Consider the following 121896-nt stretch of genomic DNA (forward strand, 5'->3'; position numbering starts at 1 on the left):
TCTTACGCAGCAGCTTTTCTGTTGCCCCTCAGAGAAGGTCGGGAGTCTTTACACAGTGGGATTAACGCATTCATAAGCTCTGAGGACTTAAAAGATTCTGCACTTACATGCTGACCCTGCCCAACTTAAGGAAAAAAAAAAACCATAAAACTGCTGTTTATTTCTTGAGAGAATATACAAGAAGATGCATATTTATTCAGAGCAGCTTCTTTCTAGATTCTCCCCTGATTCAAATGTTTTCCCTGTCCTTCTTACGTAAGCAGTCTTCAGTTTTTCTTTCTTAGTCTTTTTTTTTTTTTTTTTTTTTTTTTTTTTCAGGATGCCCAGGCAAGCACTGAAACTTCCAACCAGGTCATCATGCATTGTCACCTATCAAGGGTCTCCATGGGCCTCTGTACACATCCTTGGACATTGCACACTGATAATCATGCACTGGTGTCCTGTGATCTTGGTGCTCTGTCTTCCTCCATGAAATGATTCTACGGAGTGGAGATTGGGTGACGTTCTCAGTGACTCAAACATTTGGCCGCTTCATGATCTGCTTTACGCAAAGCAAACAACTTTTAGGTGACCAGTGGAGAAGTCAAGAAATCCTCTACGATGGTAAACTGCATGCTCATAAAGAGGATAAAAGAAGATGACTGACTAGAAAGGGCACATAAAATAAGAGGCATCTTCCTGTAAAATACTCATTTAATCAAAGCCTTCACACATTTTTTTTATTCTTAACACTTTTATTACATATTTAGTTTCTCCGTGTGTGTGAATGTATGTGTGTGTGCGCGCACATGCATGCCCATGAGTGGAGGTCAGAGGAGAACCTGAGGGAGTTAGCTTTCCACTTGCACAGACAGTATGATGCAGGAATTGAATTGAGATCCTCATGGTTCACCGTAAACACCTTTACCAGGTAAACCACCTCACCAGGCCTACTAACCACCAAATGTTACATACACCTCTGATGAGATTAGTTGGGATTCTCTTTAGATATTTACTAGTGAAATACAATATAAAGTTGTCATTATAATCAGTCTAAAGTTGACAGTTTTATAAGACCCCTTAAAAAATTATACTCTTTTCTGTTCTCGTGTTCTCGTAGCCAAGACTCTATCCTCTCTCTCCACTGTCCTTATGTTTTTCACCACTTGCTCTTTCAACAAGTAAAGGCTGAGCATTTAGCAAAAGATAATATTGTGCTATGTCCCCAGGTGAACAGTCCCACTGGCCTTGCTTTCAAGAGCGTTGTAAGTTCAACATCTGCGGTTACAGCTACAGTTAGACAGAAGCAGTAAGTTCTGCTGTGCTAGTGCACAGTGCGGCAAGAATAGATAACAGTGATGTATATTTCAAAACACTTAAGAGAATGGTTTTGACTTCTTCACCATAAAGAAATAGTAGATTCGACCTGATTTAAACATTATCCAATGTATTTATGTATTAAAGCATTATATGGCACATTGTTATTATGTACACATTTTATACATCATTTAAAGTATTTTTAGGTTCATAATTAAAAACCTAAAAGGCTGTTGTTTCAGAATTGGATTATTAGCCCCCAAATAGTTTTATGCCTACCATCTTGAATATGGAAAAAATATTGGCAGAAAGTGTTTAGAAAGTACTTGTAGCTGTAGGGAATTGTAAGTACAGGAAGTAAAGAGTATCAGTGAGAAGATCAAGTCTACAATTCTTAGGTCTGTTTTCTCCAGCCCAACGCCTTAGCTGTTCGCCTAAGATGTGGCGCCTCTTTGAGGGGGGCTGCTGCTTTTCACTAATGAGTGACTACACATCCAGTGACGCTGTAAGTAGGGACAGCCTGTCTGCTGTCCCTTATCTACACAAAGAAAAGTCACAGAGCTAGGGCTAGAGTTTAGTGGTAGAGTTCTTACCCATGCTGTGTTCAGTCCCAAGGTTCAATTCCTGGTACCTGCAAAACAAACCAACAGCAAAACCAAAGCATGCAAAGACTAAGAGTGATGATGTTTTAAGTATGTGTTTGTGCCTGTGTACATGTGTGCTTGTACCAGGTGAGGGGGTGCAGAATGTTGGCAAGTAATGTGTACATATCTCGTAATTAGCTCATTGAATTTTTTAAATTAAATAATGGTCTATTAATTCTTTCAGAACTTCGTACAGTACACTTTATGTGTATGACTGTCTTGCCTGCATGTATGTCTGTTCACCACATGCATGCCTAGTGACTGAGCAATATTCTTCTGTCCTTAGTACATTGCAATGTTCCCCACCTCTGGGATCTTGGGAAGTGTCTTTTTTTTTTTTTTTTTTCAATCCAAACTGTAGGAAGTTCTACTCTCCTTAGAGCCACAGTCACTGGGGAGATGGGATCTAGGTGGAGAGTCCCTCCTTCTTTCTTGTGGAAGGCCACTCCGTTTGTATAAATGCTGCCATGTTTTTAGCATACTTGCTGAGCACGCTGTTTGCTGGATACCACCTGTTATGCCGGAGTTGAAAAAAAGATGAGAGGCAAGTGAGGGGCAAGTGCCCTGGAGGAAACAGGTGATGTCTGGACAACACTCTATGCTTCCTCGTGTTTACATTCTGAAAGGCAGCCTGCTCGCCAGCAAGAGTGATTTTGGAATCGAAAATGCTTCCATTTACCAGCCCAGAAGACAGGGGAAACCACAGGGTCACAATTTCCTCTAGACCTGGGACTGGGAAACCAGTTTCATCGATATTCTGAAGCTGAACAGACTTGGGAGGTCCAGTTCAATAAACTTTCTAGCAAAATTGCATATTAGAGACAGACACTATTAATTTACAATGAAAACATTTAAATGTACGGAGTTGGAGCAGGAGGCATAGTCACACCTCCTCCACTCATTGTCACTGAGCAAAACCCCCCATAAGTAGTCAGGCTTCCAGAGGATGCCCTGAAGGACAGGCCTAGACAAAGAAGAAGATGCAGTGAGTCTTCTGTGTAGGGCTACCGCGCTACAGCATCAAACATCTCCAAACAGACCAGGACTTGGTGAAAACCTACATGTTGCCATTTCCTTTGGTGTACCAATTATTAGCAGGATTTATTTGCCATGCTTTGGTCGCAGCTGATTACTCAGAGAAGTCAGGGCAGGAACTCAAAACAGGAGCAGAGGCAGGCGTCCTGGTTCCTGGTTTGCTCTCAGGCTCATGTTCAACTGCTTTCCTATATGTTCCAGGCCCACCTTCCCTGGAATGGTACCAAGAGTGGGCTGGGCTCTCCCACATCAGCCAACAATGAAGAAATCACCACACATGTATGCCAGTTGGCTAATCCAAGGCAGGCAGTTTGTCAGTTACATTCTCTCCTCCTAGGTCACTCTGGTTCGTGTCAAGTTGACAAAAATTAACCAGCGCAGTAGCACTTCACAGCTCTTCGCCATATCTTCCAGCTCCCACATGTTTTCTCTCTTCTTCTGCACTGATCCTTGAGGCTTCAGTCCACACTTTCTTCTCATCCTTCCTGAGCAGTAAGAAATCAACCTGCTATCTTGAGTCAGCTTGTCATGCAGGATCACAGAGGATGTAGGTACAACACTTTAATTTGAAGGATGCCAACACACACACACACACACACACACAGAAACACATACATACACACACAGAGAAACACATACACATACACACACAGAAACATACACACACACAGAAACACATACACATACACACACAGAAACATACACACACAGAGACATACACACACACATACACACACAGAAACACACACACACAGAGACATACACACACACACACACACACACACACACTTCACTGATAAACTGTTGTCAGCACCACAGACCCAGCCTAAGCCCTTGACCAAGCAGTTAGTCTTCCTGATTCCCAGCGGTAGTTTCTTTGAAGTAGTATTTCATAACTCCCAGCATTCAACTCGTTCTTCTTGCAATCATGGGGATGCGATCTTTGACTCACTTTTTCTTCCTCCCCACAGTTTCTTCACAGCCTTCCTTTCCTTATGACAGTTTTTACTCATCATTTTGTTTTTTGTTTTTTTAGTCAACTGTCTTCTCAGACCATGATTCTTATAAATTAGAGCCACTGTTTTCTCATACATGTAGAGTCATTCACTGTAAGGACGGAACAGCCTCCTTGTAGACTCAGGAGTAAAGGAAACTGTATGGTCTTTAGACTTGATGACGGGGTCTCACTCTAACCTCAAGACCAATCTTTATGATTTGCAGTCATAAATGAGTGTTGTATAGTCTCCTCTATTCTGTCTATTCAGAAAAGTTGAAGATTACTTATGAAATGTGAATAGTGCCATAGAACATAAAGAAAGGAAATACCCAGTCACAGGAAAACCAAGAGTAGACAAAATAATAAATTGAGGTGAAAAACTTACAAAGATACACCATGGGAGCTGAAGCAGCTGTAGTTACCAGCCACCAAAACAATGACAGGAAGTACACTGACTTACAACATTCAAAATACCCACAAGATTGTGAAACAAATGAGTTGCCTGAGGAGTGCTATCGTCCTTTGTGCCATTACTGGATTTCTTCAGGTACTTGGTAGGGAAATGCAGTTGATAAGAAAGTAGGGTTCCCTGCCTCTGCTCCCCCACTGTCACTACCACTGGGCACACAGTTCTGGGATCCTCGGGCCACTTCTCCCGCAGTCCCTCTGTTTAAGACTGTGCACTGCAGGTCTGTGACAATAAAGGGAGGAGCCACAAGAGGAGCAAAGAGTGCACTGCGATAGTTCCTAAAACCTAAAGGCTCGATCTAGATCTTGCAAAAAAGGGCACCATGTTCAGGAAGTCCTCCATCAGCACCCCGTCTTTCAGCTGAGTGGTTACGCTTGCTGTGCTGGCAACTTAGACAAACTACAGGTAGAGTAATGTTTTGCAAAAGTTAAGAAAACCAAAAAATATTTATGGACTTATCCAAGCTTTTTTTTTTCCCTTAGAAAACATTTTTAGCCCAGAAAAAATCTATGTAGCAATTACTAGGAAACAAATTTTCTGGTAAGAAAAGCTCTGCAGTCATTTTCATTAGAAAAAACAAAAGCAAAACCAAACCAAAACAAAACAAAAAAACAAAACGGGAAAAACTCAACAAAATGCAAAAATCATCAAAACTGAAACTTGAAACAATGAAAGCACCTGCGGTGGTTGCAAAAATAATGTCTTGGGAAGGCTGTTTACTTTGCTTGCTTGCCTGTGCAGTGCTGAAAGTGGTTAAATGTTGGTTGTAGCCTTAACAGTAACAGTGTCACAAATCTCAGTATTATTGCAACTTGATTTAAGTCCACTGATACTGTTATGAGCAGTTCATCCTAGTCCCTCTTTAAGCAAGTATACATAAAGGAAGGCTATTAGGGCTGTTTTCATTCTGGTGTGTGTGTGTGTGTGTGTGTGTGTGTGTGTGTGTGTGTGTGTGTGTGTGTTTTGTTTGTTTTAATAAATCATAGAATGAAATGGCCAGTGCATCCAAAAGTAGTGTCAAGTTAATAATGGGCAACTGAAAGTCAAGAAGAAATGAGGTGCAAATAAATGGATGTTTTCCTATTTTCTTGCCTTTTAAAGAGATTGTATTTATGAATTCTAATTTTCACAGTGGTTTTGAATTTCAGTTAGGTGTTTGTACCAATAGTTCAAAGAGTTGAAACTGGAGTACAGAGTGAGTTCCAGGAGCGCCAAGGTTACATAGAGAAGCCCCATCTTGGAGGGGGGGCAGGGGGGACCCAAAACCAAATCAAAACAAACAAACAATACCAAAAACCCAACAACCAACAAACAAAGTAAAACAAACAAACAAACGAACCAAAAAACCAAGAAGTTGAAGCTGAGTTCCTATCACATAGCTCATTGCAGATAGCTATCTGAGGAATTTTCTGGATGTTGTATGACAAGACTTTTCTTGGGGAGATGCAACACACACATTTACTCAGCCCAGCTAGGGAGGCCACTACAGACCAAGGTATGGATATTACCAAAGTCCAACTTGGTAAACCAATGAGTCTTATTGGAGTTACTTATAGAAGCAGAAATGACTCAGAGACAGCTGCATCACCAAGGTCCACCCCAGCCTGAGTGACAGCTCAGCAAACTGAAAACCTGGAGCACATTGCACAGCCTATAGGCGGTTCAACAGGTCTGAGAACATCCTTTCCCAGTGACTCAGTTAGCCTAAATCTCTTTCAGGCAGCTGGGCTAGTCTCTGCTTCTTCCAAGTAGCTTGTCTAGGCTCTGCCTGCTTTGCAGATCAGCTTGTCTGAGAGCAACTCTTATTAGTTTGTCTTGTTTATTCCTGGAAGAGAATGGCCTAGTGAGTCTGGTCAGTTTCAGGGACTTCAGGAAGCTATTTTGAGTAGTTTATCTTCTATCTCCAAGGCGCTTCCTTGCAGGACCTAATGTTTCAATCGCAGAGGAAACTGCTACACAACATAAAGAAGGGTCCAACTAAGCAGTGAACTGCCGATCCGAAGCAGGACTTCACAAGGCTACATGTCCATCCCAGTGCAGGTCTAATTCTTTTCTCTTTTCCCTGTGTAAAGTCCCATCGAGAGCTCTTAGAATAATAAATGCTCAGTAGGATTTTTTCTAAGACTACTGTTTTTGAATCTACCTTAGTTATGATTTAAAATGTATTTATTTATTTTATTTTCATACATGCATACATGTATGGAGGTCAGAGGACAGTTTGCAGCAATCAGTTCTCTTTTTCCACGATGTGGATTCTCAGGATTGAAGTCAGGTCATCATCAGGTTTGGCCACAGAACCCATCTAGTCAAACCCTGGTTTGTGACTTTGAGGACAATTGTAAGTAGCTATTTTCAAAAAAATGAGATTTCAAAAGCTTTTCCTAGCACATTAAAGAGTCTGTTGCTATAAAACTAACTGAGGAAACACAGTGGGTAGGCTCAGGGCCCTTCATGGACACTGACCCTGGAAGAGTTGGGAAGGTACAGTAGAAATTGCTGTAAAGCAGCAATCCTCAGCAATCCTCAACCTGTGGGTGGCGCCCCCTTGGGGAACCCAAACCATCTTTTCACAGGGTCACTTAAGACCATCAGAAAACACAGATGTTTACATTATGACTCATAATAGTAACAAGATTACAGTTACGAAGTAGCAACAAAAATAATTTTATGGTTGTGGTCAGCACGTAGGATCACCACAACATGAATATTAAGAGTCCATTGCATTAGGAAGGTTGAGGACCACTGATGCAAAGGAAGGAAGAGGCTGGCGCTCCTGTAGCTTAGGATCTACTTACGTCATCCACTGTGCTTTAGTCCATATTTCTTTGATATGAATCTAGCTATTTCTTTCCTCAGCCACTCAGCCATGTGTCTCGCTGCTTTGCTGAGCTCTTACTGAGTACTCTTTAGACACCGTGAGTATCAAAGTGAATGAGCTGTGATTTTATAGGCAAGAATACCTTTGTTTGACACCGAGTTAGGAGATATTTTACAGTTTCCCCTGAGAATGCACACATCGCATACGCATAACTAGCTCAGAATTATGCTAGCGTGAATACAAAAGAAACATATTTATCATTAATGTAGCCGCTATTAATTGATGTTGATAATCACTGTCTTAGGAGCGTCTGCTCCCTCGCTGGAATGGCTCGAGTTTCGGGTTTCCAGGGTGCCCTGCACAGCAGCCTGGGACGTGCTTTACGTCTGGCCCTTTGCCAGCCTGGCACGTTCTACTTTTCTACTCTATGCTTTATTCTACCAGTACATAGTTTCCTATCAGGCCTTCCTTCCCCTATCACACAAAATATTTGTGGGTCAACATCCTAGAGAAAAATCCTACTGCTCTGTTATTTAGAAAATCCAGGAATTCTCCATTGTTCTGATCGAATTTTTCCTTAGCCAAACAACTGCCATCTTGCGGTGCTCAACTTTGCCTACTTGCAAGAGATCATCTCAGCTTGGCTTGTTGACTTTTATACTTCATGCTGAAGGGTAGAGGCTAATGTACATAGTTAGGGGCAGATTAAAGAGGGGACTCTCTCTATATGGCTACCTGGGAAGCTCTCATCCCTGCTGGGGAAAAGCTTTTTGGCTGTGTCTTGTTGTGGCAGGAATACTCCCACCCCTGTAAGAAACCCCTCATCTGTACTGTGTAAGGAAGCCTAATAAACTCACCGGTTCCCCGAGTGAGCTTGGTGGTAATCACACCTTGGTTACCAGGTTCCTAGGAGAAGGATCACACATTGCTTTTGTCTTCTCCTGGGAAAGATGTTAGGAACTTCCATCTAAAGAGAAATAGAGAGATGGCTCAGCTGTTAGAAGCACTTACTGCTCTTCCAGAGGACCCGGGTTCAATTCCCAGCACCCACACGGCCGCTCACAAACTGTTTGTAACTCCAAGATCTGACACCCTCACACAGACATACATGCAAGGAAAATACCAATGCACATAAAATAAAGATAAATAAATTTAAAAATATTAATAAAATAAATGAACACTTGTAAGTAGTCAAAAGCTCTGCACACTGGGCTTCACTCTCCTCATCCAGCCCCAGTTCTTCTTACCCTGAACTATTTACACTCTCTTACACACTCAAGCATTTGCTCCCGCAGCTCATCTGGTTGCAAAGTCTGTCCCTCGTTTATGCTCTCATTTCAAATTAGTGGTAAAATGCTTGCCTAGAATCAGAGATAAATAAAATAAAATGATTTTGTAATAGCTTTTTCTTTTCCTGACACCTCTCTGTGACAAAGTTTAATCCCAACTGCGATGGCTCACATCAAATTTCTGAAATTATTGACTCTCGTCGGAATAATACTTTAGGATTTCATTGCTACTTGTCTGACTCCCCTCTGTGGCTTCTCTTTCCAGCTGGATTGCAAACTGCAGCCAGAGCAGAGGAGGCCAAGCTAACGTGGGCTTTGCGCCCTTTCCTAGTTTTCAGAAGTCTTCACACCATCATGTGATACAGAAACACTGAAGAAACAATTGTGGAATAAATGAATTGCTACTAGCTCCAAATATTTTCTTTTTATACCTCGTATCTGCCTTCTTTTCCCATCTCTCTCCCTCAAGCCTTCTGGATCACAAGCCATAGGATGGGATTCCCTTTATACTGTGTGAAGGCATATGTTTATATGTCTATACATACAAGTGAGATCAAGATTTCACAAAACAGCAATATATTATTTATAATGTTTTCTAATCTGTAAAAATAAAATAAAATAAAAAATAAAAAAAGAAAAAAAGAAAGAAAACAAACAAATAAGCCGGGCACGGTGGCGCACACCTTTAACCCCAGCACTCAGGAGGCAGAGGCAGGTGGATCTCTGTGAGGTCAAGGCCAGCTTGGTCTACAAAGTAAGTCCAGGACAGCCAAGGTGACACAGAGACACCCTATTTTAAAAAAAAAATGACAACAACAACAACAACAACAACAACAGATAATGACGAAAGTCCCTGTAAAGGTTAACAAGATGGCTCAGGAGGTAAGGCACACACTGCCAGGCCTGATAACCTGAGCTCATCCCCTAGGCACCAAGTGCTGGAAGAGAGAGCCAATCGCTAAAAGTTTCCCTCTGACCTCTGTACACCCAACACGGCCTCCAATAAATACATTTAATTTAAAAAAATCATTGATCATTACACATGTAGAGGACATTGCCACCGCTAAAGAACTATAACTACAGCAGGAAACTACACTCCGACCTTATGGTCCTGGTAGGAAATGTTTGGAGCAAAACACTGCTGTTTTGTTATTTTTGGTTCCTGACAGTTTGAGCTTTCATTATGGTCTTCACGTCCTTGAGTTGCTTTCTACCATACTGCCTCATAACAACTAGAATCCACTCCACATAAACTCACCTCTTCCCTATCCTCTGCCCACTTCCACCGTTAGAAATTTGGGATCCAACTCAATAGTGATACATAAAGCCTCCTCCAGACTGCTGTTTCACAGGTTAGCTTGACAAAGTTTTGTGGCACAGAAATAAAAAATTTCCAGGCCTACTTCGTCACCAAAGCATTTGGAAATGAAACACGGGGAATAAGGTTCTTTGGGAGTACATCTTCTACTCTGTCATGAGCTACCATCCCAGTCACAGCTTTGCCAAATCATTTAACTTGCTTCCGTTTCTCCATGCACACAACCAGGATAATATGTACTTCAAGGAACTGATGGGTAAACTAGAGCATTCAGGTAGAGCTTGATGCTGGAGGTTCTGGGACACTCTCTTAGGAATGGAAGCAACATTTTTTTTCTCTTTAATAGACATGACTAACTTCATGTTGGTGTCATAATGCTAAGGTTCAGTCATAAGAACAAAAATAAGATTCCTTTCTCAAAATAATTAAAAACAAAGGATTTCTTTTCTCTTTAAATATCTATGTTCTGAAGTTGGGTAATTTAAAAAAAAAAAACCCACTGCTGGTTTTATAGGCTATAGACATGTGAAAGAAAGGTTCTCATGGCAATGCTGGGTTATATAATAAGTGCCTACTGAAACCAGAAGACTGATTTGTCTAGTCATGGTAGCTTAGATTGAGGGTTTTGCTCAATGTTACTTTTAAAATTTCAAACATCTGATGAACTGTTTTAAATCAGGAAAAGGAGAGTTCTTCATGTAGACATATTAACAGAAGACGTACAGGTAGGTGGCTGCTTCGGACAGTAGAAACTTGTTCTAGTCGATTCTATGTTCCTTCTTACCAGCTATCCACACCCGTTAGCGAGGTCAAGCTACTTCCAGGGTAGTTTTCACTGAATGCTTAGCAGTTAGCTTCCCACAGAAAGCTTTCCTCCTTAACCTTTCCAATTTAGTTCCGCAGGACAGGATCTCAGCAATAACCCCCAGAAACTGAGGTGCAGGCTGGACTCTCACAGAGAAATCTCAAACTTTCCCCAGTATTAGCCCGCCTCAGCCACTTCCTGAGTCAAGTGTGAAGCAATTACATGCATGCCTTTGACAATTTCAATACATATATATTTCACCAACTCTGAGACTTTCATACAATTTATTTTGATCATATTCATACCCCCAAATGAAAGCCTTTGACAATTTAATGGTAACAATACGGGGATCTCTGGGGACAGACCTCTGGTCACATACATTCTCCTGGTGTAGACGCGTGAGGGGCGGGGCCATGGCGGGCTAAGGTGGGGTGCAGGGCCTGGGGGCGGGGCCACGGTGGGGCGCAGGACCTGGGGGCGGGGCCACGGCGGACTAAGGCGGGACGCAGGGTCTGGGGCGGGGCCATGGCGGACTAAGGCGGGACGCAGGACCTGGGGGCGGGGCCATGGCGGGCGGGGGCGGGGCGGCGCTGTGGGGGCGGCGGTGCTGCGGGTGACAACGGTCAGAGATGAAGGTAGCCGCGGCGCAGCGGGGAGCTCAGCTGCGCCGGGCGCGGTTGGCAGCCAGGCCGCGCCTGTAGGACGTCGGGGGCCGAGGTGGCAGGATGGGGATCCGACTCCGGTAGTGAGGCGGCGGCGGCGGCGGCTGTGAGCGGAACTTAACCCCGCGGGGCTCGCCTGCTCCGGTCAGACTCGGCGTCCTTCCCAACCTGCTGCCGCCCGGCCCCGCGTCTGGCGGGCCACGACGGCGACGGCGGGGGCATGTGGCGCTGGGTCCGGCAGCAGCTGGTACGTGCATGCGTGAGGGCCGGGCGGCGCGGGCTAGGCCGCGGCTGGGCGCGCGGCTCTCCCTCGGCCCGGGCTCCGCACCGCGCGGGGCTGCCCTGCTGCTTGCGGCCGCGGCGGGTCGCGGGCGGCGCGGGGCCCGGGACGACCGAGGCAGCGGCGCCGGGCGCGGGTCCAGGCGACTCTCGGGGACTCGGAGCTAGGCTCGTGCGGGCTCCGGAGGAGCCCCGGGTCGTCGTTGGCCTCCTGGCGGAAGCCCGCCCTGGGCCTAGGAGGAAGGAGCACCGGAAGGTCCTCACCGCACAGCGGTGCAACTTGTCGGTGCATCTGTCACCCCCTCCTCAGGGCGGTTAGAACGCTCAGGTTTGGAACCAGTGTCTAACTTTTGAACATGACTGGGTCGTCAGCGGAAGGAAAAGGAAAGCCTTAGGGTGACTTAAGTGTCTAAAAGCATCACCTTTCTCAGAAATTATTCACAGAAGAAAATCTCTCCCGCCTCTTGGTACCTGCAGCTCAGAAAAAATACACCGCCGAGGCGACAGTTACACTTGGGACAGACATCACTTCAGTTCTAGGAACGCTAACCTTTATACTGTTTAATTTCTAAATCCTATCAGTTGCAGTGGTTTTGTTTACGAGGTTCCAAGGCAGTGAAAAATCTTAGCGAAGCGGAAACTTACTGTTTTGAGACCAAAATAATCATACTTCTTTTTCCCTGCGGTAGAACAGCTTTTCAGGTAAAACCTAAAAAGCATGTATTTAAGTCAGCCTCCTGTTTATTTTACAGTAGGCACCATTCTTAAATAAAGAAGTCTTATAAATAAAACCCGAACTGCCTGCCACTCCCTCATACACATGGTGGGTCTTTATTTTTAGCTAACTGTTGCAAATTGAAGTGTTTCAGCTTTATTGGGAATCCAAGCTAATGATGTCATGTAATCCACACTATTAGACTGCTTTGGCTTCCTTGCGGTAAGGCGGTACAGTAAGGAAGTTAATTAATACAAATCTTATCGGCTTTTGATTTCCTAGAGTCCGTGTGAAGACTTTATCTAACACCATTTATGTAATGTTTTGTGTGTCAGGCAGGTCATTTTTAAGTCTGTTTTTTCCCCTCAAGCATTTCCCAGTATGTTAAGACAGTGTCTCAGGGTAAGATACTTTTTTTAAAGCTTGAATAATATCCTATCTTAGGATCACTCCTATTTTCCAGATAGAAATCGGGTAGTGCTGGTAGATGTCCACACCTGAAAGGGAAGTAGCAGAAGCTTGTGGTCATTTATATATATATAAATCACCTGGACTGACTAACACGTTGAACAAGCTGCCTTGCGTAAAGGATGCCTGACGCTGGTTTTACTTTTAAGATAAGCAGGTCTTTAAGACCTGTGCCAAAGCAGGGCTTTGTATTGCTGACAAAGTTTGTGTAATCGCCTGAGTGTGTACAGAGTAATGAAAGTATATTTATTGCACGGTCTCAGAGGAAGCAGCTGTTCTGGTTGCTACACAGAGAATTCAGCTCAGAAAATCCAGCTTAGACTGTCTAATATGTGCTCCCTAGTCAGAGTCACCTGCATTAGGTTAATTGTAAAACTGATAAAAGGAAAATTTGGATAAATTACAAGGACAGGTTGCTTTGGAGTTACAGAACACTTTATATGAATCTTGGCTCTCAGCTAATACTTTCACCAAAAGTACTTTGTTTTTTATTTTATTTTTTTATCACGTGTGTGTGTGTGTGTCTGTCTGTGTAAGTGTCTAAGGAAGTGACAACCTGTGGGAGTCAGTTCAAACTGAGGTCCTCAGGCCTGGTGGTAATCTCATTTGCCTCCAGAGATATCTCACTTACCTTGCTGTCATTCTATTACAGAGACAATTCTATGCTTTACTGATTTATTTGCAATAAAAATGATTTCTTATCTCTATATTTTACTGCCTGACATGATGAAAAATCATGTCAAAAACTGATATTTTCCTTTTATGAGAATAGTGAAAACATGAAGAAAATCTTTTTCTTTCTTTCTTTTTTTTTTTTTTTGTCTTTCATACATAACATTCAAGTTATTTTCTGCTAAAAGTTATTATGTTTTTTGGGTGTATTTTGTATCCCTTTTGAGTAATGTGCTCTATTAACTAATAATTATATCATTAACAGCATCTCAATTATAACTGCATAGGACCACTAGGTACCATTATTATTATTATTATTATTATTATTATTATTATTATTATTATTGTCTTGCCAGAGCTGGCAGTCAAAATGACAGCTTTACACATGCTAAAATTTATGTTCAGAGAAGAGTATTTTTAATAGCATCTTTATTTGTACAGTGCTAACTTAAGCTTTTTAAGCAAAAGCCCTTGTAACAAATATATTTAGATGATATATAAGTTTTTTTACGGAACAACATAATACCATGTTTTCATAGAACATACTGTGGGTGGGTATATGCTAACCCTGTTGTCTCATATGAAGGTGACGAGGGTTTTACTCATGACTGGTCTCAGGCAGCACCCTCTGTTGGCCGTAGAGTTAGTAGTGAGTATGCTTTCTGAATAGATAAGGGAATAATGTTATTTCTGTGTTTCACAATATAGTAATAAAACTTAAGTCTGAACAGCCCAGAAGAATGTAGAAAATTAACTACACACAAGCACAACCTAGCAGGAAGGTGTTACTTTAGCTGGTGGCACAGGCCTGTAAGTCAAGCATCTGGGAATTGGAGGAAAGAGGTTCCTGATCTGGAGGTAGGATGCAGTGCTGTTCTTAAACTGTTCATAAATATATTTTTAGATTGGTGCTGGTGATTGTGTAAGGAGGCTGAAGACTGTCTCCTGATTCACTGAGAAAATTGACACGCTCTTAGCCAAAACTCCCTGACTTTTACTATCAGATGCATCACGTGCTCACTCCTTCCCTTCTTTCTGCTGTCGCAGAAGGAGAAGCCCTCCTCCCCAGGCTGAGCTGTGGTATTGGTACTGTTCTTTCATCATCTTCCTTACACCCCATCAGTTACCGTGAGAACTTGCCCTTCCTCTTTTCCTGTAACCTGTAAACACAGTTAAGCTTCCCTCTGTTATCTTAATTTGCCCTGAACTGTGCCTAACTGCCAACTGTTCTTTAATTTAATAACATTAAAAAGGTTTATCCTGCATCAGTTCTGTCTAATATGCTTGAAATGAGGCTGGCTCAGGTTGAATTTTTTAAAAATATAAAACATATAGACTTTCAAAACAGAAGAAAAGCGTGACATTTAAGTTACATCTTTCTGTAATGGTAAGATGGCATAGCAGGAAAAGATACTTAAATTTCTATGAATTTATATTTATCTAAAATTCAATTAAATTTAAATTTATATGATATTAAAAATAAGCTTTGGTTTTTATGAAGCACATTAAGTCTAGATGTCTATATTCTTTTAATTTTTTGTTGCGAAGGGTTTTTTTTTTTTTTTAATCTGCATTGGTGTTTTTTCTGAATTTATGTATGTCTGTGTGAGGTTGTCAAGTCCCCTGGAACTGGAATTACTGATAGTAGTGAGTTGGGAATTGAACCTGGTCCTCTCTGGAAGAACAGCCGGTGCTCTTAACCTCTAAGCCATCTCTCTAGCCCCGCCCCGCCCCTTTTTAAAATGTATCACAGGCTGGTCTTAACTCATGATCTTCATGCTCATTTTCCTGAGTGTTGGCATTATGGAAATGTATTCTAAAATATGAGGTTTTTCTTTTGGTCAAGATATAGTGTTAGATGTGTCTAGGTATTCCCAAGAGCTCAGGGACCTTGCTTCAGGGTGTGGTGTAAGGCTTTTTCCAGAGTGAGGTCAGCGTAGCAGGTGTCACATCACTGAAAGCAAACTTATTTCCCTCCCTGGCAGCCATTAAATGCCAGCAGTTCTTCAGCTAGGAGTGTGAATTTATGTTAGGTCACCTCCTCCACACTGAGAGTGTGTTTTCTCTAGCTTGATCTTATGTATATTGTCACAGTGGCTGTATGTGTATCTGTCCTGCTGAGTCTAGGAAAGTTGCTTTGAAGTCATCCACCACCTGTGCCTCTTAAAATCTTTCTGACCTCTTCTACTTAGATCCTTGAGCCTTGAAGAGAATGGTTTTGTGTTGATAGCCAATCAGGACTGAGCACTCTAAAGTCCCTTCTCCACGTGTTGACCAGTTGTAGGTCTCTGTGCCAATTGCCATATAATGCAAGAAGAAGCTTCTCTGATGAGGGTCGGGCAGGGTAGTGATCCAAGCATATGGCAATAAGTCATTAAGAGTCATTTATTGGCATGTCCGTTTATCTAGGTCAATAGTAGGTTTTTCCCTAGGGCCATTATCTGTGTAGCCGCAGGTTCTTGGCCTCATTAACAGTGTCACATGCCTCATGGGGAATACCTTAAAGCTGATCGAGGCTGTTACTCCCATAATGTTGATGCTTCCGTTGCGCCAGTGGGCGCATCTCACCAAGCAGGTTGTGACTGGTGTTAATAGTGCTATCAGTGTTGATAGTGGGTGGAGTGTGCCGCACTACAAACTCTAGCCAGTAGAGATGGAGGGACCACTGAGTGCCAGCTGGATACCTGTATGTTCTGTAACTCAGGTGTCTGGCGATCTCGGTAGTAGGGTGTTCTGTCAGTGCTGGGGGGTAATCAGTGGCATTGGCACTAGCCTGTAATTGAGGAGGGGGTTTTGGATCCTATTGGCAAACAGCTCGGAAAGAGGTAGCCATCCCTGGTACTGGGAGCATCATTTAGTAGTGCGTAGTACTTAGCTGGGATATTGTGCTCTCACTAGGGAATAACTCCACAGTAGCCGGCCTCTGTGACTGACTTTTCACAAGGCCGTTAGTGTTAGTTTTCCCTCCTCAGATTCCCTCCTCTACCCTGTCCTTCTGTCCTCAGACCATTTAGTCTTTCCAGTACCATTTCCCCCTCTCTCCCTATATAGCATTATATTCTTTTTGTTTTTTTCTTTGAAAGACCCCTCTCCAGTGTCTCCTTACTAGTTACCTGTCTGGATATTTCCAATGAAATGCATATATCTAAAGCTTAAAAGCTAGCATCAACACCTGAGACAAATGCAGTGTTTATATTTCTGGCTTTCTGTTACCTCACACAGGATGACTGCTTTCAACTCCTTACATTTACTTGCCAATATTCATAATTTTGTTGTCTTAACAGCTGAATAATGCCCTATTATATATCAGTTGGTGGACATCTATGCTGCTTCTATTTCTTGACCCTTGTGAACAGAGCACCAATAGATAACCAAGTATCTCTGTCGTAAGAACTGTAGTCTTTTGGTTATAGGTCTAAGAATGGTGTAGCTGGATCCTGTGGTAGACCTAGTTCCAACATTTTGAGGAACTTCCATGCTGATTTCCATAGTGTATACCAATTTGCATTCCTACCAACGGTGAACAGATGTTTCACTTTCCTGGCGTCCTTGCTAGCATTTGCTTTGTTTGTTTGTTTCTTTCTTTCTTTCTATTCTTTGAGACAGGTGGCTCTGGCCAGCTTGCTGTATAGACTAAGCTAGCCTGCAACTCCGGAGATCCACTTGCCTAGGCTTCTGCCTCCTAAGTACTGGCATTAAAGGCATGTACTATTTGGAGAATTCTCTTAAGTTCCATGTTCCATTTTTAAATTGGGGTGTTTAGGTTTTGGTTTTTGTTTTTAAGTCTCTGTATATTCCCAGTACCAACTCTCTGTTAGATGTTTAACTGCTGCCTCCTCGCTTAGGATATCCTTTGTTGTACAGAAGCATTTTAATTTCATGAAGTCTCATTTGTCACCTCTTGGTCTTAGTGTCTGTGCTATTGGGGTTCTCCTCAGAGTGCACTTTCCTGTGTCTATACGTTCAAGCAGATTCCCATATTCTTCTCTGTCATACTTGGGATGTCAAGGTCTTGTGTTCGCATGCAGGTGAGTTTGTGTAGGACGAGAGATATGGCTCTAACTTCATCCTTCTACCGTCATCCATTCTGCTTGACCCCAAACATTTCTTGAAGTTGTTCTTTTTTTTCTCCAGTGTATATCTTGACCTCTTTGTCAAAAATAATCTCTCCAAACTACTGTACCCAAGGATCAGGGACCATTGCAGAAGAGGGTATGGAAATGCTGTAAAAGCCAGAGGAACAGAACCTTTCAGTGAGATGTGTCTCCTAGAAATGTCTGAAGGTACACTCAGGAAGTCTCACCAACATGGCTGCCTAACCTTGAGCCGAACAAATATTACAGAAATAGATGTGTTAACGTGGAAGGGGATGCTCACAAGGACTGAGCCCTAGACAAAGAACTAAGGCAACTAAGGAATGCTGATAATACGAGAGATAGTGTTCATGTGTGAAGAACACACCAGCTGACTGTTGTCCAGTACCAAATGGTCAGCCTGAAAACATATGCCTACAAGTAACATGATACAGGCTGAGCAGGTTGTATTTATGTACTTAGGAGCGCGTGCGCACACACACACACACACACACACACACACACACACACACATACACACACATACACACACACACATACACACACACACATACACACACACACGCACACACACACACACACATACACACATACACACACACACACACACACACACACACCCCACCACTACCACCACCACCACCACCACCACCACCAACAACAACAACAACAACTTAGGAAAAAAGGTCATGAATTTTATGGTAACTTGCCAGATTGTCTATGGACAAACCCCGTGTTTTTAAGACATTGATAAATTATTTTCTTTATGTGATAAACAAAAACACTTCAGAAGTGCTATTAGATGCAACTGATTTTAACAAATTCTATTAGCTTTATTTCAGCTGGTTACATGTTTTATTCATAGTCTTCCCTGAATCATTGCCTTTTTGTTTTTAAAAATGGCCTATTTTGAGCCTCTGTATAGGTACATTCCTGTTTTTGTAAAAAGGAAAACTTTAAACTGCCACAAACAAAAAAATAATGGCAATCAGAAGTATGTTTTGTTTTAGTGTGAGTCACCATTACTGTATTTGTTTATTATAAAGGTAGACATTTAGCATTCGATGCAGTTTTCAATAAGAAGGAATTAAAATTTCAAAAAATAATGAATGAGGGTACATGGGAAAGTTTAGAAGGAGGAATGGAAATGATATGATTAAATCATGCTCTCAAACATAATTTAAAAATCAGGTATCCATACATAGAGACTTATGACCAGATCTTCACTTCTATTCAGTTACTCAGTGCTTCTCTTTTTATGCTGGTACAAGGCTGTTTTAGTACTTTAGCTCTAGTATAAGTTAAAATCAGGAATGGCGATACCTCCACCAATTTTTTATTGTTCAGCATTATTTTTAGCAATCCTAGCTTTTTATTTCCATGTGAAGTGTAAGATTCTTTAATTAATTAATTAGTTAATTAATTAAATTGGTTTTTTGAGATAGCGTTTCTCTCTGTGTGTAGCCCTAGCTGTCCTGAAACTCACTTTGTAGACCTAGTTCAAGGCTGGCCTTGAATTCAGAGGTCCTGTACCTCTGCTTCCTGAGTGCTGGGATTAAAGGTATGCGTTAGCACTGCCCAGCAAGATTGTTTTTTCAATCTCTGTGAAAATTTGTGTTTGAATTTTTACAGGAATTGCATTGAATCTATAGATTGCTTTTGGTAGGATGGTCATTTTCACAGCATTAACCCTTCTGATCCATGAGCATGGGAAATCTACTGACACCTTCAATTTCTCTTTTCGGTGTTTTAAGATTTTTATTTTACAAGTCTTTTACTTTTCGATTTAAATTTATTCCCGAATATTTATCTGTGTGTTTGATGCTACGGTGTGTGGTATTGTTTCCCTTTTTTCCTCCCTCAGTGTGTTTGCTGTTTGTACATAGGAAGTTACTGATTTTTGTCCCCACTCTACTTTTGATTCTGCCTTCTTGCGATTCATATGGTCCAGGCATGCTTAACACAACAGAGTCTTTGTCCTTGCTGTTCCTTTTCTTGGAATATTTTCCCCTAGGTGTCTGCTGGATCTTTTTCATCTTTCCGGTCTTTGTTTAAATATTACTTTATGCGGTGGTTTGAATGCCTCTGTCATGGTGTCCCTTCACAGCAATAGAAAAGTACCTCTAACTGAGACACCTTACGGAATAGAAAAGCCTTTTATAGCCCTTAAGTATAAAATATAAAACCACCCAACCAAACAGAAACAGCAACAATCATCCACTGTGCCTTCTGCACCCCTTTTCCTGCTTTGTTCCTCTCAGTGTTGTAACATTCAACACATTCTGCATCCTGCTTACCCCACGAGGACTGGCAGTTTAGTCCTCCACCTAGCAAAACCATTTCTCAGTTCTTCATCCCCTTTTAGGTAAAGTCATTTTCCAATTGTTAATTCCTTCTAACAGTTTTCTGAATATTTGTATTGTATCATGCTGATAGTATTTGGGACTGCTCAGGTGGTTTCCTCTGAGTCTTTTTCTCTAATAGATATTTGAACTGCTGCTAAGGTATATTATTATTATTGCTTAAAACAGAAAACAAGGTGATGTATATAACTTTTTAAAATTGAAATATCTAGAATTGAAATTGCTAGGTGCTGGGATAGGCATACTGTGACTGCTAACCAGTTACCTATAAGCATTCTCCTGATTGCTAGTAAGCAATGCTAATACCTTTTTTATTCATATGGATAAATTTCCCGTTTTTCTACTGAGTAATGTAGTAGTTACTTGTTGCTGTGATAAAATCCTTAACCAAAGCAACATAAGGAAGGGTTTATTTTGGCTTACTGTTCATGGGTAGTTTATGTCTATCATGGTAGAGAAATTATAGTGACAGGAGCTTGAGGCAGCTAGTCACGCCTACATTTAGGAAGCAGAACAATGCATACTGGTGATCAGCTCTCTTTCTGCTTTTTAGTCAGGCTAGGACAACGGTTTATGAGTGATGCTGACCCACGTGCAGGATGGCCTTCTTACATCATTTAATCTAATCTAGACAGGCCTTTGTAGGCATGTCCAGAGGTTTATTATCATTGTAATTCTAAATCCCATCAAATTGACAAAGACTAACATCAGGGACCTGGAGAAATAGCCATTAAGATTGCTGGCTGTTGATGCAGAGGACCAGAATTTGGTCATCAGCACCCACGCTGGGTGGTTTACAACCACTTATAGCTCCATCTTCGGAGCGAATTGAACTCCTCTGCCCTTCCCAGGCACATGCACTCATGTGCATATAACCCTAAGCCACCGGGACTTAAATTAATAAAAATCTTACAGATGATTATTGTTATAACTAGTTGCTCTTCTCTTTGTTACTTCTGTAGCATGGATGTCATTTCTTTGTTATATGTGCTGTAAGTATCACCTTCCGTTCTTTGCCTGTATTTAATTTTGTTGACATTTTTTCCATACAGAAAATTTAAGTTTCTTTTTAGAAAATTTGATTTCTGCTTTCTGTTACTTAACAGTTTCTTTCCTCTATTAAAATCAGAGTTGCTTTAGTATGTTTTCTTCAATTTGTCTTAAGATGTAGTTTTTTAGTATTCAAGTTCAATATCCTGGAATTGATTTTTGTATATAGAATAAGGGAGTTTGTGTTTTCCCATTAGAAAGTTATTTGCTTCACCTCTCAGTTTGTTGGATGAGCCATTTTTATGTCTAAGATATGTGTTTGCCTTCTCTGTTATGAATGAAATTCTTAATTTCCCTCTATGTTCTCTTTTTTTCCTATTTGACTTATCTGTTAGTGTACCAATAATGCATTGTCTTTGTTTTAGTATTTGCATGATATGTTGGCATTTGTAAGACAGAATCTTTCCACATATCTTGGTTTCTTTTTTTTTTCCAGAATTGCATTGGACCTTTGCTCTTCCATTTTTGACATATAAGCAGGTTTGGTTTTCATTATCTGAGAAAAAATAAAGGATTTTGATTGACTTTGTATTGGAATTTATTTTATAATTACTTAATTAGTTTTATGTGAGAGAAAGTGTGTGGGGAAATGTGTGTGCAGTGGTCAGAGGACAGTTTTCAGGAGTTGAGTCTTACCTTTTTCCACCTTGTTGCTTCTGTGATTATACTTTGTGTTCCAGACTAGCTTTACGTGTACTGGTATTAAAGATTGCACCACTGCATTTGCTTTTTTTATAGGGGTTTCCAGGATGAAACTTGGGTGGTTAGGTTTGAATGACTAACACCTTTAACCTATTGAGCTATCTTCCTAGTCGTGAGTTTCTTTTATTTATATTCTTTGCATTAAAGACTTAACAGCTGGTCTGCAAGATGGCTCAGCAGGTAGGCCTCTGCTGCTGAGCCTGACAGCCTGAGTTATGTCTCGGGCATCTTCATGGTAGAAGGAAAGAACCAGTTTTCAAAAGTGGTCCTCTGACCTCTACATGCACACCATGGCATACTGACCCCCTACCCCATGGGAGCACACAGAATAAAGCTAAAATTAATTTCAAAATCTTTATTAAAGATTTGTAGCTATAGACTGTATATTCACTTTTTTCTAGCCATGTCTGTAGTTATTTGAGTATACTTGTGTTCTAAATCAACAGTAACATAGGAATGTTGTGTGGGCTAAATTTTTATTAGACATAAACCTAAAGAGTAAGCTTAACTATAGCATTAATTGTGTAAGATATTGTGAATCTGCTTCTAAAATTCCTAAAGCATTTCACAGTTAGATTTTACATTCCCACTAAAATAGGAGCATTTACGTGTCTTTAGACCTTTCCCAACACTGCTTTCTATTTTTTGTATTATAGTTGTTCCAGTGGGTTGAAATGTGATTACCATCATGCATCTATTGTTTGTTTTTGGTGAAGTGGCTATTTGCCATCTAATTACCTTGTTTGTTTTACTGCAGTGTCTTAAGGATTCTTTATGTACTCTGAATGCAAGATTCTTATTAGATAATGTGGTTTACAAATACTTTCTCCTATAATGTGGGTTGTAGTTCTTTGTTTTCTTTTAGAGCCCAGTGTTTTTTGTATTGCATGCTTGTTTGTGTCCTCAACAGTCATCTTGCCTTATAAGATCAGTCGTGGAGTGATGCTGGGGTTAATTGAGGATCTTGCTGAGGCACATGCTCTGCCACTGAACTACTTACTCGACTTATTTAGCCCCCATCTTCCAAATGAATTTACTTTTGATATCCTTTAGAGTTTTGTTTGTTTGTTTGTTTGTTTTACTGTGCATTGATGTTCTGCTCGAGTGTATGGAGGGGTATCAAATCATCTGGGATTGAAGTTATAGACAGATGTGAGCTGCCATGTCAGTGCTGGGAATTGAACCCAGGTCCTCTGGAAGAGCAGCCAGTGCTCTTAACCAGTGAGCCCTCTCTCCAGCCCCTATCATTACTTTCTTGATATTTCTTTTCATGTTAGTTTTAAGACTATCTTTGATGCTTTGTATTTTTAGTGTGATTATAATATTTTTCATGCTGCTTTTCTTCCTCTGCATTTTTCTTTCAATCTGAAGATTGCTATTATTATAGTTAGGAAATTTCAACCATCTTTAAATGCTGCTTCTTGGCCTTTAATTCCCTCATTCTAGAGTTACTGGTGAACATGATGTTGACTCTCTTCGTATGTTTGCTATATTAGTGCTCTTGTTGTTCTGTTGCTTATATTACTTCTAGTTTTTATTTTAAAAATCGCTTTATTATAATGGCCTTAGCCCCCCACAACACAGACACCCTAAAAGCAACACTAACCCCCCCCTTCCAAACCCTGTACAGCTAATTAAGGTGGCTACTCAAGCCCTGCCACAAATTAGATATCTATATCACCCCTCCCTTCAATGCTCAGGAACCATCAGAAAAGAGGGATTGGAAATCCTGTGATAACCAGTCTGGGAGGACTGCAGTGAGACAGGATCTTCTGCATATGATGAGACCCCACATTCACTAACCCACAGAGGCAGTGGTGCCTCACAAGTCGAGCACAAGGTCAAACCATCCAACATTCCAGGCTAGAATTGGGAAGGGCTCCATGGGCCCCTCCCACTAAGGAGCTAGGAACAGCTGATGTCTTCTGCTGGGGCATCAGTTTTGTTTAAAGGTATGAGCATTAGTAGGTTGAGCATGCTCCTCAACATGACCCACAACCATAGCGTGTGGCAGCACAATAGGTAGATTATTTTTTAGTTGTTTGTCAGTAGCATCCAGAGAAGCAACTGGTTATTATGCAGAGAATAAAAGGCTGTGTGTGGAGTGCTCAGCTCTAAATGGGACCTGTATGTCACGCCTCTTCCTCTGAAGGCTCACTGTAGGAAGGGGAATAGAAAGATTGTAAAGCCAGTGGTAGCAGATATCTGCCGCAGAACAGTATTTCCTGACTTCACAGCATCATTGCATCATGAACTCAGAGTGGCTGTGACTGCATACACAAAAACTGCACAAGATCAAGCCAGGGATAAATGCCAGCATGAGTCAAGCGGAGAGGGGGGCTCATGAAGGTCTGTCCATAGCTAAGGAGCTGTTTGCATCTGATGGCTGCTGATGTGGGAGACTCGGTTTTCTTCAGAGATACAGGCCCTGAGAGGCTAAGCATGCTGCAGGAGGAGGCTCCTCACACATGCCCAACCTTCATCATTAAGTGGTCTCAGTGAATTTAAATAACAGCAGCAACAAACGTCACCGCTGGAAAGACTGTTCAGCATTAGCTATGCTTCGACAGAGGCCCTGGCTTTAATTTCCAGCATCCCCTTGGGTGGCTCAAAATTGCCTGTCCCTCCAGTTCCAGGATCTGCTGTCCTCTTCTCACACTCATGGGCATTTGTGCAGGCATGATGGACGTCCAGACAAGCAGCTACACATGCACATAACATTTTTAGTCTTTTTAAAAGGGCACATGAATTTAGGGGGCAGGGGAGCTGAGAGAGATCGGTGAAGAACTGGAGAGGAGAAGGATGGGTAGATTTGATCAAAATATTTGATTAAACTATTTGATCAAAATATTCATGTATGAAAATCTTAATAAAAAAGAAATAAGGAAATTTCTAGGAAACTAGCAGTGTGAGATGGGGTAATAGTTGGGTAAAGGGATAGTTCCTGTCTCTGTTACCTCTCACTCCTTTCCTATTTTGTCGTTTAAAAGTAAGCAGTAGACTAAGAAGGAATGCGCAAGGTGGCAGGAAACTTGTCAGTGGCAATCCTTTTTCTCTCAAAAAAGGAGAGTAATTATCAGAATTCTGTAGTTAGCCAGCCATGCCTGTTTTCAAGAGTTAGCTTGAGACATTTTAAGGTTAGGGCTTGTTTGTTTCTTAATATATAATTTCTGTTTGATATTACATATTATAAGACACAATACCTGTAAGTTGATTTTAAACAACATAGCGAATTTTTTGCAAGTTTTAATTTTCATTTTAATCTTTGGGAGCCCCAAACTTATTTTGGGTTTTTGTTTGTTTGTTTGTTTGTTTGTTTTAGATATTTGTGATACTAAAATAGAAATCTAAAATGACAAAAGACACATTTCTTGTTTACTTTAATCAAACCTTTATTATATCTGAAATGAAGCTAGACTATACTTTTAAAACTCTTTATTCAGAAGAATATGCTTGATAATATTCTATAAAAAAAGACACACATACCCAATGACGTAATGCTATTTCAGTAAGAATTTTTCTCACTTGAAATTTGTTGTCTATCTAGAATTAGTCAGCTTGGCTTGGTTTAAATGATCCCAGTTTTGTTGGCAGCATCTAGAGTATTATAGTCAGGAGCCTGGCTACTTGAGGGTTGCGGAGCTGCTATAAAGCCTGATATATGGAGCGCTTATTAGCCTTGCTGTCCACAGTGATGGCAGTGTGTTGTCTTGTAATGTGCCGTGGCTGGCTCGGGATGCTGGTGTGTTTCTCCTGGGACAGTTCTTTGAAGGGAGCTTCAGTATTAGGCCCAGAAGGTGGGTGGTGCACACTTTTCTCCTATTCTTCCAATCTTTTGGCTTTTGAGATGGAGTCTTCTTGTATAGCCAAAGCTGACCTGCCTTGAACTTACCTTCCAGCCTTGGCCTCCAGAAAGCTGGGACTCTAGAAGAGTACCATGCCAAGCTCTGGATGCCTTTCAGTGCTGCTCCTTGGTTTGGATTTCAAGCCTCCCCTGCCCCCCTCACCCCTGAGCTTTTTTGTTTGTTTGTTTTGTTTTTGTTTGTTTTTTGTTCTGAGGAGAGTCAGGAACTTTTTTCTTTGCTTTCAATGCCAGCTTCCATGCTGGAGAGTGAATCTAGGGCTTTGCTAGTGTCTACCACAAGTGTCTACTGCTGAGCTACATCTCCTATCCTAAAGGCCTCACTTTTTTAAAATGTAATTTTATTTAAAGTAAAGATACTATCTTCTCATTTTGTTATTTCAGCAGTTTCAAGTATATTTCTTGGCATATAGTCTGTGCTCATTGTATTTATAAAATGACGGTTGCAAGTAAAATTATAGGATTTAACAGCTAGCATTCTAAGTGATTGGTTATTTTAGAATGGTCAAATAATTTAAAAATTTAAATTTGTCACAGTGCTTAGCACAATACAAAACACAGTTTTTCAGTAAGCACATGCCACCTGTTGATGTCCTAAGGTTTGACTCTGAAGAGTCTTCATGTGTAGTGGATAGGAGCAAGCCTTACTGCTCAGCACACCACTGACGACTTCTTTCCTGACTTCTGCACCCCCCAAGTCTTGCTTCCCTTGGCACTCCACTACACTTTTTATGTTCAGAAAGTTCCAGTAGTGGGAGTGACTTGATAGTGAGAGACAGGGCTGGAGAGATGGCTCAGAGATTAAGAGCACCGTCTGTTCTTCCAAAGGTCCTGAGTTCAATTCCCAGCAACAACAAAGTATCTCACAAGGAGATCTGGTGTCCTCTTCTGGCAGAATACTGTATAGATAGAGGCAGGAAAGTCTGTAATCTTGTCATTTTATGTTGAACTTTAAATATGAAAGAATGAGTTTCTGAGCCAGATAAGAAAGACACCATCCTACTCTATGGATCGATCAATCTCTCTCTCTCTCTCTCTCTCTCTCTCTCTCTCTCTCTCTCTCTCTCTCTCTCTTATACTTTTATTATTTAAAATAATTTTAAAGTATATTTTGATCATATTCTTCCTGTCCCCCAAGTCCTTCTAGATCAGTGGTTCTCAACCTTCCTAATGCTGTGACCCTTTAATACAAATATAGTTCCTCATATTGTGATGACCCCAGGCATAAAATGATTTTCGTTGTTACTTCGTAATTGTAATTTTGCTACTGTTATACATTGTAATGTAAATATCAAATGTTTTCCGGCCATCTTAGGCGACCTCTGTGAAATGGTTGTTTGACCTCCAAAGGGGTTGGGACCCACATGTCCAGAACCACTGTTGTAGATTTTTTTTCTCTCTCCACACTCAACTTTGAATTCTTCATTGCAAAATTTAAAGGGAGTCAATGCACTAGTTACGCTCCAATGTTAAAGTCTTCTTTCCCAATTAGTGGAACTGTTTGGGAAAGATTAGGAGGTGTGGCCTTGGAAGAGGAGGCATGTGATTTGAGGCTGGCTTTCTCTGCCTCCAAATTGTAGAACAGGATGTAAGCTCTCAGCTTTTTCTGCCGCTGTGCTTTTGCTCTGCCATCATGGGGTCTAAGCCTCTAGAACTGTAAGCTCTAAATTAAGCACTTTGTTTTATAAGTTGCCTTCCTTGGTCAAGCCTTTTTATCACAACTATGGAAGTGTAACTAAACATTGTGCTAGGATTATTGTTACTGCTGTACCTGAAGAGATGTTGTCCTAATTTGTTTTCTATTGCTGTGGTAAACACCATGACCAGAAGCAACTTGGAGAGGAAAGGGTTTATTTCATCTTACAGTATAGTCCATCGGTCATGAAGGGAAGTCATGGCAGGAAACTGGAGACAGGAACTGAGTCAGAGACCATCGAGGAACAGTACTTACCTGGCTTACTTCCTGTGGCTTGCACTCTAACTCTCTCACCTCTGCTGCATCAGTCATTTATCAAGAAAATGGCTCTCAGACTTACCTATAGGTCACTCTGATGGAAGTATTTTTCTTAGTTGAGTTTCCCTCCTCCCAGATAGTTCTAGCTTGTGCCAAGTCAACAAAATGCCAACCAGCACAGATGGTCTTCTGAGTTTGAAGACACGGGACATGTTCCTCCAGGAAAATTATCAACATATTTCTATCTACAGTTCAGGAAGTCTTACCTGTTTACAAAAATAAAGGATGGTAAAAATCTGTGACATGAATCCTAGTCTTTTGTGAACAAAACTTTTGAAACTAATTGATCTTGAATAGGGGAGGTTACAGATAAGCGTAAAACTTTGCTATCAGGCATGGTATTCACATTAGTTAGACACATTTCTCTCATTAAGAATCTAGCACAGGAGAAAGCAAGGCGCTCACAGGAATGAGAGCAGAGAAGGCAGTAAAGGAAACTGCTAAAGCTCTCATATCTGATTGTTCCCTCGTAGCATATTTGAGAGTGTGAACTATTTTTTAATTATTCAAGGTATAACTTAGTTATTTTATCTCTAAAGGTAGTATACCTGTTCACTTGTGAAGAAAAGCATTGGTGGCTTAATGGTCTGAATAACTGAATGGATTATTCAGTCAGTGTGGAGTTTAAGGTCAATAATGTGTATAATCGATCAATATATAAAGCCAATAGTAAAATATAACAACTAGCCTGTCGACTAATATTCTTCTTTTCTGTTGTTTGGTCTTAGGGTTTTGACCCACCACATCAAAGTGATACAAGAACTATTTACATAGCCAACAGATTTCCTCAGAATGGCCTTTACACTCCTCAGAAATTTATAGATAACCGGATCGTTTCATCTAAGGTAAGAATAAACAATTTTATTATGAGACTGGAGATGTAGAGCTGGGAATGTATTTGAGGCTCATTTGGTAGAATGCTTACCTGTCTGTCACACACAAAACCTGAGTTACGTTCTCAGTACTAGATAAACCGAACATTGTGATGCCCTGTGATCCCAGCACTCTTGGATTCAAGATCAGCGTTAGCTACATAGCAAGATTGAGGCCACCATGGGGTATATGATACAATGCCTTGTCTCAAACAAACAAAGAAAAGGTAGATTTGTAACATGTGACTTACTGAACGTGTGTACGTGTATACTTACACTTTTAAAAAGTCAAGAAACTGAAGGCTGGTAGATATATCTCACCAACATCATGTATGAGAGAAAAGCGGCGGTTAGTTGCTACCAGGTAACCGTTGTCTGCAGCCATGACTGTACTGTGATGACCATCTGCCAAAGCGGCATCTTCTCATGTCATTTAACCTTTGCAGCAGCCTGTGTGAAGTAACCAGTAAGTCTTGTGTACAAAATGGTATACGTATATTATCACGGTTCTTTAATTTCAGTGCTTGGAAATTGAATAATTTTTCTCAAAATTGTAAGTGGCTTGATTAGAGTTTGAACTTTGTTCTTTGTGGTTTAAAATCTCCTTGTCCAATTATCTAGCATCTCATATAAACACTTTAATGTAAAGTATTACTTTGTTCATATTTACTTCTTTTTTTTCCTTTGCCTCTTGAAGATGTCTTATTTGTTAAAGCAGAGGATTATAGAGCAATGCTGTCTAACTAATTTTTTTTTCATGATAGATGTGAGTTGCAATGTTCAGTAAGATACCTAGTAGCACATAAGACTATTGAGGCCTTGGAAATATGGCTGGTACTACTGAAGAACTGAACATTTAAAAATTATTTTTAATTTAAGTGTCAGAGCCATATGTAAGTAGTAACCCCCTTATTGAGCAGTGCACTTACTGAGGATGTGAATCAGAGACTGAGGGTAAGGTTCTTATGTAGACCCTGGCACTTGCGTACAGAGTACCACAAGAATCACCTTTGGATGCTCTTTCCCCTGCCTTCCAGAGACACCAATGCTTCCCTCTCTTACTGATTTCATCTTTCCTAAGATGTCCTCTTTTCTTTCTGCCATCACATTATTTGTCCCAATTCTGATCTTTTAAAATAGTTTTAAAGTCTAATTTTTATATTTAAAATAATTTTTTCATCTCTCCCATTCCATTCCTTTCACCAATTTCTCTCATGTCCTACCCTCAACCTTCACTCCCTCTCAAATTTACAGCCTCTTTTCTTTGTTGTTTTTACATACATGTATAAGTACAACTTGTCAAGTCCATTTAATGTTGCTTGTATGTTTATAAGTTCAGGGCTGACCCCTGGGGAAGACTAATACTGCTGCCCGTAGCTTTCCTTAGTTACCTGCCTTTGTCTAGGTAGAAGGCCCACTGAGATTTCCTCCTTCCATGGTAGCGTGTCTATTGGTTTTTTCCTTGTTTTGGTCTTTTTTAGGCACCAATACTGTTGAGCTATCATGAGTCACTCTTCCCTGCCACAATCTCACAGCTGATTTCCTGGTTCTTTGGCTCTTACAGACTTCGATATTTCTTGAGTCTGAGGCGTAAGCACTGTGTTGTAGATATATCCACAGGGACTGGCAACCCCACAAGCGGTTCTCTGTATTTTGACCAGCTGAGGCTTTCTGTAGTGATCTCTGCCTACTGTGATGGATAAGAACTACACTTGTTTGTGGATACAAAGAAAAGAATTTAGGACACCCTTAGGATTTATGCTGGTTTAGTAGTGGTGGTATTGGGATCTGCTCGAAGATCCATGACCTCTCTAGCCCTGGGTAGCTGGCTAGGTTCCAGTACCAGACATGATTTCCCTCCTCTTGAGTAGGCGTTCCGTTCAATTAGAGAGTTGGTCACTGCCAATAAGAATGCCACTGATAGAGAATCAGCGCTGATAAAGATGCACCTTTAGCAATGTCTCGCCGTGCTAGTTATTGATGTGGTTCACAGGTGCACGGCTGAGTGGGACAACTGGTTGCTCCCTCTAGTGGCAGCCAGCTTAGCACCTTCCAGCACTGGAAGCTAATCTTCAAAGAGGAGGCTTTCAAATCAGGTAATCAGGTCCTCTGAGTCCTATTAAGCTCTTAATATTTAATAATCTCATCTGTAGGACTTCACAGGTTAACATAAAACATTTCAGCTGATGCTGGAAACTGAGAGTCCTGTAAAATGTTGCGATTAAGTAAGTTTATGCAGAAGTTTAAGTGTAATTTTACTTGAGTTTCAGAAATGTGGGTGTTTAAGCACCTCTTTAAAACATTTTAGCCTAAGTAAAAGTTTCCTTATGTGACTTTCCTATTTCATTGTATCTCAGTTGTTCTCAGACCTTGTAACTGTATTGCTGGCAGTCTCATAGCTCACAGAGAACTCTTTTCCCATTGAACCTTTGCTAGATTGTATGCTTCCACCGGGGCGTTTAAAAAGTAAAAACTGAAGGATAGCAGGCTACCAAGAAGAGACTTGATACCCTATGACCGTATACAGGAGGAGGAGGTCCCTCTCAGCCACAGTCATGGGGAGGGGAGGAAGGGGAGAATGGGAGGGAGGGAGGAATGGGAGGATAGAAGGGATGGGATAACAATTGAGATGTAATATGAATAAATTAATAAAATATATTTTTAAAAAAGTAAAAACTGAGGAGGGTATAGATTTTCTCTTCTAAACTCATTCATCTTAACCAATATTTTATAATAATTCAGGTAACTTTAAAGTTCAACAAATTATTTTTTAAGTATTTTCATATTTAATAGTATGTCCTGTTGGCTGTATTGTTTAACAATTAGACTTCATTATACAACCCAGCTATCCTATACAGGAGGGAAAAAAGGTTGAAGGGAAACAAGAATAAACCTTCCAGGTATCAGTTCCATGGGACAAATCCCTATCCTCTCCCCAGTAGAAGCAGTCTGCACCCCTGTAGTCTGAACCTGGAACCTGCAGCCTTCTCCTCTGCCTCTCTGCCTACTTCTCTCTCTAGGTCTCTCTGGTTCCCACTTCCCATTGATGTGATTAGAAACACAATAGCCCAGCTGGAGTCCCTGGTCTGTTTCCTGAATTCTGGACCCAGGATGGCTCCTCCCAGGGTGGCTCCTCCCAGGATGGCTCCTCCCAGGGTGGCTCCTCCCAGGATGGCTCCTCCCAGGGTGGCTCCTTCCAGTCTATCACAATGTCCATCTCAGTGGGGTATCCGGGGTGTTTCCAAGGGGCAAAGCCCAGCAAGATTGCTTTCACCTGGGACAAAGCCTGCCATCCTTCCACAATGTCCCTTCCTCTTCTATGGTAGTATAAGCCCAGAATTTTGACTTATTTGATCTGCTAGTGTTTGTATTGTAGAAAACATGAATATTTTGTCACTAGTAAGCTGCTTTGTATATAAAAATTTTATCCTCAGTTTCCCCCTTTTAAAGGAACTTTATGAGCTAGCCAAAGGAAACCTCTTCTTTTTTTTTTTTTGGTTTTTCGAGACAGGGTTTCTCTGTGTAGCCCTGGCTGTCCTAGACTCACTTTGTAGACCATGCTGGCCTTGAACTCACAGCGGTCCACCTGCCTCTGCCTCCTGAGTGCTGGGATTAAAGGCGTGTGCCACCAGGCCCGGCTTGAAACCTCTTCTTTTAAAATGGATTTTTATGGGACTGGAGGGATGGCTCTGAGGTTAAGAGCACGCTTGTGCAGAGGACTCAGCTTCAGTATCCAGCATCCACATGACAGCTCTCAACGGTCCGTAACTCCACTTCTAGGGGATCTGATGCCTTCTGTACGCCACAGGTACCAGACACACATGTGGTGCACACATATCTATACATAAAGCACTCTACACATACATTTTAAAGGACTTATTATTAACTATCTGCGTGCATCTCTGTGTGAGTAGAGGCACCTGAGTGCAGGCTCCTTTGGAGGCCAGAGGCTTCAGAGGCTCTTAGAGCTGGAGTTACATTACAGGCAGTTGTGAGGATTGAACTTGAGGCCTCTGAAGAGCAATATGCACACTTCTTCTTTTTTTTCTTTTAATTTCACAAGCCATCTTTTATTAATTCAATATATGTTCATAAACTCTAGACAGTATTTTAACATATACAGCCTCTCAAAAAGAAATATTCCCCTAACAAGAACAGAGATAACTTTAGGATTGTCAGTGGTTTCATAGCACAGTGCACAGAAATGTGCAGGTATCCTGGGGAACAAGGGGTCTCACTCTTGAGCGAGTCACTGAACGACACTCTGAGAGTCCTCCACCAGCTCCTGAAATCGCTCTTCCGGTTACTCATGTTGCACACTTACTTCTGTCTGCTTCATCTGATTTGCCAGCTCTTCTGGTCTCAGGTATTTCCTCATCTTGGCAAAATCTCTCTGCTCTTTTTGTTTGTTTGTTTAAAAAGGCCAATTAGTCTTCTTTTCATATCCAATGTAGCTTCTATAGTGTTCACCATCATTCATGTCAGTTACCAGCAGTCGAAGAATTTTATAAACCTGTCTAGCATGTTGCTTACTATTTTGAACTTCTGCTAAGCTTATATCGCCATATCGTCACTGAGTCCTGGCATTAACCTTTCCCAGGAGAAACAGGGCAAATCTTGACAGAGCATCAAGTACCAAGTGTCAGCTTCACATAGCTTTTGGGTGGATCTTGCGCTGTGATATGAAGAACTGAAGGAGATACAATGTAGTATCTATGAGCTGTTTCAAGAAGCTGAGCACCATGGCCCTGACCTTGAAATGGACTCAGTATCCACATGTGACCTACACCTGGCAGGTTTTGTCTGGGTGCACATAGTAGCTATAGTGTGTCAGGTAACTTGTGGTCACCAAGGCCATAGCTCCATCCTTACTATCCTTCTCAAATACTAGAAAGTAGTGCCAGCCTTCAACATCCATGTCAGTAAGGCTAGCGGTTTCAATAAACCACATCAAACATGTCTGAAGCCTGTCATGATATTCTCAGAAGCCTCTATATGTCATGTCAGCCATGGATATCTGAAAAGTAAAGTTGTCTCCTCCTGTTGGACTAGGACCTGAGTATGTTTGCAGGGGGCGGGTGGGGGTGGGGTTCCAAATGGCTTGAAATCGGATTACTTTTCTAGCAAAGAAAGAAAATCATTTATGTTTGTCCAAAGCCCAGGTGGAATGATTTGTCTGATTTTGCCTTCAACATCGTCTGCCTCCACACAGTCAAAGTTCTCATCAACTTTAGATGCATATTCAACACGGAACATTGTTGACAGGTTACAACAGTATAGTACAGCAGGGTCTTCACACCCTTGTAGCCAAAAGCAGTTTCATCATCCCCAAAGAGCTGATGGGTATATTCAGGAAAGAAAACTAATGTCATTCTCAAGATCTTCAGGAAATTGAACTAGTTTCCATTCAAATGCTGTGTTGGTGTTAAATTTGTACTCAGCCAGTTTCTTCTCCACCGCACTCTCATATTAGACCAGAAAAATTTCCATTGCACCAAATCCCGCCATTTCCGAGTTGCGAGCACCCAAGACTGAGGCAGCATGCACACTCTTTCCATTCTCTTCAAAGCAAATATCTTGAAACCATTTACTTTCTGCCAATTTATGTAATTCTTTAATTTTAATTCTATTGAATTCTATTCTTAGTATAACCTACCTGCGTGTTTGTAGACATAGGGCATTGCCAACTTAATCCTTAGGAAGTTTCGTGTGTCCGATAGGTGATGAGGAAATGTCTGTGGAGACGCTCTGGTTTATGCTGGCTTAGTAAAGTGGTGGTGTTTGATCCATGGCTCCGCTAGCCCTTCGAGGCTATAGGAACAGGTGTCTGTAGGAACAGTTGCCTTTTACTCCAATTAGATCAACTAGAAGAGGCTGGGGAGATGGATCAGTCTGCAAAGGACTTGCCAAAAGCACGAGGAGCCTGAGTTTGGATGTGTAGCCCCCATATAAAGTAGAGCTCAGGTGCATACGTGTATAATCCCAGTGCTGGGGAGGCAGAAATGGGAGGGTCCCTGCAACTCATTGTCCAGCCAGCCTGTTAGTTACAGTCAGTTAGCAGCAGGGTTATGAGAGTCTCCCCTTAAACAGAAAGATGAGAACAATTGAGGACTACGGTTGTTGACTTCTGGCCTCCCTCCACACAGGTTTACACATATGCACATGTACCCACATACTTATGCACACCCTCATGAATACATGCATTCAGCACATATGTGCACATGTACCTACTCAGAGTTTCCATCTTGTATGCTAAAACATTGACACACACTTTTTGTTTGAGAACTTCATACATGAGCAGAGCACCTGCACCACTTCCGCTCCTCCCACCCTGCTCCAGCTTCTTCCATGTTACCCACACCCAGCTTCATGAGCTCTACTGTAATGTATTCTTAGGTTTTCCAATCCCAAGTTGTATCCCAGGACACAGGTACATAGGGGCAAGGCTAAGTGACATACAAAACTTTAGAAATTAGAAGCATATTAGTATGCATAGAGAAAATTAACAAAACTACTTAGAAAAATCTTAATCAATAGCTACTAAGGTTTTGAGCGTTGGTTGACAACAGGACTCCATTTCAGTCATTTTTATTGGTTCAGTCATTGAGCCTGCGAGCTTTCTGATCTGCAGCTGTGCTGAATAGTGTAAGTACTCAAGGTAGACACTTGGTATGCTACAGTCAAGTGGGAGGGTATAGACAGACTAAAATAAAAGTTCTATAAACTTTCCCCATTCTCATACATACAGACCTGTTGTGAGTGATGGTTTAACAATAGCGGGTAGCATATTGCTCTGCCCTTGTCACACACCTGATAAGCTCATAAGTTGATTAGTAACAATGAGCAAACAGAGCAGTCAATATAAGCCACATTCTGCCTTTACACATCGACTAATTCATTTACTCTCTTTGAGTACTCTGGAAATTCGCTTATTGTCATCATTTCTTAGAGGAATGAAATAGAGCACGGAGGGATTAGTTAATGAATATTGCAACTTTGAGCCACAGGATTTTAACTCCCATCCATCTGTGCTTTTGACCATTGTACTCAGCTGTTTTGCCTTTAGGAAATTGTAGCAATTTTATATCCTTCATAATTGTTTTGGTGGGTATCCCATTGTTTGTCTTATAGTTTCTTTAATATTCTAAGTAATCTTTCTATATTTCATGTAAACGGAGAATAACTGATTAGACCATTTAATTCTGACACTGAACTAAATAAATAAAATCAACAATTAGATGACAGAATTAATAGGTTTTATATCTCATGTTTAAAAGGATATTAAAATTGCTAATAAGTAAAAAGGAGAAAAAGAAAGTAGCATAAAAGTCTTAAATTCTAGAAACCAGGTAGTTTCTGTAGCAGGAAGTTATATTAATTAGTCTAAGAGATTAGTAAATCTGTTTTACTTTATAATTGTATTTCTGTAGTATATATATTTTAAAAATATTCTTTTATTGATTTCCCTTTTCTTTTTTTTCCTAGTATACTGTATGGAATTTTGTTCCAAAAAATTTATTTGAACAATTCAGAAGAGTGGCAAACTTTTATTTTCTTATTATATTTTTGGTTCAGGTAAGTTTTATTATTCAATGGATTATTTATGAACTTGCTGCCTAAACATATTTTATAGTAGGGAAAAATCATATTATATTCTTAGTTATTTGACTATGGGATTTTTTTTCTCCTGTAGCTTCCCCATTGTATTCATGAATAAATTACCTAAATCAAATCTAGATTTCTAAAACATGGGCTATAAGTTTTCAGATCAATTGCATTTTTGTTTCTTTATTAGTGTGCCATAGTACTAATACCTACAAATTAAGCCAAGAATATTCCTTGTCATTTTTCAGATGCTTGCCTCAGAGTATAAATGTTTTATCTATTGTTATGTAGTGTATCACTGGCACATGTCTGCCTATAGACTCATCTTTGTACAAAGTTTTCTGTGTGTGTGTGTGTGTGCTTATTTAAATTTTGTTTTATCCACATGTGTCATGAGTCTATAATCACAGATACACAAGACTCTGAGGCAGATGAGGATTTCTCATACCCAGGAGTTTGATGCCAATTGGACAACATAGCAAAAAACCCATCCCAATACATTTTATTTAAATTTATAATTTTTAACATTTCCCTCCCTTTCTTACTTTCTTTTTCTTTTCCTCCTCTTCTTCCGTGTGTGTGTGTGTGTGTTGCTATGTATATACCTTATAGCCTAGACTGGCTATTAACTCCCTTTCTGTCTGCATTTGCCAGTCTGGAATTACAAGTGTTTGTTACATTTTACTAATTGTTCTAATTTTTAAATGTTTGCAAGAGTACTTGTCTGGGCTTAAATCCAAGTTCATCCTAAATTGTTCTGTAGCTTCTTAATCTTAATGTTTTTGTATATCTATGCATATACATACATACATACATACATATAAAATCTAAATTGAGACTCAAGTATAAATCAATTTGTAAATATAGTGATTTTTATGGTTATTATTTTCTGATAAAACCTTAATAACACTGAAAATAACACTAAAAGCTGAAATAACACTAAATTTTTCTTCAGTGTTAAAATAAAAATTTGTTTAAACTCTAAATTGGAATGTCAGTAGAATCTAGGATTGCAAAAGAAAAGTAAAATTACTAAAATAATCATTGTAAAGCTTTAGGAAATATTTAGTTTATAAATGTTTTTCTTCATGAGTGGAGAAGGAACTTCTAACTTTATGTCAATAGAACATCTAGTGGTTTTCTTGAAAAGTGAAATGATGCTAACTATATTCACATGGTATGCATGCAGTTGTCAGATTGCTAAGATCCGCATGTATATACAGTAGAGCAAGCTTAATTAGCCCAGAGTCAAGAGAAATCAATAAAGCGTAAGATTTTTGTTCTTCCTAACCTAGTAATTACTTCAAGTGCTTGTTCAGAAGCTTACAGAAAGTTCAGTTATATAACACACATCATAATTAAAGCACCATTTCCTGGCTGTCTTCCTCTGATTCTTTTGGGTGTAATAAAATCACTTGTAGGAAAAACCACTTTCCATATTCCATTCCTAGTTTTTTCTCTTCAGGATTGAGTTTATCCTGAATCGTGGGTTAAAGTTGCTGACAGACTTTTCAGCATTTTGTAGCATGTACAAAGAAATGCAAAACGAGATAAGGCCCTTTATGGCTCTTTTTGTAGGTAATATTGAAGAACTTAAGAACTGTTAGAGCAAAATAGCTGCATCTGGTGTGTGGTGGTAGGTGCCTGGAGTTCCAGCACTTGAGCAGCAACAAGGGGGGAAAGAGTAGTCCAGTTTTGGGAGGGCATATGCAGCAAAATCCTGTCTAAAAAAAACAGAACAGCCGTTAAAAAAAAAAAAAAGCAGAAGCAGAGTAACTGAGTCCAGTTATCAGTACAATTGAGCGTGTACAACTGTCAAGTTGTCAGGAAATGTGAAATACATTGTACAATAGCATGAGATTTTAGATATTAATAATACAACCTATATGATATAAACATCTAATACTCTGCATTCTTTCTTTAATTCTAGCTTATGATTGATACACCTACCAGTCCAATTACCAGTGGACTTCCATTATTCTTTGTGATAACAGTAACTGCCATAAAACAGGTATGTAGTACTCCCTGCCTTAGTTCTTCCAAAACTCACTCAGAACTTCATAAAGATTTCTACTCCAGATTAACATTGTGAAAGCAGTTTATGTAACAAAGTAGCAGATTTACTTGATACACAACAGATTATATTCCAGATACCTTGAGACTCATGAATGATTGCAGTCATTAAAACATATTACTTTCTTGACACAGCAGTCAATCTAATAATAAATATACATACAGGCTAATTAATAGCATGATCATTTTGTAATTTTAGTGATGTTTAAAAAAGAACATAAGCCGGGCAGAGTGACCCACGCCTTTAATCCCAGCACTCAGGAGGCAGAGGCGTGAGTTCGAGGCCAGCCTGGTCTACAAAGCGAGTCCAGGACAGCCAAGGCTACACAGAGAAACCCTGTCTCAAAACAACAAAACAACAACAACAACAAAAAGAAGTATAGTTGGGACTCAGCTGCTCTTCCAAAGGTCCTGAGTTCAATTCCCAACAACCACATGGTGGCTCACAACCATCTATAATGAGATCTGGTGCCCTCTTCTGGCCTGTGAGTGTACATGCAGGGAGAACACTCCATAATAATAAATAAGTCTTTAAGAAAGGGGGTATAGTTCTATAGAGTGGAGGGGTTTATATGCCCTGAGAGTTGTGTAAAAAGGGGACCTGAGGGTTGTAAGAAGGGGAGATCTCAGGATATGCTTCTGTTTATAGTAAATATCTTGAGAGCCTTATCTCCAGAAGGGGAAACAGCCCTTGCTAATCCAGAGGTGGCATTGAAGTTTTTATCAGAGCAGGACCAGGTCTGTGACACCTCTTACCCGGGGGGATTTAGGGGTCTGCTGGGATAAGAAGGGAGGCGTCCCGTCCCCTTTTCCGAGTGCATTAGAACAGCTAACTGGAGGAGGGCGGACTTTGCCCCCGCCCAGCAGGTCTCCACGTTTATTGCTGCAGCACAGTGGGGAAGTGCTCAAGTATCGTTTGTTGAATGTCATCTTTTTCTATATACAGTGTGTATCATGTCTTCTCTAGTCATGTATTGTGATACACAGAACTCTGGTAAATCACAGAGATGACTGAGGAAGATTCTGTAAGAAATATTAAGATGAGTTTTAGAACATGAATAAAAAATTGATAAAGAAGGTCGGATGGAAACAATTTGGATAAGGACCCATCTGCAAGACATGGCAAGACATGTTTTGAGGAACTATAATCATGATAATGTGTGAGCCTGTTTAGAAAAGTGCTAAGATGATATTTGAAATAATGATGCTAATTAAGGTAACTGAAAGATGTTTTGCTGTAAGCATTAGAGTCAATAAAATGATTTTGAGCAGGCTACTGCCTAGCAATGCTATGCAAAATGAATTAGAATTTATGAACTCACATTAAAAGAATAATGCATTTACTCTCAATGCTTTGCTGTTAGTGTTTTCTGACTATAAAAGGAAGTAAACTTTTTCATTGCTTAATAAATGGTATTTTAATGCTTAGCTTTTTCTAAAATTGACAGGTTAAATTGGGCCAGTATAATTTATATATCCTACAGTGCTTTCTCAAAATGTTTTCTCAAAAACCAAAAACCAACCAAACAAAAAGCAACAAAACAAAACAAAACAAAACAAAAAAACAGACCTTCAAGCCAGATGTGATAGCACATGCCTGTAATCCCAGTACTTGGGAGGCAGAGACAAGCGGATTGCTGTGAGTTCAAGACCAACCTGGTCTAGAAAATGAGTCCAGGAAATCCAAGGCTACACAGAGAAACCCTGTCTTGAAAAACAAAACCAAGAAAGTAGACCTTCAAAGAACAGCTATCACTTTGATCGTTCACCTCTAGCTCTTACAGCCTTCTGCCTCCTCGTCTGCATAGCTCCTGAGCATTGGAGGGCGGGCTTTGATGAAGACATCCTATAAAGGCCTGAATGCTCCACAGTCTCTTACTCTTTGCACTTTGTCCAGTTGTGGGTATCTGTGTTAGTTTCCATTTACTGTAAGAAGAAACTTCTCTGATGAGAGCTGAGCAAGTCACTGATCTATGGGTATAGCAGTATGTCATTAGGAGTCATTTTATTGTTATGGTCATTTAGCAGAATAATGGTAGCAGGTTTTCCTCGGGGCTCATGACCTATTACTTCAGCAGTGTGGGGTATAGGTTACATTTCATGGAGTGTGCCTTAAATCACAGAGTTGTTGGTTACTCCTATAACATTTATGCTGTTATCACACCAGTGTATCCTATGCAGTTGTCTGTTGTATGTCTTAGGGTTTGTAGTCGGGCAATACTTGTGATGACCTTTCCTTTTAGGTAGGTAGTATGCAAGTGCCATACCTTCAAGTACCATCAACAGCAGTCATCAGGAGTGAGGTTTCTAGGTAGGCTCCAACTTGTCTTCTTTGTGTTCATGTCATAAATGTTGTCTTCAGCAATAGGGCCTTACCATTAGTTTGTAGAGAGCAGCCAACAGCTTTTGCAATAGCCTGTGACATTTGGCGGGAATTCCCCTATTACACCTTATGCACTTAGTGTGAGGATAATTTTATGCAGTATTTTAAAGTATTTTTATGTATAAAATGGTGTTTCATATGTGAAGTCAGATGTGGAATTTTCTGCTTGTCATATCATGCCAGAGCTAAAAAAGGCTTATATTTTAAATTATAATTAATTATGTGGTCTGTATTTTAAGAAAGAAAGAAAAAAATCAACCTCACTTTTAAAGTTTGGGTTTTTTTTCTGTTTGTTGTCTGAAACAATGCTTTGGGAATTTATACTGTATGAGTAAAACATCAATTTGTACATAAAAGTCATTTAATGATTAAATAGTTTTAGGCGAATGTAGATGCCATAGTTGCCACTCTGGACTTTTGGCATGGTTAGCTATGACAGTTGTCAATATGGACTTTAGCAACAGCACCCTAAACTTAGCTTTCGATATGCTCAAGATATTCATAAGCCACACCCCTCATTAAGGAACTATGAGTTGAAGGGTATGTCAGTGTGTCAGTGTCTGTCTGTCTGTCTGCCTGCCTGCCTGTCTCTGTCTCTCTCTGTGTCTGTCTGTCTGCCTCTCCCCCCTTCTCTCCCCCTCCCTCCCTTCTTTCCCCTTCCTCCCCTCCCCCTCTCCCTTGCCCTCTTATTCTCCAATTTTTTTTTCTTTTTGAGATTCTATTTTATTCACAACATTTCTCCCTTCCCTCTCTTCCCTCCTCTTTTCATATATGCCCCCACACACTCTCTTCAAAGTTATGGCCTCTTTTTCATCAATTGTTACTGAATATATACGTGTATTTGTATATACATACATGTCAATAAATACAACCTGTTGTGGCCATGTGTTACTTGTATGTATGTTCTCAGGGCTGACTGTTTGGCACTGGGCAATTAATTGGTATGCTCTTCCCTGGGGAGGGCCACTTCTGCTCCAAGCTTTAAATAGTTGCCTGTTTCTTTCTGTAAGGTTGAGGTCTCATGCGCTTTTCCCAATAAAGTTTGGCATGTTCGTTGGTATCCTTTTTGTTCAGCTCATCCTTGGACAGTCGTTTTGGTGAGACTTCATGGGTGTAACTTCTATAGTTACTTAGCAGACACAGTCTCAAGCAAATTTGCTACAAGCAAATTTCTCTTACAATCTCTTTCTACCTGCTTCTGTACCATGCCTGAGCCTTAGGTTTGTTGGTGGTTTGTAGTTCCATTGGGACTGAGTTCCACAACTCTGCATTTTGACTGGTTTTGCTTTTTCGTAGTAGTCTCCATTGTAAAGAGAAGTTCTCTTGATGAGGGGTGAAGGCAACATTTATCTGTGGGTATAAGGACAAATGTTTACCCCCCCACACACACACACACATACACATGCCAGCAGCCAAAACTTAACTCAGTTTGTTCACACACAAAAAGACGTTGCAGGGGAGCTGGCTTGTGGAGAGGAAGGTTTCTAGGGGTGAAGGTGAAATGACGAGGATCAGAGTATTTTAAAAAGATATTTATGCAACCTTAGATAGAGATACTAATAATGCAGCTAAATATTCACCTTTGGAATCTAGAAGAGATACGAGTTGGAGAAAAAATATTTCAGAATTACCAGCATATTTTATATTATTTACATACATATAAAAGAAGAGATTTATTTGTTTTGTTTTTGGAGACAGGGTTTCTCTGTGTAGCCTTGGCTGTCCTGGACTCACTTTGTAGACCAGGCTGGCCTTGAACTGCATGCTTCTGCCTCCCTGAGTGCTGTACTACTGCGCCAGGCTGAATAGAATAATTTTACTACTAAGAGTGAAGTATACAGAAGGGACTCATAGAGGTAACAGAAGAAACCTTCACAAGCAAACAAGGAAAGGTCAGAACCTCAGAACATCAGGAACATAATGTAATGGATACAGATAATGTTTCTGGTAAGAATGAATGTCAGAAGTGTCATTCCTTTCGTAGGCATCAGAGTAGCCTAGGAGAATTCTAGTGAGTGTTCCCTGGAAACTGTGTGTGTGTGTGTGTGTCTTTTCATGTTCTCTGATTTGATTAAGTATTTTTAAAAGTATACAGATAGGACAATTTTTCCTCTTTTATTTTTAGGGATATGAAGACTGGTTACGCCATAACTCAGATAATGAAGTAAATGGAGCTCCTGTTTATGTTGTTAGAAGTGGTGGCCTTGTAAAAACTAGATCAAAAAACATTCGGGTATGTATGTGGAAATGATATAAAATTGTATTTTTGTGTCATAGTTTTAATCTTGACTTTTCTATGTATATTTTTGTATTTACTATAAAATTCTATGCGTGTGTGTTTCTCAGTGGCAGATTATTTGCTTCACATGTTTGACCCTGAGTTCATCTAGATTTCAAAAAATGCACATACAGTAAAATACTGTGATAAGCCACCTATGTAGAACAGAATGAAAACAAATCTTTGCCTTTTAAAATGTGTATAATAACATATCTCCTGACATCTTGTAGGTCGGTGATATTGTTCGTATAGCCAAAGATGAAATTTTTCCTGCAGATTTGGTGCTCCTGTCCTCAGATCGGCTTGACGGTTCATGTCATGTTACAACTGCTAGTTTGGATGGAGAGACCAACCTGAAGGTTTGTTCATGGACATCTTTCGGCACTGCTCTGGGTGACGTGAACGCCTCATGTTTATAGTGCTTACCTTTTGCTGAAGTGATTAGGATTGACTGATACAGGAAAGTTAGGTTTTTTTTTTGTTGGTGTTATTGTTATTAAAAATTTTTAAACAAATTACAAAAGTTGATGGACTGGGACAACGGCTGTGTTGGTAGAGTACTTGCTATCTAATACAAGCATCGGCATTTGAATCCCTAGCACCTGCTTTTAACAGAAAGACAGGCATAGCAGCCATGTTTTCATCCCAGCACCAGTGAGGCTTAGATAGGGGACCTCTGGAGCTTGATGGCCAGTCAGTCTGACCAAAGTGGTAAGCTTTATGTGCAGTGAGAAATCCCGTCTCACTAAGTAAGACGGGGAGTAATTGAAGACTCACCAAGGTAACCTCTGGGCTCCATACACAGTGCAAATCTGACTTCTGCACATTCGTCTGCATAGACACACAGACATGCATACACATGTATGCAAGTAAGTTTTAAAATTTAAAAAGTTGCAAACTAAAAAAAATGTTATTCTGTGTTTAAGGTCAGTCTCACCCTGGCTTTATTCATATTGAAAGTAGAAATAAAAAATGTTTTAGGAAAAATAAAATCTCTTAATACTTCTGATGTCTTTTTTTTTTTTTTTTTTTAAACCCAGGCTGGCCTCTAACTTCTGGGAATCCTACCTAACCCCTGCTTCCCAAATACTGTGATTATAGATGTGAGCCACCATACTCACCTTGATATATTTTTGGTTAAGAAGCAAGTATAAATTTTCTCAGTTTTTAGCATCTTTAGACAGTTGTGATTGCAAACAGACTCTATATACTGGTAATTGCAGCAAATCCATTCCTTCTCTGCTTATTTCTAGTTGCTTCTTGTCTGTCATCTTAGCGAGTAATCTGCAATCTAGTATACCATAATCTCATCTAGAGGACACTTGAAGTAGTTGGTACCTGAGGTCATACTTAGGTAAACATCAGTCCCTTTTTAATTTTTTTCAGACACATGTGTCAGTTCCAGAAACAGCAGTATTACAAACAGTTGCCAACTTGGATAGTCTCATAGCTGTGATAGAATGCCAGCAGCCAGAAGCGGACTTATACAGGTATGGTGTGTTATTTGATGAGCTCATCTTCACTTAACAGCTTATATTATAAGTAAAATTCCAATAGAATGTTATTAAAGTTTTAATTTTAAAAAGTGTACAAAATTTATTTTATTAAAAAAATATTTAGCAAGGGCTGGAGAGATGGCTCAGAGGTTAAGAGTACTGAGTTCAGTTCCCAGCAACCACATGGTAGCTCACAACCATCTGTAATGTGATCTGATACCCTCTTCTGTCCTGCAGGTGTACATGCAGGCAGAGCACTGTATACATAATGATAAATAAATATTGAAAAAATATTTATCACACTTATTTTTAAATTTTATTTCATTTTCTTATAGTAGTAAGTGCATTCCACCTGTTGATTTCATAAGTTACCTACTTTTATAATATGATACATTCTTCTACAGATTTATGGGACGAATGATAATAACTCAACAAATGGAAGAAATTGTAAGGTAAGAATAAATCATACTGTCTACTTATTGTTATTAGAAACTGATAGAATAAAAGTTAAAAGGGAATTAAGTAAATAAACAGCTTATCGCAGTGAAGCATAAGTTTAAAAACATGTCATCAGCTAGTAGTTTTTAGAAGCAACAAGTGAAGATGAAACACTCCATGAGATGACATAAAAGTAATTATGCAGCCTTATATATTTGCATTTTTGATAGCAACTTTGAAATGAAACACTGTTGTTTTAATTTAGATCCTTAAACATATTAGTCATAATACTCAGTGGAGTGAGTTGAGTTCAGTTCCATGATACAGCAGGGGTACCATATATGAAGTCCAGGCTCATCAGGGTTCAATCCTCCTACCACAAAGAATGCATGTTTTGCATAACATAATGTTTGCTTGGCTTTGTTTCATAGTCACTGAGTGTAAGCTCAAGCATTTAGTGAGCAGTTTTTTGTTGTTGTTTGGTTGGTTGGTTTGGTTTTGGTTTTTTTGCTTTTGTTTTTTGTTTTTTTGGTTTGTTGATGGCTTGGTTGATTGCTTTGGTCTGTTTTCCCATCATAATTTGGCATCTAAATAAGAGGCTTTGAATCAGTTTAAATATTTGATAATAGAATGATATTACATTTTTACTTACAACCTAAAGGTTTAACTTAAAGTCGGTCTTAGAATCAGCTGTTAAATTATTATTTTAATCTGATTTTTCCCAGCGTTTCTATGGACATAGTCACCGTATATTGGCTGCATGAAATAAGTCAGTAGCAGAAAGAGTTGAGCATTTTAAAATTAGATCAAGATATAAGCCATCAAAATGTCATGTCAGCACTGAGTCATGCTTTAATAAACAACATAGAAGCATATTCAATAAACTTTAATAACATTTGTATGAGATCCCTGATGAATAAGTATGACTAAGTTTTATTTTTATTTATGCATTAAAATAGTGAAAATTTTGTGATGCATCATCTGAATTGTGTTCTAAGGTGTTGTGTCTGGTAAAGGAGCATTGCAGTGTGGGCTACTCACTCCTGAGTGTCTGAAAGAATGAACTGTGTTCTTTACTGAAACACCTGCAGTTAACTATTGACTTGTCTTTTATTTGGAAGCTGTAATGGTCTCCCAGTTATGTATGCATTCCTTTGCATTGTTAGAACCAACAGCATGCTAGGCGGTAGAACACCACAGCAGGTGAATGTGTGATGGGCACATGGTTTCTCTGAGTGGTGAGCGTATTTCAGTGAACAGGTATTTGTAGCTGCTGAGAAGTTAACACCATACTGGTTCTGACAGACTAGGTGTGTGTACTCACCAACAGACTCCTCAATAAAACCTTACTGGTAAACATGTCCCAAATGCCTGACCTTCCTGGTTCAGTGCAGTTTTTTGTTTCTGTTTGTTTTTTTCCCACAATGTTGGCGTTTGCTGGTGTTTTTATCAATGATTCAAGCTTTGTTTGATTTGAATAAACATATTATTTGTATGTTTCAGAAAAGTTTAAAAACTATCAACAAAATAAAGACCTTCTACTTTATCCATTACAGACTCTTAACCATCTTACTATTATTAAGAAAATAGAATTTCCTTAGTAGTTATTCCTTTTCATTTTATCCTTAGTGGAGAAAAATTCAAATAGCAAGTAGGCCTGTGTACTGAGAAGTGTGCAGTGCAAGTAGCTTGTGTTTTGTGATCTTGCCTGTAAAGCATTAACATAGTTTGTATATTATATTTATAGTATAACAGAATTTTAATTATGCAGAACTCATACATTTATATTATGCAGCTCTCATAAAAATTTTATGTTTGTATTGCATTTCTATCCTGGATTTTTCTTTCTAAAACTATTAATTTTGCTAACAAAATTTAAATTTTATCTTCTGCTAAGTTTTCTTAAATCACTGCTTAATTTTTAATATTACTTTGTGTTGAAAATTTTTGACATTAATGGCTTTGTGAGTTAATTTATAAAATGTATGATTTTCTTTTTAAGCCACTTGCCTTAATTTGAACATTTTTATGTGTATGGTGTCTTGCTAGCATTTATCTGTACCCCAGTTACATGCCTAGTGCCTGCAGAGGTCAGCGGACCCTTGGAACAGGAGTGGAAATGGTTGTGAGCTGGCCCATCAGTGTTGGGAACCAAACTGAGGTCCTTTGTAAAAAGCAGCCAGTTCTAACTGCTGAGTGATCTCCTTAGCCCTGCCCTTAATCTTAAAGTGACTGAAGTGCTAAAGCCGACATTGGTTGTTATGGTAACTAAGATTAGTCCAGGAAGTATTATAGTAGCTGAGATTTTGATTTTGATATGAAAACAATGTTGTAACTATAGGTTAAGTACCTCTGAATGAAGATGCCTTTTAATTGAGTTGAAATTTTAATGTATTCAGTGCCTTTTGGATTTCTTTTTTTTTTCTTTAGACCTCTGGGACCAGAGAGTCTCTTGCTTCGTGGAGCCAGATTAAAAAATACAAAAGAAATTTTTGGTTTGTACATACTTAAGTTTTTTAAAACTGTTTGTGTGTTTTGTACCGGTGCTTTATGTGAAGCTTTGCTTTTACTGTGGAGGTGCTGGGTACTGAACTCAAGGTCCTGCACACACCAGGCACACACCCTGTCTCGCTCTAGATGGCATCCCCAACCTCTGTAAAGTAGCTTCAAGAGCACAGCATTTTATGCCCTTTGGTTGCATATTACTTTATTAAATGTAATCTATGGTAACTTCCTTTTAAAGTTTGTTTTAGTATAGTATTTTGTCGTTGTTGTGGTTAATCTCTCCTTTGGAGTAGTACTGGGGACTTCCTCGCCCTGTGTGTGGGTAATGAGCTGAGTGCAGCACAGGGCAGTCAGTGCTCTTTAGTATGAGTGCTGGGCCACACATCTTCAGTTCTCTTAGTGCTCTTCTTCAGCTGGGTTAATAACTGCAGCAAGTTCTTAGGAGCTCTGACTGTGGACACAGCACTCTTTGGGACATAGACTTTCTTTCTCAGAAGGAAGAGCAATCGTGCCCCTGCCCTGTGGCAGCCTAGCAAAACGGGCCCTAGAGTATATGCTCCTTTCATATACCTCACACGGTACATCTAGAGTAATACAGGCATAAAGGAATTCCAGAGGCTAGAGAAGAGAAAGAAAGAGGGATAGATATTTAGTGGGTTCAGCATTTTTTAAAAAACTGATTAGAAGTATTCTCTAGTTAAAAAAGACAAGTCCACAAAATTGTGAATGTGTTCTTACCACTTTGAGCTACACATTTAAATGGTTAGGTAGTAATTTGTATGCTGCATGTATTTTGCCACCATTTAAAAAAAATTATAACTGTTTTGATATCAGAAACCAGGTTAAACCTCCACGATTTTTAGGTTTTCTCTTGGAACACTGAATCTTATATGACTTTCTGGGAGTAATGCTTTTTGCTCTGTTACTTTGTTTAAAGTAGGAGTCCTAACCATGCATAGTTTTAGAAGCAAATGTGTCCTTGGATGCTTTTGGTTGGGTCTACTGTTGTTTGCCCCAGTATTCGCTTCTCTATTTCATTCTGAGTGCTTTTTTTTTTTTTTTCAAATTGCATGATTTCAGTGTTATTTTTCATTTTAATTATGACTCCTGAGTTTAAAGAATAATTCTTACTTTAAAAATTCCAAGTCAAATGCTTACTAAAAGGGCACAATTGGTTCTGTGTTGTTTCTTTAATCTTACTGTTTTGGAATGTGAATGAGCATTTAAAGTTTGGTCCTGCCTAATTAGTTTCATTCTGCAGATTTGGTCGCACTATTGTAGCCATTCTCTCTGGTCTCAGGGTGTCACAGCGTCTACTCTGTGCTTGCTTACTTTACTCTGGAACACGTTAGGAGTGGTCTTCAGCACGTAGGGAATTATGTGCACACTCCAGATTCGGGCATGCTGGGTCGCTAGCTATTCATGGCTCCAGTTCATCAGCAGGGTTCCTGCTCTCACAGTTAGCCATGTGCAGTGGTCGTCTGTTACTCCCACCCTTTCCTTCTGTCTGTCTCAACTTGTAACATCTTTCATCCAAATAACTGTTGTAATTGAGAAGCAAGACTCCATGCAGGCTGAATGTCTAGATCACCAAGAATGGTAGGTGTAGCAAAGGCTGTGAAAAGACTCAGGGAAAGTCAGACTGTATACGCACTCAGACAGTGCTTTTCACCAGTGCTTTCCAGCTGCTGAGTACATTTCAAATGGCAGTTTTATTTTCTAGGTGTGGCCGTATACACCGGAATGGAAACTAAGATGGCATTAAATTACAAGAGCAAGTCACAGAAACGATCTGCAGTAGAAAAGTAAGAAAACTATTTTCACATAATTATGTGTGTATCTTACACATGTGTAACATCCATAAAAATAGACATTTCAGGAGCTAGAGCGATGACTCAGGGGTTAAGAGCACTGTTGCTCTTGCAGACGACCCAGGCTGGGTTCCCAGCACCCACATGGCAGCTCACAACCATTTGTAACTCTGGTGCAAGGGGGTCTCCATGGACATTAGGCATACACTCAGTACAGTTACAGCATGCAGGCAAAACCCTCGTACACAAAAATAAGCAAATCCTTTAAAAGGTATTTCACATTACCTACACAAAATGATACTCCTATTTGATAAGAATGGTATTTTATGTTTTTGTATACACTTAGCATTTTGCATGGTGATTTGACTAGTAGTAAGTGCTGAAATATGACTGAATATAGTATAGGTTATGAGGTAATAGCTCTGAGTAAGACACATGCAGTGCAAGCATGAGGACCTGACTTCAGATCCCTATCACCCTTATAAAAAGTTGGTTGTTGTGGCATGTACCTGTAACCTTCTGGGTGGAGACAGGAAGATCCCAGGGGCTTGCCAGCCAGCCAGTCCAGGGGAAATAGGAAACTCTGCATTTAGTGTGAAACGCTGTCTCAAAAAATAAGGTGCAGAGCAAGAACTACACATCAACTTTATGCTTCTACATAATACATACATGTCCACGTAGACTTGCAAATCTGCATACAAGTGAGTGTGTGTGCGCGCGTGCACACACACATACACACACACACACACACACACACACACACACACAAACATAATATTGGACCGTGCATGGTGAGGGCAGTCCAGCAATACTAGTACTTGAAAGACAGAGACAAGAAGGTCATGAGTTTGAGGCTACCTTGGGCTATTAGCAATAGAAAGTGACCAAAAGCAGGTTGAAATTAGCAATGAGTCCAATCCTGAAGACAGCTGAGAAAAGGAAGGCGGGAAGTAGGAGAAATAAGAAGGGAAAAGTGTGAGCTCTATTTCTTTACTGGGTTGAAATGTCAGAGGACAAGATGTAAAACTGGAGGAGGAGGCCGAGTGTAGTGGCACACGCTTGTAATCCCAGCACTCAGGAGGCAGAGGCAGGTGAATCACTGTGAGTTCAAGGCCAGCCTGATCTATAAAGCAAGTCCAGGACAGCCAAGGCTACACAGAGAAACCCTGTCTCGAAAAACAAAACAAAACAAGAAAATTGGAAAAGGACCTAGAAAGGAGAAAACAGATTAGATAGCGTGGGAAATAATGGACTTGAAGACTTATGTGTAAGGGCTGCTGGAATTCTTGCCTTACTGATGAAACTGTAGATACAAGTTGGCAGAAAACAAACAACAGAACCCAGCAGAGTTCTGGGGTGGGGTTGGGAAAGCTAAACAGAATTTTACTTTTACTACTTGCAGTGAAATTAGGTGTTTAAAGTTAACTGTCTACTAGAACAAAGACCAACACTCTCCTGAGGAACATGAAAAGCTGTTATTTATAATACCCATGGTGAAATTTATAATAAATATGAGGGAACAGAGAGCTTTTGCCAGTGAGAGGGCATACACCAGACACAGGCTCAGTTTCCTGCATCCAAAAATAATGATTGAATAAATACGAAACAGAATTGTAAAAACTTTTAGAAGAAGTTGTATAGAAATCTTCAGGATCTGGACTTAAGCAAATAATTGTTAGACAAACAAAAAAGCTTAATTCCTGAATGAAAAAGTTACTAAATTAAATTCATGTGAATTAAAAGTTTTTTCAACCCCTCTTGAAAGGATAGAGAGACAAGCCACAGACAGGGAAATGCTTACAAACCACAAACTTAAACCCGACAGAAGCACAGAGATTCAGCAAGATGTGATCAAAAGCCACGAATCACAGTCATCACAAGAGGTAGAGGGGACAAAGGAGCAGATAAAGATGTCCAGTCAGTGCTGTTGCCTATTAGAGGCTATCATATCACAAACACAGTGAGGCTGGCTCACCATTTAAGAGCAGTAATAATAATAAGTGCTAGAAAGAGGTAGAGGAACTAGAGCTCATACATTATTGGTAGGAATGTACAATGATGATATTTTCATTTGGAAGACAGTTTGGCAGTTTCTTTCCTGAGCAGCTTTATTTATAACAGCAAAAAACTGGAAAACAGCTCAGCATCCATGCATGTGTAATAGTTGAACAGAAGGAAATCTGGTACGGCTATGTCATAGAGTACTATTCAGCAAGAAAGGGGAGTTACATTACATGCATGAGCCAGAGCAGACTGCAAAACTGTTATACTTGGTACAAAGCCAAGTTCAAAGAGTATATTCTGTATGCTTCCAGTATGTTGTGTAACATTTTCAAAATTATAAAACTGTGTATGTTGGGGACAGATGATTGCTGCTAGGGGAAAGAGATTCAGTATGGGGACTGTGAAAATAAAAAGAGTGATGGAAAGTGGAGACGTGGCTCAGTGGTTAAGAACACTTGCTGATGTTGTAGAGAACCTGGGTTTAGTTCCCAGCAATTCCAGTTCTAGGGTATCTGACAGTCTTCTGACATCCCACACGTACCAGGCATACGTGTGGGATACACATATAATATGCATGCAAAACACTCATACATACAAGATAAAATTTTAAATGTTTAAATTTTGTTTATCTTTTGAGGCAGAGTCTTTCTATGTAACCTTTGATATCCTGGAACCCACTATGTAGACTAGGCCCACCTTAAACTCACAGAAAACTACCTGCCTGTGCCTTTGAAGTGCTGGGTTAAAGGCATGTGTGACCATGATGGGCCCTAGATAAATATATTTTTAAAACTGATGATGGGACAATTCCTGATAATGGTAATTAATCTGTGTGTGGGAATATACAAATAAGTTCAGGTTTCATAAATATGAAAGTTAATCAAATCTAATTCCCTGTAACATCTCAGTATTCCTTTCCTACCTGTGATATTAGACTACAGCTACATAAGGTGCCACCATTGAGCTGGGGCTGTAGTTCAGTGGTAGAGCATGCTGCACAGTATTAACCTCTCTGTTCGATCCTGTCATCAGTCTTAAAAAGGCGAGGAAGGTGGGGAAAATGTGGACTAAGTTGATAGAACTCTTTGTACTGATTTTATACCTTTCTGTGAGGCTGCAATTTCAAATTAAGGAGTTCTTTAAAAAGAAATGGCAAGAAAAAAGAAGTATAAAAAACAAAAATTAAATGGGTAATTGGAATGGAAGGAAGTATAAGTGGAATAAGCCGGTTGGGGAAGCTATGTGGTGCACATAGATTCATTATTGTGTTCACTTTATTTGTATGTTTTTAGTTTATTCCTTTTTGAGAATTTATTTAGAATATCATATAAGTACTGAATCTTCCTCACTCCTGCCGCTCCGCTCCACCAAATCCTCCCATGTCCTCTCCTCCCCAATTCATGACCTCTTCTCCATGTTACCTACTGAGTCCACTTAGTGTTGCCCATATGTGCATGTAGGCAGGGCTGACTGAGACTGGAGAACTATATGGTCACGCATCTCTGCAAGAAACCGATTCTCCCCGTCTCAGCAGCCGTTGCCCACTATACCTCTTCACCTAGGAGTGGGAGCATGAGCAGTCTTCCTCTTCCATGTTGGAATGCCAGCTGTTGTTATTATGCAGTCTTGTTCAGGCATCCATATTGTTGAGAGTTCATGGGTGCATTGGAGCCCCTATCTAGCAGCAGGCATCGTGGTCCCTGGCTCCTAGAACTTTTCCACCCTCTTTTTTCATATTCTCTGAGCCTTAGGTGTAGAGGCTAGGTTGTAGATGTATCAGTTGGTATAATTGTGCATCTCTGTAGTAGTCTCAAGTTTTTTATCATAAAATGTTTTTTCATATCAAATTTATGTTATTAAGTTCAAGATTTTAAATTTGAAGTTGAGTCTGTTTGCTCTAACCTTGTTGCAGTACACAGATGAGCATCAATTGTACGCAAAACCAGCACTAAATCCTGAAGGGTTCCATGCTTTTGATATGTGAAACATGAAATCGAAAGCCTGTTGTAGTGAGTAGACATTGAGGAGGGAGTACCAGTGACTTCATACCTTCATAAACAGAATTCGCCAGGGTATTATTTTTATTAAAATTCACCGAGTATTATTATCCTTGCTGTTTCAATTCCAGAATCTTACTCATGAATTCTAAGACATCAGATTTCTTTTTAAGAAAACCCAGTCTAGAAATAGATATTAAATGTCGTATGTGTATCTGTTATGGGTTAGGTTTTCTGAGATACAATTATTCCCCCTTTAGACTTTCCAGCTCAACTGGAAATTAAAGGAATATACAGTGAAAATTTAGATAATAGTAGGACTTTCTTTCTGGGCACTCTTGTCTTCACTTTTGTGTTTAAAGTTTATCTTTAATAAAGTATTTAATAAATATCTTTAGCAAAATCCTCAGATACACTTTTGTACTGGCTAGTCTTGAGTTGTTTTTAGTGTCAAAGCGAGGAATCCCAGTTTGACCTTAATGTCCCTAAAAGATAAACTCTTTAGAATGCTGAAGGTGGCAATTTGGAGTTGTCTCACTGCTGACGTTTGTGACTATGGTACTAATTTCAAATTTAAATAAGAGAATGTTGACTATAGACAAAAGCAGTTAAGAAGGAGAGGTCTTCCAGTTGAACATACGGAAATACAGTGAAGGGTTGGGAATTTAGCTCAGTGGTGGAGTGCTCACCTAGAGAGTGCTGTGTCCTGGTTTGATTACAGGCATACCACACACGCAGTAATACCAGGAAGTACTGGTGGTGGTGGTGGTGAAGAAGAAGAGGAGGAGGAGGAGGAAGAAGAATTGGCAGAAGGATGAATGTGACATGTTGTTGAGGAGAGAGTCTCATGAAGTTGTAAGCAAAGACAGTGTAAATGTAAACTAGGTGTGACAGTGCTAGGATACAGGTTAATGAAATGAAATTAGGGACTGCAGGTTTAACTCAGCTCTCCTGATCCTAAGTTATGTGATTGTGGATTATTTGATTTGTTCTTTTGGACCAAATACTTTGATATTGTAAGATGTGAGCAGTCCTGCTATTGAAGTACCAAATAATGAGATGACTAACACATGATCACCATGTAGAAAAAGAGCCCCCTTCTTCTTGTGCCTTTATTTCCCATGTGTTCTCATGGTATTCTGATGGTACTCTTGTAAGAGAGTGTAGAAGCAACTATTTCAGTAGTTAGGGTAAAGATAAATTATTGGAGAAAAACCAGGAATATAGGTATTTTTTTTTTACTCTGAAGAGTTTTTGTAAAGCCTGTGTGTACATTTTTCTTCCATTCTCACTAGATATGTGGAGTTCATTAGTCCCTTGTGATTATGTTTCCATATATTTTAATTGTTTAATGAAGACACATTTCTTACATGAATATTTTGGTTTTTAACTTAAAATTGGGCATCTATTAAGGTTGCTTGATGAATGAAAGAGAGATTTTGAATTCCTTACTTTGATGACTCGATGAAATTATAGAATTATTCTTGGATTTGCCTTTTTGCCACTATAAAGGATGTCATAGACTCATCAATCTTTTTTTTAAACAAGTGTTTAAGAATTGGTCAAGTTAGTAGATGTGGCAGAAGTTTTGTAAAAGTTTAATGTATATGTTAGTTTTAGTTATTACCTTTATAGTTAGATGAATCCTGAAAATCCGAGAATACTTACTTATAGTAAAAACAGTGGTCAGAGCATTGTATGTATTGGTCCATTTATCCCTGATAAATATATTCTTTTAAAAAATGTTTTATAGACTTTCATACATGTATACTGTGCTTATGTCATTTTCATTCCACTCTCTTCTCTCTCTTCAACTCCTCCTACAGAACCCTAAATTTAAGACCTTTTTTGTTAAACATGTCTACACATGTGTATTTCAATACAATTTGCTGAGATAACCTACTGTTGTTTGTATGTGTGTGTTTGGCGCTGACTGCTTCAGTGGGTAATTTACCCTGGGCATATCTCTAGAGCAGACTGATTGTCCCTCTTAGCAGCCAATAGTTGCTTGTAGCACTTTATAGGAGTGGGGCCGTGTGAGATTTCCCCATACATGTTGGCATAGCAACTGGTGTTGTCATTGGTCATGACTTGTTTAGGCGACCACAATGTTAAGAGTTCATGGATGTAGCTCCCTGTCATATATAGAAGACACTGCTATATGACAAAATTTTTCCTGGAAGACACAACACAAATATTTACTCACTCTAGATACAACACACCGAAGTACAGGTACCACCAAAATTGGGTTTGGTGAACCAATGAGTTGTATTGTAGTTACTTACAGGATTATGGATGAGAGGTTACTTACACAAGCAGAAATGACTCAAAGGCAGCCGCATCACCAAAGCCGATCCCAGCATAGGTGACAGCTCATGAAGCTGGCGACCTGGAGCACACTGCACAGCCTGCAGGCAGACCGACAAGTTGGACTCAGTTGATCTCAACTTTCCAGGCAGCCCAGCTGCTTTCTGCTTCTTCCAGGCTGCTGGTCTGCTATAACAGTCTTTTTTACAGCTCAAGTCTGCTTTTCTGAGAGGGATGCTCAGCCTTTCTTGTTTACTCTGGCAGGGAGGGGCCTAGTGAGTCAGGCTGGTTTCAGGGATTTCCTGAAGCCCTTTTGAGTTACTTTCCTGGTTACGGAGCTTCCTTGAAGGATGGAGTGTTTCCATATCAGAGGAAACTGTTACACAACACCATCTCACAGCAGACGTCCTGGTCCTCAGGCTCTTAGATTTTTTCTGCTGTCTCTTTAGCAGTGTCCCTGGAGCTTTAGGTGTAGGGTTGTGTTGCAGATGTACCAATATGCTGGGCACCTCATGGTCATCTGATTGCTGCGTTTTGACCAGTTGTGGATTTCTGGTGAGAAGTACACTTACCTATACAAATAAGGATAGGTATTTAGAATGAAGCTGGAAATTATACTGGTTTAGGAAAATGGTGGTAGAACATTTTCCTCTAGGGTTCATGACCTCACCAGCCACAGATGGCAATGGATTCCCTCCTTCTATAGAGCAGGCCTTAAGTACAATTTGATGGTTTTTGATAACCCCCAAGATATAAGCATCACTATTGTACTTTTGGATATATCTTGCTGTGTTGTTATAATTCATAGGTTTTATAACTATATTACTGGTAATTATGCTTTATTAAATGGTCATTAAAATACTATCCTGTAAATAGCTATATTATTGTCAAAGGATCCTTAAGATCATAAAAACATCTTTAAATGCCATATCCTGTAGGTCTCTGAGGTTTTTGAAGACCTTAGCTAACTATTTTACCTTATCTCTCTATAGAATCATATCTATATGTTGTACCTAGAGTGTGTGTTCTTGTGATGAAAACAGAATAGTAGTTGACATGACCATGAGTTGATCAACTAACAATTAACTTGTGTCACTTAATTATCCTAACCAGCCTGTATTAGAAATAAACTTTGTATTATAATAGAATTGTATGGGCACACTACCTTACATTAAAATAAATATATTTAATGTGTGTGAAGAATAAACTTGAATTTGAATTCTATACCAATGTATCAAAATTAAACTTATTTTGCATCAGTATACAAAATTCTATACCAATAATTAAAAATAACCTTGTTTGTGAGTAACAGTTAAGGCCTTAAGTTGAGGAATAGAGTCAATAATCTACTTTTTGGTCCTGTCATCCCTGTATATTCCTATATTCCCCCTTCTTTCTTTTTAACCCCTATCTCCATACCTAAGAAAAAAGGAAATCCCAGAGTCCAATCTTGTTTTCTCTCTGAATAAGACCAATAATAATTTATAGCCTACTCCCAATACAAATAAACATATATATCCCTAGAGAACAACCAGAACCCCACTCAGCCCCTCTTAGGGGAAATGGGGCATTGTTCTCTTTGTAGGGGCCCAAATACAATTGGGGAAAATGGTTAAGCAAGCTAGGAATAGCATTTGCAGTCTAGTTTCTAAATGCTGAGAAATGCTAGGCTTTGACAATAAGACTGGTTAACTCCTGGCAACACCCAGCCTACCTCAAAGAAGATGATGAGCACCAAAGAACCTCCTTATGGAGATGGCTTCAAAGGTGGCAAACCAGCTACTGGGCAAAATGTCCTCGTTTCTGCCACAGACAGAATTCTGTCTAAAAGTGGGCAAGCTTAGAAGCAGGCAGAGTTGACGGCTAAACTCTGCCAAGACAGGATAAGCAAGTGCTCAGTAGTTCCTGCTTTACCAGTATGTCTGCCAGATATAATGGGCCAGATGGCTGAAGACAATGCTTCAACATTATAGAGCGTTTTGGGTGACTGTTCAGGCAGCAAATTGTTTCTGTCATTTTCTCATTTTGAAAGCTGCTCTCTTGTACTTCCTTTACTCCGGTATTTAATTTTATTCCTTCTCAAGTCTCTGATGGGGTTGAAGACCAAATAGTTTAGTTTTATAATTAAGCTTAGTTGTTTAGGGGTTAAGTTGTTTTTAGGTCTAGATAAGGATTTTTAGGTTGATAGAGTGAGATATGATAGTTAATTGATTTACATTCAGAATTGTATACTCACCAAGTTAGGAAAGATGTTTTCTCCAAGGTTGCCAAATACAAATAAGCAAAACACTATGAATGCTACATTTATATAGTTCCTAATTGTTTCATGGTCCTTCTTGTTATATGTAGTTTATATATGTATAATAATATAAATATATATGTAAAAGTAAAAATAAAATAATAATTTAATTTAAAAATAGCTATAATAAAATCTTAAATATTTTTATATATAATACAAATATTGCTTTTTAAGCAAATAAACATATAGACCATATTGACATGTTTGTATTTTTTCTTGCTTTAGATCAATGAACACATTTTTAATAATTTATCTGATAATACTTATTTCTGAGGCCATCATCAGTACTATCTTGAAATATACCTGGCAAGCCGAAGAAAAATGGGACGAACCTTGGTATAACCAAAAAACAGAACATCAAAGAAATAGTAGTAAGGTATTATATGTTACTCATAATCCAGCTGTTAAGGGAATTTCTTTGGGGATGGTTGATGCATTGGTAGTGATATCTGATTGGGAGGACCACTGGGATCTCATCACAGCATCAGATTGACAAGATGTCTTTTTAGAAGAGCAATGAGCATGTTAGCAGCGGTGTACTTTCCTAGTTTAAGGCCTAAGCAGATCACAAAAACATGTCAAAAACTGCATTCTACTCCAGCATTACAAATTAAAAAAATTTTAAATCATTTATTGTACCTTATAAATTAATTAAAGGATACATTTATTTTAATTCATGTCTGCATGACTCAAGAAGTCTTAATGGTCTTGATATACGAAGAGAATTTCACCTGAAATGTTGGTAGACAGTTGTTCTCTAAATTTCCGTTTAAGTCAAAATGTACATATTAGAAAACACTTTTTTCTCAAGAGACAGCAAAGCAAATCGGTCTAGGTTCCCATTGTCAGTGTCATTTACACTGCACAGAGTACATACCGAATGGCAGCTCTGCTGTGCTATAGCAGTCTATACCTGTAGTCTCTTTTACAGTTTCTGTTTCTTAATAATTCTCCTTAGAGGAATAGGAGCGGCCTCTGACACAGACCCTGTTGCCCACTCATTGGTCACTACCTCCTGGCACGGCACTATGCCAGCCCACAGAGGAAGAGGATGCAGTCAGTGCTGATGAGACTTAATAGACTGGGGTCAGATGGTAGGGGAGGAGGGCTCTCCCTTTCTGAGGACTAGATGAAGTGGGGAGGGGGGCAGAGAGAGGGATGGTGGGACAGGAAGGAGGTGAGTGAAGGGGCTAGAATTGGAATGTAAAGTGAATAAATTAAACATAAGCAAACTTTTTTAAAAAGAAGAAAAATTCTCCCTAGAAAATGTGTTCCAGTATGCTTAGGTTCCACGCGCGTCTTAGTCAGCCATGATCTTTGAAGAGTAGTGGTAGAACAGCTAGCGCGCTGCACAGAATGCAGCTGTGATTTGTTATTTTCATCATGCCAGGTGACTTTAACTTCTCTAGGAATTTCACCTTTACCTTAGCCAGTAATCTAAGTACAGAGGAGACGCAGCATAAATGCAAGTGAATCAAGAACTTTCCCTTGCTGATATTAGTTTAGCGCAGATGGGCTTGATTGGTGATTTAGACAAGAACTTCCTCATAATTCTCTTGTATTTTATCATCAAATAATCATCTCTTTCTCTTTTTTTCTAGATTCTGAAATTTATTTCTGATTTCCTTGCTTTTTTGGTACTCTACAATTTCATCATTCCAATTTCTCTATATGTGACAGTTGAAATGCAGAAATTTCTTGGATCGTTTTTTATTGGCTGGGATCTTGATCTGTATCATGAAGAGTCAGATCAGAAAGCTCAAGTCAATACTTCCGATCTGAACGAAGAGCTTGGGCAGGTGAGGATGACCCTGCTGCCTGCTTCTTGCCAGAGAATTCCCTGTAGAAAGACTGATGCCATAGAACGCACTATAAAGGTCACACCAGAACACCTCTTACTTTCCTTCAGCTGGTTCTTGGTTTGTTGTCTGGTTGGTTGGTTTTGGCTTTTGAGACAGGGTTTCTCTGTTAGCCCTGGCTGTTCTGCAACTCACTGTGTTGACCGGGCTGGCCTCGAACTCAGAGATCCACCTGCCTCTGCCTCCCAAGTCCTTGGGCTAAAGGTGTGTGCCTCCTCCACCTGGTTCTTTCAGCTAATTCTTACTCCCTTTTTATGTCTTAATTTTTTTCTTCCATAATTTACCAGTATATTTCTATATGGTATTATATTGTGACTTAAAATTTTTAGACATTAGCAATTATGGAATATAAAGATGAAACTTGGGGGCTCAATAGATGACTCAGAGGTCAGGAGCACATACTGCTCTCTCAGGGAACTTAGTTCCCAGCATTCACATCGGGTATGAATTCAAATTCAACCTTGCCTCCAGCTCCCGCTTCAAAGGATTCAGAGCCTTTGGCCTCCACAACCACCTGCAGTCATGTTCGGTACGCACACACAGACCCACTTGCTTCTACACAATTTTTAAAAAAGTAAATCTTAAAAAAGAAAGGGGAACCATTACTTTGCCATTTCATAACATACGCAAAAACTTGGCTACTTTGCCTACCTTGGTGTTGGTTTTTTGTTGTTGTTGTTGTTGTTTTTGTTTTGTTTTGTTTTTGGGGGGTTTGAGACAGGGTTTCTCTGTGTAGCCTTGGCTGTCCTGGACTCACTTTGTAGACCAGGTTGACCTCAAACTCACAACGATCCGCCTGCCTCTGCCTCCCAAGTGCTGGGATTAAAGGTGTGCGCCACCACCGCCTGGCCCTTGGTGTTGTTATAATTTGACAATCTAATTAATACTTATGTTATGACTCATAATATTGTTTGCAAACTCCTGGTTTCTTATTTGTTCTTTGTAATACTATAATTATATTTCTTTTATCTATTTTATCTCCCGTAGAGTTAATTGCTATTTCTTCATTTGCTTAGTTCTGTATACCTCAAAATGTCTTTTATAAATATATTCACCATCTCTCTATGTATATTCAAACATGTCAGTTAATCTTGAATTTGCTCACCCTATTCTCCACGTGTAATTTAAATTTAGCTTTTTTTTTTTCTTTTTGATATGGGCCCTGTTGTGGTTAATTTAGAAGTATGGCCTAATAAACTTCAGAGTCCTGCTCTGGGCCACAAGGCTCTATTCCTATCCCATGGTGATTCTCCTCCTTCCTCCATGCCCTCTCTTCCTCTCTCAGCATTCTCCCTGTCTTCAGAAGCCCAGGAACCTTAACCACGCCCACCCCATTTGTCTGCCCAAGTGTATCGGCTTTTTATTGGTCAAACAGGAATAAGTTTTTAGGCAAGATTACACAGCAGTACTTGCGGTACATTGAAAGACAGCAAGCAGTAATTAGCATCAAAATATATCAGACCAACCTCCAACAGGGCCCCCATTTTTTGATGCCCAAGCTATGCTTAAACTTCTGCACTCATACTGGTGCAGTGGCTTTAATCCCAGCATTAGGGAGTCAGAGACAGGGAGCTGTCTGTAAATTTGAGACCAGCCTGCTCTCCACAGAAAGTTCCAGGTCAGGCAAAGCTACATAGTGAAACCCTGTCTCAGAAAAATGAAAAAACGTGAGCTCAAATGATTTTCCCATCTCAGCCTTCATAGTAGCTAAGACTGCATACATAGACTTTGGTCTTGGACCCTGTAGAATAAATTTTTATTTTACAGAATACACGTCTCGTGTCTCAAGTATAATAGTTACCTTTATTGTCTCCAAAAATATGGACTTTAAAGTTCAGTTTTTTACCCCTCTTTCTTTTTTTTATCACTTTAATTCTTTGCTTTTGCATATTGATCTTTTATCCTAGACTCTCACTGAAATTGTTTACTAGTGCTAATAGATTTTTTTAAGGTGAATTTCCTTGGATGGTGTATATGCAAGGTCATTTGATATGCAAATGGAGATAGCTTTATCATTTTTTTCCCTAAACAGGGAAACTTGCTTCTTTTTCCTGACTAGAAATTTCAGTATGATCTTGAATAAAACATGTGAACACAACCTTATCTTAATACCTCTACTCATAGGAAATCACTCACCATGATAGTAGCTAGTTTTGAAGACACTTTTATCATAGTATGTTAAGTGTTTTTTTTAATCATAAAGAATATTGGATTTTTATCAAGTGACTTTTCTGTATCTATTGAGATGGTCATTTTATTAAGAAGATAAAGGACAAATATCATTAATTTGACAAGTTGTACATGTCAAGTTAATATCGATTCCTGATGTGTTTGGAAACAAGATATATAATCCTTTTTATATATTTCTGGACTTAGTATACATGAATATATTATACTTATGAGAAATATTGGTCTGTAGTTTGTTTGGGTTTTGTTTTCTTGTAATGGCTCCCTCTCTTTTTACTTTTCAAGTTGTATTCTTGTTTTGGGAGGGAGGGAGAGAGAGAGAGGAAGAAGGAGGAGGAGGAAGAGGAGAGGAAGGAGTAAAGGAAGGAAGGAGGAAGGAAGGAAGGAGGAAGGAAGGAAGGAGATGCGCTCCCTGTCTCTGTACCATCTCTCCTGGCCCCTATTTACTTTCTAGGTTGTATCCTTTCTACCCTGACTTCAATGGTAAGTGTCAAGTTATACCATTTTAAAAGTCGCTTGGCCAAGATATAGACATGAAATTCTTATACCTTATTGTCAGTCACCTCTGCAGATGATATGTATCTAAAGATGTATATGTACATTTTAAATACTTTTGTCACCTTGTTCAACAGTAACCTATTAAACGCTAAGGTTTCTTTTGTTCTCTTTCTCTAGGTGGAGTATGTGTTTACGGATAAAACTGGAACACTGACAGAAAATGAGATGCAGTTTCGAGAATGTTCAATTAATGGCATGAAATACCAAGAAATCAATGGTAGACTTGTACCTGAAGGACCAACCCCTGACTCCACAGAAGGAAACTTACCTTACCTTGATAGTTTGTCCCATCTCAACAACTCAGCCCATCTCACAGCCAGTTCTTCTTTTAGATCCAGTCCTGAAAGTGAAATTGAGCTAGTAAGCAATTTCCAAATTAATAATTATGGGTTCCTATGTATTCATTCTCTTTAATAGATGGACTAAGGGGAACTTCCTGTCAGTGAAGCCACAAGTATGTATTTGAAATAGATGTCTTTGATTTAATACTTCAAAACCCCATTTTGAGACTGTGGTTCCATCCCAGTTTAGTTTGTCATTACTAAGCATCTTAAATGCCTTAGCTTGCTAGGCACTTAAGTGGAACAGTTAGGAAATGCTGTTATTGCCTTGAAGTGAAAAAGAGAAAAAATACTTATTTTTGTCTTTCTGAGACCTTACTTCTTTTCAAGGACACAGTCTCCCTAGCTTGCAATTTTGTCACTTATACCAGAGGCTCCTAAGACAGTCTGTAAGATTGAAATCCAAAATGTACAGCTGTTACTCAAGCAGCCTGAGCCACAGCACTCTTGTCTTCGTTCTCAGGCCGTTTGTCTGTCTCTCTCTATGGTATTGGAAAGTGCTTTGATCGTGAATGTTATGTTCCTACAGATAAAAGAGCATGATCTCTTCTTTAAAGCAGTCAGTCTCTGCCATACGGTACAGATCAGCAACGCTCACACTGATGGCATAGGCGATGGCCCCTGGCAGTCCAACCTGGCGCCTGCGCAGCTGGAGTACTATGCATCTTCACCAGATGAAAAGGCTCTAGTGGAAGCTGCAGCAAGGTGACTAAGCCTCATTTCTCTGATCCTTAGAGCATACTATTGAAATAATTGTTAGAATAAAAGAGATCTGTCACATGAAGTTCTCAAATGTAAATTCAACTTGTGAGAATACTTTGCATTGTTTTGGATGTAGCCTGACCTGTCAAGTTCTTAAGAATAGGTTCATATTATTCAAATACAGTATTGTAAATACACCTCAAACTTTCAATTAATGTACCTTCATTAAACTAAGTTACAAAGGTGTACTGTGAAATATGAAATATCTTCCCTTAAATCTTGTATTTCTTTGTTCTTTTCATCCCTAGAGCTGGTATTAAATTTATAGGCATTTCTGAAGAAACTATGGAGGTTAAAGTACTTGGAAGACTAGAAAGGTAAATTGTTTTGAATGCGTAGTAGTCTATAATATATATACTATGTGTAGTCTGTAGTATGTATAAGGACAGACTGTCCTCCCGTCTGTTCTTGTATAGCCCATAAGCTACGTTAGAGTGTATTTAGAGTTGTGTAAGAAAGAAAAAGAGAGTAAGGGAGAGAAGAGAGAATAAAATAGCTCTGGTAGGGTGGAGCCTATAGCCAGATGCTCAAAGCCTAAGCCATAGAGTGAGGCCAGCCCAGGAAACTTATTAAGAACCTGTCTCAAATTTTAAAAGACAGAAAGAGGCTGGGGATGTAGTTTAGTGATAGAACACTTGTTTTGTATGCAAGAATAATCACATATATATATATATATATATATATATATATATATATCCTGTAAAATCTAAAAATACTACCTGACTCTACATAAAACACTTACCAGCCTCTCTTTAGAGTGACATTAATATTACATTGTATCTCATCATAATTATAATAGTATGTTATTTACTCAATTTGCTTATATATTTATATTAAATACTCTTGAAGTTGCGATTTCATAGGTCATCAGAAGAAGAAAATGTCTTTATATTTTGTTTCTGGGGAACTGGGGAACAAAACCAGTGTCTCAGGAATATTAGGCAAGTGCTGTGCCATGAAGCTGCACCCCAGTACAAGTTCCCTTGTGTTGTCGTCTGTGATCTATGTTCAAGCATTCAGGAACAGCAGCTTGCTTATGCTCTTTCTGCTTGAATAAGCTAGTCCTTCGCCTGGTGTTTGTGTACCTCAGCCCTTGCTGTGCTTTTCCATACTAAAGAAGTAAGGCCCATTCAGAAGCTGCTTTTATGAGTGAACCTGTTGTCCACTTAGAACATTCATTGCTTACACAGCATTATAGAATTCTCTCCTGGAAGATTTTTTTCAAGCCCAACTATAGTTATCCTCATAAATTTTCTCTCAGCTTTCAACAGAGACATTTCCTTTTCCTGCCCCCACCTCCCTCCCTCTCCCTCCCTCCCCCCCCCCCACACACACCAGGTTTAGAATCATTGCTGACAAACTTTAAGACTGCATAAAGGAGCCGGGGAGGGGGGGGGTGGCTCTTGCCTGTAATCTCAGCACTCGAGAGGCAGTGGTAGTGGCAGGTGAAATCTCTGTGAGTTCAAGCCCAGCCTGGTCTACAGAGTGGATCCAGGACAGCCAGGGCTACACAGAAAAACCCTGTCTCAAGAAACAAACAAACAAACAAAACAAAACAAACAAATAAAAAGACTGTGTAGAGGTTGAGTTGGGAATGCATTTATAGGACATGTGCTCCCCTGAGGACAAATATCCTTCTGAGGAGCCACAGTCATCACCAACCTTCTCTCAGCAGTCCCCTACATCGGTACCAACCTAGTAGAGTGAATCTGAGGGGGGTTCTCAGTAGACAAAGCCGCTCTCACACGCTTCTTCGCATTCCATTTTATCCTCCCATTCACCATTGCAGCCCTAGCCATAGTCCACCTACTTTTCCTCCACGAAACCGGATCCAACAACCCTACTGCAGTCAACTCCGATGCAGACAAAATCCCCTTTCACCCGTACTACACGATAAAAGACTTCCCAGGAGCCCTACTCATACTAGCAGCCCTACTTTTACTTGTTCTATTCTCGCCAGATATTTTACGCGACCCGACAATTACACACCAGCTAGCCCCTAAATACGCCCCCTCACATCAAACCTGAATGGTACTTTCTATTCGCTTACGCTATTCTACGTTCTATCCCCAACAAACTTGGAGGAGTATTAGCTCTAGTACTATCCATCCTTGTCCTAGCTCTACTACCCCTCATACACACCTCAAAACAACGAAGCCTTATATTTCGTCCAATTAGCCAAATCCTATTTTGAATACTAACAGCTAACCTTCTAATCCTAACTTGAATTGGGGGACAACCAGTAGAACACCCCTTCATCATCATCGGACAGGTAGCCTCGATTAGCTACTTCTCTATCATTCTCATCTTAATACCAATTTCAGGATTAATCGAAAATAAAATACTAAAACTTAAATGCCCCAATAGTATATAACACATTACACTAGTCTTGTAAACTAGAAATGAAGAATTAATCTTCTTAGGGCATCAAGAGAGAAAACTACGTCTTCACCATCAACTCCCAAAGCTGACATTCTATTTAAACTACCTCTTGAATTTTTCCGTACATAAATTTATATACCACCCATAACATTATATGTATATTTTATATTAAATTATTTACCCCTAGCATATAAGCAAGTAAATAAAGTTAATTTTATAGGAATTACAATGATACATCAACTAAAATTATTAACCTCATGATTATTCATAAATACTGTAAATTAATGCTCAATTACACATACCTGTGTTATTAGACATACACCATTACGTCATAACCCTGCTTGACCACATGACTATCCCCTTCCAATGTTGGTCTATATTTCTACCATCCTCCGTGAAATCAACAACCCGCCCACCTCTACCACTCTTCTCGCTCCAGGCCCATAAAACTTAGGGCTAGCTAACTTGAAACTTTAACAGACATCTGGTTCTTTCTTCAGGGCCATAAACATGGATCATCGCCCATTCGTTCCCCTTAAATAAGACATCACGATGGTTCGGGTCTAATCAGCCCAGGACCAACATAACTGTAGTCATGTGCCTTTGGTATTTTTTTATTTTAGGGTGCCTTCCTCAACATAGCCGTCAAGGCATGTATACCAGCCCACACTCCGATGGGACATGTTATTCAAGAATTATTTATCCTCATTAACAACTTCCTCTCCCCATTCGTTTAATGGTTTCGGGACATATCAAGAAATACTAGACAGAATTACCACATACCAAACCCCCTTACCCCCCATTCCCCTTACAGGGAATGATAAGAGATGGTTCTTCTGTACTACTTACTGGTTTTGTTGAATTTTCATCTTTGTTGGATCTTCATCTTGGCTTCTGTGGCACTAAAGTGACCCACGGTCTGTAAAGTATATGGTAGTTGTTACGGACTTTGTGTCCTGTACTGTTATTGATCATTTAGAGCCTCTCCTCATGCGAATGCAGTTCTAGTTTATTACTTTATACTTGTGTTTTATCTTTATTCTTTCCAAATATTAAAATGTTAATACTCTAAAGACTAAGAATTATCATTTTTAATTTTTTAGGTATAAATTGCTTCATATTCTGGAATTTGATTCAGATCGTAGAAGAATGAGTGTAATTGTTCAGGCACCTTCAGGTAACCCATCTAAACGTTTATGAGTATTTATTTGCTTAATATATAGCTTGCTAACTAGTAAATTTTTTTCTTTTAGGTGAGAAGCTCTTATTTGCTAAAGGAGCAGAATCTTCAATTCTCCCTAAGTGCATAGGTGGAGAAATAGCAAAAACCAGAATTCATGTAGATGAATTTGCTTTGGTAAGCATAGATAGCTATAATTAAACAAAATTTTTAAAAATTTTTTCAAAAATATATTTGTGAAAAGGTTGAGGTTTTGTCTTTTTAATAGATTATCCACATTGTAGAAATTCTGTAGTTCTTAGTTCTTTTGCATTAAATGTTTGCTCTTTATTCTTGTTGAAAAAACTGATTTTTTAACCCGGTGTCTTAGTTAGGGTTTTTATTTCTGCAACAAACCACCATGACCAGAAAGCAAGTTGGAGGAAAGGGTTTATGTGACTTACACTTCCACATTGCTGTTCATCACTGAAGGAAGTCAGGACAGGAACTCAAACAGGGCAGGAACCTGGAGGCAGGAGCTGATCAGAGGCCATGGAGGGTGCTGCTTACTGGCTTGTTCCCCATGGCTTGTTCAGCCTGCTTTTTCATAGAACTCAGGACCACCAGTCCAAGGGTGGCACCACCCACAATGGGATGGAGCTCCCCCCATTGATCACTAGTTGAGAAACGCTTTACAGCTGGATTTTTTGGAGGCATTTCCTCAACTAAGGCTCTTTCCTCTGTTGACTCTAGCTTGTGTCAAGGTGACACACAAAACCAGCCTGTACAGATGGTAGCATGTACATCTCTTCCAGTCTGTTCTGGTAGCGACGTCTGGCTATATATACCTCTCACACTGTGCCCTTAAGAAAAAAATGAGTATTTGGGGCTTAAGGTGAAGCACAAATCCTTCGGTTTCATCTCCTGAATGGCTCGGAGTCACTGTGCTTTTTCTTTTTCTGTTCTTCTCCCTGCCTTCCCCCTCCTCCCGCCATCCTAGTGTATCCTGAGCCTGTAGTGGGAAGGAAGAAACAAGAGAAAAGCTTGAGCCCAGAAATTCACTAGCAACTGGGGCAACATAATTAGACCCAGACTTTTAAAGAAAAGAAAAATAAGGGTGTTGCTCAGTGGTAGAGGATATCCAAGCATGACAGAAATGGGCTTATTAAAGGAATATGGAGGAATTCCAGGAATATGGAGAAAGTAGAGATTAGCACATTGTATAAATCATGTAGCCTTTAAACAGTTTGGCAGTTCTTCAGAAGGTAAAAATGAAGTTACAACCTGACCTAGCTATATGTAGTGTACACCAAAGAGAAAGGAAAATATATATCCACACATGATCTAACAAATAGATGCTCATAGCCCCAAATTGAAAAAGCCTAGAAGCCCAGCTGATGAATGGATAAAGTGTGATATAGCTATGTAATGGGATATTACTTAGTCATTAGGAGAAATAAACTACTGCTCTCTTATATGTGCTTCAATATGAGTGAACATTGAAAAGGTTGCTGAGAGAAGCCTGTCACAAGAGGCCACACATTATATTTATATGACCGATCCGGGATAGGCACATTCATAGAGAGAAGACAAGTGAGTGGCTGCCAAAAGCTCTGGATGGAGGGAAAAGAAGGGAGTGTCTTCTAATGGATGGGGAGCCCATTGCAGTGAAATGTTCTGGCAGTGGTAACAACTGCACAATGATGTAAGTAGTCTAAGAAGCACAACGTGGCACTCTTTAAAAGAGTTAGTTTTGTGTAGTGTGATTCTAAGTTAAAAGGCGTGATACAGTAGACTCTTCGAGAAGCAAAAAACCTAACCCAGGGTCTCCCATGCTTAGGTTTCTGTGTGTGCTTCCTACTTGTCTCTCTGTACCCACTTCTGCTGGTTTGCAATTGCCTGTAATTGACACAGTCTACCTACTGCAGTATCCAACAGCAAAGGCATTTTGTTATCTAGAACAGTACCCACATACAGTTATTTTAGAGTGAATAAATTAGTGCATATATTAATATCTGATGCCTCCTTAAATGTTATTTACAAGTGTTATTTACAAATTAGGAAGTGGCACTGTTTAGAAATTTGCTGAACATAGTTATATGTTGTTTTAAAATCTGCTCTTTCAAGCCCTATTTCTAGCTCATTTATTTTGTGTTTTTTAAAGGAAAAAAATAAGAAGTCTTTAGATGTAGATGCTAGTTTTCAGAGATTAAGAACATTTGAAGCTGGGCTGGAGAGATGGCTCAGAGGTTAAGAGTACTAGCTGCTCTTCCAAAGGTCCAAGTTCAATTTCCAGTAACCACATGGTGGCTCACAACCGTCTATAATGAGATCTGGTGTCCTCTTCTGGCCTGTTGATGTACATGCAGGCAGAACACTGTATGCATAATAAATAAATAAATGAAAAAAAAAAAAAGAACATTTAAGGTCCATCTAATCAAGTACTCAATACAGATTCCTAAGTTTATATAGTTCCAATTCACAATGAAGATAAAGTGAGTTTTTCAAATCAGGTTGTGAGTCTGGCTCCTAGAGTTGTGTGCCTATCTTTTCTTTTCTTTTAGAAAGGGCTGCGGACACTGTGTATAGCTTATAGACAGTTCACAGCTAAGGAGTATGAAGATTTAGATAGACGCCTGTTTGAGGCCAGGACTGCCTTGCAGCGACGGGAAGAAAAATTGGCTGATGTCTTCCAGTACATCGAGAAAGACCTGATATTACTAGGAGCTACAGCAGTGGAAGACAGGCAAGTATCAGAAGTAGGCAGTATCTGTTTTGTTTTTATTTTTTTTTTCAAAAACATTTTAGTCAAGTGCTTCTACTATGTGAAAAATAAATACCATTAATTAACATTCTGTAACAAAATAGAAAACTAAAGCTTTACTTTTTCTACTCAGAATAATGGTGTTTTATTCCAGCACTAGATATTAAAAATGTCTAGATATTTGAAATTGATAAAAAGAAACAATTATTTGTATTATATTCCAGTTTGCTATTCCTTAGGTGTGTTATACTGTCATCAAACACTCACATGTCTCTCCATCCTCCCTTTCCGCTGCTGCCCAGTGTGCTCCCTGCTTCTCCAATGCCACACTGACTGTGGGCCACCTTGGGTGGGGCTGTCGTGTTCACGCTGTGCTCCCTGGCAGGCTGTGCTTTGCCTGGAGGAGCCTCCATTTCCCTGTTGGTGCATTTGTGAATACAGTGTACTTATAACTAACCCTTTCTGACAACCAGCGTGATTGAAAATGCTCTTCTTTGTGAACATTCTATTTGTTGCTGGGTTTTTGATGCTATATTAAATTGTTTAAAGATTTTTTTCTCCTCTGTTAGCATAAATTTCCATGCAACTTGTTCACTTTTTAACCTAGCATCTATGTCAGAACTGAATTGCATTCAATGAATCAAATTGATTTTTATAAATTAAGCCTGTTGTTCTCTTCAGTTCCCTGTATCTACAAAGGTAGATAATTTAAATTTCGTGTACTTTTCAGTTGTTTTCACTAGCTTTCTTAAGCTAACATGAAGCTATGCCGTCCTGTATTTCCTACAGTCGGATGTGTAGCTCTCAGAGTGCTTAGAAAGACTTTCCTCAGGGGTGCGGTGGGGAGGGAGATCTGTGGTTTGAATTTAGACTTCCCAGTGGCACACTTCTTGCCTAGCAGGCACCAGGCTTTGATTTAGTCCCCTCTTCAACACCACTTCCCAGCCAGAAAAGTTTATAAAGGCTGCCTGGTTACTTGGGTTCATGAAAGCCAACATTGATGATGATACCTTTAAAATATACTGTTGTAAATTTTGATTCATTGGTTGTGTTTGAACTAGATGGCCAAGAGTAGTTTATTCTTATTTCCTGCATAATGAGAGAAAATTTCAATTATGTTCATACACTGCAATAAGCTGTGTGGCTTATACTTAACATAAACTACAGCAGTATTTTTCACTTCCAGTTTTTTTTTTTTTTTTTTTTTTTAGACTACAAGATAAAGTTCGAGAAACTATTGAAGCTTTGAGAATGGCTGGTATCAAAGTATGGGTACTTACTGGAGATAAACATGAAACAGCTGTTAGTGTGAGTTTGTCATGTGGACATTTTCATAGAACTATGAATATTCTCGAACTCATCAATCAGAAATCAGACAGTGGATGTGCTGAGCAGTTGAGGCAGCTTGCCAGAAGGTAAGATAGCAGTGACTGGGACAGCTTACCGCTACCAGCTTTCATCCGCCGATAAATAAAATGTTTTTAAATTTAGAAACAATCTTTTAGTTTTTATGTATATACCTATTTTGCATGCACATATGTCTGTGTTAACGTCTGCATGCCTCGTACCCACTGAGGTTAGAAGAGAGCATTGGATCCCATGTAACTGAAGTTAAGGCAGTTGTAAGCTACCGTGTGGTTGCTGGGAATTGAACCTGGGTCTTAAAGAAGAGCAGCCAATGCTCTTTACAGCTCAACCAGATCTCCAGCCCTGTTTTTAAGATTTTGATAGATGAGGAGCAATCCAAAGAATTATTTCATGCTATGAAACTTACATTGGGAATTCAGTGTTTGATATTTATATACATTTGTTTCCATGGTATCCATGAATGTTACCATTGCACCGTCTGAGTTAACTATTTGCCACTGAGTCCTGACAAGGTCCTCTCTCATCTCTTTGCACTGGTGCGTATAAGAGTGACATGATTACAACTTGATTGTGTCTTGAGTGCCATATATGACATGACACTATGACATTTAATATTTTCTGTTGTCAGTCTGAAGTCCAGTGACCAAAACAGAAAATGGGTTATTTCTGGAGTTGTTGGCCTGAGGTCCCAAAGATCCCCAAATATTATGGGGTATTGCCAGTTTACTTCATTACCCTCTAGAGCTTGATGGGAAGATGAAAGAAACCATTTCTGAATATACCACATACTTGAGTCACAGAACATGGAAAAAATCAACCTAGGACCTCACTAGCCAACAGCTCCAAAAGGAGCAATCCATTCCTGGAACTGGAATTTTTATTTATTATCCTCTGGTGTCCAGTAAGGATGGTGTGGCCTTGTTATAGGGTAACAACATTTGACCATGTTTGTGTGTGTGGATAGATTTTAAGAAGCTTCTTTTCTCTGAAAAGTCTTCAATGTTATTGTCCCTTCCAGTTTTCCTCTTACTCTGCCCTCCCACACTCCATTTTTTTCCTTTTACTCTTTATACTAGTAAATTTTATTTCTCTTCCTACAAAAGCCCCTCCTCTTGGGCCCTTAGTAATTTCCTGACCTCTCTGAGTATTGCAAATGAATATAAATACCTAACGATTCAAAACTCAGCCACAATTGAGAGAAAGCATGTAGCATTTATCTTTCTGGGCCTAGGTCACCTCAGTCAGGATGATTGTTTCCAGCTCTGTCCATTTACTCATAATTTTATAATTTCATTTTTCTTACTAGCTGAATAATATTCCATTATATAAATACACGATTTTCATTATGCATTCATCAGTTGATAGGCATCTAGCTGGCTACTGTGATGTACATTCCTGGATATTGTGAACAGAGCAGCAATAAACATAAATGAACAGTGTCTTTGTAGTAAAATATGGCTTCTTTGGCAGTTCTAGTTTCAGTTTTTTAAGGAATTTTCACAGTGATTTTTATAGTGGCTAACAGTTTGCAGTCTCAAGAGCATTGAATAAATGTTCCCTTTCCCCCCACATCTTCACCAGAATTTTCCTTCATTTGTGTTTTTGGTCTTAGGCAGTCTGAGTGCAGGAGGAGAATAATGTCACAGTCGTTTGAACTTGTGTTTCTCCAGTGCCTTACAGATACTGGACTTTTATAAGCATTTTCCCTCCGTTTGTATCTAATCTTTTGAGAACTCTGTTCAGTTCTATGCTCTATTTTTTAACTGGAAATTTTGTGCTCTTACTGTTACTTTTTTATTCTTTTTATATTCTAAATACTAACACTATACAATATATAGTTGATTTAAAAATTCCTATTCTGTAGGATGTCATTTCACTCAACTGATGATATTCTTTGCTGCACAGAAATATTTTAGTTTCATGAGATTCCATTTATTAATTGTTCATCTTAGTGCTATATTATTGAAGTCCTGTTCAGAAATTCTTTTCCTGTGCCAATGAGTTCAAGCCTATTCCTTAATTCCTCATCTGTCAGATTCAAGATATCAGGTCTTGTGGAGAGGTCCTTGATCCATTTGGAATTGAGTTTTGTGTAGGGTGAAAGATAAGAAGTTTCTTTCTTCTATATGTTGCTATCCTGTTTGATCAGCATCACTTGTTGAAGATGCTGCCTTTTCACCATTGTGTATTGAGGGCCTCCTTGCCACAGATCATGTGACTGTAAGAGTGAGGGCTTATTTGTGAGGGCTCAGTTCTATTGCACTGGTGAATAAGTTTGTTTCTATGACAATACCATATTTTACTTCTATAGTATAGTATAACTGGAAATCTGGGATGATGGTAATGCATCCAGCAGTTTCTGTTGTTGTTCAGGATTGCTTCAGCTTTTCCTAGGTCTTCTGCATTTTTGTATGAAGGAAATTAAAAAATTACTAGAATTGAGTGAAAATAAAACCACAGCATACCAACAGCTAAAGGGCACAATGAAGACAGTTCTAAGAGAGAAGTTTATATAACACTATGGGCCTACACCAAAAAATTTAAGAGATCTCAAAATTAATAACTTCATGATGCACTGAGACTTAGGAAACAAGAAACGTCAATACAATAAAAAGTGGGAGAAAATAACATCAGGGCTAAAATTAATGAAATAGAAATGAAAAAATAAGCAATACAAAGAATCAATGAAAGCAAGAGTTTGTTCTTTGAAAAGGTTAACAAGATTGACAAATTGTTACCTAAATTAACCAAAGAAAAGAGACAATCAAAATTAATAAAATTTAGAGATGGAAAGGGAGATATTCCATGCATATTGGGGAATTCTGAAAATCAGACATACGTTGAAAAGTCTATATTTCATGAAACTGGAAAGTCTAAAAGAAATGGCTGTGTTTTTAGATACATGTGACTTATCAAGGTTAAATCAAGAGTAATTAACAATTTAAGTAAACCTGTAATATCCAATGAGACAGAAGCAGTGATAAAACATCTCCCAACTGAAAAAGCTCACAGCCTGATAGACCCAGCACAGAAGCTACCAGACCTTCAAAGAACTACTGCCATACCCCTCAAACTATCCTGCAAAAATGGAGGAGGAAGAAGGAACATTTCCAAATGAAAGAAGGCACATTACCCTGATATCAAAACCAGCTAAAGAAGCAACAACTAAAAATAAATAAATAAATAAATAAATAAATAAATAAATAAATAAATAAATAAGAATTATAAGCTAATATCTTTAATGATCACAGACTCAGAAGTTTCTTAATAAGCAACTTGCATACCAAATTTAAGAACACATTAAAATGACTATCATGATCAAGCTGCCCTCATCCCCAGAGATTCAGGGATGGTTCAACATACATAAGACAATAAACTAATTTACCACACAAATTCACTAAAGAACAGAAACCATATGACCATATCATTTGATGTAGAAAAGGTCATTAATAAAATCCAATGTGATCAAAGTCCTAGAGAGAGTAGGGATCCAGGAAACTGACAGATAACATAATCCTAAATGAAGAGAGGAAAAAAAAAACTCATTTCCAATGAAATCAGGAACAAGACAAGGATGTCCAATCTCTCTTCTCCTTTTCAACATAGCACTTGGAGTCAAACTAGAACAATCAGACAAGTAAGAGAGATAAAGAGGGCGCAACTAGGAAAGAAAGTCATGAGAGTATCAATCAATGCGGGCATGCAAATAGGAAAGAAAGGAAAGAAGAAGGAAGAAGTGAGAGTATCTTTATTTGCAGACAGTGTGATTCTGTATATAAAAGACTCTAGCAATGACTGCAGTCAGAAATCTACAGCTGATAAATACATTCAGCAAAGTAGCAGGATACAAAATTAAGTAGTCTTCCTATATGCAAACAACAAACACTGAGAAAGAAATCGTGGAAAATAGTACTGTTCACAATAACCTCAAGCCAAAAATCCTTGGAATAAATCTAAATTATAACGTGAAAGACTTTTACAATTAAAAAAGACATTGGATGCATGCTGTCTGCAAGTCTGTGTGACTGGGCCGGGTATGGGATTGCTGCAAGACTGGCTGAGGCTTCACATGGGCAGGGGAGGCATGGGTGCAGTCTGTATTAGATAGAAATGGCTTCCAAAAGAGCTCTGGTCATCCTGGCCAAGGGACAGAGGAGATGGGATAGTGATTCTTGTGTATGCCATGCGGAAAGCTGGAATTAAAGTCACCATTGCAGGCTTGGCTGGGAAAGACCCTGTGCAGTGTAGCCGTGATGTGGTGGTTTGTCCCCATGCCAGTCTTCAGTCTTGAAGATGCAAGGAAGCAGGGACCATACGATGGGGTGGTTCCTTCAGGAGGAAATCTGGGTACACAGAATTTATCTGAGTCTGCTATAGTGAAGGAAATCCTGAAGGCGCAGGAAGAGCTTCATCCTACCTGTTGGCTCATGAAATAGGTTTTGGGAGCAAGGCTACAACACACACACACTGGCTAAAGACAAAATGATGAGTGGCAGTTACTACAGCTACTCAGAGAGCACAATGAGAGAGGTGACCTGATTCTCACCAGCCAAGGGCTGGAACCAGCTTCGAGTTTGTACTCTGCGTGAACAAGTGACTGCACCACTCATTCTCAAAACTAGAGCCTCAGCTGTTAACCACAGGCTGAGGAGGCCATTGGAAGCCCAGAAGCTAGCGGCCAACAGGTGGCAGCATGTGAAGTAGCTGCTAAGGGGATTCTGAACCTTGTTAGTAGGATAAACAGCTCCTAAAAGAACAAACAAACCCTTAAACCCTTTAAAGGCATTGAACAAAGACACTGAAGAAGATGGCAAATCCTCCAGTGCTTGTGGATCGATGGGGTCAATACTGTGAAAATGTTCATCCTACCAAAAATACTCTACAGATTCAACTCAGTCCCCATCAGAATTCCAGCACAATTCTTAACAAAAATTGAAAACACTCTTTAATTTTATATGCAACTATGCAGTATATGTCATCTGAATTAACACTCAACCACTTGCTTTAATTTCTCCCAGTCCACCTCTTCCTCCCTACCCCCCTAAACTTAGGGTCCCCCATTTTTAAAAATAACCTGTCTAGTGCAATTTGTTCTGTCCATAGACTTCTGAGTATTAAGTGGTCATCCAGACCTTATCTGAACCTTCCAGTGCCTTAAACCCTTACAGAAAATTGAGTCTCCTACCACAGAAGCCTTTAACTGTCTGTCGCTCATTATGTAGGAGGCTCATGAATCTCTTCCCCTTCCATGCTAAGCTGTTGGCTGGCTTGATCTTGTATAGGCAGCCATAGCTGCTAAGAGTTCATGAATGTGGTGGCCCTGTCATGTCCAAAAAACAGTTTCACTACAGAACTCTGGCTCTTAGAGTCCTTCTGCCTCCTCTTCTGTGATGGTCCCTGGGCTTTGGGGAACACATTGGTATAGATGTCTTGTTTACCGCTGAGCATTCCACTGACATGTAATCTTTATGCTTTGACTGTTTGTGAGCCCCAAGGTAACCACTGTCCACTGTACAAAGAAGCCTCTCTGATGAGGTCCAAGAGCTGCACTAATCGATGGGTAGAGAAGGAGGAATTGAAAGGACATTGGATACTGTGTCCACTTAGCAGTTAATAGTGGTAGGCTCACCCTGGGACTTTGGAGATCCTCACCATGGTCTCCTGCCCATATGTACACTACCAGGCATGTTTTTCCTCCTGTGGACTGTGCCTTCAGCCGGTTAGAAAGCAGCTGTTAACGTTATAACAACTATGCCACTTTTGTGCCCACGAACATATCTTGCAATGCTGATAGTATTATTATAGTCATGATTGTAGGACACAGCTGAAAACTATTGATGGCTTTTTTCTCCTCGCAACTTACACAGCATCTTTTGGCACTGTGAAAACTTCTGAACAATGCGTGTTATGTCTTCAGCAGCAGAGGCTTACCATTAAGTTGTGAGGGCAAGCAAGAACAATGGCAAGAGCCTATATTGTATTGTGGGGCTCCTGTATTATTTTGTATGATGCTTCTGACCAACAGCTGGAGGGGAAGTATACCACAGCATTGGACTTTCTAGGTTTCAAATATTCCCCCTTTTGCCTTTATTATCATCCTTGATCTAATATTCTCCCTCAAGATCTCACCTCCACCTTGACCAGTGGTCTCTTTTTATAGTTACTCCAAATTAACCAGCCAAATCTAAAAATTAGATACTAATCTCCATATAAGGATGAGAATATGCAGGATCTGTCTTTCTAGATCTGGATTCCCTCACTCAATATAAATTTGCTGACAGTGTAGCAAATTTCATTTTCCCCTTTTATTGAAAATAGATTATTATCTCATACAATTTGTCCTGATTACATTATCCACTCCCCCTGTTCATTCCAGTTCCTTCTTACCTCCCCTGCCCTCTGGATCCACTCCTTTTCTGTCTCTCATTAGAAAAGAAAAAGCTTCTAAGAGATAAAAAACAAACATGGCAAAATGAAATGTAGTAAGATAAAACAAAAACCATTAAAGCGAAGCTCTACAGGGCAACCCAAAGAAGGAAAAGAGCCTTAAGTACGGGCACAAGAATCATAGACCCACTTGTTCACACACTCGGGAGTCTGATGAAAATACTAAACTGAGAACTATAGTATGAACCAAAGGACCAGGTACAGACCCATGTTGGCCCTGTGCTTATGGCTCCAGTCTTAGTGAATTCATACGAGCTTTGCTCATGTTGACATAAAGGGTTTGTTCTTCTGGTGTCCTCCATCCTCCCTGGCTCTTTCACTCTTTCTGCCTCCTTTTCTATGGGGTACCCTGAGTTCTGAAGAGAGGGATTTGATGGAGACATCCCACCTTGAGTGTTTTCCAAGGACTCTTTCTCAACATATTTGGATGCGGATCTCTGCATCTGCTCCTGATTGAGAGTCCTACGCTGGAGGTCTTTTCTGTCCTCTCCACGGATGAGCTTCTACATTGTCTTTTCTACTTTTGGCACTTTATTCTAGGACAAACAACAATAAGTTTGGAAATAGTCTACCTTCTGTTCTCAAGGCCTTACTGTTTTAATACCATAGCTGTTTGCCTTTTTCACCTGTCCTCATTATAGAGTCAAAAGGTCAACTTAACCTGGAACAAGGGTTTTGGAGAACATTCAACATAAAAACTTTGGGTCTGAAGTGGGAGAGTTGATTCCATAGTAGAGCCAGCTTCTTGGTGAGCTCAGATGGCACATGACAATATACCAATATAATATTTGTTACACTAAACTACCTCCAAAAAGTTCATCCTTATTATTACTAGACCACTATATTTTTCTAATGCACTAAATTATTATTACATTTTAGGCAGTAAAAATTATTTTCTCAGTACCTATATAGGATCTTTAGTTTTGGCCCACAGACCCTAAAAAAGAGTTATTTACCCCTTTACAGAAAACATTTACTAGCCACTGATCTCTTTGATATAACCAAATTGACAAATTAATCTCCATCTCACAGTTCAAAGATTATTTCATAATAATTTATATTCTCTGTCAGGTGAAGAGTTGGTAAAAATCTTTTCTGACAGATATATTTGGCTACACCATTTATTGTAGTCTAATTTTTCAGATCATTGAATGCTTCAGTGTAGATGTACACATGTTAGGTCTGCACAGCCATATCTCCTTTGCAGTCTATGATGCTCACCCAGGAAAACAACCTTCAAAAGGCAAGGCTGTGGTTGCTAATATACATTCATTGCTTCATTTATGTTTGTTATATAGGCATTTATGTGTTCTAGATTTCATCAAAGAAAAACCTTAAAGATGTGCATTTTAGCAGAATGCCTTTTATTTATTCTTTAACAAATGTATACATGTGACAATGAATCTTGATAATATGTATCCCATACTCCCTGGTCTCATTCCCACCAGGCAACACTAGCATGTCCTCTTTTATTTTTCCACAAAAACAAAAACAAACACCAAACAAACAAACAAACAAAAAACATGTCCATGTTCTTCATAGCAACATCCCATTCTTATACCAACTTTTGTATTCATTACTTTAGTGTATCTGTGATGACTCATCATGATTAAGGTATTTTATAGAAGAAGAAGTTTATTTGGGTTATGCTTCCAGGGGGTTAGAGTCCATAGTGGCAAGGACAGCATGGCAGCAGGCAATGAAGCTGAGAGCTCATGTCCTTGGCTGCCACTATGAAGTAAAGAGTCTAAGAAAAATTTTTAAAAGACAGTGTAACGTCTAGATGTCTTTGCTTGAACATAAAAGATACTGCATCTTGGAAATTGTGCTATTTTAAGAGTGTGTGAGCACCATTATAGTCAGTTAATATTTAAGAAGAGTAATGCCAGGAAGAAATTAACTGCACAATATAATTTACTTGATCTATACCTTCTAAAATTATTTCTTGGTTATTCAAAGTTATGTTGTGCCAGTGAGATGGCTCAGTGGGTAAATGTGCCCGTTACCAAGCCTCATTGCATGAGTTCAGTCCCTAAGATCCACATGGAAAGACAGAACCATTTTCTTCAAGTTGTCCTCTTATTTCTACATGTCTGCATACACATATATACACATAATAAATAAGCTTGTAAATAAATAAATAAATAAAACAGTAAAAATGTGTAAAGTAATATTACTTAAAAAATACAGGGCAGTGTAAGGAAGATGCAGTGTGGATGGCACTATACAGGTATGTGAATCTTTGTCTTTTGGCATGTTTTCTTTAGGCTTCTATATGTGTTCTTTTGGTAAATGTGTTAAGTGATTAATACCCATTTCTCTTTTTGTACTAACGCTGTATTTTATCTTAACTTTCAGGTAATGTAAATGAGTTTGTCCACTTATGCATAAGTTATTCAGTAGTAGTCTGGTTGAACTCTCCATCCTTCAATAAGACTCTGATTTTATTAAAATGAGTAATTTGGCTTCAGAGTATGACACATAGATGATAAAATTGTTTTCTTTTCTAGAATTACAGAGGACCATGTGATTCAGCATGGGCTGGTAGTAGATGGAACGAGCTTATCTCTTGCACTCAGGGAGCATGAAAAACTATTTATGGAAGTTTGCAGAAACTGTTCAGCTGTATTATGTTGCCGTATGGCACCTTTACAGAAAGCAAAAGTAAGTATATATCATAAAGTGCTATTAAAATATGTAGAAGTAAAAATATTCTTCAAGGAAGGAATAGAGAGAGAAGAAAGGAAGGGAGGAACAAAGGAACGAAGGAAAGAACAAGCAAGATAATTCTTTGTTAAACATTATCAACCTCTAGGCCCTCTTCATGCATAGTCCTTGGTTGGTGCATCAGTCCCTGCAGGCCCCCCTGGGACCCAGATTTGTTGGCTCTGTTGCTCTCCTTGTGAAGCTCCTTCCAACTCTTCCCTAAGTCTCCCTGCACTCTGCCTCAAAGTTTGTCTGTGGGTCTCAGCATCAGCTTCCAGCCCTGCTGGGTGGAGTCTTTCAGAGGACCTCTGCGGTAGGCTCTCATCCTGTTCTCTCTTCAGGTACTTCTGGTGTCTATTCTAGGTGCCCTTCTGAGTAAGAATTCAGCATCCGAGTCAATAGGCAGCACGGACTCCATATGAGTCCCCCAATATGGGGAGTAGAGCCTGCCTCTGACTTGGACCCTGCTGCCCACTCATTGATCGCTTCCCCCTGGTGGGGAGGCCTTGCCAGGCCACAGAGGAAGCTGATGCAGGCAGTCGAGATGACATTTGATAGGCTGGAGTCAGAGGGTAGAGGAGAAGGGCTCTCCCTTCCTGAGGACCAGGGGAGAGAGGGTGGAACTGGGAGGAGATGAGGGAGGAGGCTACAATTGGCAAAGTGGATAAATTAAAAATAAACATTTAATTTTAAAAAAGGTATCAACCTCAAGATAGTGGCACATGTCTGTGAAACTTTAGCATCCAAGAAGCTGAGGCAAGAGAATTGCAAGTTTGAGGCAAGCCTCAACTAACAGAGAACCAGGACAGGAAGGGCAGAGGGAGAAAGGAGGAGGCCACGGTGATCAAGTTACAAATAAGAGAGGTTGAAATCAGTTCACATTTATCATCTGTAAAGCTGTATACAAGAAACATTTAAATTTTTAGATACCTAGGATTCAACTGAAAACCTACTCCATTTTTATAAATCCACAACTTGGAATATTTTGTCGTTCTTGTTAGGCTGGCAAGACAGCTGGCTCCTCAGGGAAAAGCACCTGCTGCTAAACCTGACTGCCTGAGTTCCACCCCCAGGCCCCACACGGAAAAGGGAAAGACCAGACAATTGTCCTTTGACTTCTGTATGTGCATCCATATACATAGACACACATGTATGCACACACAAAATAAAATGTCGCAAACCTTTAGCAGAATATATTATAATACTCTTAGCAATACAAGTAAGGTACTGATTATTTTGATACAGTTATCCAGGTTTATTTAGATTCATGGAATTTTGTTTCAGTACTTGTGTGTCCCAGTCTGTAGAAATGAAAACTAGAGAGCAGACATGTCCCTACTCTTGAAAAATCATACCCAAGAACTCCACAATAAAGGTCAATGGGTAAAAGTCAAGTAAGCTGTGACTTTGATTCAACACCTGGAACTCACATAAAGGTGTAAGGAGAGAACCAGCTCCAGAGCTGTCCTCTGGCCTCCAGATACCAGCCATCTCGTGTGCACAGCCCCTTCCCCCATACACACACACACACACACACACACACACACACACACACACACACACGTAAAGAGTATTTCTCACAGAGTTTCAGATAACCTTGTTTTGATTTCACTGAATTTACTATTTTCTTAAATTTTGAGGTTTAGCTAATCAGACTAAATAGGTGTCTTTTCTTTTTCTTTATATCAAGTAGAGGTTTTTTGAGAATTTTATCTGACAACTCAATGAAGTATAGTTATTTATTTAAGTAAGTTGTTAATCTTAGAATATTTTAAAAATCTTCTCTTCCTAAAATGAAAACATAAACCTGTTTTGTTGGCACATTTCTGAAAGACATTCTTAAACCCTGACTCTCCATACCCCTCAAGAAAGTGAACCTTACTGCGTGGTACTATCTAGCATGAAGTTAAATGCCTTCTTCACCATCACATTACTACAGAAGATTTCAGATAAAGAACATTACAGAAATACAAGAAAATTGAAATTTCATCATAAATCATGAATTCATTGTATGTTTTTCAGGTAATAAGACTGATAAAAATCTCACCTGAGAAGCCGATAACACTGGCGGTTGGTGATGGTGCTAATGATGTGAGCATGATACAAGAAGCACATGTTGGCATAGGTGACTGGCTTTTTCCTGAATTTTAAAGTTGGTATAATTACTTGGTAATTTTGAATTTTCCTTTTTGTAAAGTACTATGCCCAGTATATGGACTGAAAACAAACACAATATGACATTACATGACAGTATAACCCCATAAGAAACCAGTTATTATTTAGCCCACTATTTATAATATTTTAGTTTAAAATATTAAGTAAAGGAAGTGGCATCACATTAGTAAACTTTATCTTTGCTTAGTTAATAATAAAAGTGATTTTATTTTTACATCCCATTTTGTACCTCAAAAAGAAGTTTCATATATCATTTTATTCTCTGTAACTTATAAAGTTGCTCTCAAGGTTTTAAATTTATATTTTATAATTATTATTACTTTATTTGTGAAAGTAAAAATTATGTTTTGCATTTTAGGGACAATTTTAGGAAACAGAATTACACCAAGCATTGATTTTAAAAAGCCAAAAATTATAATACTTTTCTGATTCTGTATTCTTAAAGTCATACCATAGTTATCTCTCAAAAATATTTTTCTAATTGCCGGGCGAAGTGGCACACACCATTAATCCTAGCACTTGGGAGCCAGAGGCAGGAGGATCTCTGTGAGTTCTAGGACAGCCTGGTCTACAAAGTCCAGGACAGCCAAGGCTACACAGAGAAACCCTGTCTCAAAGGTGCATGCCTTTAATATCAGGCAGAGGCAGGCAGATCTCAGAATTGAAGGCCAACCTGGTTCACAGAGTGAGTTCCATTACAGCCAAGGCTACACACAGAAAACCTGTTCTCATTCTTATTATAGAATCACTTTATTGGACTCAGTTTACTGTTACTGTATTGGCACTGGTTCACCGGTGAATGATTTCCTATTTAATCTACTCTGAACTGTCAGGGTAATTTACAAATAAAGGCCAGGAAAGGGAGGTGTGAGTGCTGTGTGTGTGTGGCTCCACTGAGGGGTAAGACCCCAATTTAGAGGAGAGCCAGCCTCGTCCAGGAAGGGCTTCCGGATGTGATGTGCGGAGTGGAGAGCTGACGGGTTTTATTTATTTATTTTGTAACTTATCTTTTCAAATCAACCCTCCCTCCCCTCTCTGGGATAAATGTTCACGTTGAAACTTCAACTTTGTGGTTTCTAAACTATTTCCAATAAATAAATGATTTTTAAATACTGCATATTAAACATATAAAGCTGATTTGGGGCTGTGGAGATGCCCTGGTGGGTAAAGTGCTTGCTAGGTAGACTGAGCATCTGAGCTCAGTCTCTGGTACACACACATAAAGGCCAGTAAACCAGCAGCATCACTTGGGCTAGGCACAGACTGACACCAGGGCGCAGCTGAGTTTAGCTGACATAGCCCCGGGTCCAGTGCGAGACCTAGTACTGAAACACGTGGTCGAGTGACAACGGTTCATTGTATCCGTGTCTGTCTAGTATTTGCATACACATGTTGTACATCACAAGCATGTATACCCATGTACACAAGTGCACACATACACAAGGAAACATTGCTCACCATACAGCAAAGGAAATACTTAAAGCTTCAGGAAGAAAGCAACAGCAAGTTATTTATTTACCAAAAATATAAAAAAAAAGTATGTCTTTTTTTTTACTACCTTTACAAAAACAATTCCAGATGGAGTAAGGATTTAAGTAATTCTTTGAAGCCATAAAATGTAACTGAAGAAAATTTTACAAATAATTTTGTTGTCTGATTATGAGAAGACATTTGAAGCACAACACCACATCAAGAAATTTAATTGACTATAAGGAAAAGATGAGGCAGACTGGAAGCAGTCTGTCAAACAAAAAAATGTTGGCAATAACGATAAAAGTTGACAAATTTGGCAACATTTTTGAGACTATAAATTGGCACACCATTATTGTACAAAATAAAACTTTTCAACTGTGTGTCTATTGAGCTTTCAATTATATATGTAAGATTTTATTTATTATTTATGTAGGGTCTATTATAAGAAAATAAGCATTTAAAATCATTTTTATTCTTTGACAGTTTCATAACATGTCTGTATGTGAGTGTGTCTGTATGTGAGTGTGTCTGTATGTGAGTGTGTCTGTATGTGATGTGTGTCTGTATGTGAGTGTGTCTGTGAGTGTGTCTGTATGTGATGTGTGTCTGTATGTGATGTGTGTCTGTATGTGAGTGTGTCTGTATGTGAGTGTGTCTGTATGTGATGTGTGTCTGTATGTGATGTGTGTCTGTATGTGATGTGTGTCTGTATGTGAGTGTGTCTGTATGTGAGTGTGTCTGTATGTGAGTGTGTCTGTATGTGAGTGTGTCTGTATGTGAGTGTGTCTGTATGTGATGTGTGTCTGTATGTGAGTGTGTCTGTGAGTGTGTCTGTATGTGATGTGTGTCTGTATGTGATGTGTGTCTGTATGTGAGTGTGTCTGTATGTGAGTGTGTCTGTATGTGATGTGTGTCTGTATGTGATGTGTGTCTGTATGTGATGTGTGTCTGTATGTGAGTGTGTCTGTATGTGAGTGTGTCTGTATGTGAGTGTGTCTGTATGTGAGTGTGTCTGTATGTGATGTGTCTGTATGTGAGTGTGTCTGTATGTGAGTGTGTCTGTATGTGAGTGTGTCTGTATGTGATGTGTGTCTGTATGTGATGTGTGTCTGTATGTGAGTGTGTCTGTATGTGATGTGTCTGTATGTGAGTGTGTCTGTATGTGAGTGTGTCTGTATGTGAGTGTGTCTGTATGTGAGTGTGTCTGTATGTGATGTGTGTCTGTATGTGATGTGTGTCTGTATGTGATGTGTGTCTGTATGTGATGTGTGTCTGTATGTGATGTGTGTCTGTATGTGAGTGTGTCTGTATGTGAGTGTGTCTGTATGTGAGTGTGTCTGTATGTGAGTGTGTCTGTATGTGAGTGTGTCTGTATGTGAGTGTGTCTGTATGTGATGTGTGTCTGTATGTGAGTGTGTCTGTATGTGAGTGTGTCTGTATGTGATGTGTGTCTGTATGTGATGTGTGTCTGTATGTGATGTGTGTCTGTATGGAGTGTGTCTGTATGTGAGTGTGTCTGTATGTGAGTGTGTCTGTATGTGAGTGTGTCTGTATGTGAGTGTGTCTGTATGTGATGTGTGTCTGTATGTGATGTGTGTCTGTATGTGATGTGTGTCTGTATGTGAGTGTGTCTGTATGTGATGTGTGTCTGTATGTGATGTGTGTCTGTATGTGAGTGTGTCTGTATGTGTGTCTGTATGTGAGTGTGTCTGTATGTGAGTGTGTCTGTATGTGAGTGTGTCTGTATGTGAGTGTGTCTGTATGTGATGTGTGTCTGTATGTGATGTGTGTCTGTATGTGATGTGTGTCTGTATGTGATGTGTGTCTGTATGTGATGTGTGTCTGTATGTGAGTGTGTCTGTATGTGATGTGTGTCTGTATGTGATGTGTGTCTGTATGTGAGTGTGTCTGTATGTGAGTGTGTCTGTATGTGAGTGTGTATGTATGTGATGTGTGTCTGTATGTGATGTGTGTCTGTATGTGAGTGTGTCTGTATGTGAGTGTGTCTGTATGTCATGTGTGTCTGTATGTCATGTGTGTCTGTATGTGAGTGTGTCTGTATGTGAGTGTGTCTGTATGTGATGTGTGTCTGTATGTGAGTGTGTCTGTATGTGAGTGTGTCTGTATGTGAGTGTGTCTGTATGTGAGTGTGTCTGTATGTGAGTGTGTCTGTATGTGATGTGTGTCTGTATGTCATGTGTGTCTGTATGTGAGTGTGTCTGTATGTGAGTGTGTCTGTATGTGAGTGTGTCTGTATGTGATGTGTGTCTGTATGTGATGTGTGTCTGTATGTGAGTGTGTCTGTATGTGAGTGTGTCTGTATGTGAGTGTGTCTGTATGTGAGTGTGTCTGTATGTCATGTGTGTCTGTATGTCATGTGTGTCTGTATGTGAGTGTGTCTGTATGTGAGTGTGTCTGTATGTGAGTGTGTCTGTATGTCATGTGTGTCTGTATGTGAGTGTGTCTGTATGTGAGTGTGTCTGTATGTGAGTGTGTCTGTATGTGATGTGTGTCTGTATGTGAGTGTGTCTGTATGTGAGTGTGTCTGTATGTGAGTGTGTCTGTATGTCATGTGTGTCTGTATGTCATGTGTGTCTGTATGTGAGTGTGTCTGTATGTGAGTGTGTCTGTATGTGATGTGTGTCTGTATGTCATGTGTGTCTGTATGTGAGTGTGTCTGTATGTGATGTGTGTCTGTATGTGATGTGTGTCTGTATGTGATGTGTGTCTGTATGTGAGTGTGTCTGTATGTGAGTGTGTCTGTATGTCATGTGTGTCTGTATGTCATGTGTGTCTGTATGTGAGTGTGTCTGTATGTGAGTGTGTCTGTATGTGAGTGTGTCTGTATGTGAGTGTGTCTGTATGTATGTGAGTGTGTCTGTATGTGTGTCTGTATGTGAGTGTGTCTGTATGTCATGTGTGTCTGTATGTCATGTGTGTCTGTATGTGAGTGTGTCTGTATGTGAGTGTGTCTGTATGTGATGTGTGTCTGTATGTGAGTGTGTCTGTATGTGTGTCTGTATGTGAGTGTGTCTGTATGTGATGTGTGTCTGTATGTGATGTGTGTCTGTATGTGAGTGTGTCTGTATGTGAGTGTGTATGTGAGTGTGTCTGTATGTGATGTGTGTCTGTATGTGATGTGTGTCTGTATGTGAGTGTGTCTGTATGTGAGTGTGTCTGTATGTGTGTCTGTATGTGAGTGTGTCTGTATGTCATGTGTGTCTGTATGTGAGTGTGTCTGTATGTGATGTGTGTCTGTATGTGATGTGTGTCTGTATGTGATGTGTGTCTGTATGTGATGTGTGTCTGTATGTGAGTGTGTCTGTATGTGATGTGTGTCTGTATGTGAGTGTGTCTGTATGTGATGTGTGTCTGTATGTGAGTGTGTCTGTATGTGAGTGTGTCTGTATGTGATGTGTGTCTGTATGTGAGTGTGTCTGTATGTGATGTGTCTGTATGTGATGTGTCTGTATGTGTGTCTGTATGTGATGTGTGTCTGTATGTGAGTGTGTCTGTATGTGATGTGTGTCTGTATGTGATGTGTGTCTGTATGTGAGTGTGTCTGTATGTGATGTGTGTCTGTATGTGAGTGTGTCTGTATGTGAGTGTGTCTGTATGTGAGTGTGTCTGTATGTGATGTGTGTCTGTATGTGATGTGTGTCTGTATGTGATGTGTGTCTGTATGTGAGTGTGTCTGTATGTGAGTGTGTCTGTATGTGATGTGTGTCTGTATGTGAGTGTGTCTGTATGTGAGTGTGTCTGTATGTGATGTGTGTCTGTATGTGATGTGTGTCTGTATGTGATGTGTGTCTGTATGTGATGTGTGTATGTATGTGTCTTATGTGTCTGTATGTGAGTGTGTCTGTATGTGATGTGTGTCTGTATGTGATGTGTGTCTGTATGTGATGTGTGTCTGTATGTGAGTGTGTCTGTATGTGAGTGTGTCTGTATGTGAGTGTGTCTGTATGTGAGTGTGTCTGTATGTGATGTGTGTCTGTATGTGATGTGTGTCTGTATGTGAGTGTGTCTGTATGTGAGTGTGTCTGTATGTGAGTGTGTCTGTATGTGATGTGTGTCTGTATGTGATGTGTGTCTGTATGTGAGTGTGTCTGTATGTGATGTGTCTGTATGTGAGTGTGTCTGTATGTGATGTGTGTCTGTATGTGATGTGTGTCTGTATGTGAGTGTGTCTGTATGTGATGTGTGTCTGTATGTGATGTGTGTCTGTATGTGAGTGTGTCTGTATGTGATGTGTGTCTGTATGTGATGTGTGTCGTATGTGATGTGTGTCTGTATGTGATGTGTGTCTGTATGTGATGTGTGTCTGTATGTGATGTGTGTCTGTATGTGATGTGTGTCTGTATGTGATGTGTGTCTGTATGTGATGTGTGTCTGTATGTGATGTGTGTCTGTATGTGATGTGTGTCTGTATGTGATGTGTGTCTGTATGTGATGTGTGTCTGTATGTCATGTGTGTCTGTATGTCATGTGTGTCTGTATGTGAGTGTGTCTGTATGTGAGTGTGTCTGTATGTGATGTGTGTCTGTATGTGATGTGTGTCTGTATGTGATGTGTGTCTGTATGTGATGTGTGTCTGTATGTGAGTGTGTCTGTATGTGATGTGTGTCTGTATGTGATGTGTGTCTGTATGTGATGTGTGGCTGTATGTGATGTGTCTTTAATCATGCCACTTCCCATCCCCATCTCTGCCCCACTTCCCATTGAACTCTTTCCAGCATGTCACCCAGGAACTTTCATGTCTTTGGATTTTTGGGTTAACCTTTGTTTTTTGAAAATACTAGTGAAAATGTATGTGTCTAGCAAGACTGCTTCCACCAGGGCATCTCCACAGCCCCAAATCAGCTTTATATGTTTAATATGCAGTATTTAAAAATTATTTATTTATTGGAAATAGTTTAGAAACCACAAAGTTGAAGTTTCAACGTGAACATTTATCCCAGAGAGGGGAGGGAGGGTTGATTTGAAAACATAAATTACAAAATAAATAAATAAAACCCATCAGCTCTCCACTCCGCACATCCCATCACATCATGCAGCATGGGTGTCCTGGGTTGCTGTGGTGTGCTGGTTACTTTGTGACTGAATTCTGTTGGTATTCTAATACTGAAGTGAGTTTCCTACCTTGTGCACCCGTGTTATAATCATAATTCACTTCTGTGCCTAAACATAAATATGAACTCCAGCATCCTTAGTGGCTGTCGTGTTGTGGCCTCTGTGGGCCTGTGTGCCCTGAGCAGTCTTGACTCGTGCAATAGATTGTGTGTGCATGTGCCTTCACTTCAGGGCTTCTGGAAGAGACATCTCTGTCATTCATGCTCCCACTTTAATTTTTTTTAATGGGATCTCATATGTAGCCCTGACTGGCTTTGAACTCACTATGTGAACCAGGCTGGCTTCAAACTCACAGAGATTGACCTGCCTCTGCCCTTTCCTTCAGAGTGCTGGCATTAACCTAAAGGCCACACTATAAGTTTTTAAAGAGTGCTTTTTACTCTTGAAAGAAAAATCTTGCTTTTTATGTAATACATGTTGGATTTTGTAAATAACTAAGCCAAGCACTGTACATATATGCAATCGGAGGCGGTGGGGGGGGAGGGCGAGGAGGTGGGGGAGGGGGGGAAGGAGGGGGAGAGGAGAGGAGAGAAAAATACATATTTTTAAAATGAAGACTTTTCCAAATGGTGTCTTTACCTATTTTATTATTTGAAAATTCACAGAAAATCCATTTTACTTTTAAAAAAAACATTCATTTTATACATCACAGCTTAAAAGTCATTAAAAGTGTGCTTACTTTTTGTTGGGTCAAATTCCTGAATTTTAATATTTTTACAATCTTTGGAACTGCTGAATTTAAAGATGTCCTAGAGCCATCTGCTCATTAGAAGTTTAGCATTTTGTGCTTATCAGTGTGTGGTTGATGCCTCTGCTAGGTCTGAACATTTTGATATTGTTTTTTATGTATTCTCTTCTACTTCTTTAAAAATTAATGTTACATGTGTGGTATATATTTAACTTTTATATTAAGCATATTAAATAAAATAGCCTTTTGGATAGCTGCTATCTGCTGTATATTAGGATTTAGTGTTTATAAGTTCAGCTACAGCAACTACAATAAAGTTCAGAGTAATATATATATAATAAAAATTACACTTTGATTGTCAGTGAACATTGCTTCTCCTCTTCTTTATTGCAGGAATCATGGGTAAAGAAGGAAGGCAAGCTGCAAGAAACAGTGACTATGCAATAGCTAGATTTAAATTTCTCTCCAAATTACTTTTTGTTCATGGTCATTTTTATTATATTAGAATAGCCACCCTTGTACAGTATTTTTTTTATAAGGTAAGTTTCATTGGATTGTCAGAATCAATGATTGACATTTTAAACTGAAATTACAATTTAAGAATGTTATAAATATTTAAAATACTCTTAAAATTATTTCTTTAAACAAAAATAGCTATTTTATAATAAATTTATTGCTGGTAGACTGAAAATCAATGGCTGCTTGTGTCACTAGGACAAGGGTAATAGAATTGCTTGAAAATGCTATAAAAACATTTTTGGCCAGGCATGGTGGCACATGCCTTTAATCCCAGCACTCAGGAGGCAGAGGCAGGCAGATCGCTGTGAGTTTGAGGCCAGCCTGGTCTACAAAGTGAGTCCAAAACAGCCAGGGCTACACAGAGAAACTATGTCTCAAAAAAAAAGAAAGAAAGAAAGAAAAGAAAAAGAAAAACCAGCATTTTTGGTCAGTGAGAGGGCTCAGTGGGTGCAGGTGCTTGCCAACAAGCCTGTCATCCTAAGTTCAAACCTAGGCCCCCTATGGTGAAGAGGAGAACTCCTATCAGTTGTCCTCTGAGGTTCATATATGAGCCATGATGTGGACTCTGCATCCCTGTCTCTCTTCCCTACCATCTATATCTCTCTCACAAACAATAAATATCAAAAGCAAGACAGCACAAAAACCACAGGGTTTGGGGGTAAGTTCTCTATAATCTTATGGTATGTAAATTTATCAGGCATCAAATCTTACATTTAAAACCTATTGTTCTGCTTAAATTTAGCTATAATAAATTTAATTTCCTTAAAGCTATTTTATGTTGTTGTAGTAATACATTTATTTGAACCTCTAATTTCACGGATTCCTAGCAGAACTCCACAATCCTTTGTTTCAAGGGTGGCCCTTTGGTAGATTAGTAAGTGTATAAGCCTTTCTGTTATGGAAGGATTGTTTGTAAAAAGAAACATAATAATGTTAAAAATACTCTTCTCATTGGACCCTTTAAGGAAGGTGGGATTCAGTGAAACCCATGTTAAGAGTCTCTGCTAATAAACGTTTACAAAACCAAAGTATTGTATGACATATGTGCTTCTGTAATTAATAGTTGCAAGATGATAAAACACAAATATGCACATTACTATATGGCGATGGGACAGTTTTCCTCTGGCCTGTTCTGGCTTGCTCTTGTGATGGGAGTAAACTGAGCGTTACTGAGGAGTGGCCTGGGGTGGGGCTCTTCTACCTTGTTCCAGCGCCACTTACAATATGGAGTAAATGGAGATGGAGAGATGCAATAGTAGTTCCACTTGGTATGCTTTAAATAGTCTGGCAATGTGACATTGTAGCCCTGAAATGTAAGCAGCATTGCGTGTTATAATACCTGTGATACATAGTAAGAGTTGAAAACATAACTCTCACTGGTTAGAAGTGACGGGAACTTAAGGATTCCTTTAGCAGCTTCTAGACCAGAATTATGTTCTCATCTTACATGGGTGAAAATGCATCTTACAGCGTTAACTGAGATTTCCTTTCTAGGCACTTTAGTAACTCTTTAAGATTTCACCTCCCCTTGGTGGGGAGGCCTCATGGCACTCGAAGAAAGGATAAGCAGGCTACCAAGATGAGACTTGATAGCCTATGACCATATAGTGGGGGAGCAGGTCTTAAACCTAGAGGAGGGGAATGGGGTGAAGACAGGAGGGAGGGAGGAACTGGAGGATACAAGTGATGGGATAACAATTGAGTTGTAATCTGAATAAATTAAAAATTTAAAAATTTTTTTAATTTTTTTTTATTTTTGGCCTGGCAGTACTGGCGCACGCCTGTAATCCCAGCACTCATGAGGCAGAGGCAGGTGGATAGCTGTGAGTTCAAGGTCAGCCTGGTCTACAAAGTGAGTCCAGGACAGCCAAAGCTACACAGAGAAACCCTGTCTCGAAAAAAAAAAAAAAAAAGGAAAAAAAAAAAGATTTCTTTTTCTTAAGTAGTAACTATTTAAATCACTTCCTATCTTGTCTTGTTTTTCAGAATGTGTGTTTTATCACACCCCAGTTTTTATATCAGTTCTACTGTTTGTTTTCTCAACAAGTAAGTAAATAGAAGTTTGGTTTTGTCCTTTTAGAAAATTAATGTCTTCAAATCTGGACAGGTATTTAAGCAGTCCTCATTTTTCTTTGTCTTACAGCTAACTAGGTATATTTACTTTCTCCACCTAACATTCATAATATTTGTTCTGTCTTTTGGTTTGTGATTACTCTTAACACACACACACACACACACACACACACACACACACACGTATATACGTTAATTGTGGACTCTTTTTTTTTTCAAACTGACATTAGATCATTAACTCTCTGTTTGTTTGTTTGTCTATGCAAGGTTTATGTGCTTGCCTCTTACTATGTAGTCAGGGATGATGTTGAACCGTGGTCCTCTTGTCTCCATTTCCCAAGTGGCAGGGTTACAGGGCTAAGTTACCGCCACCATCACCCAGCACCACTCCAGTTAATGTGTCCTAAGTGATAAACTCCAGACAAGTGCTCTTAACAACTCACTTACTCCCCAAGCTTGGTAACTGTTTTCATTGATTTGTGGTATTTCTGTATAGTCGATATCAAGTAAGTATTACAGGTTCACTAAATTAGTTTTATTTCTGATGTAGAAGTTTTAAATATTTGCTGAGAACCTTAGTGATTTAGTCCAGGAACCTTAGTGATTTAGTCCAGATAAATCTCACCTCAAAACTAGCTTTACATAAACCCTTTCACATGGCTCATTAAGTGTCCTAAAATGATTGCTACAATGGTTCTGAGCTTCCGCTCTAAGTTAAGTTCAATTGTTCCTCTTGGTAATTTCCCCCTATTTACAATACAGAGCTTTAACTTTTAAATCATTCCATAGGCATTGATTACTTGCAATAGCTTACCTGAATTAAATTCTTTAAGACCATATGACATAAGGAATCCAATACATTTTGACTAGGTTTTCAAAGAGACAGTATTTATACGTGTCTTCATTGGGGTTTTTATTGCTGTGATAAAATGTCATGGCTGAAAGCAACTTGGAAGGAAAGGGCTAATTTAATTTTACAATCTCAGGTCACACTCCATCCCTCAGGGAACTCAGGGTAAGAGCCTGTAGCAAAAAAGTAAAGCAGAGGCCACGGAAAAACACTGTTTATTGGCTTGTTCACTTATGGTTGTTGTGCCTTCTTTCTTACACATCCAGAGCCACCTGCCCAGGGATGGCACTGTGCACATGGCCAGACCTTCCCACAGTACTCACTAACCCGGCAGTACCTACAGACTGCCTGCAGGCCAATGCTATGGAGGCACTTTCTTAACTAGGTTCCCTTTTCTCAGATACGTCAGCACAGTGACAACAGGACCACAGGCAAAGAGCATTATTGCCAACAGTAACAAATAGAACACTTGAGAGGAAGATGCTATCATCAAGGACTTAAGCCACTTTAAAAAAAAGAAAGCTTCCATGGGAAAGGAGAGGTTTCAGCACTGTAAACAGCATAGAAGATGGTAGGTGGGAGAAATGAAGGGACGGAAAACAGTGTGTGGCCCAGCAGAGAGCTTCCCAGAGCCTAGGCTGCGTGCAGGAGAACTGTAAAGCTGCACCACACTGACCAAACCGAGGAGTCTAACATGGAGATCCAGGTTACTACAACATGGGGAAAAGACAGTATTTCAGCCCCCAGACCCTGCCGCTCTAGGAACAGTATAGATTCTATACTAAAACAATCACATTTCTTAGTTGAAATTCTGTAAAATTAATGTAAATTTGATATGAATTGAAAATTTAACTTACTTTTTTTAGAAACACATAGTTCAGAATCTCAAATTTTCTCCCGTTTATTTCTCTTTTTAGACACTGTATGACAGCGTGTACCTGACTTTATACAATATTTGCTTTACTTCCCTACCTGTTCTCATATATAGTCTTTTGGAACAACATATAGACCCGCATGTACTACAGAGCAAGCCTACCCTCTATCGGTATGTAGCTTTCAGTATTGGATGGGTATAGATAGTATTATAAAGCATGACAGTTACATGGTTTAAAGGTTTTCAAATTAAAGAGAATTTTTAAATACATTTCCAGTGTTTTTAGGCGCAAACACTTCTATCCTTGGATTGTTGTACACAGTATTCTATTTCATGTACACAAGAGAAGTTACTCAGTTGTGAAAAGTATCTGGAGTTCCTTTAAAAACTTTGTTTCTGTTCTACTATTACACATTTTATGAGTGTTAATCCAAGTTAAGTGCAAGTAAAGGACCGTAGTTCCTGATTTTCCAGCATTCCCCAAGCCAGGTAATCCTAGAGATGCTGAGCCTCTCAGGACCAGCAGCCTGTGATCCTCAGAGTGTCATGGAGGTTGTAGAGGAGCTAGTGACAGACAGAGCCAGTTACGGTGCGGGATAGCTTGCCCTGTTTACCAGAGTCCCTAGACAGTCTGTTACCCTCCTGACGGCTAGCTTGTTAACGTGAAGACAATGACGCCGTGCTGCTGGACCCAGTCATACCTCACTAAAGACATCGTCTCAGCCCAGTGGCTGAGTGAGAACAGAGCGTGATACAGATAATCAGGGTTTTTACAGTTACACTGAGGTACTATGCCTGTATCGTGTTTTACTATCAAATGAGAAGAGGCTGGAATTTATTGTATGAATCCTGAGCTGTTAGAAAGATACATGCTAGCATTAGAAATGGTTGATTGCAAATTTAGGCTTATTCTTTATATTGATATCTTTAGCTATCTTAAAAGTCTATCATTTTAAATTAGCAGTTAAATTGTCTAGAGGATAAAAAATTAATCCTAATGTTTTCCTTTTTCTCTTTTAACATAATTGTAGGGACATTAGTAAAAACCGTCTCTTGAGCATTAAAGCATTTCTTTACTGGACCATCCTGGGTTTCAGCCATGCCTTCATTTTCTTTTTTGGATCCTATTTTCTAGTGGGGAAAGATACATCTCTGCTTGCAAATGGCCAGGTAAAAAAAGAAAAGAAAAAATTTAAAGAATACTTGAAAAATGTTAATAGTGCTGAAAAGAATATAAGCTTGAATCACTTCTCCTTAGCCCAATCCCCCAAATGCCCTCGGCATCTTCTGAGCTCAAGAGGATGTCAGAGTGGAAAGAAGGCACCGAATGTGACCCCGTGGAAGTGAAATGCTGCCTCCCACCTTTCTAAGGAAATATAACAGCATGTCTTACGTAAAACCAGGTCCTCAGGATTAGGCATACAGTTTTTGTTTTGGTTTGGTTTTTTACCAGTTCCATGTCAAAGATACCTGTTTATACCGAAGTATTTGCCACATAGCCCTGAAGAGATGGGCACTCGGGACTTGACTGGATATACCCGCTGATCTTGGGATTTCTAAGACTGCATATAAAAGACTGAGAAATAAGAATGGGTTCAGTATGGTTTTCACATTCTGTGTCTTCTTGGTAGACTACAAGGCACCCTCTCATAACACAATGGTAATTGATGCTCATGTGTATTTACCATTCACTTTTATGTACCAGAAATGTCCTTTTTGTGTATAACTTTTACTAACATCTGTCAGACTTACCCTCGTTTTACAAATGATGTGAGAGTCAGGAAGCTTAAGTAATTTGTCAAGTAATTGCTGGTAGATGTGTATACATTAAAAGCAAGCCCTCCACTTACAAAACATGTCTAAATGAGTGTCAAGAGTATGACTACTTTGTAAATTATATAATCTGCATACTTATAGTCTTAATATGAAAATAAAATCTTGATACTATTTTGGGATTCTGCATGTGTGATGGGCTTTTCAAATTTGGACTATAAACACCAAAAGAGTACTTCTGACTAACATTACTTCCAGTTTTTCCATGGAATCCTTTGAAGAATAGTGCCATTGACGATTGTCTTTGTTTAATTATTATTATTCAGATACTGGTTTTAAGGGGTTTTTTTTTCTTTTTTACTTACTAAGGTTTTCTATGCAGGTGCACTGTAGCAGATGTACTACTATAACTTCTGGTTGGAAATGTCTCAGAAGTAACTGTGGTCAGCAAGGTTTTATTATCATTTTTATAAGAGGACAGAAGTAAAGCTGTCACACCATATCATCCTAAGTAAAAACAGTCTGTGATCCATAATTCTGAATTCTAAACCATCTTTGGATTTCTGGTATTACCTGATATTGTCCAAAGGGGTTATTGTCCAGAACAGTTAACATACTAAATCTTCATTGTTTTTGTCCTCATACTTGTAACTTTGTTAACATAATCAGAGTCCATTTTAATTTATCTTAAATAATTTACATAATTTTTGTAGAGAGTAAAATTACTTTTACCTTACAGTGGAATTGCCGTTATGTTGTTGTGTAACATATTATTCTGTTCTTTTGTGTTTAGATGCTTGGAAACTGGACGTTTGGTACTTTGGTCTTCACAGTCATGGTCATTACAGTGACAGTAAAGGTATGCTGCTGTATTAGAAGTCTGTGCACACTTGGCATGTCTCAGTCACTTCACCTTTTAGACATGCATATATAGTTCCCTTTTGGTTTTTCAGCAGTCCGTGATCTCACTAAATTTTAATTATTCATTTAAATTTTGCTGTAACTTTTCCTTCCTGTTTATTGTTTTGCAAAGCTCATATGATTTTGGTTATAAATTACTGAAATTTTGCTTCATTGTGACTCACCTAAAATAAGTTTATTTTGTGCATAGAGTTGAAGTAATGTCTGTCATCACATGTTTCAGGACTGCTTCCCTTGCGAAGGGGACTGTTACACTGTTTCCTACTAAGGTTCTTTCACTGATACTGTGTCTTCTAAGGAACTAAGCCAGAGAGCTTCTAGACATCTATAGTTGATATTGATTGATTTATTTATTTGAAAGTTAAGTAAGCTATTATTTTATCTTGCTAAGATACATTTTATTTTTTCAGATGGCCTTGGAAACACATTTCTGGACTTGGATCAATCATCTTGTTACCTGGGGATCTATTATATTTTATTTTATATTTTCTTTGTTTTATGGTGGGATTCTCTGGTGAGTGACTGCACTATGTCTTAATTATGCTGATTTAAACAATAGTGAACATTTATTGTGGTGGGTTCCTTGATGACCAAATTCTTCTAATAGGTTTTAGACATTATGCTGATAAGTTCATTCCTTTGAGTTGATCTTCACAATAATCCTATTGTCCTCAGTTTTCTACATGAAAAATGAGTCTCTTGGTCACAAAAGTGGAAACAGAAGAAAGCTAGACTGTAACAGTTTGTCTGACTTCATAGTAGTGTTCTTTATGCTAACCATAGTACTTTTAAGTTGTTTATTCACATATGCAGTAAGTCACAGAACCCATTAACTTTTTATTGGTAACTTCGCTCTCAAAAGTAAGTAGTTTGCCTCATCTTCATTAAATGTAGATCATTAGTAGGCTTTTTGAAAGAGCAATAATTTGTGCTTCCTCAGACTTTTTAGTAAGTGATGGTAAACTGGTACCTTTCTTTTGAAGGAGAGCGTGTGTATTAGACCTTTCTGTTGTAGCTTAGGTCCACTAAACAAGCGAAACTTTGTAAAGGTAAGCACAGAGAAGTTCCTTGTGGTTAATTTATCACTATGGCCTAATAATAAATTAGGCCTATAATTATTACTATGGCAGTATTTCCTAACCCGCTAGCAATCAATCAAGACATAGACACTTTTTATATTTTAAAATAGCCTTAGTTAACCTGGGGTAGGGCAGACATTAATCCCCTAAACTACTTCCCATAAGTAGGGAAGGTATGGGATACCTGTCCCAATCCCATGCCATCTGGTTCTAGTAATTTCTATCAAGCTACCTCCCATCCATAATCCCCGATAATTGCTAATTATCACATTCTGGGCCAAATCTGCATCCACACTGACCATATGCTTTTCCTCTCCTTAACCCATGGCGCAGCCTTCTTCTCCCACTTTCCTCCTGTCTCTCTCCTCCCAAGATTCCTTCTGTCTCCCAAAGCCTGGGAACCTTAGCCACGCCTATCCCATTTGCCCTGCCCAGGTGATGGCCTTTTATTGGTCAAACAGGTCAGGCTCTTAGGTAAGGTACAAGGTGGGGCACAGAGACAGCAAGCAGTAATTAGCATCAAAATACATCAGACCAACCTCCAATAGAACTTGAATCCACTGATGATTAACTTCCATAAAAAAAGCATAAACGAACACAGTTAAGCATACTGTTCATCTGTGAGTCTTACTGTTTCTATATTTCCCTTTAATCTCCTGCAATTGCTATATACAAAGGCCCAAAAAGAATGCCTTCATACTACTATAATCTGAGTTTCTGAGTGTGTTTATAAAGAAAAGCCTAGCTTTCAGTCTGAGATTTGTATAATCAAAAAGTTGTTTTGTTGATTGGGGGTAGGGGTGGGGCTCGTTTGCAGCACCCATGTTGGTGTCAGAGGGCAGCTTTCTAGCATGGGTTCTCACATCTGAACCTTTACAGGGTTCCAGGAAGAAAACTCAAGTTGTCAGACTTAGGTGGCATGTGCTTTACCCAGCTAAGCCATCTCATTGGCCCAGTTTTTTTTTTTTTTTTTTTCCTTTTGTAACCAATAGAAAATATTTTCGTACAAACTATTTCTTAGTTTCCTATTTTTGTAGTTTACGTTAGTCTGTTCTTCATTATTCTTTTTATAACTTGCCAAGAAGCTAGGATCACCTAGCCGCTAGCTTGCCCTGTTCCTGAAATGGTATGATTCCTTAAAATAAATAAACTGGATTTTACATTGCAACACAGTCTATCTCAGTTTATTTAAGTTCTTCCAGTTTCAATTTAGAAAATGTTCCTGGCACTCTTAAGGTTTTTATTTTAAGTTATGTGACTTTTGGTGATGTCTTGATTTAACTGAGTTTTTCTTTCGCTTGTTTCTAAAACCATGTCTCTCCATGTGGGTCTCAAACTCAGGGTTCTTCTGCCTAGTGTTGCAAGTGTCTAGATGACTGACATGTGATACTACTATGCACAGCCATATTCACTTTTAATGAGTCTATTGTCTTTCTTTGCAGGCCATTTTTGGGCTCCCAGAATATGTATTTTGTATTTATTCAGCTCCTGTCAAGTGGGTCGGCTTGGTTTTCCATACTCCTTATGGTGGTTACTTGTCTGTTTCTTGATGTGGTGAAGAAAGTGTTTGATCGACAGCTCCATCCTACAAGTACAGAGAAGGCACAGGTAGCTACTCTCCATACTCAGCGGCTCTTTAATTACAACAGTTAGTTATGAGTAACTACAGTTACAGTTTTTTTGTATCAGAAAATGCCTGTTCCTATTTCAAAGAATTTTCCAATGTTCTTAAGTGTGGTACTTTTCTTTTTTTTTTTTTTTTCCTTATTTTTATAGCTTCTAGTAACTGTAACTAAAAAATTTAGATATCTAACTATCAAGTTATTTCCAGACAATAATAGTATTGCATCACCTAGCTGTGACCAAGGTATATAGCCATGTCTTTAAACTACACAGACCTTAGCCATTGCTGATGCGTAAGAATATGACATTTGGGGATGATACCACTTTAGCTACCAGCTAGGCCATGATTTCCCCGCTGGTGAAGTTATGATAGAAATATCTTTCATTCCCTTTGCAGTAAGGATTAAATGACAGAATGTTCAACCACAGTAAATGCTAAAGAAATGGTTCCATTGGGCACATCAGTTTTTATGTATCATTTACTTAGTTTGCTAATATAATTCTAGTGACTGTATATTTTGGTGCAGTATGAAATGATGAGTATATTACTCTGTCATACTGATACAAAATGGTGCTGAAAATAGTTGCATGATTTCTGTGTCTGCCTGGGTATATGTGTGCACTAGCAGGGGCAGACTTCTAGTCTACAACACATTACTAAAATCTACATCAGAAAGTCGTGTCATGTTTTTAATCTTCAAAATGTTTATAGTTAAAGCATTACTTTTAATATATTTATTATACCTGTTTTGGCTTTTCAAATAAAATATTTTGGTTTTAATTTTCAATTATATGTATATGTATGGGGAGGTATAGGCACATGAGTGCAGGTCCCCCTGGAGACCAGAAGAGGGTATTGGATTTCCTGAAGATGGAGCCACAGGTGGTTGTGAACCCTCAAAGTGGGTGCAGGGAGCTGAACTCAGTTTCTCAGCATGAGAAATACGTGTGTTTAACCAGCGCTCCAGCTCAGCACTTTTCTAGACTTTAATGGAGGATAGTTTGTCTCATCCTGTGGTCAATGTTGCATTTCACACCAAAATTTAAGAGAAACATCATATTAACATTTACTCACATTTGTCCTTAATTGTTCTGTGGTTTGAAAGCTTCAAGTGTATTTTCATAGAGATTGCTTACTGATCCAGAAGGTATGATATTACTTACTGTTACCTTTTCTGTATCCTTATTTTAAAATATCACAGAGGAAATGTTTGATGCTTTATGGTCTTAAACAAAACAAAGAAATAAGAATACTCCATATACTTGTTTTAACGCAAGTTAAAATTTAATTTAAAATTGAGTTTACACTAACTCATTTGATCATATGTGAAGTCAGAATAATTTTCCCTTTTTGCTATGAAATTAGCATCCAAATGACAAATGGGATGTTCTAGTTGCTTTCATTTGGGAAGAGGAAGAAAAGTTTTGCTTCCATTCATGAGTCTTCTACCCTGTTGCTGTCACTGTGTTTTTTCTTCTCTTTTCTTTCAACATAAGACAGTATATGTCACTTATATGCCACCTGTGGTGTTACTGCTTTGCTGTAAGCAGTAGTCATTTCAGCTTCTACTGTCACTTCTCCTTTCAAGTGACAGAGAGATGGCTGCTAAGTTATCAGATGCTTCATTGCTTATCAGATAGCAAGAAAAGTCACCTCAGAAGGAGAGCTGCCAGCATTTATTCTCAGTGGTTTCTTTTCTCCAGAATAAGAGTGTGTGTTTCTAAAATTGAAGAGTGACCTTTTCTTATGGCAAGGCCAACCTACAAGTATCAGTTGTGTGTGTACCATGCATATTTCCTGTGGGAAGAGGTGTTTGGTATTTACAAAGCTTGTCCTGTGTCTGTCTCCCGGATGATGAATACAGCTCACTGACTTGTGTGTGTCCCATCCCTTTTCTGTCCACTTATAGATGTACTCCAACACAGTGGCTTTAAGTGACGAGTTCATCGCACTGCAGCCTTTATCGAGGGCAAGGAATCAGCTGAGCAGACTTAGGTAGAGTAGGAGTAGCCTTGTTAATGCTTATGCATGCCAAAGGTCAATTAAACACTCTCCAAAAGATGGGCAGCATCAGTAAAGAGTCACGCATGCACAGCTCTGTCTCTAATCTAACCTTAATTAACATGTATATTAACACTTAAAAATGATATCCGCTCTTTGAGAAGAAAATTGAGATGGAAATTGAACATAAGAGGAGAGAGAGCTGTACCTTGTTACATACTTTTACACCTATGTTTTCTAGCATAATTCTGATGCTTCTGCTTGTCGTAGTCACATGTAAGAATGCTCCTGCATGTTGAGTACTTTTAAAGGTGTCACAGAGTTTAAACGTAAGTTGTAGTTACCTGGAAGTGAGAGCTGCCCATGTTTCTGTCTTGCTTACTCTGTGATACCGATGTATGTGCGTGTATGTCTTTGTGTGCTATGGTGGCTGCATACGTATCTCATACTGTAGCTGTCCTTTACTGCATTTATAAGTTGAAATATATATTTTGTATATCTTATATTTACTCTGTCTCCACAGCCATGCCAGTTTGGAAGTTTACAAAAAACAACCACTAATCTCAAGATGTCTTTTGATAGAAGGAAATGAAAGCTGAAATCCCAGAACTTTTGATAATATAACAACATGTCAAAATTGTTGGTTGTTCTTGTTTTGAGACAGGGTCTCTAGCTGGACTGGAATTTACTATGTAGACCAAGCTGGCCTCAAACTCACAAGTTCTGCCTGCCTTTACTTCATGAATGCTGGCATTACAGGCATATGCAACCAGCCTGGCAATTATGTATATTTTTAATACTTTGTTATTCTCTGAATTTCAGATTTGTGGGTATTTACATGATAAAATGAATAGCTGTGACGTAACATCATTTAGCCTTTTAGGTGATATAGCATGAGCTCATAACTTTAAAGCATTTTAAAGCTTTACTAGCCTTTTTGTGGTCTTGGCTTTATTTTTTTTTCTCAGATGTTTTACTTTGAGTGATAACTACAGTAATTGTGTATGGTAAATGAGTGGCAACCATTTTTCATATTTCCAACAACTAAACTGAAATGGAAAGATAGGTTTTTACTTTTGGTTGAGGTAAATATGTATATCCCATTTTATCCTCTGATTTTCTCTAATCAGTGGCTATCTATCATATATTTGAGGGTGTAGCCATTTAACTCTGCCAGCAGGAGAGTTTGTTATATAATATAAATATACATACTATAAAAGAATGGACAGCTTTTGTAGTTTGACATATGTTGGCTTAAATCAAGCCCCTTTTTAAAGGTAATATTGTACATAAAAGAATGAGGAAAGAAAATTATCGTGGTTATAGGTATTGTAATATTGTAATAAACAAGTAAGATTAACATCTTCTGAGCTTGGGGTCAGGTGTCCCAGAGGAGGACTGCTGTTTTCCTAGCAGCTGGCCTGAGTGCTGGTGCCACACTCACTGCTCCCTCTAATGTGATTGCACGCTTACCTTCCTCAGACCTAAGTTTGTCATGTAGCACGTGGATGTTTTTATGCTGTTAACTTAAAATCAGCAACAAAGAAAAACAGACCTCAACCAAAGCCAGACAGAGCTACATTGACCTTCCCTGGTCTGCAGAGATAGCGGAGTGGTTAAGAGCGTCAACTGTTCTAAGAGCTGCTGTTCTTCAGTGCACTTGGGTTCGGTTTCTAGCCCAGCACCCACATGGTGTCTCACAGCCATTCATAGCTCCAGCTTCAGGGCATCCAGCACTCTCCTCTGGCCTCCACAGGCACCAGGCTCACACATGCATGCAGGCAAAACACTCATACACATAATAATAAGATTTTTTAAGTTGACCTTCCCTAAAGAAATATTTTAAGTTAATTTTAGTAACAAGTAAATTAAATCATGACCCCTTTTCACGTGCGCTGTTGATAGGCCACACGAGCCTCTGTTCTGCAGCGCAGTGCACTGAGATGAGAGCGTTAGGGCGAGAGAACAAGTGCTAAGCCTTGATGGCCCTGAATCTTAGAGAGGGAATAGAATGTAACTGAAGGAAACTGCTTCTTACCACACCGTGTGCTTCCCAGAGCCTTGCACTTGTGGCTTCATATGGCACGCTTTGCTGGATTCTCCAAGAAGCTCCTTGGCTCTTTCTGTCCTGTGACAGTAACTGTGCTGTTGTGCTAACTTTTGTCTGTGCCTCACAGATTGTAGACCCAACTTGCTTACTGCTTTGATTTTAAACTATATACTGTGGGAGTATTGTTCTGAATATGAGACTTACTGCTTTTCTATCCTTCTAGATGGAAGAAGATAAGGGTTCAGTCGGCTCAGCATATGAATTTGCTGAAAGCCAGCACAGAGGGGAGGACAGTAGGCACCTGCTAGCTGAGGCTTGCAGCCAGCAGGACAGTGGTTGCGTGCACTAGGTAGTACTTGGCTGGGCCTTGCTGGGGACACCTCCACTGCGTTCTCATCTCGGGGCTGCCATGGGGAATCACAGCACATCCCATTCCACTGTGCTTGGTCTTCACCCTTCCTCCTGTATTGTTTTGGTTTAGTTCTTTTCCTTGTTTGTATCCCTTATTTTTGTTTACCCCTGAATTTCTCATCATGTGTCTTTGGATTTTCAGTATAAACCATATTTCACCTCGTGTTCTCTCATACTAAGGTATTTTCACAGCCTGCTGTCTTACATTTAAAAAGTTATTGCTTTCTTTTCTACTTCTTTGGAAAGTATTCATGAATTACCATTTTGAAATTGTTATCCCCTTTGTAGTTGTGTATATTTTATACATTTTAATGTAGACATTGAGTTACTGAAGTCCTCCTCTATTTGAATTGAATAATCAAATGAGTAAGAGTGCTCAGATTAGTGAATAGCTCTTCACTAACTGGTATTTAACAGATTTATTTTTTCATACATTTTTATACTTGTATTTATATAAAAATGTTAATTGCTGAGGCTGGAGAGATGGCCCAGTGGTTAAGAACACTTCCTGTTTTTGCAGAGGACCCAGGCCTGGTTCCCAGCACCCACATGGTGACTCACAACCTTCCGCAGGCAAACACTCACTCACGTAGAATAACTAAATCTAAAAACTATTATTTGGGGAATAGTTCACTCGCCCTTTGAAGAATAAAACCAAGCTGCTTCTAGATATGTTTTGGATATGCACAACATTTTGATTTGTAGTCATTATTAAGTCCCACCACTGATAACTGTTTCCCTAGGCTGTAATTGTTGTTTTATTGTGGTTTCTATTTAAAAAGCTGCTGTTGTCTCATCTGGAATAAGCAAATAGAGATATTTGAAGACAAGGCCACTTAAAAACTATAAGTTTTTTACCTTTACTAGAAATCAGATTGTAGAACATGTATAATAATTTGAAAATATGAATTATTCTGTGAGACCTATTTTAAGGTTAGATTCCTTTAGTGAATTGCCTTCAATGAGGGCAGTTAATTTGTTCTCAGTTATTACTAGTAGTAGCAATAGTAGTAATTCATAAGAAATTTAAATGAATTCTGAATTTTCCTTTTGACATGGTATGTTTCAAAAGATTCAACATAGGTATGCAGGGGTATAGCTTAGTTGGTAGAGTGCTTGCCTAGCCTGCATAAAGCCATGGGCTCAACCCCGCCATGCATGAACTGGGCATGGTAGCGTGTAGATTCAATCTTAGCACTCATGATGTGGGGAGTCAGAAGGACTAGGAAGGAGTTCAGGGTCAGCTAGGGTACAGGAAACCCTGGAATTTATAAGTGAGGTTTCTCCTTTTCGCCTATGGCATTAACTTTTCTTTCCAGTATATTGGGGAGTCTTAATGTCTCACAAATACTGATGCTCTTCCTTAACTAGACTGTAAATTCCCAGTCATATATGGTTAAGAGCCAGTTGAACAAATACATCATTTATATAAAAGGGCTTCAGCCACCTTTGAAACTAGGAATAAGTCAGTTATAAACTGTTTATATAATCAATGTAATTTTTCACTTAGTTTTATTTTTGCATACGTGTGGTGTGTGTGCATATGTGGAGTATGTATGCACATGTATGGGAATGCTTAGGCATGTTTGTGTGTGGAGGCCCCAGGCCAATCCTGGGAGTCATCCTCAGCCTCTCCCCACTTTATCACTTGAAGCAGGGTCTCTCAGTTTAATCTGGTGTGCCTTGTTTCAGTTGCCTTACCAGCCAGCTTACTCTAGGCAAAGGACCCTCATCTCCACTCCGAATACTGGAGTTACAGACAGGCTGCCACACCCTGGGCTCCTGGGTGGCTGCGGACTCCTCAGGCTTGCACAGCAAGCTCTTCGCTTGAGCCCTCTCTCAGCTCCCACTCAGTATAGTTTTTATTACATTTGTTTTTGTGTTGAAGTGGGACAGCATGAATAGAATACCTCTCTAGAAAGCTCCCAAACCAACATGGAGGTATTTCATTTATGTTTGTAAATGTGTTTCAATGTTTTATCACTGTGGAGTTGTGTGTTTCACTTAGAGGGAAGGAGAATAGAACAGTGACGGAGAAACCATGAATGGGAAACAGGTTCTGGATCCAGGAGTTCTGGACTAAGATGGCCAGCCACCTGAACCATCCCTAACTGCTGCGTTAGGAGATAAAGCTCTTGCTTTCTCTAGAGAATTTGTGATTTGTAACAAAAATTGAAAGTCAGCAATGATTATGATCTTTGATTTCACATCAAAAGGAAAGCATTTCTCTAAAAGCTGACTTTACGTCTAGGCAAGGTGCAGCCTAATACAGTTAAGGTGATATGACAAGTCTCATTTAAAGTTTTAAGAAACAGTTTTCTAACATGAGATTTAAGGTAGCTATTAGTAGATAACAAAAACTCAGCATCCATTCATTGATAGGAAATAAGAGCAGTACATCAGAATTTATTTAAAAAATCAAGGTCCGTAAAGATGGCTGTTTGTCACTAGCCAGCCTTAGCCATGTTGAGTCTCCATGGGGTGGGTGGGGGATGTGCCTAGGACTTGGGAAATAGGTGCAGTGGAGAGTGAGGCCCGCGAACTATTGATGAAACTGTCTGCTATATTCAAAGCTAGTTGTACAGCCAGATGGCATCTCACACCATTCATTTGTGTGGCTTTCATATATTCTGAAAACTTTGTGCCTCCCTCTTGTTACTTTGAATGAAATGAAACTCTGTTCCTACCCCCATTACACGGGCTGCTGTGGCTCTGGGGTCTGTCTCTGAGTTCTTACTCCTGAATACTGAGATAGGTGATGTGCCTTAGGAAAGTGGTAGAGCACGGTGGTTTGCCAGAGGTCAGGAGAGGGGGTTTCTGTGCATTGACAATGCCCTGAGCTTTTCTTGTTACTTTTTGTTCTGGGTTGGTTTTTTTTTGGGGGGGGCGGGTCAGGAGGTGGGAGGTACTTTAAAAAAAACTTCATTAGATGATCGGAAAGAGGACATTATATGTAGCAGTTTTGACATGCTCACCCTTTGGAGTGTCTAGGATTTAGCCTTTGGCCATAGGTTTGTGTGGTGTAAGACTGCTGCCTGGAAGCAGACACGGACTCAGGATGGACATGAACATGCAGGTGGCATGTGGATGTGACTTTCAGGGAATGCTTGTCAGCTGGCTGAACAGCAGCTACAAGCAAAGTACAAGACAGTAAGCGTAGAAGTTCCAGACAAGAGCCTCCCTCTCGAGTCATTCGGATAGCTCAGGACTTCCTGAATGAATGCTGAAAGAGCTCAGGTTTTGTGGTGGTGTGGATGTTGATTTTAAATGACCTGTGCTTCAAGGACCAACACTGTTATATCTGTGGTAAAAATTAATTATTAAAAATATAAAGAAATATAGAAAATAGTCCCTGATTTAAAAAAAAAAAAAACTTACTAGGTTTAACTGTTACAGAGTTACTTTGTCAAATTGCTCTAAAACTTTTCTTAACTCTGTCTTTCCCAGCCCCGCAGCAGTCGTGCCCAGTGACAGAGTCTTGCAGGTTAGCATTGAGCCTCTGTCTCACTGACTCCTGCTGCTGCTCTGACCTAACCCTCACTGCACTGGAGGAGTCAGGGTTGCGCCTGAGGACTGCCCTGTGCCTTCCTCGGTTCACTTTCAGGGCTATTACCATTCAAGAGGTGCTCCAGAGCAGTAAGTAAGCAGATCCCAGATAGGCTCCTCCCAGTTGGAGTGAGAGAGCAGTATTTAACCTGAGCCAGGCCCACAGGCATGAACCACAGTGTCCCTTTGGCTAGTGTGGAGCGTATATGGGAGCATCCCCCCGTCAGCAAAGCCCAAACTAGGAATTGACGAGAAGCAGTTGCCTACCCCAGCATCGCCCAGATTCCTTCATTTTATATTTTTGTTCCTTCTGTTTAGTGAGTGGTTCCTGGTTCTTGGTACCTTGGGTTGGGTAAGGAAAACAGTTTTTAAAGTAATTGTCCAACACAAAATGGATTCTGTGTGTGTGTGTGTGTGTGTGTGTGTGTGTGTGTGTGTGTGTGTGTGTGCATTTTTTGTCCTGTTTTGTTTTGTTTTACCAGGGTTTTGCTGGGTGTGTCTTTGAGGGGGGGCGGGAATGGAGAGAGAAGATGAGGTTGGGCAGGTAGGGAGGTGGGAAGAATCTTTGAGGAGGCGGGGGAGAAAAAGAACATGATCAAAATACATTGTGTGAAACACTTCAGTGGGTTGTAGAATGATGGTGTGAAGTCCACCAGGTGAGACTTACGCACATTTCCAGACAGTCTAAAAGTCTTAGTGTTTCCCAAGATACATATTTAGCCATAGAAGCCCCTCTCCTTTTAAAAATGAAAGATTTGTATAAACCTCATAGAACACATTAAAGCAGGGGTGCATTAAACTAAGTCCTAAACTAAGGATGTTTCATTAAGGAGTGTGAGGTTTGCCTTCTCAGTGCTTAGCAGAGCCCAGGGTTTAGGTGTAGCCAGGTGCTAGCCAAACAAGAAACCCCATTCCACCTCCCGCTGCTTGGAAGGGCAGGGACTCCATTCATGGGTGCTGTAGGACCTCACTGTCTGCTTGATTTCAGAATATCAGGTCACGCACATTTCACATCTGTCCCTGTTCATTGTGAGTTTGCACAGTGTCCTCTGTTACCATGCCTCACATGGCACATGGTGATTCCCAACCTTGAAAAGTTGTGAATGTTACCAAATTTATTTCATTCTTCCTCTGTGCCTTCTAAACATTTACTGTACAGGATGTACAAGACGTAAAGTTTTTTAAACTTGCAGTCAGAAGGCAGAGGGAGATGCATCTTTGTCCGGCTTACTCATTGAGTTCAAGTCCTCCAACTGCATAGTGAGAGCCTGTCTCAAAAAAGGACAAACAAACAAAACAAGAAAACTCGTGACTAGCAAAACCTAGGGTTGGGATTCATTCAGCCATGTGATGAGACCATTTACCCTCATTTTAATAAAGTTGTTAATAGTATGGGACTGAATTATCCTACTGAGCCTATTTATGCCTGAATCAGTATAAATCTTAGACATTTGATAAATTCAACTTTAAGCCTTAATAGCATTACAAACTTGCTTCACAAATTTTGATGCATGTGCCACCTTTCACTATTAAGAAGAGATAAGTTGATAATGAGCACAGGTGGCACCTTAGAGTTGTGGTAAACGAGGACGGAGTAGCTGTTTGTTGGCTGTTTGGTTTTGGCACATAAGAAATGCTACTAAAGTTCTTAATATATTGTTATTCTTATGCTTACCGAGCAATACAGGTCCTGCCAGGTTATTGTTTCCCGGTTTTCAGTTTTTCTACTCCACTGTTCTCAGTTGCTGGGCATGTGTTTTTAATCATAATTGCAGGAACATTTTACCTAAGCAAAGCTGACACAAGCCAACTTGACCACAGCAAATTACTAAGTAGCAAAATAATAAACCTTTGCAGACATAAACACCTGCCTACTCATTTTTATACCATCGTTTACCTAAGCTTCTTACTAGAATTCAAGGCTTTTACATGTTTATATATGATTATATATTCTACATTGTAGTAAACTGTGTATGTTTGTATTAATCACTTTCAGTTTTAAAACACTTGTTTTGATTTCCTAATGTTTTGTGAAGTCCAGATCTGTGAGTAGCTAACTTGCTCTTCTTCTGCAGCTTGCTGAGGCACATTCAAGTGTCAAGTGCTTGGACTCCATGTGCTGTTTCCCAGAAGGAGGGACCCCATGCGCATCTGTTGGAAGAATGCTGGAACGAGTCTTAGGAAGGTGTAGTCCCAGCCATATCAGCAGGTGTGACATTTCACCACGTAGACTGGCTGCAGATGAGTGTCCTATAAAGGGGCAGAAGGAGGCTGCCGTTGTAGTGTGCCGAGTGAAGCAGGACGCCTGCTTTCATCAGCATCACCCTTGGGTTGCAGTTGTCACTTGGTAGTCCTTTCACTCAAAGGAAGAGAAGGCGTTGAGGAGATAACACCCCCTCCCATTCAGTCGTTGTAAGACACAGTGACTAGGAGTGTGTATGTGACACTCTTCCTTATGTATGAGTGTTTTTCATTATTATTTTACCTATACTCCTGTGTTATTTTCTTTCTGTCTGTCTGTCTTTTTGTTTTGTTTTGTTTTTCAAAGACAGGGTTTCTCTGTTAAGCCCTGGTTGTTCTGGAACTCACACTGTAGACCAGACTAGCCTCGAACTCAGAGACCCACCCAAGTGCTGGGACTCAAGGCATGTGCCACCACTGCCTGTATTATTTTCTGCTAGGTGTTTGGGATTTACTCTTGTTGTTTCTCCTACTCCTTTTTGTCACTACAAAAATAATCTTCACACTCAATGCCAGACATCTTTGCTTTCCTTGCTCTTTACCTGTGTTCTCTAAAGCTAGCCAGCATTCAGGGCTGCACAGGCACTTCCTCCATTCCGTGCTCCCTTCTGAGACGTCTGTAATGAGCTTTGATTTTAAGTTGTCTTTATTTGGCATTTATTATCCAATTAAAAGTATATGTTAGAACAGCTTTTAACAATGCTCCTAATATTAACTTTGGTTAATTGTGAATCAGAAGAATCTCTGGTTTTGTCCATTCTCAAGTCTGTTTCTTAATTACACTTACTGCAGCTTGTTTTTATGGATCATAGCCCCAAATCCTATTTTGGTATAAAGAGCGTTTAAAATTCTTTTTTTTTTTTTTTTTTTAATTTCTTTGTAGTTTGCCCAAGATGCAGGTGATTATTAGGTACTAGAGAGTGAAATAGCCTCTGTGCTTGGTCTCACACTTCTTCTTCGAGTCAGAGCAGCAGTTGACACGGAGAGGTGCTAATGCCCATTCTCCCCAGTGTGCCAAGGGAACACTTAGACTTTCTAAGTCAGGGGCTTAGAGCCTGGGGGTACCAGAGGGATAAGAAATGATGAAAGTTCCAAGCCCCATTTCGCAATTGGGTTGTTTGGTTTTGTGGTGTTTAATGTCTTGAGTTCTTTATATATTTTGGATATTAGACCTTTGTCAGATGATGGGTTGGTGAAGATCTTTTCCCAGTCTGTAGGCTGTCACTTTGTTCTACTGACAGTGTCTCTTGCCTTACAGAAGCTTCTCAGCCTCATGAGGTCCCATTTATTAATTGTTGAAATTAAGACGTGGGCTGTTGGTGTACTGTTCAGGAAGTTGTTTCCTATGCCTATGTGTCCCAGGCTCTTCCCCACTTTTTCCCCTAACTGAATTAATGTCTCTGGTTTTAAGTTGAGGTCTTTAATCCACTTGGACTTGAGTTTTGTGCATGGTGACAAATAAGGGACTAATTGCATTTTTCAACATGTAGACATCCAGTTAGACCGGCACCATTTGTTGAAGATGCTATCATTTTTCCATTGAATAGATTTGGCTTCTTTGTCAAAAATCAAGTGAGCAAATGTGTGTGGATTCATCTCTGGGTCTTCAATTCGATTCCATTGATCCACCAGCCTATTGCTTTGCCAGTACCATGCTGTTTTAATTACTGTTGCTCTGTAGTACAGCTTGAGATCAGGTATGGAGCCAGCCAAGGAGAATATAGGCAGTAAGCTTCGAACCCCTACCAAGACCTAGTCGACGAACATGATATTCTCCACCGTTGAGTGGAGAGTGAGATCTGACTCTCACACGAACTCTGGTGCCCCTTTTCTGACCACCTCCCCAGGATGGGGAGGCCTGGCGGCACTCAGAGGAAGGCTAGCAAGTTACCAAGAAGAGACTCAATATTCTAAGAGCATATATAGGGGGAGGAGGTCTCCCTCAATCACAGACATGGGGGGGGGAGAAGGGGGGAAGTGGGAGGGAGGGAAGAATGGGAGGAAACAGGGGAAGGGCTAACAATCGAGATGTAATATGAATAAATTAATAAAAAAAATGTAAAAAAGAAAAAAAAAGAAATGATGAAAGCCAGGCGTAGTGACCGCAGGCCTTTAATCCCGGCACTCAGGAGGCAGAGGCAGATGCAGCTCTGTGAGTTTGAGGCCAGCAGGGCCACACAGAGAAACCCTGTCTCGAAAAACCAAAAAATAAAAAATAAAAATAAATTTAAGAAAAGAAATGAAATAGTGAAGCAGTACACTTGCCTTTTGGTAAAATTACTTTTTTAAAATTTTATTTATTATTATTTTTTTATATCATTTTTTTATTAATTTATTCTTGTTACATCTCAATGGTTATCCCATCCTTATAGGTAAAATTACTTTTAATATTTGGTTAGCTTTATATTTTGAAAAATATCAGGCATGATATCATTGACATAACATAAAATGTAGTTTCTTGTGAACATGGTCTCAACTCATATTACCTTTGGCTTTGCTGTGACTTTGTGACTACACTGCCTATGGCTTTAGCCCTCCTTTATCCTGACTTGAATATAACATATGATCCAAAATCGTTCCATAATATAGCAGTAATTTCAGCCTACATAGACGGATTGCTATAATAGGCAAATGTTGTAACCTGCATTCTAAATAATCATAAGATAGTTCTGCCATGTTCCTAGATAATAGTTTTACCAAAAGATATTTCCTAAGATTTATTTATTTATTATTATGTATACAGTGTTCTGCCTGCATGTACATCTGTACACCAGACAAGGACACCAGATTTCATTGTAGATGGTTGTGAGCCACCATGTGGTTGCTGGGAATTGAACTCACGACCTCTGGAAGAGCAGCTAGTGCTCTTAACCTCTGAGCCATCTCTCCAGCCCACTAAAAGATATTTCAGAAGGGCATTCCTGTTGACATTTGTTATTGCTTGGAACCAAAATGGAATTTAGATTAGTATAGTACAGTAGAACTTCTACATAGTTTTTAATTTAATAGAAAATTGTCTTCAGTAGTGATACACATACTTGCCAGTGATTAAAAAGACTAGAATTAATTTTAAGCGAGCTGCCTTTTTTCCTGTTTTCTGTACACTCTTGCTTTCTTGCTATCAGTTGTATAGGTTCTATGTCCCTGTTCTTTGTACCACTATTTTTTTTAACTGTCCCCTTGGGATCTGCCTGGAGTTATTGGATTTATTTCAGCATGTGTTTTTAAAGGTGGCTATAACTGTCTTTATTGCTGTTTACTCAGAATTATGCTATATTCTTTTTCTAAGGTGGTTTTCCTAATAAAATGTTTGCTTTAGCAATTAATTAGTGATTAATTCTTTGTTTGGCAGGCAGCAAATGGCTTCCAGTACCATCAGCATCTCGGGTTATGTCATTGGTTACTGTGGTCATTTTCTCCTCCTCTTGGCTAAGCAATGCAAAAATGCAGATGTTCATACAGTACAGAGCTGGTTGGTGTTTTTCAAAGGGCTGTGTAAAAATCGCTGTAGCCCATCAGCATTCTATGAACCTCTAACGTCATAGTTTCTACATATACATATGAAATAGTTTTAGCATTTATGGTTTGATGTGGAACAGCCTCTATTCTACATTTGTGTTTCATGTACATTTTGAAGGAATAGGGCAAGGCTGAGCCCTCTAGTGCATGGCTGCTTTACCATTAACAACACTGAGCGCTTCTGGAGACAGAAAACCTCCATGTGGCGCATGGGCCTGCCTACTAAGTTCTTACTATCTAGACACAAAAACTTGGTGCCTTTTAAAGCTGATGTTAAGGGAGTTATCCTACAGCAAACTAGCAAACTCAGTTCCCAGGGGAGCATCATGGTGCTCTGTAAAAGGACATGCCACATTCTATCCTAAGGAGCTGTATTTCAGCAGTGACTGACATTCTGCCTGTATTTTGCAGTTATAAGTGAGTTGCCTGCTGGTAGGTAACTGCAAGGACTTGGGAGGTGGTTGAGACAAGAGGATCCTATTTAGAGCATTAATGAGACTATCAAAAAAATTTAAAAAGGCTTGGCATTGTGAGTGTCTTAGTTTCATTTCCTGTTAATGTGACAGAACCTCTGACAAAAGCAAGTTAAGTAAGAAACTGCTTATCCTGCCTTGTAGTCAAGAACACAGTCCATCATGGCAGGGAAATCATAGTCAGCAAACAGATAAATGCCTGCTCTTGATATATTCTCTCTCTCTCTCTCTCTCTCTCTCTCTCTCTCTCTCTCTCTCTCTCTCTCTCTCTCTCTCCCCTCTCCCTCTCCCTCTCCCTCCCTCTCCCTCTCTCTCTTCTCTCTCATTTCCATTTTATACAACCCAGGATCCCCTGCTGAAGGCTATGATCCCATATACAGTTTGGGACTTCCATCAGTTAATGTAATCAGGATAACCTACAGACATGTCCACAGGCCATCTCCTTGGTGATTCTAGATTGTCAGGTTGACAGTTAGTACTAGCCATCTCCATAATATACACTGGTAACCTCAGCACTTGGGAAGCAGAGGTGGAAGGGTTATAAGTTCAAGGCCTGCCTAGATAACTTAGAGTGACCGTGTCTCAAAATTCAAAAGTGAAAAGGTGATAGGGGTATGTAGTTCAGTGGTAAAGCACTTTCCTAACATGTTGGAGGCCCTGGGAAGGGAAGGTGGGAGGAAGGAAGAAATTACTAGCTAATAGACATTTCAGGTGTTTAATATTCTTTCAAAGTGGTATTTAACATGAAGACATGTCTGTTTTGAAAAGATGAAAAAGGATAGATTGTATGATAAATATTTTCTCTGTAAGCAGTGTTTGGAAAGAGGGAAAAAAATGTGGATTCTTGCTATTAGAATTGGACAGTTAACTCTATTAGGATGTAGGTAGTTAAAATTAAAAGAATACTATTTCCCCATACTCAGCAGGAATAAGTCTTACTCTCACTTTTATTCATTTACTTTTTTTTTTTTTTCTTTTTTCTTCACCCCCTTCTCCATTACACACTTATGGAGGAACCATCATTGCCTATAGTAGGCAGATGGACAGGACAGGAACACTGTCCTACTGATGAACACAAGTCAGCATATCATAATTAACCATTTCCTGGGTAGTAGTAAAAGCAGAGACTGTGGAGTCTGAGTGGAAAGACCAGCTCTTACAGGCAGTGTAACCTGCACTTTCGGTGCTTCAGCTTTTTCCTCTATAAAGTGGGAATAGTAACATAGTGCCTACTACAGAGATGGCATGGTAAGTGTGTACCTGGACACAGAGATAGTGTGGTAAGCTTGTGTGTGTGTAAACATTCTTTTTTTTTTTCTTAATTCTTGTTACATCTCAATGTTTATCCCATCCCTTGTATCCTCCATTCTTCCCTCCCCCCATTTTCCCCTTACTCCCTCATTTACTTTATAATGTTGGCTGTGTAATACCTCCCAGATCGGGTTCTCTGTGCTTGAGAGGTGTAAACAAGCCCTTCCTGAAATCCAGGTGGAGGGTCCCAGTCTTCTCTGAAAACCATGAAGACTAGACAACTCGTCCAGCCCGTTCTTAACTTTCTGTAATTGCGGGGGTTTGGCCCCTGGCTTAAGCTTAAGTTACATACACAGAGAGTACCTGGGAAGCAAGATGCTAGATACAGATGAGTCAGGGCTTCTAGCTGTTATCTCCTGGGAAGAAAGAGACCCCGGCAGGAGCTGTGTGCTATATGTTTAAATTACCCGCTTTCAGTTTTTGTAAAGTTGCTGAGTAATTTGATACTGTCCTTGGGCTAAGGGCATGTGTTTTAAGTATGGCAGGCTGTGTAAAGTTGTTACTTCATCATAAGTTAATTCAAGCTAATTCAAAGGGGCAGCTAGAAGTGACGTGTATGTTGAATTGCTTAGCTTAAGGCCTTGTCTGTCAAGGCCAGTAGTTACGTTTTTAAACTAGTGAAGAATCTAGAAGTGTCTTTAATACCCTCAGATGCTAACCATTTATGACCTTAAGGCTAATAAGTCAGCTGCTCTGTGACCAGTGTGAATGTTTACTATTTTATTCCAAGGCTTTTGGTAGATAACTTTTCCTGTAATATCAAAATACACATTTACTTATTTTTCACTAAAACTGAACATTTTTTAAACTTTTGCTGTTTGTGTGTTGTATGTGTGTGGGGGGCGGTGTGCACATTGTTTTTTGGTCCTACATTTTAGGTCTCAGTTTTGGTTTTTTATTTTGTTTTTGTTTTGGGGTTTTGTTTTCGAGATGGGATTTCTCTGTGTATCCCTGGCTGTCCTGGAACTCACTTTGTAGACTAGGCTGGCCTCAAACTCACAAAGACCTACCTGCCTCTGCCTCCCAAGTGCTGGGATTAAAGGCCTGCACTGCAGCTTCTGTCAATCCCCCACCCCTACCCCACCCTACCCCAGCTGTTTTGGTTTTTCAGCTGCACATTGCTTACAGTGAGCCAGGCTGTTCTTTCTTGTTACTTTCAGGTTGTGGAATGCATCAGATCCTTTCTATACCAACGACAGGAGCATCCTGACTCTCTCCCCAATGGACTCATCCACTTGTTAAAGAGATAATGGGACTTTGTGGAAACACCTACCTTCATCTGTCCTCAGCTTTGGAGTCATCATCCTGTAAAAGGCCAGTTACTTTCTGAAATCTCTGGAGGAGTTGAGACCTTCTCAGAGTCCATGGGAAACAGGCAGTTACATAAACCCTTCTCCTTCTCTTTAATTTGAATGTGAATATATTGAATTATGGAAATAAAGAGACACTACAGTCTCTCTGTCGGCTTTGTCCCTCTGCTCAGGGGACTCCTGGTGGCATTGCAGCGTTTGCTGAGGCCACTATACCTTAATATCAAGTAGAGGAAGGGGTTCCTCCTGGTTGTGTGTAGTTTTAGAATGAGTGTGGTTCGGGACTCTTCTGTTTAAATCTGCTTCTGTAAATTATTGCTAAAGATTTGCCTTGAGAACTCTATTTTTTTTTATTAGATTATATTTGAAGCTTTTCATGGGGAAAGTTAATGTGAATATTAAGGAATTTTGGTCCTTTAGTGACCTGTGTTGTTAATCCAGTAGTGCTTTTTAAGTCACAGAGCAAACAGGAGAGCACATTTGTCACCACTGTCCTCTACAAGGGGGTAGGGAGCTTGTCTGACACAGACCTTCATTTACAACACTGGAACTCAACCAGTGAAGCTGACTCCACATCTCATGTCCACGTCGGAGTCAGGGCCACTCACTAGATGTCAAATTGGTATTTGCTAATATTTTTGTGGCCAAGTATGTGAAATCTGTAGTGGGAAAATTAGATACCCACATTATCATATTAATTTACTGTATCTGCCTTATCTTTTGCATGCTTCAGCCTGGCTAATACATTTAAATCCCACCACACTCCCTAACTCCCCAACCTCTGTTATTACCTGTCTCCCTCTCCAAAGACTCTGTTCATAGTTTTATGACAATGTTGTAAAGTTCAATTGTGTCAATAAAAAACAATTTTGGACAGTATTTAAATATTGCAAATATATTTAATTATACAAATTAAACTATAAGCCATAAAGTCTTTCTATAGCCCACTTAGAAGTACTCTTGCCTTTCTGTAAACCAGCCTTTAGAATAAAGGAATTTTGTTAAAAATCCTGTTATTTTTAGGTTATTGTATGTTATCTAATTTAAAGCAGACTGCCACAATAAAGTGAATTTTGCTTATAGTTGCATTGTAAGGTATCTTGTCAGTTATGGTTGGTGAATTAAAATGAAACAAAGTCTAAAATGCTAAGATTTTGTCAGCAAAAATGAATTTTATCAGCAGTAAGTTAATGTGCTGTGGTTGATTAATCAGACACATTAGTAATTTCTTGAACCTCAAATTTTAGTTTCTGGGTGGCCTGTCCCTGAGACTCAATATCATTTGTTTTATGTGGAAGTAATATTGTTGCTGGTTTTGGTTTGTTTGTATTTTTTTGTGAGATAGAGTTTTTCTATGTAGCCTTAGCTGTCCTGGACAGTAGCTTTGTAGACCAGGCTGGGTTTGAACTCACAGAGATTTGCCTGCCTCTGCCTCCAGAGTGCTAGGATTACAGGCGTGCGACATTGCATCCAGCTTAGAAGTAATATAAGATTTATTTATTTATTACAGATACAGTGTTCTGCCTACATGTGTGCCTGCACACCAGACGAAGGAACCACATCTCATTATAGATGGTTGTGAGCCACCGTGTGGTTGCTGGGAATTGAACTCAGGACCTCTGGAAGAGCAGACAGTCCTCTTAACCACTGAGCCATCTCTCCAGCCCTAGAAGTAATGTTTTAAGAGCTGTGAATGATTATTAAAGAACTACTACCACCTAGTTCTAAGCATGTGATTGTATACACACCTAAGGTCATAGAAAACAGTATAGTGAGGTTTTGTCAGGTTCTCTTGAAAAGATAGTAATTGCTCAAAGATGTGTTGTGCAGTTCCCCACTGCTTCCTCCTCACGTGAGTGGGACTTCTGTTCCTTTGCTGGTAAGGCAGGAACCAGAGTGAGGGGAAGACTGTCTACATGTTGCAGATTAACTGTGTGCTTATCTGTTTCACTAATGCAAGGATATTCTACATGTTAGCTGAATATTAATTTTCTCAAACAGCCCTTTTAACTTAGATATTTCAGGATTATATTTAGGATGACCTGTTGTTCTAGAAATACCTTAGAGGGATAGTAAACTTATTCATGTTCTAGAGATGAAATATTACATACACATTCAGTAGGGTAGTTAATAGGAAATGTCTTAGAGAGCATACATGCAATGAAATAACACTGAGTAGGCATACTTTCCCTCTGCCTTATGGTGTTGATGCACCATGCACTAAACTGATTATTGACAAAGGACTACAAAGTCACCAAGAGAAGACCAGAGCTCGGCTGGCCTACATGTGGCCTAGCACTGGTTGGTGGTAATTTTGAGCATTCACCATTTTTATTTAGTTAAGACTTCGTTTTACTATTTTTAAGTGGTGCTGAGGGTCAAACTCACCGCCACATGCATGCTAAAGAGGTGTTCAAATGCCAGCACGAGCCTACACCCTCAGCCTATATTCCACATAATAGGGATGGGGCGTAGCTCAGGACTAGATTGTTTGGCTAGCATGTTTGAAGACCTAGATCCCACTCCCCTGCCTCACAGTAAGCAACTCAGACAGCCACTGGGATGCTCATTCTGCTTGGTAGCTCAGAATGCTATTGTCAAAGGAAGAGTATTTTATACCCCTTTAATAATTCGTTTTTATTTTATATGCACTGGTGTTTTGACTGCATATGTCTGTGTGAGGGTGTCAGATCCCCTGGAACTGGAGTTACAGACAGTTGTTATTTGCCATTTAGGAGCTCAGAATTGAACCCAGGTCCTCTGAAAAAGCAGCCATTGATCTTTAACCCTGAGCTATCTCTCCAGCAAGTATTTTAAACTTTTAAGAACATAATTTTCTTGCATTTACTTAAGTAATAATGCAGTGGAGGTGTTGTTTTTGTAGTTTTCTGGTACTGTTATTCATATGATAAAACTTCACTACACATGCCAGAAGAGCTCCTCCTGCATAGTCCCTTCAAATTGTTCGGACAGTCCCATGTTGATAACCAGCTTCCTTTGCTGAAGGAGAGTACAATGCATCTGTTTGTCTCATGTCAAGGTTGTAGACCCCAAAGATACTGACAAGCACCAAGCTAGTGGGGACAGTTGCCAGCTATCCCCACTCAGCTTAACAGCAGGCTCACCCAGGACAGCCAGCTGTGAGCCAGTGTTTGCTGTGGGGTGGAGAGAGAGACCCTGTGGCTTCTACCTTTCTTTGGGTCTAAAGCTCTGGAATGTAGAAAAGCTCCCAGGGTTGACCCACACCCTAGCAATCCCCTGAGACTGTAACTGAGACAAATTGTGCTATGGAAAGCCCTGTGGTTTAGCCTATCATTGGTGTTAGCACCGAGGTTACTTCCATTGTAGAACAGTCTGGAACTGAACTGCTCTGAGAAGCTTGAGACATGTTGGGCAGGGGTTAAAGCTACTACAAATTTTACAACTAAGAACAGAAAACCTTCCAAATAAGTTTGGAGCCTGAGGGAAAAAGAGTCTTCTATTTTTGTGTTGCCCTGTAGAAATCAGTTTGGAGTATAATATAAGCAGGTATAAATTAACCAACCAGTGAGATATATCTTGTATTAATTTTGGCTTCCTTTTATAGACATTGTTATTTATCTTACAAGGAATCTTTTCTTAAGATTATTGCGTTATTAAAGTGCTATTTGATGCAAAACAACTTGAATGATAGTCTACAAAAATGAACCACTGCTGGTGATTCATTTGTGGTGGGGACTGCAAGGTCCTTACAAGGAGTGAGTAGCTAGAGACATTGCAGCAGTGTTTAGTGTAGCTGTCTAATGTCATCTGTCAACAGTTTTCTTCATTACTTACTGCACAGCTTGAATTTTTAAAGTTTATGAAATTTATCAAATAAACATTCTATATTTGAGTTGCCTCTCTGTTATTTGAATTCATCCTTTGTCTTCTCCTCACAGCCAGCAGTGCCAAGCACACTTCAGATTGGTTTCCAAAATTACTCTCCATTATCATGTAGGAATACCTTGGCTTTCACTGGCTATATGGAAGAGGGGATGCTTTTTGAGATAGAGTCTTACTCTGTAGCCCTGGCTGGTCTGGAACTTATGTAGACCAGGCTGACCTTAGAACTCATCTGCTCTGCCTCCTGAGTGCTGAGATTAAGGGTATGCACCACCATGCCTACCATAAAATAGTGTTTTTAAAAGAGTTAACTATGTGATTGGGGAGGCAGTTCTTTGAGTACTGTTTAAGTGTAAATTTCTCAGTTGAGATCACCAGAACCCATATTAAAGTGTTAGCTAGCTGTCTGTAATCCAAGTGTTGCTATGGGTCAGGTGGAGACAGAGACAGCAGAATCCCTAAAGCTTGGAAGCTAGGTAGACTGGTATGTATAAGAGCAAATGACAGAGACTTTGTCTCAAGCAAAGTAGAAGACAAGGCAGTTTACAGAAAACACATGGCCATTGAAGTAAATGGAGAGAAATACAAAGCAATTCCACAAAAACCAGGCACAAGACAAGGTTGTCCACTATCTCCATACCTACTAAATACAGTACTTGAAGGCTTAGCTAGAGTAATAAGACAACTGAAGGAGATCATGGATATACAAATTGGAAAGGAAGAAGTCAAAGTATCTTTATTTGCAGCTGATATAACAGCATACGTAAAGGACCGTAAATATTCCACTGGGAAACTCCTAGAGCTGATAAAACAGCTTCAGCAAAATACCTGGGCACAAAATTAACTAGCAAAAAATAAGTAACCCTATATAAAAATGACAAACAAGCAGAAATCTGGGAAGTAGTAACTTTCACAATAGCCTCAAGTAATATAAAATACATTGGGGTAACTCTAACCAAGAAAAGTGTATGATAAAAACTTCAAGGTATTGCAGAAAGAAATTGAAGAAGATACCAGAAGATGGGAAGATCTCCCATGCTTATGGATTGGTAGGATTAATACAATAAAAATTGTTGTCCTACCCAAAGCAATTCAGTGCAATCCCACACAAAATCCAATGCAATTCTTCACAGATCTTGAAAGGACAATTCTCAACTTCATATGGAAACACACACACAGGATAATTTTCTCGATATGTGCAACTTACCAAAGTTAAATCAAGATCAAATAAGCAATTTAAATCTATAATCTCTAGTGAAATAGAAGCAGTCATTAAAAGTCGCCCAACAAGCCAGGTGTGGTGGTGCACATCTGTAATCCCAGCACTCAACGAGAGGCAGCGATAAGCAGATCTCTGTGAGTTTCAGGCCAGCCTGGTCTACAAAGGATAGCCAAGGCCAAAGCTCAGGGCCAGATAGCTTCAGCACAGAATTCTACCAGACTTTCAAAGATGAACTAATGCCAACACTCCTTATTATTCCACAAAACAGAAACAGAAGGACAATTGCCACATTTGTTTGATCAGGCCACAGTTCCATAATACCCACACCAAACAAATCTCCAATGAGGAAAGAATTACAGAGCAATTTCCCTCATGAACACACATGCAAAAATATTAAATGAAATACAAACCAAATCTAAAAATACATGAAAAAAATCATCTAGCACAGTTAAGTAGGCTTCATCTCAGAGATACAGGGATGGTTCAACATATGAAAATCAATGTAACCTACCACATAGACAAACTGAAAGAAGAAAACCACATGGCCATTTCATTGTATACTGAAAAAAAAAGCCTTTGACAAAACCCAACACCCCTTCATAATAAAAGTTGC

General features: G+C 39.4%; 1 protein-coding gene and 1 pseudogene across 1 annotated transcript; one reads left to right on the top strand and one right to left on the bottom strand.

Moving 5' to 3' along the window:
• The first annotated feature begins 11540 nt into the window (after positions 1-11540).
• Positions 11541-116334, top strand: Atp11b (ATPase phospholipid transporting 11B (putative)). Its single transcript, XM_051157062.1, has 30 exons — positions 11541-11580; positions 28281-28397; positions 35910-35999; positions 37960-38040; positions 42611-42718; positions 42994-43122; positions 44150-44253; positions 44664-44711; positions 47128-47192; positions 48926-49007; positions 57846-57996; positions 59222-59419; positions 62342-62584; positions 63095-63270; positions 63576-63644; positions 66813-66886; positions 66963-67066; positions 69433-69614; positions 70844-71047; positions 79958-80111; positions 82176-82278; positions 90016-90161; positions 92128-92187; positions 93982-94109; positions 94970-95108; positions 96505-96570; positions 97043-97146; positions 99154-99319; positions 109419-109552; positions 116048-116334. Exons 1-30 carry the CDS (start codon positions 11554-11556, stop codon positions 116127-116129), a joined length of 3534 nt encoding a protein of 1177 aa, XP_051013019.1. The 5' UTR covers positions 11541-11553; the 3' UTR covers positions 116130-116334.
• Positions 32659-33932, bottom strand: LOC127199169 (histone acetyltransferase type B catalytic subunit-like; annotated as a pseudogene).
• Positions 116335-121896: the final 5562 nt, after the last annotated feature.

This window comes from Acomys russatus, chromosome 15 (assembly GCF_903995435.1).
Source record: "Acomys russatus chromosome 15, mAcoRus1.1, whole genome shotgun sequence".
NCBI classification, from domain to species: domain Eukaryota; kingdom Metazoa; phylum Chordata; class Mammalia; order Rodentia; family Muridae; genus Acomys; species Acomys russatus.

Bases quoted from the DNA above. Each gene is read 5' to 3' on its own strand.
- Atp11b (XM_051157062.1), top strand. From the start codon at position 11,554: ATGTGGCGCTGGGTCCGGCAGCAGCTG. The intron at 57,997-59,221 runs GTATTATATGTT...CTTTTTTTCTAG, and splicing joins ATCAAAGAAATAGTAGTAAG to ATTCTGAAATTTATTTCTGA. The intron at 66,887-66,962 runs GTAACCCATCTA...TTTTTCTTTTAG, and splicing joins AATTGTTCAGGCACCTTCAG to GTGAGAAGCTCTTATTTGCT.